This window comes from Taudactylus pleione, unplaced genomic scaffold, assembly GCF_031769625.1.
Source record: "Taudactylus pleione unplaced genomic scaffold, aTauple2 ptg000479l, whole genome shotgun sequence".
NCBI lineage: Eukaryota > Metazoa > Chordata > Amphibia > Anura > Myobatrachidae > Taudactylus > Taudactylus pleione.
Genome location: NW_028284881.1, coordinates 12,287,673 through 12,431,851, shown reverse-complemented (window position 1 = coordinate 12,431,851; position 144,179 = coordinate 12,287,673). Strand labels below are relative to the sequence as shown.

The window sequence follows — 144,179 nt, the reverse complement described above, 5'->3', positions numbered from 1 at the left end:
GCCTCTTCGGATGTAAGTGTAGATGTGATTGAAATGTGAACACTGCATTGCCTTTGCATATACTTGGTACCAAAGCATGAGCATTATGTGCTCCACCAACAGGCGCATGTTCTACTCTGCATCAGCTTCCTTATCTGCAGGTGCTGACCCATTTCTCCTTGTACTTACCTTACATTACACGGATATCATGATCTTGCTTGCAGTAAGCACTTCTTTCCTTTTGTGCCCTTTCAAGTGAAGTTCCAGGCTGACTTCACCTAATGCTGCTTTTATACCTAAATTCCGTGTCTGACCCGAAGGTGGGCACAGGGTTCCAAACCAGAATTTGGCCGGCGCCAACCCAGGATATTCCCGTGCCAACACCATTCACATTTGCATTAAAAAGCAAAATATATATATATTGGGTTATGAAGAGAAAAGGTACGCTTTTCAATTTAGAGCTATTATTCCTGAAGGGAACAGCTGTTTACAGAGCAGGAACTGCTGCTTACTAAATGTAAATGGGAAACCAAGAAATACATAGGAGCGCTTGTTACAGCAAAAAATTTAATGAATCAGAGGGAATAATAAAATATATATTTAATAAAATGCACTAATCAATACACATTACATCAAATAGTGTGTAGACACACAACAATACAAGTAAAGGTACTTAATTACCTAGAGAAGTGCAGTGTTAATTAGTATCACAAGGTATGGTAAACATGGAACATAAGTAGGACATAATCCAAAGTATATTCCAAAACAACAGTAGTGCCCTACATGTCCAGAAAGAGTGTATGTTCTGTAATAAAAAGTAATAACTCAACCGTGTTGAACTATTGTCAGTATTCAAACATATTACTTGTGAAATAGTGGTGATATTCCAATCAAGGTACAATCAAAGGTGTCACAATGGGTGGTGACACCTGGTTCGGTACCTCCCGAACCCTTACGCGTGTCGAAGGGGGTGTTGCCTCGCGGGCACAAGTGGTTTGTCCTAGTTTGGGGGCGTGACCACATGTCACACCCTTGTTGTTGTTATGCTGGGGGCTTGCCCAGCACTCCAGGAACTGCTGGGAAGCCCCCACATAGTGTGGATGACTCGCACATGTGCCGCGATGCTGCTACAGCTCCAGTTGCAGTGTGGGGGAAGCCAAAGCCTGATTGACAGACTGCGGCCACTTGAGAGCGTCTAAAATGCCAACGTGCCAGCATTTTAGAGGTGACTTAATGCCAGCAACTCCATCTTCCAAACAAGGTGCACTGGTCTTGGCAGTTTACTTGTGGTGGACATTCTGAGTAACCTTAGGGTTACTCAGATGTCCGATGTAAGGAATCTATATTTGAACCTCTATACACTCCTTCCCATACCTTCTAATATCCTGCCTATACCTTCTAATATCATGCCTATACCTTCTAAGGATGACGCTAATTTGCGTACGCAGTCATACAGTAAATAAAGACTTCAGACCTAGAACGTGTGGTTCCAAAGCACAAAGTATTATTAAAGTAAAAGTACAGTCAGTTACACGCTATTGATCCATACACAATTCGGTGCAAAGGAATTATACAGACCCAAGTACAGTATACATACGCAGCACTCTCTGGTCCAGATGTTAGGCATCAGCAAGAAACCCCTCGTCAGTCAGCATTCAGCAAGAAGATGAAGACCCAGTGTTGGAGCACACATATTTATACCCCCCAGGAATAGCAAAACAATAGAGAAGTTTGTTGCTGATGCCATTGGTTCCCAAGGGGGATGCATCTGTTACAGAGCGTTTAACAGGCTGATTCAAATAGACCTAACCCAGCCTCCAAAAACTGAGGGTCTCTGGTGTCCCACCCCATGCAACATCCTAACAGTTGTTCATATAATATACATTTTGTTGCTTGAAGGCTCTGCGGTCCATAAGTTGAGAATGCATGATGCGATCTCCACACCGATAATACCGGAATTCTGTTGAAAGAGTACGTATCAGTACAAAACCAAACACGGCTTACTTAGCATGTATAAAACCTTAGTTACCAAATAATCTTTATTTCACAGCATTTATACTAAATGAACAAACTTAAATCTTATACCTTAAAGCTTATGGAACCTTGTATGTGAATATGTAATGCGTGAGTATGCGGGGTTTGATATAAAGATGCTAGTTAACTTGAAACAGATGCGTGCACATAAAGCTAATGAACAGCGTTTTCATATAGGATCTTATGCATTCGCTAATATCGATTAGTTACCAGCGCAATTGTGCGTATTAATGTGTGTATGAGAAATGGTGCACTTAAATCTCACTTAAACTAAGTGAACACCTAGCAGTGTGGAATGCTGAGCCTTATAGTTCCACACGCCCCCCTCTCTCAGCAGCCCCCACCCTTCCCAGGCTCAAAAGTAAAGTCCTTTGTTCTCCCAGGCTCTTGTGTAAATGCAAATTAGCACAGCTACAAGACCCAAACCTAAGATAACACTCTTGGCTTTGAAGGTGTTTTATTTCAGGGCCACCTGCAGTGAGAGCAGACGTTATATCCAGGAAGCTTGTCTACACAGGCTAGTTGTCACGTGGCCATTTGCTCTGTTTAGCTAATGCAATATATCCTTTAGGGGAATTATAATAATATACATTTTATCCAGAGCACCCAAACTACGTAAAGTCATGAAATGGGCTTTTGATGAATCGCCGTAACTTATGGCGATGGTCACAGATGCAATCGCATGATGCTAATAGTAATATCGCCACATGTACTAAAGAGTGAGTTTATCTAAAATGGCGCTTAGGCGGCCATTCGCAAAATGGCGTCTTGCGGCCAGTCACAAGATCGTGTCACTGTGATTCAATTTTAAACTGATCTTGTCTCAGCCAATAATCCAGCTTCGACAGATGGTACACTGATGTTCCCGATGGTGATCCTTTGCTGCATCTTCAGAAGGCACAGGTGGGCCACTCAATTCAAAGATGACATACATACCTTCTCAGATCTGCTGTTAACAAAGACGCAGCACCCATCACTCATGCATCCATCTCCGAATCAGGACCTGAATCCGCCATCGATCCCTGGTGCTTTTTAAATGACAATCCACCATGGCGTGTTCTATTAAAACAAGTGTGGAATGGAAGCTATTCTATTCATATTCATTTACTTGTCCTACTCTATGGGTTCTAAAACAAAACTAATACCAAAACTGATGGCAAAGAGAAGTAAACAAAACTAATACCAAAACTGATGGCAAGGAGAAGTAAAATACAGGGAAAAAAGTGTGAGGTCACAGACTCTGACTGTCCTATACATTTATTAAATAACCATTACCCCTCACATCTCTACTTCTCCAATTTTATACTCACAAAATACTGGGTTTAGGTCCTCTTCATTCCAAGTAGGCAACCATGATCTTGGCAAAAGAAAAGCAACGGACCTGCCCTGTAGAGAGCCACAACGAAAGTGACAGGGTCACTCCTGGTCACTGTCCATAGAAATGAATAGTAAAGTGCTGATTGTGCAGTGCTTCACCCAAACTCTTCTACCACAGACACGTCTATTGCGTACGGAATCCTAGCTGGGTTTACCAGTGGAGTTCAAAACCTCTGCTTCATAAATCTGGGGTTTCTATTGCATTCTTTCTAGGGTCTAAAACATCGATCGGTGCTTTGATATTTAATTCTGTTCTATTCTGTCTATTCTAAAGTGTGCTTACTCATTGGCTTTGCGGTGGTTTTGGCCTTAGTAAATCGGCAGATTATAAAACTGCTGCAAAACCGGCGCTTAGTAAATGTAGCCTAATGTTTATATTATTATACTTAGGGCCTGATTCAGACTTGTATGCAATTATGAAGGTTTGCGTACAAGTCCAATGGTGGGTGGACTGCGCATGCGCTGAGGCAGTGACCTGGATGCTGCAGCCTGATTGACAGGCTGCAGTCTTTTGAGGGCAAAGAATGAACAAAGGTGGGGACCGTTCCCCAATCGTGTCGCCTCTGTTTTGTGGGAGTGACGAGGTCAGAGTCTGCGTCTTCCAATGCATATTTTCTGGCCCCGGCATAGGATTTCTGTCGCCTATACTGAGTAAGCTTATACTTACTCAGATGGGCGATGAGCATGATCCAATGCTATGTCTTCTGTATGTATGGATCTGCGATGCCAACAGAAGGCGTCTTTATTCAGGCGCCACCTGCGGCATTAGCATATTTTAGCATCGCTGCTGCAGCCAATGACGCAGCAGCGATGCCATTAGTGTATAACTTTGAATCAGGCCCTTAGCTCTCTATTAACCAATATTTGGCAAAATTAGCAAAAAAATTTTAGCAAAATTTTGGCAGATATTAGATGGCTGTATATATGCATTATAATTAAAGGTTTAATTAAAACCCTGAAATTCTCTAGATCTATGGGAACTCTTATGCCATAAAGTGTTTTTTTCCAGAATTTAGCTTTCCATGCACACAATGCGGCAGGGAAGTAGTTCCAAACATCTTGGAGAACTAACCACAGATCTTATGTGGATGTAGGCTGGCTCAAGTCCTTCTGTCTCTTCATGTAATCCCAGACAGACTCGATGATGTTGAGATCAGGGCTCTGTGGGGACCATATCATCACATCCAGGACTCCTTGTTCTTTTTTACGCTGAAGATAGTTCTTAATGACATTGGCTGTATGTTTGAGGTCGTTGTCCTGCTGCAGAATAAATTTGGAGCCAATCAGATGCCTCCCTAATGGTATTGCATGATGGATAAGTACCTCGCTGTATTTCTCAGCATTGGGGACACCATTAATTCTGACCAAATCCGCAACTCCATTTGTTGAAATGCAGACCCAAACTTGCAATGAACCTCCACCATGCTTCACTGTTGTCTGCAGACACTCATTATTGTACCGCTCTCCAGCCCTTCGGTGAACAAACTGCCTTCTGTTACAGCCAAATAATTCACATTTTGACTAATCAGTCCAGAGCACCTGCTGCCATTTTTCTACAGCCCAGTTCCTATGTTTTTGTGCATAGTTGAGCAGACCCTCCAACATGACCCGTTTCACCCGGTACAAATTGCTCTGTTCCTGGACTTCCCACCTAATTTAAAATTACAACTACCTGTGTTGAAACACCTGTTTCATCAATTACCTAGTTCAGCACAGGTGGCTGCAATCATAAATTAGGTGGGAAGTCCAGGAGCAGAGCAATTTGTACCGGGTGGAACGGGTCATGTTGGAGGATAGGGTTGAGTCGCTTGGCCTTGTTTCCACATCAAAGGTTTGGCATTTTGGCCGCAATTCTTTTCATGAAGACTACTTCTGGCCAGACTTCCCCGAACAGTAGATGGGTGTATCTGAGTCCCACTGGTTTCTGCCAGTTCTGAGCTGAAGGTACTGCTGGACATCTTCTGATTTCGAAAGGGAAGTAAGCATGATGTGTCTTTCATCTGATGCACTAAGTTTCCTTGGCTGACCACTGTGTCTATGATCTTCAACATTGCCCGTTTCTTTGTGCTGCTTCAAAAGAGCTTAAACAGCATATCTTGAAACCCCGGTCTGCTTTGAAATCTTTGCCTGGAAGAGACCTTGCTTATGCAGTATAACTACCTTGTGTCTTGTTGCTGTGCTCAGTTTTGCCATGGTGTATGACTTGTATGACTTGTGACATGAAAGTGTCACTCAGTTTCAGGCCTCCTACACAGCTATTTCTGTTTCAGTTAATGACTGTGTTTTAACCTACATATAAAAATGATGATCGTTATCACCTATTTTGTATGATTGGTTAATCATACACCTGACTATAATCCTACAAAATCCCTGACTTTGTGCAAGTGTACCTAGAAGAATTGATGCTGTTTTGAAGGCAAAGGGTGGTCACACCAAATATTGATTTTATTTAGATTTCTCTTTCTATTAACACTTCTATTTTTGAAAGCATTCTTACTTTGCAGCATTCTTTCCACACCTGCCTAAAACTTTTGCACAGTATTGTACATTACACTTTGTATGAGTGATAATTATACCCTCTTCATGGACTGGCCATACTCGCCTTAAAATTAAGCATTTGGGAACCCCCCTCTAGAAGTCCTGCGTTTGCCCCTGGGTGTAGAAGACTCAACACAAATAGTTTTTTTAAATTATAGTGTTTCAACTTCAAGACAACTAATGGTCTCAGAAATCTGGGGCTCTAGATTAGTGCCTATCCTAGGGGTTCCCAAACAGTGCGCTGTGGCACCCTGGGGTGCCTCGGGACACTTGCAGGGGTGCCCCAGGTTGGTTGTCCAGCACCAAATTAAATTCTTTATAGTCAATGTAATGTAAATATGTGCACAAACAGAAGCACAAACCTGTCCACCACCACATAACTGAGCCTAAGAATGACAGGTCAGCGTATTTACTACACTTTACTACATTTTTTTCTGAATTTCTCAACAACAAACGTTTGGCTTAGGGGTGCCGTGAAAACAATGCTGATGTGCTAGGGTGCCGTGATTCAAAAAAGTTTGGGAACCACTGGCCTAACCTAATAAGACCAGTGCTGTAGATTAAACAAAAGTATTAAATTAATTAATTAAACCAGTACATGGTGAAAACTAAAGGAATTACACGGCTGATACAACCATTAACAGGCTGTTACATTTGTTTATACAGAAGTATGACACTCTATAACTCACAAGCAATGATATTATAAACTGGCATGCATTTGTAAGATGTGGATTTATATACATTCTTCTAGCTCTCCAAACACTGCAACAGGGCCAGGTGCCCTGAATTTGACCCGTGTTTAATAGCCAGGTGTCTGTGCTGAAAACATTCAAATATAGAAATAAAGTGTACAAATATGTGAACATTCCTTGCTCTCTAAAGGCCTTTCTTTTATCCCCACTCATTTGTTTGATGAATTTCAATGGTCTGTTGACTTGTTCAAAATAGGTCGAAGTGTATTTTGACAAAAAAGAAACTGTTATTGAATGACAATAGGGCCTATAGGGTATTCAACAAACCAAGTACCTTTGACCCAGGCTATACAAACCCCAGTTTAAAGACATTTCTGAGAATGGTGGACCATGATGTCAAAGCTGATGTTGTAAAAAATAAAAAGGGTTTTGATAATTTAACACCTGATGAGAGACAAGCTTTGAATTCTTTGCGTAGCAACACTTCTGTCATAATCAGGAATGCTGATAAAGGAGGAGCAGTTGTTTTGCAGGACTTTGAGAGGTATGATGCGGAAATTAGAAAACAACTGTCATATACTTGGGCAGCACAGACGGTGTAATGGTTAGCGTTACTGCCTCACAGCACCAAGGTCATGGGTTCAATTCCCACTACGGCCCTAACTGTGTGGAGTTTGTATATTCTCCCTGTGCTTGCGTGGGTTTCCTCCGGGAACTCCGGTTTCCTCCCACACTCCAAAAATATACTGGTAGGTTAATTGGCTCCCCACAAAAATTGACCATAGTGTGTATATGTGCGTGTACATGTGGTAGGGAATATAGATTGTAAGCTCCACTGGGGCAGGGACGGATGTGAATAGCCAAATATTCTCTGTAAAGCGCTGCGGAATATGTGTGCGCTATATAAATAACTGGTAATAAATAAATAATACTTCAATTCACTGTAAAGTTGAATTTAATCCAATGACCCGTATCAAGAAAAGAGTTTGATGATCTTGTCTATATGGCCCTTAAACAGGGATGGATCGATGAGAACATCGCTGAATTCTTGAACGTTGACCACCCAGTATGTCCTGTGATATACACCCTTCCCAAGATACATAAGTTGCTGATAGATCCTCCTGGCAGACCGATTATTTCTGCCAGAGGATCTATCCTACAACCAATAGCACAATTTCTTGATTTTTACTTGCAACTTTTGTGAAATCAACTAAGAACTATTTACGTGATACTGGTCACTTCTTGAATGATCTAAACCATATTGAATGTTTAAATCCAGATGCCTTATTGGCCACAATGGATGTTGTATCCCTATACACCACAATCCCACATATTGATGGGATTGCAGCAGTTAGGGAAGCTCTTATACGAGGCCCATATGAGGGTCCAACTATTGAATTTATTTGTGAACTTTTAACTAAGGTGTTGATGTGTAATCACTTTATGTATCACGGCGAGTATTACGTGTACGCAAATATATTCATGAATAAATATGAACAAGAACATATTTTGTGGGAATACTCTGAAAACATATAATTATATATATGTGGGGAAGTGATGCCGATTCTTTTAACACTATGAGCCATATTCAATATAGGCGAAGTTTCGCCTGTCCGACTGTTCGCTTCATTCGCCTGTTTCAGAGGCGAATTTATTCCGTGCTCGTCCCCGCTTTTCACCTAATTCAATTGCAAAACAGGCGAACACGGAAATAGGCGAATACGGAACAGGTGAAAAGTACTGAAAGAATTGGGGAAATCAGTCTGTACCCCAGAAAAAGATGCACTAACATAGGGAATCACTATAGATGTGTACTAACAGCCCTAATAAAACTATTTTGCGTGCTTAAGTTGTGCAAATTGCTTGCTATTAGCATTTTTGTAAAAGTGGTGAAGAATGGCATAAAGCTGTATTTTTTGGTGAAAATAAGTAGTCCTGTCAAATTTGGGGTGCTTGAAAATAGGTGCAAGCATGTTTTTATGTCTCTAAAGTGAACTTTTAAAAACCGTGAAAAATCCACCTGCTGCATGCACCTGCAATCCCCAAAACACCTGACCCATACTTGTGGACCCCCAAGAAGTATTTTTCGCTACTTTTAATGTTTATCCCCCCACTTTTTAAATTTACACCCCAAAAATGACATGTCTTTTTTGGGGTGTTCTTAGGTTTTAGTTTCTGTTTTTTTTGCGTATTTGTCCTTTGGGGGGCTGTCCCAAGGGGTCTGAGTTGTTTCCCCATGTTTGCACCCCAAAATAAAGATTTTGCATTTCTTTTCACCAGCTATTGATTGGAGAATCATTTTTGGAGAATTATTTCCACTTAGGCGAAATTGTCCTGGAATTGAATTTGGCAAATTTTTTTTAGGCAAATTTTTCACAAAAAAACAGGCGAATATGGCTTTTCACCTCTAATTGAATTCCCCTCTATGGTCCAACATTTGAACACTTTGAACAGTCCTATACGAGTTACAGCATCGATAGATGCAGATACAATGAATTTTCTGAATGTAACAATCAAAAAAAGAGGGTGCACACTGGAATTATATAGGAAACGAACAGATAGAAATCCTCTGTTGAGGGCTTCGAGTCACCACCCCGAATCACTTAAATCGAATTTACTGATTTTGCAGTTTTTGCGTATACTGAGGAATAACTCTGATACTGCAAGAGCAGAGATTCATTTGAATGACTGTAAACAGTGGTTCATTGAAAGGGGTTATCAACCCAAGGTGGTAATGAACTGCCTCACCAGAGCTAAGAAAATATTCCATAAAAAGCCGAAGGATGTGAAGCCTATAGATAGGACACTCAACCGGATGATTCTAAGTACACGGTGTGATACCAGCTTGAAAACAATATAAAGGACTGTTAAGATGCCTTGGCCTTTGGTGACCAGTGATCTGGCATTTAAGAGGCTACAAGGTCAAAGACCGCTATTGAGTATAAGGAGAGGTCCTAATCTAAAGGATACCCTATTGAGACCCAATATGCAACCAACAACACTGGTTGATGGAAACTGGTTATCGCAACAGAAAGGCTGTTATAAATGCCTTGGATACACTATGAGCCGTGGAATGGTTACTGGCAAATATTTTAGTTATCCACAGACAGGAGGAAAGATCTACCTTCGATATCGTTTAACCTGTTCAATGGACCTTGTGATCTATATGCTGACCTGTCCTTGCGGACTGATGTATATCGGAAAGACCATTCGCACGTTCCGGGAGAGAATGAACCAACATAGGTCTTCAATACGCCTGGCTTATAACACTGGTGCCTCATATAAACCTGTGGCCATATATTTTTTGAATGCGAAACATCAAATCTCAACACTTCGCTGTATGATTATCGATTGAATACCACCTTTACAAAGGGGAGGTGACCATGGCCTGAAATTATTGAAAAAGGAGGCATGGTGGATACACCATCTTGACACGATGGCTCCTAAAGGCTTGAACAAAATAAACTCACTTTCTATTTTTGTGTGAGGACTTAACATTCAAATAGGACTCATAGTGTTATTGGTCGGCACTTTAAAAGCAATGTTACTCTGGACCGTGGTTTTGGGGTTTTTTTGTATATACCTTTAGGAGCTGGTGATCGGGTGTAAGGATTTAAATATCTGTGTTTGCTTTTTGATACATGTTTTATATTTTGACATATGTATATAGTTGGTGTTACCTATATACCACTTTTCTATAGTTTCTCTGAGATAACAATATAGGTGTGCCCTCAGGCACCTGCTTGCTCTAAAAGCCAACTCATTATATAGTTTAGAATATAGCTATAATATGTCATTTGTTTGTCTTTTATTGACCCTGTTGTGCCTCTGTATGGGATAAGTGTAACTGTGGAACGCATGCCAGTACTTGGTTGCTAGGCATTGCGTTCCAACTCTCTCCAACCAGCCGGATGTAACGCGATGTGCGGCACTTCCGGTAGCGGCAATGGAGAGAGAAGCATAAGGTGATTATACTTATTGATTTGCATGTGATGTTGTTAGATATTGATGATAGTCAGGGTTCCCATGACAGAGTTGTTATGGCTATTTGATATGCTAATAGAGACGGGGCCATACATACCGTTCGCGATGTGATGGTGACGTCACTTCCGGTCGCGACACACGTGTATAGTGTTTGTTTAAGTGATATTGGTATATAAGAGCGTGCAAGTGCCTGTTAAAAACCAAAACTTCATCACAAAGCTACAGCTGTATCATTCCACAAGTGTAAACAATAACATTTCTCACAGAGACACTGCTCACAGAAAAGCAGCACATCACTGCCTCACTGACAGACATATGCATCACTGCCTCACTCTGACAGGAATACAGATGTGCTTTTTTTTAATTTAAAGAAACAGTAATCTAGAAGCGCTGGAAGTCAGTCATGACGTTCATAAATACACAATTTATTACAATGTAACCCCAGCCAAAATAGTTACTAAAACATATAAAATAGATTAATAACCATTTATAATTTAAAACAAGAAAAGTAATAAAATAAAGAAAAGTCAGTCAATGCACAGGAAAGTTTTGGGGTTAGTGAGTAAGGGGCTAATTTATCAACGAGTTCTATCATACTCAACAAGTTTTAAAACTTGGTGGGTCAGTGATTGGTTTCCCTGGATTGTAGTCCATGGCCTGAACCTGTACACCTATCTACTGGACTTCTGCAACCTGCAGCTCCACTGCCGTCTATACCCATAGGAAGGAGGCCATTAAAGCAACCCTTATGAAACTCACTCTGCATCTTATGCTATAAGATAGTACGCCCAATTCTTATCTACCTGCACCATTGGGTGAGATATTGAGGCTATTAGAGACAGGGGCGTATCTATTATGGGTCCAGGGTGGCCCACTCCACACACCCTACACCCATACTTCCAAAATCTTACCTCTCCAAAGTCCCACGTTGGCTGAAGAGGCACTACACAGAATGCCTGGAAAGTGGCCGCAGCGCCCACTTTCCCGGCGTTCTGTGCATGCGCAGTAATAAAATCACCGGGAAAATGGCGCACAGTAGAATCCGGGCACAGACTAGTGCCCAGAGTCTACTGAATGTATCAGTATGCCGCGACCGCCGGAGAGAGACAAAGAGGCCCCGGTTGGTGAGTGACTCGGGCCCCCTCCTCTCTAAAAACGCCCCTGTGGAGACATAGACTAAAGAATCCTTTATAGGTGGAATAGACACCATCACTGTGTGAGTACAGTACGCTACTTATCTCAGTCCTTATAGGGTGGAATGCATTGTTACCGGTATTGGACCAGCATAGAGCTTGTTGCGTACACTAAAGGTGTTTATTATCCACTTACAAGAAGTACTACACCATTTTTGTTTGTTTCTCTATATTTATCCCCATGCACCGGGACACCATCTGAGGATAACATTAAAAGTTCATTATGCAAGTTTTGCACCATTCAGGGCAAACTTATAGACATGATATCACTGTGACCGACAGAGAGGCTTCAAATAAACCTGTATGGGCAGAATACACACCATCACTCTGTGAGTACGGTACGCCAGCCCATATTACTAATATACATCTAGGTGGAAGAATATAACCATGGATACACAGTCTATATGTTGATCTTCTATACACACTAGAGATATAAGATCACCCTTCTCAGAGACATATTACTCTATTTTGCCTTTTTTTGTATTTATTTCATGTATTGGAAAAACAATTAAGGATTATACTATAGAGAAGACACATCGGAGATATTGTATCGTGTATTCACATATATTCCATCTTTTGAATCCTACAGACTTTAAGATTTTCTTGTGAGTGCATACGAGGACGGTGTTTCTTTTAATTTTATATTTGACCCATATATGGTAGGTGACCTACATTAAACACAGCCACACCTGCAGCTCCTTGGTGTGCACAGTGACATATCCATATATATTTTTTCAGTTTTAAGACTTGTTACGTATATTAAATGGTGCTCCAGCCAATCAGCTCCTAACTGTCATCTGTTCGAAAAATGACAGTTGGGAGCTGATTGGCTTGGGCACTATTTATGATACGCAAAACTTGTCGCATATGATAAAACTGATAAATGAGCCCCCAAGTCACTTGTTAGTGAATCAATATCCTCATATAATGACCATGGTGTTAGTAAATTAGTTGGAAAAAGGTTGTTTACTTAAAAAATCCATCTAAAAATCCACACTTGGACAAATTATATTTATCTGAAAAGCAGTATATGTAAACAGCATATCCACCATTATGTAAAATACCTGTGTGTGATGCAAAGCAGAAATACAGGTGGCCTCCCAGCTGCTGGTAAATTCCTCTATAACACAGCTATTCAGAAGGTATAGTGGTTCAGACTGCTGACATCCCCAAGCAGGACAAAGTAACCAGCTGGTGAGCTTACAAATGGTCTTTGGGAGACCCCTTGACGCTGTCCCCACCTCCCCAGTGGCTCAGCAGCTTCCTTAGAAGTTGATTTTACTCTCCCAGAATGTGTCCTTTTATATCCATATAAGTGCATCTACACCTGCGCACTGGGGCCCTGATTCAGACCCGCTCACTGCTGCAGGCAGCTGGCAGGGTCTGTGCGCATTTTTTTTTTTTATTCCTGCCGCTCGCAAAGCTGTGGGCGACCTCCCACAGCTTGTGCGAGCGGCCTGGAGACCGTCGCAATTATCACGACCATCGGCCTTGCGACAAGACCCTGTGGTAGGGTCTAGGCTGCCGCAAGGACGAGTGGACTCCCTGCTCTAATAGCGCAGGAAGTCCACTACTGACATCAGTGGTGATGTCAGTAGGTCCTCCCACAAATGGCAGGCGTTCCTAAGGGAACGCCTGCGTTTTTGGGCAGCCACCCCCCCTACCTGCCTACAAAACGGGGTGAGCTGTCACTCACCATCGACAGCCGCCCCGTCTTGTAGCGAGCCCCGCAGCGACTGAACTGCAGCATTCCCAGTGGCCAAAAAATCGAGCGCTCGCGAGCGGCTCTGAATCAGGCCCCGTGGTCCTAATCTAAGCCTCCATGTCATTTTGAGCAGCATGCGCACTGAAGCGCTGTGCAATCAAACTGTATTTTACGGTGTATTTCTGGCATAGTACACTTCCTGATGTTAGATAGTGAGCCTGTAATGGCACCATGCTGCCAGAATCTCTACAGCAGTGCCGCCTGGAGCATCCTTAGGGACGGTCACAATGCTGCCTTTGCAGCACACCGGGCATTGCTGTAATCACCTGCTCCCAGCACCAGGCGCCGGGAGCGCTAGGTACGACACTGGTGAGCAGACATGCCAGCTGTGACCCTCAGGAAGCATTAAGCACTTCCTGCCAGTACAATTCACTGCTCAACACGTTTTCTTTCCAAAATGAACCATCTTAAAGTGACAGTAATCAGTTAATATTCAACAGCCTATTCTGAATGTTGAACTGTTTTATTCACTTACACTGTTATCCAATTTCTGTTTATTCATTAAAAATAATTCAAATTAAACAGCCTATTCTGGTCTCCTATACTGTATCTGTTTCACTCCCTATTTCAGCACTCACATTGAACCCTTTTTTCCTCCCAGTATTCAAAGGGACTGTGCAACATGCTGATTTGTGCATTATTAAAATTATTCTTCACCATTCTATTGATGATTACTGTATCAGATGGAGTCATGGTAGTGGTGTCAATAAATGTGGCCAATTATTTTAAGCCTGACCAGATGTCATAATGTTTAACTCTGGTGTGCTGAGTTGACATATTGTCATCACCAGTGGGTCTGTTGGAATAGGTCTCTTTTTCCTAGCAGGAGCATTTTAAGGAGAAACTGAAGTAGGTGATGTCGTTATGTCATGTGGCTTTTGAGCTGACAAATTGCTCGCAAAGAGCTCTTTGCATCTTTTAAGATGTGTCATTTGGAAAGTGAGGAACAAGTATGGTTGCCAAAATGAATGTACTGATCCAATTGCAACATGTTGCAAACACTTAGCACCTGGCAAAGCATAAAAAATAAATTGATCTACAAGTCCAACATACTTAGCAGAATGGCTTAATTTCATCTCCTCGTCAGCTGCTGTAACTGCTTTTCCAGTAGTTTAATTAAGGGTATGAACTGTCTTAGGGTAGACGAGCGCCTACTGGTTCTCCAATTGTTTGTGTTTTCCGTACTGAATCAGGCCCAGTGTCAACATTAGTACTGGGTGGCTCCTGCTCTTCAATCAACTGATCCATGATTGATTTTACTTTTTACACCAGGATAGGATTAAAGCTACTGTAGTCGAACTTAACTGCCACACAGCAAGTGACCATACAATGAGATAGGGAAATGAGGGACCTTTATCATTTATTAAAAGACGAGATTTTTGTTGACACCAAAAAAATAAAATGCCTTGTTTCCACTTATTTAGTTTTAGGATGCAGCTGTCAGGAAAATGTCTAAACACAGTAAAATGTGCTGCCTTCAGGAAACATACACTCTTTTTTTTACATTTAATTATGATAAAAGCCTTGAAATGTTTTTGGGTTTTTTTAAACACCAGCAATAAATGCCTTGTTTACATTGTTTTATTTTTGAGGTGCAGCTGTTAGGGACATGTCTACTCTACACCCACCCACTAAGTACAGTTGTTAGTGCTTGCTACTGTGTCTGATAGACGCACATACACACAGTCAGAAAGATGCCTGCAGCCAGTCACCCTTCTCACCTACTCCCCATCTTCCTACTCAGGGCTGGATCTAGGGGTGTTTGACCAGTGAGGTCGCTCATGGGCGCCACCCATAGAGGGCGGACCCCTCCCCAACATCCCAATTTCAGTGGGACAGTATTGTCCCGCTGTTCCACCCGTGGGCCGAAGTGGCCCATGGGTGGTCAAATCAGGAGGTTGGGGAGGGTGGTGCCAGACACCTGGAGTGTAAATAAATGCAGCATCCATTCACTGACGGGAGAGGGCTGGGGGAAGCCCAGCCAGTGACGGAGGGCTGGGCTTTACCCCCAGCCTGACGTTATTTGGAGGTGTGCCATGCAGGCACGCCTCCTAATAACGTCCCTTAGGGGGTGTGGCCTATGGTAATGAGGCCATGCCCCCTATTTCGTCCGCTTTGCCACGCGCGATGACAGGGCGCATCGTAACGGGCTGGCACAGGGTGCTCAGACCCCTGGAGCCGGCCCTGTTTCTACTACTACAACTCTCTCTGTCCTCCTAATGGTGTTCTATTGGCATTTATTTTAAGACCACCTAAAGCCCACACCCTCTCCCTACACTTTCCTGTGTGAAATAGCACCTGACCATGAGGGAGGGATTCCTATATGCAATCCAAGACACATTGAAAAATGTTTTGGTCATCAGTGTTCTCCCCAGAAAATGTTTCCAGCTGGGTGGCATCAAGAAGTAGCCGGATGAGTGCCTTCACAATTATGTGAGCGCCAGGAAAAGGGGTATGACCCTTTTCATCAGTGTAGTGTACCACACCGTAGTACCCCTTATACAAATTACGCCACACAATAGTAGTGCCCCTTTTAAAACATTATGCCATGCTGTAGTAGTGTCTCTTATACAATATGTAGTATAAAACAGCAGCTGGTATATCATGGAGTATATACAATAACAAGGTTTGTCTTAATTAAAGTATTTTTATTTTGTATTAATATGTAAAATTGAAATAATAAAAAGATATTTCAAATACATTGACTCCTAATTGTAGTGGAAGAAATAGTATATACAATATACAATAAACAATGTCAAATGAGTAAATTGGCATATATTCCTGGAACCTGCAAAAACATTTTTTATTCTTTTTACAATAAAAATTACAGAATTAAACAGACATATGGCAATTATAAATCTCCTAAAATTGCTAGCTGGGCTGAAAATAGATATAGGATGAGATCATTTCAACCATCAGTTACAAATAGATCTAATTTAGGTGCTATTCCCAAATACCACAAAAGGAGAGATTTAAACAGATGGTTTTTTCTAGGAAGAGGGGAATCTCAGGTCCCCAGAGACCCTCCCCTACAAAACAGATTCAATCCTCTGATGACTCCAAAAAGATGAAGATTGTCTCGGTCCGTGGAAAGAGAAGAGGTAGAACTAGAAAGAACCAAATTTCATTGTTAAATAAAATGGAAAATACACAAAAATAGAGCTACTGGTTATGATGACAGGTGTATTTATAATCTATCAGATAAGAAACTAACTGAAAACCAATTAACACTTCTTAAAAAAGGTTTTAAGTTCTCCCCTTCATCCGAACCAAATATATTTGAGCTATACGTGGATCTCAATAGATACAGCCGTAATTTATGTCGACAGCGCTATTTCGCAAATAAAAAGAATAACACTAGTGGAGTGGACAAAATACCAATTACTTTAGACAGTGGAGATACTCATGCCCTGTCAATTCTAGAAGAATTGCTAAATGATAACTATGATACCCCTAGTGAAACTAAAATATTTGATATTAAAGAAAAAGACCATAGTTTCAAAACTAAGTCAGAATTTTTTCCTATAAGAAACAAAAGTGTGAACATTGAATGTTTCTATAAATCCACGCTAGATAGCTTCAAATCTATTTGTTCTAAAACCAAAAGTACCAACTCAAATTTAACAAAATGGGAAAAAATAGCACTTCATGAACTAAATAAATACCAAACATTGGTAATAAAGGAAGCAGATAAGGGAGGAGGAATCTTGGTCCTAAACAGACAAGATTACATCAAGGAGGCTCTCCGCCAAATACATGATACCACATTTTACCATGTGTTGGACAGAGATCCCTCTATTCAATATACCATGGAATATTGTACCCTTATAGATATAGCATTCTCAACAGGTGTTATCTCGAAAGATGTACACAGGTTCCTGTCAGTCCCTTTTCCAGTCATACCCATTTTTTATCATTTACCCAAAATTCACAAAAGCCTCACTTTACCTCCCGGGAGACCTATTATTTCAGATATTCACTCCCTCACTTCCAATCTCTCTTATTATGTAGATTTTTTTCTTCAACCCCATGTTGCTCAATTAAGGTCTCATCTTAAAGATACAACCCACTTTGTCAATTTAATACGAGAAGAGGAATGGAAAGCCTTTCTCATGCTTGATGTGAAAGCGCTATATACACATATCCCCATGAGTTGGGGATTAATGCGGTTGAAAAATATCTATTTATGGATGAATCCATAACCGACCAACATCGAGAGTTTTGCTGCACAGTATCCGTTTCATACTAACTCACAATTATTTTTTGTTTACTGACACATTTAACTTACAGGTGGTTGGCACGGCCATGGGGACCAGATTCGCTCCAAGTTTCGCCAACCTATACATGGGGGACTTTGAGTCCTCTCATGTGTGAGACAGGGAGCTCGGGGGGGTCTCTAGTCCTCTATGGCTGTTATATTGATGACCTTTTTATTATTTGGGATGGAGACCTCTCTAGTGCACAATCTTTTGTCACTTCCCTCAACTGCATTTCTCACAACATTTCTTTTACACACACATATGACAGGAACCTGATACACTTTCTAGACCTCACCCTAACAATTCAAAACAATAAAATTACCACTACTAATACTGCAAGTAATAATTACCTTCACTTTAAAAGTTCCCACTATTTACCGTGGAAAACAAATATTCCGAAAGGACAGTTGATGCACATTAGACGCAACTGTTCCAACCTTGAATCTTTTCAGACACAAGCCAAATCTTTATGTAATGACGTCTTAGAAAGAGGCTATCCAGATCAATTATTGAAAAACATGGAAAGAGAGAACCTTCTACAACCAAAACAATTATTAATACAAACAAATAAAGAAGATCCCTTAAAATGCAATAAATTTAACAACAATCTAGCATTTGTTTCTACTTATAACAAATCATCTTTCCAAATAAAATGTGCCGTAGAAAAGAATTATTCTATTTTAAAACATGATAGAATCTTAAAAGATATTTTACCTGAAAAATCAATTATAATTTACAGAGAGAACAAATCGCTTAAAAATATATTCTTGCCCCAAGCTGTCTAAAATCTATTAAAAATCATGATATGAAGAAGACAGAGACATGGCTAACTAATAAACCACAGGGCTGCTTCAGATGTGGAAAAACCAGATGCATAACATGCAAATACATCTTACATAACACAAAAGAAATGAATATAGCCTATAATGAAAGAACTATAACAATAAAATATTTTATTAATTGTGACACTAAATTTGTCATCTATATGCTATCATGTAGCTGTGAAAATATAAGATATATAGGACGCACCATTAGAGGTCTTAAAGAACATTTTCTGGAACACAGGAGAAACATCCTGAAAAGGAATATGCTTCTTAGTGTTTCCAGACACTTCACAAACGAACATGATGGCAATGATAGTTCCCTTAGAATTGTGGGTCTTGAACATATCCCCCCAATGATCAGGAAAGGAGATAGGTTCAGGTCCCTATGTTGTCAAGAACTATTCTGGAGTTTTCAGATGAATAGCCTGTACCCAGATGGTTTAAACGAGTGGAATTAAATTCTGTATTCTAACTTTTCATCTTCGGTACCTTTATTTATTAATTATTAGTGACCCTCCACCCATGCATATAGTTAGAATCTCTCTTCTTCCCTCCCCCTACTTTTTAGTTTTATTTTTTTATCAAACGAGCGCTCGTTCTGAATGAGGGCAGCCGCTTCTATTTTTAAGTGTGGTCTCCTGGTCGCTAGCTAAGCTGTGGGTTTCCACCCACAGCTTAGTGACTGACCAGGGTGATGGTCATGATGGTCAAGACCATCGCGACCATCGGGGCTTGCGATGAGACCCAAAGGTTGGGTCTCGGCAACCGCAAGCCCCAGGGAGCTTCCTGCTTTGATCAAGCCGGCTGGCTCTCTGGGGACACAGAAGGGAACAGGCTGATGTCAGTGCGGCCGCCCACAAAACGGTAGGCATTCCTTAAGGAACGCCTCCGCTTGTGAAACCACCCCCCCACCCCGCCTACAAAACGGGCCGAACTGTCGATCAACATCGACAGCGTGCCCTTTTGTAGTGAGCCCCAGAGCGAGAGAGTTTCTCTCTCTTGCTCTGGGGCTTGCGCACGCGCAATGCGGCCGCTGCACGTGCGCAGGACCAAAACATCGACCCGGTTGCGAGTGCTCAGTGCTTGCGACCGGGTCTGAATGAGGTCCTATATTACTTCCTATAATAAATTTTGTGCCTTCTATGTAATATACATGTGTATTACAATAATAGAGAAATACAGTACCTCATTGTTTTAAATATTATTGAAATTCTCACCATCCTTACTCATTCATTTATTATGTAAGAAGCATCTGAATAAATGTGGGATCTCTTTAAAACTTTGCTATGATATTACAATGTTATATGAAATTACGTGTGTTTATACAAGAGGTCTATTATATTACTGTTGTTTAAGTCTAAATATGAATAAATAATAATATGCAATTCACGAACTATGTTAATGTTAATTTTAATTGATGTTCAGATATACAACTGACAAGGTTCGCTTCTAACAGGAGTTTTAAATCAATCAATTTAATGAAATTAATCAATCATGCTAAATAAGTTTGTTTGGCTATTTAAATAGAGCATGAGACAGCTGATACTTACACCTTGACAAAGATGCTGGAGTAGCTTTGAAACGCGTATGTGAACTTTCTGTCAAATCCAGCCCCGACTGCCACAGCTACCTGATGCCGCACAAGTACACACAGACCTACTGCTAATAGATACAGCACTCGCTGCGGTATGCTCCCTGCTGCTCTACACACCGGAGCTCTCTGCCAGCCCAGCCGCATAGGCTCCCATTCGACTCCCTATCTCAGCTTGAGCTGACAGGTATGCAACACTGATACCTACTTGCACCACCCACGTGCCTGGTTCCCGATCTAAGGTGGATAACAGTCCAATGCATTATTCTCCCTGACAACATCCAGATCAGCCGCCAAATGGAGATATAAACTTTTACCGTGGAACATTGCCGCTCACTACAGCTATTACACGGAGGTCCAGGCTCCCTATCAACAGGTTAGAGCCCTTCATAGCGACACCGTGATCCAAACTGCTCTATTCCATCACAGGCAACTTTGGCTGTCAGCGCTAAATATCTGCAACTCAGGAAATTTGTTCCTCTATGTCTCCTCATACGGCTGGCAAGTATACCAACTTATTATATCTCCCAACCAATTTGGTTAATATTCAGAAGACACTGCCCATGCGGGTTCCAGGAATATATGCCAATTTACTCATGTGACATTGTTCACTGTATATTGTATATACTATTTCTTCCACTGCAATTAGGGGTCAATGTATTTGAAAAATCTTTTTATTGTTTCAATTTTACATATTAATACAAAATAAAAATACTTTTATTAAGACGAATCTTGTTATTGTATATACTCCCTGATATACCAGCTGCTCTTTTATACTAGATGTTTTTTTGTACTTTGGGATTGACTACCCCAATCAGCTGTAGCATATCAGGGTGTTTAATTCAGTCATTAAGTGCCTAAGTACTCTTTGTTACTGATAGCCTCTCTTATACAATATGCCACACAGTAATGCCCATTACACATTATCCCACACCCAGTAATGCCCCTTACACATTATGCACATTGAATTCCCCCCCCCCCATATGATTCATATAAAACACCAAAAATTGGAATACATACAAACAGAGGTCCCCGCTGGAAAACACACACACGTGGGCACCCTGGATTTATTGCTCACCATATGGTTCTGTAACCAGTCAGTAGAGCTGCATAGACGTGTTTCAGGAGCAAGGAAGGATAGGCTCAGAGGAATATGTGGTTGGGTTCAGGGACCGGAGATCCACCCAGCGGCAGCCCGCACTCCGGCGGGAGCCAGGAGCAGTCATTTGAGGAGGAAGGAAGGAGAGGCACAGAGGAAGTGAGACCGGAGTCCAGACTGGGGGGACAGGAGAGCTATCCAGCAGCAACCCAGGAGCAGCAGTAGTTAAGTGCCATCTAGCCTTCGGCCCTGAGAGCAACAGAACTTCCGGTGGGAATCACATACAGGCGAGCGGAGCTGCAAGGTATGTGTGAGTCACACGCAGTGTTAAAGCCACTCCCCCACTGTACAGCTGCTCACTGTACAGACACAGAAAGTCCCAGGTCAACAAGGACACGTTGAGGGTGACAGGGGATGCCGTGCATAGAGGCGGGGGGAAGTGCCGGGCGGCAGCCTGTTTCTGCCGGGTGATGCGCCTGCAGAAATCAGTCTGGGGAGAACACTGGGTCATACTTGCCTACTTTTGAAAAAGCCTATCAGGGAGATTGTGAAAGCAGCACCTATGAGCGGTGTGGTAAAGTGGGCGTGTACTGCTACATCTAGGAGGCGTGTCATAAAATTGCCTTACATCCAAATGTAAACAGCCCCAAAGCTGTTAGTAAGATCTATATGTTAATAAAAACACACTGATACTTTTCAAAAAATGCATGTATCCATAGGGATCACTGTACCTTATAACCAATGCAGGGAAATGATACTAATGGTCCCATTTGAATGTATAGATCTGGGTTTTTTTTTTAAATATAACTGCTTCATAATGGGGGTAAGGTGCAATCAGGGGGATTGCTAAGCTATTCAGGGAGACCAGTAGATTACTACTAGTTGGCAAGTATGGTTTTGGCTTGTCCTGAGATCCGAACTTGACGGGAAGACCCAACGTGTCAAGAATTTATGGGACTGTACGTGCTTTCCTATAACTTTTACTGTGTATGTTGCTTTGTGTCAGGGTTCCTTCTATGGTTTTGCATGTATATAATTGAGTAGTTATTTTTTCAATACAAGGACACCGGTTTATTCAGAAACCAGCTTTGTGTTATATCCAAGGGCATCAAAATGAAACAACTCTGCTAAAATATATAAAGATATATCTGAGAACTGCATAGCATAAAGAATTGTATTAAACTACTAGTTTAAAAGGAACATAAATTCTTATTTTTAATACCTCTGCTATGTCACAGATCATTATCTGCACTTTCCTGCAGGGGAAGCACAGAAAACAAAACAATTCCTAATATTAAGTATAGTAAAAACATTGTGGCAGGACCAAGCTATCAGTAGTGGGCATGACTGAGGACTGGCATGTTCTCCTCTGAACTGGCACCATTATTTGCATGAACACAGTTGCAGGAAAACTCCGGTTTCTGCTATAAGGCTGACAGGATAGGAATTTACAGGCACTGGGCCTGATTCAGCAAGGGACGCATGTGAGAGATCGCACGGACCGGCCACTGTAAGTATATGCTAATCATTGCATACGCATGGCATACGCAGCACAGGGATGCAGACGCCCAGCAATACATAGTGCCGTCCATCTCCCTTTACTCAATGCTCAATCAGATACCTCAAACATCGGTAACATCGAGAACCATCGGACCCAGACGCACAATAGAGAATGACCTGACCTTGCGCAGGACTTTGGCCACTTCCTGCGTGCATCGAGTCGCCTGGCTGCATATACGGCCACCGCAATGCCTTAATTATGCACGCCCCTATAATGGTGTCCCAATGCACACGCACGCCTGCTTCCGTCCAACCACCCCCCGTCACCACCTACAAAAGCACTTCCTGTCAATCAATATCGGAAGGGGTCTGCGTACACACTGTGTGTAGCCTGCGTACCCTTACCTGCTCGCACTGGCTAGTTTGCGCACATGCAATGCGATGCATACACATGCGCAGTGCGAAAACATCAGCCGGGTGTGTACGAATCTCATCTGCGTTCCTTGCTGAATCAGTCCCACTGTTATTAACATATTCTCAAATCAAATATGATATCCCTCAATATTCTTCCCCAGATAAATAATCTCACTCACTTATATATAAAGTGAGAATATAATATAATCATGAAAAATATGTTGCTTTAGCTCTCCCAGTACAAGGCAGTATGGGGTCTATTCGTGTAGCAGTGAAAAGCCCTTTATCAGTGATATCAGGGCTTTTCACTGCTTCTCCTTATTCATAGAAGGGGTCACCGTGGAGAATCTCAGACTTCTCCAGCGTTTCCCCTGATTAGTATAGACATCGCCTCCCCTTACATAAGTATGGGGAGAGTGATTTATAGAAGCACAGAAAGCTCAACTTTCCGTTTCGCTTATATAAAATGTTTCCTCCATCTCAGGACGGCGTAATGTGCCTACTGAGGGGAGAAGAGCATGGAAGACAGCTGTCTCCCTGCATTCTTCTTCTTCTTCTTCTTCTTCTTATTATTATTATTACCAGTTATTTATATAGCGTACACATATTCTGCAACACTGTACAGAGAATAGTTGGCCATTCACATCAGTCCCTGCCCCAGTGGAGCTTACAATCTATGGGCCTGATTCAGACCCACTCGCGAGCCCTGAGCACTCGCAAGCGGGTCGATGTTGGCCCAGTGCGCATGCGCACAAGGGAGGCGGCTCCGTCGTACGCATGCGCGAAACCCGGATAGCGATGGCCAAGCCGTCGCTCTGGGTCTCACTACAAAGGGGGCGTGCTGTCGATGGTGAGTGACAGCACGCCCCCTTTGGTGGGTGTGCCGGGGGCGTGGCTGGCCAGACGGAGGCGTTCCCATGGGAACGCCTATCGTCTGGAGCTGGCCCCACTGACATCACAAGTGATGTCAGTGGGAGTGCTATTGGCTCTGATAGAGCCGAAAGCACTCCAGGGCTTGCGGAAGATGAGACCCTATCACAAGGGTCTCGTCGCAAGCCCGATGGTCGCGATTGTCTTGACCATCGCAACCATCTTTTTGGTCGCTCGCTATAGCTGTGGGTGGTCACCCACAGCTATGCGAGCGGCCAGGAGGCCGTTAAAAAAAAACAGAGGGACGGCCCTGATTCAGAGCGAGCGCTCTGTCACAGCGTCCGGCTCTGAATCAGGGCCTATGTTCCCTATCACATGCTCACACACATATACACTAGGGTTCATTTTTTCTTTATGTTTGGAGCCAATTAACCTACCAGTATATATTTGGAGTGTGGGAGGAAACCGGAGTACCCGGAGGAAATACACGCAAGCACAGGGTATACAAACTCCACACAGTTATGGTCGTGGTGGGAATCGAACCCATGACCTCAGTGCTGTGAGGCAGTAACGCTAACCATTACACCATCTGTGCTGCTCTCCTCGCCCCTTCAGCTGCAGAATAATCATAGGAGCCCAGGGCATATCCATATGCCGGGGCACCTCCTCCTTGCTGCCCTGCTCTGCCCAGTGCCCCTTCGATCTGCCCCTCGATCTGCCCCTAACCCAGCTGTCGCTATTTAGTAAGGTGACCGGGTCACCTCCTCCGAACTACCCGCTTCCCCATTGTGCCCTGCCACTCTGCCCCTAACCCTGTCGCCGCTATACTAAGGTGACCCAACATATGCATATGCCGGGTCACCACCTCTTAACTAGAGATGAGCAGTAAAACCAAACCACTCATCCCTACAGTGCTCGCTGCCTCCTCACACTTCCCGCTGCCCCCCGCACTGCCCGCTACCTCCAAGTGTTCCAGCAGTCCAGCTCCTCTCTCGCACTTCTCCACATGCTGCAGTGAGGCTGGCGCATGCGCAGATGGGGACACCCGTACTGCAAGCAGAAGACCGGAGGAGAAGACTGCATTGCTGGACCCATGGATCCCGGATTGCATAGCTGGATAGGTGAGTATACATGAATTGCACCTTATCTAAGCTATAGATCGCGTCAAACTGATGCAATCTATAGTGCTAAGTAACAATTCACCACTGAAGACATACATGAATAGACCCCTATGTCATGAATGAGGTACATGAGTACAAGTCTTTGGAGAGATACCTATGACCCTCATGTCCTATCCCTGTGAAGGGTCTATTCATCATCACTAAAATTTCCCGTTATACATGTGGAAACACTAGTTTCTGCATGTTTAAGGTAATGGGCCATTCATCATCAGGGGGCCGATAGGACCACCTAGTATTCAGCAGAGTTTGCCAGCGAGTATAAACGCCATCTTCAGATGGTGCATGTTTTAGAAATCCGAAGAGGGATCTGAGTGGATTCTACTGTCACATCCTCACTGCCACCCTCAGGTCACACATATACGCAGAAGCCGGCAATGGGAACAGGTAAGTAACGCAGTTACTTCTGTAGCAGTGTTACTAAGCTGCTCTTCGAAGCAGCTGTCCCTGTGTAAGAGGGGCAAGGGGTGGGCTAATGTGTGCGCCTGCTGCCGTGCAGGTGTGGCGGAGCACTTACCTCTTGCACCCCATGGCTCTCACCTTCAGGCCGCCTTGGTTACTCCGACCGACGGTCCTGGGTCTCTCCGGTTCGACACAGCCAGGGACGGTCTAACCTGTAAGATAGGTCGGACACGCTGAGCCTATGGACTGGACCTTGGTGCCACAGGACTGACTGACAGACAGGTGTTACGGGGACTAGAAGATGGTCATCATTGGCACTTTTGGCCTCAGACTGGTTTACACCCACGTGCCAGGCACATGGGTGCAACCCGAATGAAAACGTCCGAAAAGGGGACAGTGAAGAGGGGATGACACACGACAATGGTACGACACACGAACACAGAATGCGCCCCCCGGGTATACCCCTTGTCCCTTTGCTCGGCGAGTAGTCCTGGTCGCTGCTCCTGTAAGAGAGCACAGCCGCCTAGCGCCGCGCAAGGACAATACCTGCGGCCTAGCGCCGCACGGTGATGGTATAGTGCATACACAATAACCTAGCACAGATAAAGTGGTCTCGGCCTAGCGCCGCACGGTGGTGGTGCAGTGGGTACACAATAACCTAGCACAGATACAGTGGTCTCGGCCTAGCGCTGCACGGTGGTGGTACGGTGGGTACACAATAATCTAACACAGGTACAGTGGTTTCGGCCTAGGGGTTGGGGGAGTGGCCTCATCCTGGCCATGTCAGGGATTTCCAGCCCCTCCTGGTCTTCATCAGACGGGTCTCTAGGCGTCTCGACGGGGAAGCGGGACAGGGCATTGGTGTTGTCCTTCCCCGGGCGGTATCTGATTTTGTATTGAAATTTTGCCAGCCAGACGACCCAGCGCTGCTCCAGGGCCCCCAACTTGGCTGTACCCAAGTGTGCCAGGAGGTTGTTATCCGTGACGACCTCAAACTCGCCCGCTGTCAGGTACTCTGCGAACTTCTCAGTCACTGCCCATACCAAGGCCAGCAACTCGAGCTTGAAAGAGCTGTAGTTTTCAGGGTTCCTTTCAGAGTCCCGCAGCCCCCGGCTCCCATAAGCGATCACCCGTTCTTACCCATCCTGGACATGGGAGAGAACCGCCCCCAGCCCCTTGTGACTGCCATCGGTGTAGATCAAGAAAGGCTGGTCAAAGTCCGTGTAGGAGAGTACTCCTGGTCGCTGCTCCTGTAATAGAGCACAGCCGCCTAGCGCCGCGCAAGGACAACACCTGCGGCCTAGCGCCGCACGGTGATGGTACAATGGATACACAATAACCTAGCACAGATACAGTGGTCTCGGCCTAGCACCGCACGGTGGTGGTACAGTGGGTACACAATAACCTAACACAGGTACAGTGGTCTCGGCCTAGCGCAGCACGGTGGTGGTACAGTGGGTACACAATAACCTAACACAGATACAGTGGTCTCGGCCTAGCGCCGCATGGTGGTGGTGCAGTGGGTACACAATAGCCTAACAAGGCGAGCAAAAGGGGCCTCACTGAAGGCTTACCTGATCCGCTGAACCACGTCCTAGATCCCTTCCAGCGACGATCCTGCAGCTCTGGTAACTCCCGCACGTCTCTCCTTCCTGGGACGCACGCCGGGGTTTAAATATACCGCCGCGCGTCATCCTCTGGTTGATGACGCGGCGGGTCCTCATTGGCCCACCGCATCGCTTGGTGATGGCGCACCACAACACGTGGGCGCACCCGGCGACGCGGGGTCCGGTTTTGGTCGGCGTCCTTGTGGGAGGCGGGGTGCTCTGCCCTGGACCTCCCACACCTGCACCGAAGCAATGATGAATTGCTCTGGTGATAAGTATCCCCCACGGCGAGGTGGCCCCCGATGATGAATAGACCTCTAAATTCCTAGGTCAGCTCTAGTCTCTCAGGCTTCAAAGAACACACACTAGCCTTTGATTATGATGAAATTTACATGCATTTTTAATGCATATAAAAATAAACAGATGTGACAAAAATATTCCAAATAAGACCATACCTGTTGTTTGTACTTGTTTTGTAGTACATTTATCTGCTGGTTTCCTGTGTTTCATCCCAATTGAAAAGGATACAATAATCTTTAAAACATGTTTACATGGCAGTAAAGTCGTATATTGGATGCATTTATCTAGCATTTTTACTAGGAAACACATCCCAGTTGCCAGTTGGTATTTACACTAAAGCTGTAGTTTCTGCAGACTGTCATCACCCTAATCAAGTAAAGATCAGAAGGCAATAAACTATACAGAAGGGTGGAGGCAGAAAACTACAGATCACGGGTGTTTCCCCTGGACACCACCTTTAAGTAAACGTTACAGAGGTCTTGAGCTGTTGCATTGCTTCAGTAAAATGTACCTGATCTTTAGTAAAAGATCTCCCTCCTTGTTGCACAAATCCAGTACTCACTGTTAACTGGATCTTCTAGTATGTAATCTGCAATGTATTAATTAATTACACAATGATGTGTCCCCATTTTCCACCAACCCATTTACTGCTACACATTAATTACTAGTGTCTGCCTCTAATGGTGCGTACACACAGGACGATTTTTTGAACGATTGGTTGTTAACGATATCGTTATCTTTCAGTCGTTAAAAAAATTGTTCAGTTTCTGGGCCAAAACAATGAATGACAACTACCAATGCGCGCTCCCGTTTGTAGTTGGTAGTTGCCGTTCATCGCCCGAACCTCCTGTCCAACCTGACGATATGTCAGGTTGAACATGTTCGGGGATGAGGGAGGTAGCCCGGCACTGAACGAAATCGTTATTGATTTCGTTCAGGGTTTGTGCTCAGTGTTGTTAACACTGAGCACACCCCTGCCGGGGACACACGGGGCAATTTCGTTAGGCTCATTTAGGGCCTATTCATCAACACTAAAATACAGTTTTTAAGGACATTTTTCTTAATTACCGTTATTTTAGTATTCATGAAGAGACTTAACACAGGAGATATCACTGATATCTCCTGGAGGTGGCGAATAGCAGGTGACACTTACCTGTGTCAGCGTGTGCAGGTCCCCCGGCGTCTTCCTCTGGCCCTTTGTTCCATCCTCTGGCTCCGGTGTCTGCTCTGACACGTGTTCTCCCAGCAGAACACAAAACAGTTTAGGAAAAAAAAAACTTTTTTTTTTTTCTAAACAGTACAGTGGTCTGCTGGGTGAACACGTGTCAGAGCAGACATTAGAGCCGGTGGAGCTACAGTGAACAAGTAAGTGCGGGACAGGGGGGAGGTATGTGGAGGGGTGAGGGACACACACACAAAATTACCGCAGCTTTAGGCAGTGCTGCGCATGCGCTGGTTTTACACATGTAACAGCGCATGCGCAGCACTGATTACAGCTGCGGTAAGTTAGAGTAGAGAGGGAAAACTATCTATTTCCCAAAAATCTGTCATCGCAAAAATGACAGCTTTTCGAAATAGATAGTTATGGAGAGGAGGAATGATGAATTCCTCTGGTAATTAGGTAGAACTCCATGCGAGTTCTAAACCTAATTACCTCCAGAGAATTTTAAGTTATGATGAATAGGCCCCTTAGTAACCACAGACATAACCGTAATACTCGCTATGCAAGGTATTATGTTAACACTGTGCGGACAATTCCCAGCAGCCTCTGCAGCTGCTCAGGAGGTCAGGAGCAGGTCACATGACCAGGGTCAGGCAGGTGTTAGTTGGAAGGGAGCAGCAGCTGGCAGTGGCAGTTCTGATGTAGCTGTAACAGAGAAGGAGGGCGCTGTGCTGCTCTTACCTGAGATGGCCGGTGACTCTCGGCGGACTTCTGTGAAACAGTGGAGAGACTGAGGCATCGCAGTGTCCTTACAAGTAACCTCCCAATCTTCCAGCAGAGACAAGCCGGAGGAGGCGGGAGAATCGGTTGGAATAGTTGTGGCAGAGGTGGAGCACCAGAGTCCCCAGTCAAAATCCGGAGCTAGGCATAGCTGGTCTAGCCACAGGCAGGACAGAGGCGGTGGCACAGATCTATTCCAATTATTACCTTACTCCTTACCTCTCTGTAGTATCCCTTAGCACAGGAACTTAATTGTGGCCCTGATTCAGCAAGAAATGTAATTGCAAAGCTGCACGCAGGCTATAGATATATGATGTATGCACGCAGGCAGCTTTGCAATTGCGTCCTTGCAATAATGCAAATGCAGCAGGAGGTGTATGACATCCCCTGCTGAACTTGCGATCCCAGCACTGTAACGGAGGTCGCAGGGCTGGGATCACCATCGCGACCAGCGGTGGTTGATGGTCGCGATGGTGGACAGCTCCGGCAGGCGGCTTGCGAGACCAGGATACTGCGTTGATCAATTCAGATCCTGGGCTGGCCACTCCCAGAAAACGGGGCAGATAAACCCCCGTTTCTGGGAATGGCGCCCGCCCCCCGCACCGCCCCTTAAATGCCTCTGCCTGTCAATCAGGCAGAGGCTTTCAAGGGCTAGCGTGCGTGTTAGCAGGACCCATTCTGCACACTCGCAGAATGGGTCCTGCACATGCGCAGATTCCCAATAATCGGGAAACTGCGTTCAGCAGGGCTGAATTAGCCCCAGTATTCCACCTCACTCTCAACTATTAGGTTGGGGTGTCACATAAGGACATGCAGCACATTTAATCATAGTGCAAGCCATTCCAGATAATCTTGACATTGTGCCTGATTCAGCAAGGATTGCAATTGCAAAGCTGCACACAGACAATCCTTACACTAATGTAAATGCAGCAGGAGCAGGGTCGGCGCTACCACTAGGTAAACTTAGGCAGCCGGACACAGCAGGGGGTAGTGTGGACCGCACATAAGTGCAGTCTGCACTACACTACTAGGAACAAACACACAGGCGCCGGCAGCTGTGTGTTTGTTTTAGCAGCCGATGAGAGTCAGACAGACTCTCATCGGCTGCTGCGCCCACTGCCGGAGCCGGGCTGGAGCTCACTCATGAGCTCCATTTTCCGGCTCCCGCAGTGTGTGATGGGAGAGACGTCATGACTTCTCTCCCATCATGCAGAGCGGGCCGACCCGGGAGGACGCCGGACGGAGGAGCAGATGCCGGAACAGGGATTAAGGTAAGTGGAGGTTTTTTTATTTTTATATTGTGTGTGTTTGTCTGTCTGGCCGGGGGGAGGGGGGGGACTACTACTACTACTACTACTATGGGCACTGCTGGGGGGACTACTGTGGGCACTGCACACTGGTGGGACCACTACTGGGGGCACTGCCTAGAGGGGGATTGCTACTAGGGATAATGCTGGGGGGACTACTACTGGGGGCACTGCTGGGGGGACTGCTACTGGGGGCACTGCTGGAGGGGACTGCTACTGGGGGCACTGCTGGGGGGGACTGCTACTGGGGGCACTGCTGGGGGGAACTGCTACTGAGGGCACAGCTGGGGGCACTACTACTGGGGGCACCACATAGGTGGGGATTACTGCTGGGGGCACTACATAGGGGGGGACTACTACTAGGGGCACTGCTGGGGGGAGGAGTACTACTAGGGGCACTGCTGGGGGGGACTGCTACTGGGGGCACTGCTGGGGGGACTACTACTGGGGCACTGCTGCACTGGTGGGACCACTACTGGGGGCACGGCATAGGGAGGGATTACTGCTGGGGCACTGCTTGGGGGGACTACTACTAGGGGCACTGCTGGGGGAGGGCTGCTACTGGGGGGATTACTACTGGGGCACTGCTGGAAGGGAGACTACTACTGGGAGCACTGCATAGGGAGGGTTACTACTGGGGACACTGTATAAGGGGCACTATATTGGGGGCACGGCATGGGGGGACCACTACTGGGGCACTGCATAGGTGGGGCTACTACTGGGGGCACTGCATAGGGGGGCCACTACTGGGGGCAATATATAAGAGGCACTATATTGGGGGCACTGCATGGGGGGACCACTACTGCCAGCACTACTGTAGCACTGCATAGGGGGGCCACTACTGGGGGCATGTATAAGGGCTTGTGTAGCTATCGGGGGTGGGGGCGTAAGGCTGAAGAAATGCCTAGGTTGCCAAGAAACCTTGCACCGGCCCTGAGCAGGAGGTGTATGATATCCACTGCTGCATTTGTGACCTCAGCACTGCAACGGAGGTCGCAGGCTGGGATAACCATCGTGACCATCGGTGGTCGATGATCGCAATGGTGAAAGGCACCAGGCGGCCTGCCAGCTGAGTAAGCCTCGCAGAATGGCTCCTGCGCACGCGAAGATTCCCAATAATCGTGCACTGCTGAATCAGGCCCATTGACAAAAGTTAGGCGCAGAGAGTGTCCTGTAGGAGTAGCGAGCTGTATCTGAGAGATAATCCCTCCTGAGATCCAAGAGGGAGTCTTAGTGAACATCATCATAATGCTGGGAAGGTACAAGACTGCTAGTGGGCAAGCTGGAATCAAAGGGAAATTTGGAATGAGTTTTATGTATCCTACTTTTTTGTCCACTCCCCCATTCTAGCTAGTTTTTCTTGGGTTCTTCTTTAGGCAATTCCAGATATGAAAATTTCCACCATTTTCTATAACGCAGCTGCACGAATTGAAAAGAACGAGTGTAGTATAGGATTTGCTAAAGACCACTAGAACAAAAATGCTAGTTACTTAATGAAACATCCTGCACATCTAGATACCCTTAGTTTTGAGAAATTAAGACGTGTCAAACAGACCTAAACATGTATGCTTCCTAAACCCATAGTCTAACCTGCATTAATTACAAATGCTTGAATGAATGCAGATTAGACTACAGTAGGTTTAGCATGCACAATTTATATTTGTGGCCTGCCCTGTCACTATGTACACTTACAGTATATGTATTGCATGGTTGCCAACTTTCTGGCTGCCCCTTTCGGGAGGGAGCAGCCTGATCAGCAGGGCAGGGCTTGTGGCCGGTACAAGGGGGCGTGGCCGGGCAGATAACGGCCATTTGAGGTCGGGGCGGGGTGGTGTGGTGGTGCCACGCGATCACGTCATTTAGGCCCCGCTCCACACTGCCGATATTACAGTCATTGTGAACAGGGGGCGGGGCCAAAATGACACGTCACCCCCCACACACACACACCAGCGGGGGTTTCACATGTAATTGCAGGTGGGGGCGGGGGCTTGCCTGCCTTTCTGGGGAGCCGGGAGGCTGACTGCGGGGCTGGCCATATGGAAGGAGGAGTCGGTCTGGCAGGAGGAGAGGAGGGGGCCCCTCCCCTTCTTATCCTTGCTCTACCTGCCTGAGACCCAGCCCCTTCCCCTGAGCCCTGCCCCCCGTCTATCTTTTCTATAGTCACCCTCCTATCCCTGAACAATGCCAGAGACCCCGCCCCCTAACACAGAGACTCCGCCGTTTCCTTTCCAGTCTAACCCTGTGGCCGGGATGTACTAATGGAAAATGTGGTAAAAACACTCTCTGCATTTATATTGCGTTCACTGTGACTCTCTCTGAATTATATGGCGCTCACTGCGACACTCTCTGTATTATATGGTGCTTACTGCGATGCTCTTTGCATTATATGGTGCTTACTGCGATGCTCTCTTCATTATATAGCACTTACTGCAACTCTCTCTGTATTGCTAGGCAGTCGCTGTGATGTTTTCTGCATTTATATGGCGCTCACTGTGACTCTTTCTGCATTATATGGTGCTTACTGCGATGCTCTCTGCATTATATAGCGCTTACTGAAACTCTCGCTAGGCAGTCGCTGTGATGTTTTCTGCATTTATATGGCGCTCACTGTGACTCTTTCTGCATTATATGGTGCTTACTGCGATGCTCTCTGCATTATATTGTGCTTACTGAAACTCTCTCTGTATTACTAGGCAGTCGCTGTGATGTTCTCTGCATTATATGGCGCTCAATGCGATGCTCTCTGCATTACTAGGCAGTCGCTGTGATGTTCTCTGCATTTATATGGTGGTCACTGTGACGCTCTCTGCATTATATGGCGCTCACTGCGATGCTCTGTATTACTAGGCTGTATTTGTGATGTTCTCTGCATTTATATGGTGGTCACTGTGATTATATTATTATCTGCATTATATGGTACACGGGACCTGATTCAGACCCGGGCGCTAAGCTGCGCTCGCTCGCATCAAAAAGGGGCCGGGTATTCTAATAGCACGATCATGCGGCAAGGCATAAGGACGCCCTCTATGTCTTAGCGAGCGGCGGCTGTGCGTTCACAAAATAGTGTAATGCCGCCGCCTTGCCGCTCAAAGCTACTGTCATCTCCAGGAAGTGTTTAAAACCATCAGGAACATCGAGAGCCATCGGAAGCACTCGCAGTACTTGTGGGAGCTCTACCCTACCACAAGCAATGCGAGTACTTCAAGTAAAATTACACCTGCTGCCTCGTCAAATGACACACCCATGACGCACCATTGCTAATTATGGACGCCCATTAAATGCCGTTTTGATGATCAGACATGCCTGCGTTCGCAGCACCACTCCCCCGTTAACACCTACAAACGGCACTATCTGTCACTCAAAGTAGCGTCCAGTCTGTGTACTACGAGTGCACGATTCCCGATCGCAGAGACTGCCTTACGCACGAGCATTGCGAATTTCTCTGTGTTTTATTGGCTGCTTCGTGACCCAGCCCTGAGTTCCAGGCATTGTCTGAGCTATCAGAGGTGAGGCTGAGCTCTTTATGCCTCAACTCTCATCTATTCCTTGTATTTATAAGTAAATAAATGTGCAGGTAATGATGGAGAAACGAGGTAGAAAATTGGTAAGGTGACATTTTTAATGTTCCTGTTATTAAAGGAGGACACTGTGCAAACAGGTCCTATTAGCTAAAGGTAGGTCCAAAAGGAAGGGTAATTCTTGGGTTCAAGTTGTAGATGGTAACAGGGGAAAAGTCCTTAAAGTTGTTTTTCGCCTGCATGCAGTGCTCATTTTTCCAGACAATCCCTGAAGCCCTTTACTGAAGTGAGAGTTTTTAGAAGTGGAGATGTTGTCCATAGCAACCAATAAGATTCTAGCTATTATCTTCTAGAAGGTGCTATTTAAATGTTAAATAGAATCTGATTGGTTGCTATGAGCAACATCTCCACTTCTAAAAACTCTCACTTTACCCCCTTGACTATGATCCTTTTCACCTTGCAAGGATCTGGTGGTTCCTCGATCCGTGTCACGCCAGACGTACCTGGGCCGCAGTCAGTTCCTAATCCCCTTCCCCTGGATTTTTTCTGCATAATCGGTACAGGGAAGGGAGAAACAGATCAACCCAGGGCTGATCCTCACTTGCGGCCCTTGCATAGGAAGATCAATGACGAATTGACCTAAACTTTAAAAAACCCTCATGTGTAGCCCATATATCTGTCCATAAACCGGAGACAATTATACATAGATATGAAACGAAACAGGATTACTAAGGGTCCATTCATTTCTATAAAATGACAATAATGTTTTATTAATTTTCATCTAATTTAGCTTTTATAACCCCAGTAAAATAAGTGGAAGATACAATACATGTTCATACCTGGCAGATAATCCGGGGACTGGCGTTCAGGCTGAACAAGTTATTATTATTATTACTGTCGCCTGTGCAATATTTGCATGTATTGTTGGGGTGTGGGCCCGGGGTGTGATAACCTGTTGCTTAGTAAAAAATAATAATAATAAATTCCCAGCACAAGATTTTTTTTAGACTTTTATAAATCTATCAACTACATGTAATAATAAATAATAATTGTTAACAACTTAATGCTGTTGTTAACGACAATGAGCATACAGACTGAACAATATCGTTCAATGACGGCACCCTCCCTCATCCCTGTATTTGCAGAACCTGATGATATCGTCAGATTGCCCTGCAAATACGGTCGATGAAAGACATCGTTAATGATCCGAGGAAGCGCGCATTGTTAACGAAGTCTTGCATACTCACTGGATGATATTGAACACGATGGAACGATAAAGATATTGTTATCTTTCATATCATCCAACTTATCGTCTAGTGTGTATGCGGCAATACTTTGATTACACAACGTTGCATATTGTGCTGTATTGGTTAAATATCAATCACTTTTATGTGTTAGGCTAATCAGAGTGAGTTATATATTTATGTAAGTCTCATAAAAATATCTTACAAATCTAATATATAATTCACTCTGATTATGGTTCACATTATGTTTAACAACAATTACAATTATGTATTATTACATAAGGTTGTTTTATAAAAGACTAGAAAAATTTTTGTGCTGGTTTTTTTTTAATTATTTTTAGCAACAGGTTAGCCCGGGCCCACGCCCTGACAATACATGAAATATTGCACAGGCGACAGTGATAATAACTTGTTCAGCCTGATCGCCAGTCCCCGGGTTATCTGGCAGGTATGGGCATGCACTGCATCTTCCCCAGTCTCTCTCCCAGTGCCTGGAGGTTGCAGCGCTGCTTTCTCTACGGATCAGGTCAGGCGAGGCAGGTGTGTCTGTGCAGGCTAGAGACAGGCGAGGCTTAACACGGCAGGCACTGGGACCCATGGGATATGTCATCTCTGTTCTAATTAGTACTGCAAGAAGCTTCCTGGACACAAACCTATAGAAAAAGACAGAGAGGAAACTGCACTTCTCTAATGCTGGATAGTGTTACGGAGACGGAGACACTGCTGTCCTGCAACATAGGCTGCTCAGGGGGCTGCTGTCCTACTGGATAGGGACATAAGGAAACTGCTCAGGGGGTTCCTGTACTGCTGGATAGTTACACAGAGGATCCTACAGCATCTGGGACGTTTTCTCTGCTGGTCCCAAAAGTAACACAGATCGGACCGTACTGTGTTCTGCCCTGCAGGGGACACAGCCCCCTGGTTGTTATTGGCAAAGGAGTGAGTCCCGGGGCTGACTCTGCGCTGCGACCCTGGGCTGATAAATCAGGAAAGACCTCTCCTCGACGATCTATTTGCAAGGTGACCCCGTCCCCGGTCTTCCCCATCGGATCACACCATGGGGCTGTCACAGTCTCGATCGCGGGTGACCCAGGAACTAATGGAAAAAACTGGCTGTAAGTACACACATCCTGCTGGGACGGACAGATAGCTGCTTGGCATGTGGCCACACATCCTTATCGGTACCCGGGAACAGCGGGCAGCAGCAGCACACTCATACTGTGCCAACCTTCTACATACAGTACACTGTGTGACCTCTTTCTATACGTCTTATGCTAGGCTCCATGGATGCCAGTGAGAATGTATGTGAGCATTGTATAGAAGTGGCTGAGGAGCTTACATGACAGTAGCGGTTTCCCTTATAGTGCTCTACAGTCAGTGGCTGTAACTGTACAGCATTCTGTAATATTACAGAGGAGATTTATATATGTTATTATAGCATTGTAGTAGTCTGTCACATTGGTGTGAGGATGGGGAAGGAGTCAGTTGGTGTGAGGATGGGGATGGAGTCAGTTGGTGTGAGGATGGGGATGGAGTCAGTTGGTGTGAGGATGGGGATGGAGTCAGTTGGTGTGAGGATGGGGATGGAGTCAGTTGGTGTGAGGATGGGCATGGAGTCAGTTGGTGTGAGGATGGGCATGGAGTCAGTTGGTGTGAGGATGGGGATGGAGTCAGTTGGTGTGAGGATGGGGAAGGAGTCAGTTGGTGTGAGGATGGGGATGGAGTCAGTTGGTGTGAGGATGGGGAAGGAGTCAGTTGGTGAGAGGATGGGGAGCAGTCATTTGTTGAGATGCTGGAACAGTCAGTTGATGAGAAGATGGGGGAGCAGTCAGATGTAGACATCGATGGTCGATGTTTGCCGACCATCAATGTTTTTTTTATGATGGTAGTGTTTTTACCATTCATTGGCAGCATTCCGATGTTTGACGCTGTTGATTGGTAATAATTTGATGGTGTTGTGATGTTTGTTTGTTTTTTTTAATGCTGAGAGGTGCACTGTTGCTGCCTGCAGTTCTCAGCATCGGGCATCTTGCCCTGCCGCGATCCCACCGTGTCCCACCCCAGAGCTGTCCAGCTCCCATTGCCGTCCCCTGGCAGCCCTAAAATAGGGCTATTGTGCATGCGCAAAAGACCCTTTTGGTTAAAAAAAAAATTTTTTTTTTTTTTTTTTTTAATCTAATACTTTTGACAAACTTATCATCGCATCAAAAGTTTTGATGATGGAAGCACAGCCATCATTTGATGATGGGCTTCCGATGTCCATACTTAGTCAGTTGGTGAGAGGACGGGGAGGAGTCAGTTGGTGAGATGAGGGAGGAGTCAGTTGGTGAGTAGATGAGGGAGGAGTCAGTTGGTGAGAGGATGGGGTGTAGTAATTTGATGGGAAGATGGAGAGAAGTCAGTTGGTGAGAGGATGGGCAGGAGTTTGTTGGTGAGAGGATGGGCAGGAGTCAGTTGGTGAGAGGCTGGGCAGGAGTCAGTAGTTGAGAGGATGGGCAGGAGTCAGTTGGTGAGGGGATGGGCAGGAGTCAGTTGGTGAGGGGATGGGGAGGAGTCAGTTGGTGAGAGGATGGGGAGGAGTCAGTTGGTGAGAGGATGGGGAGGAGTCAGTTGGTGAGGGGATGGGCAGGAGTCAGTTGGTGAGGGGATGGGCAGGAGTCAGTTGGTGAGGGGATGGGCAAGAGTCAGTTGGTGAGGGGATGGGCAAGAGTCAGTTGGTGAGAGGATGGGGAGGAGTCAGTTGGTGAGAGGATGGGGAGGAGTCAGTTGGTGAGGGGATGGGCAGGAGGCAGTTGGTGAGGGGATGGGCAGTTGGTGAGGGGATGGGCAGGAGTCAGTTGGTGAGAGGCTGGGGAGGAGTCAGTTGGTGAGAGGATGAGGAGGAGTCAGTTGGTGAGAGGTATGAGGAGGCGTCAGTGAGGGGATAGGGGAGCAGTCAGTAGGTGAGAGGATGGGGAGGAGTCAGTTGGTGATTGTATAGGCAGGAGTCAGTAAATTAGAGGATGGGGAGGAGTATTGCTCAGTGAAAGGATGGGGAAGAGTTATCTGGTGAGAGTATAGGAAAGGATTCAGTTGCTTAGAGGGAGGGGAGTGAGCTGGTAACAGTCATTGGTAAGGGGGAGTTGATTAGGGGTGGTGGGAGTTGGTGAGTAGATGGTGCAGGAGTGTTTTGGTAAAGGGGAGGGTAAGAGTTGGTGAAAGGAGGGGGAAAACGTGAGATGAGAGGGAGAAGTGAGTGAAGAGTTAATGAAGAGAAACAGAGAGGGTGTTTGGCTGCTGAAGTAAGTAAAACAGCTACCTAGAGGATATATTAGGAGGAAATATTGTCAGATAGTAAATTCATAGCTGTCAGTAAATCAGTAAACAGTTGTTAGTTAGCTAGTAATTACCAGTCAGTCAGAGTAGGCATAAGTGGGTAAAACAAATTGAAAGATGGAGCATAAAAGAGGAAGAAGTCAGATGTTTGAGTGGGAGCAGTTAGTAGTAAAGAGCAATAAACAGAGAGGAAGCCACAGTAATAGTGTCAAAGGACGACAAGCATCATGAGAGACCTCAAGGACTGTTTTAGTATGAGCAACAGGACACGGGCCAGCCATATATACTTGACACTCCTGATGCTCCTGGCAGCTAGGTGGTATTACTAATGCAAAAACACTCATAACCACAAAGATCTCAGTGGCATAAGTACTGTCTAGGTGAAGCATTTCAAATAGCTCAATGTCTATAGACAAGCCAACTTACAAAACAAGACAACACTGATATTGAACTGGGTGATAGTTTGTTCAAATTAAGGATTCACATACTACAAACTATGCTAATAGTAAACTAAACTGACAACAATAATCCCTTATTATAGAACTGTAAAGGGTTCTTTTGATCAGTTTCATAGTCTAAAGTAAATAATTGTTTATAACAGTGATTCTTTAAATAATTATACAGATTATTGTCCTTGTATTCTCTGTTTCTATTCGCCAATCCAATGTTGATCCATTATATTACAGTGGCGCACTCAGGGATTATTTCCAGGTAACCAACACCCCACCTCCCCCTCCCTACGAAGGACCAAACATTTTTTAGAAGGAGGCAGTGTTGTCTCCATCCTTACACAGTGGCTGCAAGCAAGATAGTCGGCACTTCTCCTTATAATACACTAATGCCTGGGTCCCCTACCAGAAAAATAATCCCTTTCAAATACATCACCCCATGGGCCGGCACTCCCTGGACTTTAAAGCATCTGTACTTGTCCTCAAAGTTATTCCAATGCTTCATATATTGTATATTGGATATATACAATATATTGTATATATATGTATGTATATGTATGTATTATACGCAGTACTGTGCAAAAATGCAAAGTGAATGAACAGAAATCTAAATCAAATCAATATTTGGTATGACAACCCTTTACCTTCTAAACAGCATCAATTCTTCTAGGTACTTGCACACAGTTTTTGAAGGAACTCAGCAAAGAGGTTGTTCCAAACATCTTGGAGAACTAACCACAGATATTCTGTGGATGTAGGCTGGCTCAAATCCTTCTGTCTCTTCATGTAATTCCAGACCGACTCGATGATGTTGAGATCAGGGTTCTGTGGGGGCCATGTCATCACTACCAGGACTCCTTATTCTTCTTTACGCTGAAGATAGTTCTTAATGACATTGGCAGTATGTTCGGGGATGTTGTCCTGCTGCTGAATAAATTTGGAGCCTCTCCCAGGCAAAGATTTCAAATCAGACTGGGGTTTCAAGATGTGCTGTTCAATATCTTTTGAAGAAGCACAAAGAAACGGGCAGCATTTAGGACCATAGACACAGTGGTCGGCCAATGAAACTTAGTGCATCAGATGAAAGACACATCATGCTTACTTGTATGGAATATGTCCAGCAGTGTCATCAGTTCAGAACTGGTAGAAACCAGTACACCCATCTACTGTTCAGAGAAGTCTGTCCAGAAGTGGTCTTCATGGAAGAATTGCCCCCAAAAAGCCATACCTTCGATGTGGAAACAAGACCAAGCAACTCAACTATGCACGAAAACTTAGGAACTGGGGTGCCGAAAAATGGCAGCAGGTACTCTGGACTGATGAGTCAAAAGTTTAAATATTTGACTGTAACAGAAGACAGTTTGTTCGCCAAAGTTTGGGCTGGAGAATGATACAGTAATGAGTGTCTGCAGGCATAAGTGAAGCATGGTGGAGGTTCAGTGCATGTTTGGGGCTGCATTTCAGCAAATTGATTTGAGAATTTGGTCAGGATTAATGGAATCCTCAATGCTGAGAAATCCAGACAGGTACTTAGCCATCATGCAATACCATCAGGGAGGCGTCTGATTGTCTCCAAATTTATTCTGCAGCAGGACAACGACCCCAAACATACAGCCAATGTCATTAAGAACTATCTTCAGCGTAAAGAAGACCGAGGAGTCCTGGAAGTGATGATATGAACCTCACAGAGCCCTGCTCTCAACATCATCAGGTCTGTATGGGATTACACGCCCCCTTTTCTCGTGGCGATATCCCCTTTTTGTTCTGCGCCGTGCCAGACCTAGAATGAACACTGCAGCCCTCGTTTTCTAATTTCATATTCACAAAATCCATGGATCACGTCTTCTTCGTTCCAAGTAGACATTCCTGGCTTCTTGGCAAAAAAAACAAACTGACGGACTTGAGCCGCGCTGTGTGTCTGGGTCACTTCCTTTCACTCCATAGAAATTAATAGGGAAGTGCTGATTGGCTGAGAGCGTGGGAATAGAGCTCTAAGCCAATCAGAGCTGCAGTCAGGTTGTTCCTCTCCTTTGCAGTCTTTTACTCAGCCCTGTCACTGAAAGTCAAGCACATAGACTTGAGTAAATAATTTACTGGAGAGTACACCGCCACCTGCATAGTGAAAAAATGGGGTGTATGGGGTGGGGGCGCTTAAAACATGTTGGGGGGACGTAAACCATGTTGGTGAAATAGTCGGGGGGGCATAAAATATGGGGTTATAGGGGGATCATAAAACACATTGGGAGGTATAGGGAGGCATAAAACACATTGGGAGGGATAGGAGGCATAAAATATGTTGGGCGTGATAGGAAGGCATAGAACACATTGCGGGTGATAATGGTGGCATAAAACACAGACCGAGTAATAAGGTTTAAGCAGCATTACTGCAGCCTGCAGGACATATAAGTCACTACAAGTGTATTAGCCTGGTCAGAACTCTTAATCAGGGCCTGGTTGTGCTAATGATGCCCCCCCTCTGAGTGCAGGAGGGATGAGTAAGTAATTCAGACAATGTGTGTGGGGTCTGCATGAAGCTACCATAGGTCTGGGCTCTACATTTTAAAGCCACTGGAGATTTTGGGAGTTTGCACTGTAACACAACCAATGATTTGGGAGTGTGCATATTCTGTTGGCCTACAAAACAGGCTCGGCATGTAATCGTAGGTACTAGTATGCATGCGCAGTTGGTAAGCCGGGTCTGAACCTGACAGGAAAGTGTGTGTAAGCTATCACTTTACTGTTTATTCTTTGCTGGGACGGTTTCTTATTGGAGCCAGTGTGCCATCAAGAGGTGATTGATAAATAGTACTGATAGTTCACTCCTTATTCTCACAATGTGAATAATACTTTTTGGGGCCCCTACAGCCACCAATGATAAATAGGGTTGTGGTACGGGATTCCGGCGGTCAGGATGCAGACCATCAGAATCCCGGCTTTTGTAAATGTCCTAACCCATACCCCAACCCATCTTTCCCGCAGCCTAGCCCTCCCCTCCTGCAGCCTAACCCGAACCTGCTCCCCACCCGAAGCCTAACTCTAACCCTCCCCTCCCACAGCCTAACCCTCCCCCTAGGGCCTAACCCTAAGACTAACCCTAATACTTGCTGTCAGGATGTCAGTGGTCGGGATTCTGGAGTCGGGATTCAGGCTGCTGATGGGTTTCTGGCACCTAGATTCTGACTGCCAGCATCCTGACCGCAGGGGTGCAGAGTACATCCAGATAAATAGGCCCCTAAGTGTCTTCTAACAAATTTGATCTTTCCATTCCATCATTTTTCTGTTTTGTTTTGCATCGCGTGCATGGAACTAAATTCATATATTTGCCCGTATACAGAGATGTACAAATTTTTGAGTGCAGACCTCATTTATCCATACACAATATTATAGCTGTGATCATTATCTGGATGCACTTACATCAGCAAATGATGTGCCTGTAAACAGGTGTTTATATAATTACTTCCAACTCTGCATAGACCACAATTTATTTATAATTTATTTAATACTGGTTATTTATATAGCGCACGCATATTATGCAGCGCTTTACAGAGCATATTTGGCCATTCACATCAGTCCCTTCCCCAGTGGAGCTTACAATCTATTATTCCCTTCCACATGTACAACACATACACACTAGGGGGTATATTTAGTAAAGTGCAGGTTTATAGAAATGGAGATGTTACCCATAGCAACCAATCAGATTCTAGCTATTATCATCTAGAAGGTGGTAGATACATGTTAAGTAGAATCTGATTGGTTGCTATGGGCAACATCTCCACTTCTAAAAACCCACACTTTAGTAAATATACCCCTAGGAATCATTTTTATGTCAATAATTAAGCTACCATTTTAGCGGATTCCGAGTTGGGAGCAAAGCAAAAATAGCAAGTAACTTTACACCTTGGTAAAACCATGGGGTAGAGTTAAATGTGCAGAGAGATTAAAGCTGGCCACAGATATAACTATTATTAACTAGTTGACTGGTTGTGACAAAAATCTGGTAATGTATGGGAGCAAATGACAATTGGCCAAATGCCGGATAATGGACAAAACGGTCGTTCGGACAAATTGGTTAAATTAAATGGATTTAGCCGTTTTCATCCACTTTCCAGTGGTTGGGAGCAAACTGCTAATGGTCATTTGCTTCCATACAAGTTGGCTGGTTGTAAAGATGATCTTTAGATGTGTGGCCAGTTTTTTAAAATTTGGGAGGGGTGTGTCCAAGTGCAAACTCAGCCAGTATTTACCCTGCCAGCTAAATAAAGAAATGCATTTGCACCTCTTGCATTGCAACATGGTTTGTTCCAGATACAAAGTTAAGCTGGGTACACAGTGACAGATATATCGCCCGTTCCAACGAACGGGTGATATATCTGTAGTGCATCGGCGGCTGTGTACAGCGGATATGTCTGTGAACGACGTCGTTCACAGACATGTCGCATCTATCCTGCAGCACAGCCTTGCAGATATAACGGCACGTCTGGCTGTGTGTAGGGACGTCCCACTGACCCCCCGTACACTTATTACAGAAACCAACTGCCCAGTTGTGATGTCAGTGCAGACCCACTGGTCGAATGATTGGTAAGTGTGTATACACTTACCAATCGCTAGATTGTTCGCCCAGGTGTGTACCTAGCTTTACTTGCTTTTTTTTTGCTTTGCTCCCACCTCAGAGTCGGCTCCAGTATATTTTTGGAGGGTGGGAGGAAAACCAAGAATGCATGGGAAGAATATACAACATTCTCCTCTCCAGAAGGAGCCCGGAGAGGAGATGCACCTGACCACTTTGTCATTAGGCCCTGCCCCATCACGCAAAATGCTGCAAAACGCTGGTCCATGGAGAGGGGGAAGAGCTATTAATTTTAGTCCTGCCCCCTTCCTATGGACCCACGATTCCCGGTATTCTCCTCCTCCCTTACCTGTTAGCGCCAGCGGCCTAAGTTTCCTCTGCCCAGCACATGCTGCTGTTGGTCCAGGGAGGTTGTTACCGCTTATCAGAAGCAACAGCAGCCTCCTCTGTCTGTGTGGGAGTGGGGGGAGTAGAGTGATCACACTGGTCATCTTCTCCTTGCCCCTGGATTTGCCCCTAGCTGAGGGGCACACAGTGCCCCCCTGTGGAGCATTCAAATACTATTTTCTCTCTCTATTTTTTTTTGAGGGTGCGTGGTCACGCCTCCTTACATTAAGCCACGATCCCAAACGTACCCAGCACACCTCTCTATGGCCCTGGATCCACCAGCTCCTTCGGGGTCCAGGGTACAACCCGAAAAATCTGGAGTCTCCCGCACTTTCCAGGATAGTAGGTAAGTATGATACACAAATCCACACAGTTCGGGCTGAATGAACGCAAGACCTCAGTGCTGTGAGGCAGTAACGCTAACCATTATTTCATCCACACGTCCTCTGTAAACTTTGCCTATAATGGACTATGAGAATAGTCCATTACGCCCGTTTAAGCTTATGTGGAGACGCCACTGAAGTGTGTATGACTCTGCATCACACATACTTGCATACACTTGTATCCAGAGCATGTGTCATGTAAGAACACATCAAGATATGCTCAGCAGTCAGGTGAATGTTCAACTCAACAGCTGCAAAATTTCAGTTTTTTCCCTAAAATACTGATGGAAGGTTTAAGATGCGTTTTAAATAATATGGGACACGATCGCCAGTGCTGGTGCAAGATATCAGGATCTGTTGTACAATGGAAATGACCGTGCACAGCAAAGAATGACCATAATGCAATAATCCTGCTCCACAAGATGAAAGACTTGTTTCTGCACTGACCTGCATAGAGAGCTCCATTTTGAACACACTCTCTTCATCCAATTCCTCTGATCGAATGGTGCAAACCTGCTGCTGCCGTCTTTTCCTGTAAATAGCCTCTATAGTGTATTTATAGCTTTAAGACAAGCAGATGACAATATCAGTTTATATACAGTTAATAAAAAACATCAACTTTGAATTGAATTTGCTGGAACATGTAAAATTATTTTCTTTAAGAAATTCCTGAGATAATAAATCATTTCTGTAGCATAAAGAATTGGACATTTTACATAGAGGACTTTAGAAGTGACACTGAGCTTTTAGTGACTGTTAAAGACAAGTATGCAACCAGGGGCTGTGACTGAGTCAGGCTCGTTATATTAAATATTTATGTGGCACAGATAGGACTTTGAGGATTAGAAGGAGTCATTATACTGTGTTAGATAATACTGTATGTGCATAAGGTGATTCTGTAGTAAAGGCCAAACAACTGAGTATATGTTAATAATTTAATAGGTAACAATAGAGTGTGTGTGGGGGTTGTGAACTCGGTGGCTAATCAGGAAATTAGTGTTTCAGCCTGGTAAAAGCTTTTTGTTACCTGTCTTCAGTGTAGGGAAGACTTTTTGATACTGTGCATCCAACACTGAACAAGATGCTGGCAATAAGTTTTCAGGAGTTATTTACTGACCCCTCAGCACTGTAAATGAATATCCTGTCAAAGCTTTGCTGCCTTAGGAAGTTTAATCCACTGTCATGTCCTGTACTGTTATATATGACTAGTTCTCAACTACTGCAACAAAACAAGGGGTCTATTCACTAAGCCTTGGAGAGAGATAAAATGGAGAAAGATAAGTCCCAGCTCCTAATGCTGGGTACAATCTGACAGATACATTGGCCGATCAATTGATCGGCCAATGTATCTGCTGCCTGTGCTGTAAGGCGCTAAGGCATACATGCCTACCCTCCCGGTTTTCTCCCGATTTCCCGGGTAACCCCCCGCACCCCCGGAAGGGTAGGCATTTCTCCCGCATTCTGCCCACTTCCTAGTGAAGTGGGCAGAATGAGGAGAATACCCGCGGCGATCGCGGGTCTCCGTGAAGGGGGCGGGGCTTAAGAGGTGATTCTGCATGAATCACAGCATTTGGCCCCGCCCCATATGTAAATTTTACCCAATCGCGCCAGTTTTGCCACGAGGGGGCGGGGCTTAATGACGCAAATCGTTAGGCCCCATCCCCATCGGCCCCCTGCTGCTTCTCTTACCCGGTCTTCTCCCGGGAAGAGATTATAAAAGGTAGGTAAGTATGCGCTAAGGGGGCGGGGCCGACACAGGGTGCATTTAAGTCCTGTTACCGCCCTGGCTGTGATTATCAGGACTATGCGACTGTATGGAGTTATAAAAAAATAAATCTATGGACCAGATGCCTTCTTAGGACTTGGAACTGATTCTGAGTTCGGAATAAAGCAAAAAAGAGCAAGTGACTGTGCACCTACTGTGGGCATTGTGTAAAAGGGGCACTACTGTGTGTCGTAACATAAATAAGAGACACTATTTTATGGTGTAATGTGAATCAGGCCCTATGTGCGGTGTAATGTGAATAAGATTGTGCACTGTGACTCTTTGGGCCGTAACCCACTATGTAAACAAGTACTGTGACTCTGCTGGCCGTACCCACTGGGTGGGTGCACTACTTTTCATTTCTGCCACTGCTGTGTGGCAATGTGTCATAGATGTGCTTTATACTGTGGTGTCTGTGTCGTTGTGCCGCTGCTTTGTCGCTTAGTAACCAGTCAGCTCACTGCAACCTTTGGCCAATAATGTTGAAAACAATATTATAAGCTGTGATATGGTCTAAATTGACTGGAAATTAATGTTATTGAGGTTAATAATACTCTAGGAAAAGACCAATTTATGTGATTTTAGCTTTTTTTGTCAATTTTTGTAAACAAAATCCAAATCCAGTCACCGCAGTTTGGCAAATCCAAATCCAAAGCCGGACGACGAATTAGAACCAAATCCAAATCCGGCAAAAATGGTCCGGCGCACATCCCTAATTGCACTGGACTGCACGTATTCAGTCCCCTAAAATGTTTTTTTTTTTTTTTTAAATCTGCAGACAAATAATTAAGTATGAGTTTGAAAATTTGATTTAAGAGCCCACTGATTAGCAATAACAATACAGTCTGGAACAATGTAAGTTTTTTTTGTAAGACATCTTGAATTCTTAGGTTGAATACTTTTGCAAGACACTGTATATACGGTTTTTATACTTGCATTATACGCAATGTTTCTCTGGAGAGAATCCAAAAACGAGTTGCTACCCCAACCCACTGTATTCCACCCATGAATGATTTGCAGCATATCACAATCACTGATTGAATTCGGAAAGAGAAGCCACTTCCTTGCATTTTACAATCACTATAAAAATCTTGCCGAAGTCATCTCCTTCTAAATTTTCTTCCACATTTATATTGGATTGGTATACTTCTGTCCTCAGAGAGTAATGTGCTGTAATACTGCATGTACAATGCGTGTCCCAGACAGACTTCTGCCGTGATAGTTTCTCCATTTTCAATAAATGTGAAGTTTACTAAGCTTAGCTTCCTGCACATTGTATCACAGTCACTTTAACCTTTGTAGACAACAGCTATTGTAGAGACATACAAGCTATCCAATTTTAATCCAAACATTTGTACATTGGAAAGTTCAAAGACATAAACATATTGAGAGGAGTTAAATAGAGTCAATGACAGAAAAGACGAGAGAGAGAAACTGTATGATGTGATGGGAGATTTCCATTTCAAAGAAGCCAGGACACAGGATTAGGAGGTAGTGGCAGGTGTTTGGAACGTACATCACAGAGATTACAGCACAGGCTCTGTTACTGCTGCTGTATGAGATAGAATATGATTTTTAAAGCATGTTGGGGTACACACAGGGCATTTTAAGAGAGGAGGGGGCCTATGTGCAGCCTCCGTTTGGGCCCCCTCCTCTCTGACAGCGCAGTAGATTCTGGCTTAATGCCAGAATCTACTGCACATACGGGGGTCTCCGGGAAAATGGTGCCTGCGCCTTAGTCCCGGGGACATCTTTTTTGCACATGTGCGAGTCATTGGGAAAATGTCCGCTACCATTTTCCTTGATTTTTACTACTCTGGAGAATGCGGAAAGTATAACTTGACTCCCTGAGGTCACCCATGCGCACAGCCGCCAGGGAGTCCGTGAGAAGGTGGCGGAGGGATCCGCTCTGATCCCTCTTCACATCCCCGGAACCCTTTCCCATAGGAAGGAGTGGGGATCCGAGAACAAGCGCCATCTGAAGATGGCACTTGTTCTTGGCAGCAAACTCAGGGGTCCTATCGGTCCACTGATGATGAATGGCCCGGTAAGTAAACTATGCGGAAACTAGTTTTTCCGCATGGTTAATGGGCCATTTATCGATGATGAATACGCCTCATAGACTGTTGTTGTTATATAAAATGCATCAGTTTCCCCTCTTGTTTGCCTAATTCTGGGTACACACTTGACAAAATATTGTTCATTCAGTCGACAAATGATATATATTGAGAGTCCGTCGACGTAGTTCACATACATATATGCAGTCGACCCTGCGGCTATGCACGTGTGTAGGGGTGGCCTGCTGTCCATACTTCAGTACACTTGCTGCAGGGACCGCCGACACTGACATGTCAACTGAGCGGGCAAATTTAAAAGCCTGTCCAGTTGTGATGTCAGCCCATACATACTGAGTGGCCGATTGTTAAGTGTATATAGCTTACCAGTCACCCACTCGGACAGCAGATTGGTGTGTACCCAACATTAGGAACACAGATTTTATTCCATGTGTATTACACTTCTCATCTATTAACACATAAGTGGGTAATACGTCTCCATTATAGTAGTACACTTACTCTGCTTTGTGAATAATGAATATTAATGAATTGAGCTTTGAAAAACACATAATGGGATGCACTATTACAAATATGGTGTATTAAATTAGAAATATTTGCCATACAGTACTTTCTAGTTATTTTGTAATGTACATTTTCCTAATGGTACTAATAAAAGGAAACTTAAATCTTTTTTTATTTACCTTCTAAAAGTAAACAGGAGAAACAGAAAATTAATAGAATTAATAAACATTAAGCATTATCTCTATGTAGGTTATGTTCTGCTGGTTGGAAGGTATTTTTAATTATCAGTGATTTCTTGAACTCTTTGGGCGGAATTCAATTGTATTCGCGGCCCGCATCTCCCGTCTAAAGTGACAGGAGATCGCGGGCCGCTATACAATTGTCCAAGATGTTTGCGCTGATTGCGCCCATAGAGGTCAGGTTTAGCCGCGTAAAGCAGCTAAACCCGACTAAAGTGCTGAGCGCGATCGCGAAAAGTGATGTTTGGGTGCCCAAACGTCACTTTTCGCACATTTCAGCTCTCGTCCCCCAGGGGCTGCGAGCCGAAATGTAGCGCTGGCAGCTCATCGTGCCCGACAGGAGCAAGAATTGAATAGCTCCGTCGGGCGCGATAGCGGCTATTAAGAATTGAATTCCGCCCTTTTAGTCTTTATCTTTGTTCTACACACCTGTTCAGAAGCTCTGTCCAACCAGAAAATGTAATTGAGTCTTATCAGTGGGGCATACAATAGAACTGCCCCACCATGGAAACATAGGGCTGATTTAGACAAAAGCCAATATCCTACCAGTGTGTTTGGACTGTGGGAGGGAACTGGAGGATTTGGAGAAAACCCATGTACACAGAGCATGCAAACTCTACATGACTAGCACCCTGACCAGTATTATTATTATTTTTATCCTATGGTCACTGATGGTGTTCTGGCTGTACGGGTCTGTTGATATTTAGAAATAGATGCTTGTTTGTGCCTGATTCATATACGTTGGTCTGTTTTTTTCACAGTTAATTATTCAGTTTTTCTGCTTATGAAATATTGTCTAAAGTCAGAAGAGCTATTCAGAGAAACTAATAATCTCTCGAGATACTGATTGATGGTGTCTAATCTAGAAGATAAGACAAAGGTCTTGATGGGCTGTCTGGATATTATCTAGACGGAGAACCTGATTTTTTGTTGCACGACATGGGTTCTTCGGAGCAAGTTACAGTACAGCCATGGCCAAAAGTTTTGAGAATGACACAAATATTGGTTTTCACACAGTTCGCTGCTTCAGTGTTTTTAGACCTTTTTGTTAGATGTTACTATGGTATACTGAAGTAAAATTACAAGACTTTCATAAGTGTCAAGGCTTTTATTGACAATTACATTAAGTTTATGCAAAGAGTCAATATTTGCAGCTTGACCCTTCTTTTTCAAGACCTCTGCAATTCGCCCTGGCATGCTGTAAATCAACTTCTGGGCCACATACTGACTGATGGCCACCCATTCTTGCCTAATCAATGCTTGGAGTTTAGCAGAATTTGTGGGTTTTTGTTTGTCCACCCGCCTCTTGAGGATTGACCACAAGTTCTCAATGGGATTAAGTTCTGGGGAGTTTCCTGGCCATGGACTCAAAATTTAGATGTTTTGTTCCCCGAGCCACTTAGTTATCACTTTTGCCTTTACATGTCAAGAAGGGCAGCAAAGAAGCCAAGAAGGAAAAACATAAGGGACAGACTGATTACTCCCTTTTGTGTGACAATTGTGATCCTGAACAACAAGCTTCACGGATGTCAGATCCGCCATCTTGGTCGAGGCAGTTTGCATCTGTTATGTCGCATCTTTCTGCTGAGCTGGTGGCTTCTTGAAAGGAGACATAAGCTTCCAGGTCAGCTACTCTAGAGGAACCGGCATGGGCCCAGTCCTTAGCTAAATAAATGGAAGGGATCACAAAAGCCATGTCTCCTTCCCATGCCACGGCAACGGGAGCCTCTCCACAGGTCTCAAAAAAGAGACTGTTACTCTCAGTCCTCCGGTCGGAGGAGGAGGATATGCCAGTTCTAGAAGAGGACGAATATGCTCCGGATTGGCCTGAAGATCTCAAGAGGAGCCTGAGGCTGTGTCCGAAGGGATGGAGGCGTTAATTTCTGCAGTCCTGCAGGTATTGCAGATAAAGGAGGAGGACAAGGGTCCTGCATGGCAGTGTCTTCTTTTTAAAGAAACAAAGACAAGATACTTCTTTTCCAATTTCAGAAGAACTGGATTCTCTTCTGATTTCAGCTTGGAAACATCCGGATAAAAAATTTCAGATGTTCCGGCGGTTATCTTCTTATCCTTTTCCTGCAGATAGAAAATCTTGTGAGACTCCTCCTAAAGTAGACCCTTTGCGCTCCACCACTTTCACTTTATGTCATTACATAGACCATTTTTTTCCATAAGAAAAACTTTAATATTTTGAGTGATTACTTTTTTTTATATATCGATTTAATTTTCAAGAAACTGAAACTGGAAGATCAGGTCCAGAAGGCCACAGGACTGGTTGGTGAATGAATTAGTTATTTTACTGATGCCACCATGTATCGCCAGGGTGCATCACATGGCAAACTTTTCTTGTGGCAATAAGGGGGCGATAGCAAATCTGTTCTATTACTGCATCATGATATATAGTACTCTTGATCATTTACATGAAACGAGTCTTGTTATTTGCACAGTGTGTGGGAACATCAGCTCTCCATATTTTCCATGTAGGGTAATTCTATTGAATCAGAATTTGATTGTTTAGAACAAACTTTCTTGTCAGCTGATTATCCCCATCATGCTCATTGGCCAACCAGGAAGTCAAATTATGACCCTTTTATTTTTTGATCCAGTTGTTCAGCTGATTGCCAAATTGCCAACAAATCCTGCCATTTGGTAATACCCATGTATGGAAATCTTCAGTTTTAATACAATAATACAATTCCTGTTTTACCTTTGAGGATAGACTGAACTGATAATGTTATGGTAATATGGTAGCAGTGCTTGTTAGGTCTACCCCCCTCTCCCCTCCTTTGCGCTCATATACACTAAGGACACAGTAATAGAAGCAGTGAAAGAAGAATGGTCTGTACCCTCCTGTCACCGCTTGGAGCCGCCATCCCCATGCTTTGCCCACTCCCATGACATCCCTCTCGAAAGGGGTGGGGTGGTGCAAGGTGGGAGGGGGGGTTCTGATAGGAGAGTACAGATCTTCATTCTGCTCTCACTACTACTGCTGGTCTGTTCTCAGTGATGTGAGCGGCCCCTCTCTTTCTGTAGGGAGGTAGGGGCTAAGAGATGGGGTTAGGGGAGGCATAAAGGAGAGAAAGATGGGGAGGTGGGCAGAGATGAGACGAAGACAGAAGGTTGGGACAGAGATAAGAGCGACAGATGGAGGAGGGAGAAAGAGATGAGAGACAGACCAGAGGGACAGAGATGATTGAGAAAGACAGATGAGGGAGAGAGACAGACAGGAGGGACAGAGATGTTACAGAAAGACAGATGAGGGAGGGAGACAGACAGGAGGGACAGAAATGAGAAAGAGAGAAACAAGTGAAGGAGGGGGACAGAAATGAGAGTCAGATGAGAGAGAGACACAGGTGAGGGATGGGGACACACATGATAGACAGACAGGGGGGACTGATATGACAGAGAGACAGATGAGGGAGGAGGTCAGATTTGAGAGATAACCAGGAGGTACAGAGAGGAGAGAGAGAGACCGATGAGGGAAGGGATGGGGGACAAAGATGGAAAGGTTGGGGAAGACAGAAATAAAACCCTGGTGAATGTGGGGTCCAAAATACCAGCAAAGTATAAAAGATTCAAACATATAGAGAAGCCATATTTTGTGGACGCAGTGACGTTCTCTTGTGTTCTGTAACTGGCTGCATTTTCTCTGGTACCTGCTGTAGCTGTTTCTCTAACAGCAAAATCTATTTATAGTTATTTTGTCGTCAGAAAACATATTTTTCAAGGCTTCCAACATTTATTCTTGACATCTTTAGTAGGAATATATTTTAGTAGGACAGGCATTCATTAACCCAGACACTAATGAATATCATTTCTTTTTTTGTAATTTTTTAGTATTGCATTGATATTGGGCAGCTTTGGGCATCTGGTACTGATGATACAATAGCAGCAACAACTAATGCCTTCCAAACATGAGCACCTTGTCTTATATTTCATTGGAGACCTGTATGCTTTTGGTGCAAATAGACCCAGCAGCAAACACCATTTGCAGGGTGTACTGTGCCTTGCAGGGTGTACTGTGCATTGCAGTTTACTAGTCACCGTGGTCTGTAGTAGAGATATGCGCCGGACCAGTTTTGCTGGAACTGGATTTGTTTCTAATTCGTCATCTGTATTTGGATTTGCCAAACTTGCCGTGACTGGCTTTGGATTTGGATTTGACAAAAAAAGCTAAAATCACATAAATTTGGCTTTTTTTTCTTCCTAGAGTATTATTAACCTCAATAACATTAATTTCCAGTCATTTACAGTCAATTTAGACCACCTCACAGCTTATAATATTGTTTTCACCATTATTGGCCAAAGGTTGCAGTGAGCTGACTGGTTACTAAGCGACAGAGCAGCGACGCAGCGACACAGACACCACAGTTTAAAGCACATCTATGAAACATTGCCACACAGCAGCGGCAGAAATGAAAGATGGAATTGTCCTTGGAAGTGTGTTATGGCCAGCAGAGTCACAGTACTTGTTTACACAGTGGGCTACGGCCCAAGGAGCCACAGTGCACAATCTTATTCACATTACACCACACAGTGCCCCTGATTCACATTACACCACACAGTGCCCCTGATTCACATTACACCATAATGTAGTGTCTCTTATTTATGTTACGACACACAGTAGTGCCCCTTTTACACAATGCCCATAGTAGTGCCCCTTTTACACAATGTTCACATTAGTGACACTTATACACAAAGCCCACAGTAGTAATGCCCCTTATACAGTGCCCACAGCAATAGTGTCCCTTACACAATGCCCCCAGCAGTGGTGTCCCTTACACAGTGCCCCCTATGCAGTGCCCTCAGTAGTAGTGCCCCCTATGCAGTGCCCCCATTAGTAGTCCCCCCAGTAGTATGCCACCATTAGTAGTGCCCCCAGTAGTAGTGTCCCTAGTAGTATGCCACCATTAGGAGTGCCCCCATTAGTGTGCCCCCAGTAGTGTCTCTAGTAGTATGCCTTCATTAGAAGTGCCCCAGTAGTATGCCGCATTAGTAGTGCCCCTACTAGTATACTCCAAGTAGAATGCCCCCAGTTGTGCTCCCAGTAATATGCCCCCATTAGTAGTGCCCCCAGTAGCGCCCCCTTACACACAAATAAAAAAAAAAAAAAAAAACTTACCTGAATCCCCGCTTCTGACAGGACTGCAGCCGTCCACTCCTATGTCCGTACACTTTGCTGGCGGCTGTGGGGTTGTTACTGTGGAGGGCAGTCCGCTCTCACTGCGGTCTGCCCTACACTAGTGGGGCCCTGACGTCGGATCCTCTTGCGAGGATCTCACGTCAAGAGGCTGCTGTTCGGCCTCGAAGTGGGATCCGAGTCAGGCGTGGAACACCCGAACAGCGTTCGGGTGGACTCGAATCCCCGATGTTCGGAGCGGTTCGGTTTCCACAGAATCTGAACCGCTCCTCCCTAGTCTGTACAGAACATTGTAGTTGTCAAAACTTTCTGTTCCAGGCTTAGTAGTCCCTAAATCAAGAACAGGTTACATTTGTAGAGGGTTATCCAGCTAGCAGATACTGTAGCTATAGTCCTCCATGATACAATGACTTGATCTAATGCATGATTTGGAACTCTATTGCAGTCACATATTTATCTTTAAAACATGTTATATTTAATTGGTGGATAAATTTGTTTGACACCACAATCTTCCTGCACTGGTTTTAAACTAATCGCACCACATCTCTTGGCCGGATTTGGAGATGCCGATGTTTACGCAGTTGAGCGATTATCAGTGGTCTGGCGCATAGGTCTGAGTCACACTGCGCACGAGTCAAGTTACATTACCGTCAGTGGTTGTAGCGACTTTTTCCTGGCAGTGTGATTGCCAGTCAGGGAGGTAATGGAGTGGTGGCAGAAACGTGGGCATGTCGCTGTCATTTCCTGGGCGTATCTGATATACTACTGCGATCATGTACACAGATAACATGGCTACGGCGTCACAGTTCCCGAGGCCATTCTTACTGATCATGGGGTTACTCAGAAGGCCGATTATTGAAGGATCTGTGGTCGATGTTACTTCTTTGTACGCAGACACTTGGATTTAGGAAGCCTCCAGTGTGCATCTCCGCAGTACAAATCTAGGAGTCAGCAACATTTACGTAGTGCGTACACATAAACAGCTGCTATCACGGGGGAGAAATAGATGAAATTCTTTCTTACCGCTGTTTTAATCAAACCACACGGAACATAAACAATGTAGTTTAGACATATAAACTACATTATGCAATAAATATATTGTTGTAATAGACGGGAAGACTGTGTGTTTACCTTTAGCACCAGACTCATTTTGTTTAGGAGCATTACAGGCAATGAGAAAGGACTAAGTAATGTGGGATTTCTTGAAAGTTTGTAATGCCTGTGATATAGTATTGTATAGTCAGTGCCACTGGGAGATCCGTCGGGTACTAGGGGGCACATCCGAGTGTGTGGGGCCATGAACCTTACTATTTATATGATGCACTGCCTGGGTGGTCACACTATCTTGGTGGCATGACGCCTGGGCCCCTGGACAAGAATAGGCCTGGGTACTTTGTACTTGTTCCCTGCCACCTTTGCGCACAGCTGATCTGTTGTCATGTCTTATTACAGTAATTAACTGAAAGATAACATCTGTAGGAAGACTTTTGCTCAACTGTTGTGTTAAGGCACTTAGATTGGTTGAAAAAAACAAGTAAAACAGTATTGTTGTATAATACCCTATAGGAGTAAATGTGTCATTTTCCTTACAAGGAGATGGCATTCCGACAGTTCTGGCACTTTGCCGACATCGCTTCTGATTGAATTGCCCTATTAGAGAATACTAATGAGATTCAAAAAATTTTCTCCAGTTCAGCCAGCCCTTGGCATCCATCCACATTTGGGATAGTCAGATTCAAAAACAGAATTAAAGCCGTGTAGTTCTAAATAATCACTTTTATTTTTTAATTACGAAAAACTATAATTTTCGAAGCTTCTGCCTTGAAATTACGTAATGCTTTTCTCAGTGCAATACGCTCTGGGATTACTTGAAATAATGATCGTAGCCTCCAGTTTGCTTGTGGCAGTAGTTCTGTGGTGATTTCTGAGAAGAGACAGCATCCTGAATGCAGCAAAAAGGTCACAATGTGAGGTAAACTGGTCTGGAAAGTAATTACTGGGAAATATCTATCCTTTCTCTAGAGAGGCCTATAAAAACATAATCACATAGGAATGCACAAACTATTAATGATCTCAGATTTTTTTTTTCTCAGAGGCAACGAACTAAATAAAGAAACAAGAAATTACAAACTTACTGGAACGTTGATACTTCCATCTGTAAATTTATCATGCTACTCGGTAAACTTTAAAAAGCCTATGTACTGGTAAACCTAAATAGAAAACAGGGAAGATTCCGCACAGAACCATAACTAGAATTATTTTAACCAACCATCCATATCCATGAATAATTTATACATCATAAGTTTATGTTGGTGGTGCTCCCACAGCCTAAATATAACAGATTTATTAGAAAAAGAAAGAGTAAGGCTATTCTTGGGGCACACTTATATATGAATTCTTAAGATTGAAATAAAATATAACTTTTAATATTAATAGTAAAATATATACCAGGTACACATAAGGTCATAGGCGAACATATTAAAAGATAATTTCTGCAAAGTACCCCACATATACAATTTAGGATAACAATAATTGTGTTAGAGTGCAGATATTGCAATAAATACCATAGGTATTGGTATATAGGCTACACAGTGCGCAGTCCTATGATCCCCATTAAGCAGTACAATATCTATCTACAGAACCTGGTATTCCTGAGTGGTCCCCCACAACAGTACTAACCAGGCCTACCACTGGATCGCTTCCAAGATCAAACGAGTTTGGGCATAGTCAGTGAAGTATGACTGTAGATTATCGCTACTGAAAATATATGGGGATTCACTTATGCACACGGTCTGAGCCTATTTAAAAAATGTAGGACTACTCTCAAAAGAGAGGTCCAGTTAATAATCAGTTGCTATCAAGACAGGTGGTGCATAAGCATACCTTCCTTGTGATGCAATCAATTGACACATATAGCATAACCATGTATAGATTGTAACTTTAAGAGAGCATCACATAGGTAACTTATCACAAATCATACTTAGTTCCAAGTATACAGAATAGGAACTCTACACAATAACAAAGCCTGACAGAACACATAATATACAATCACCCCATAAACATAGAATATCAATTTTTTATATAAATTATGGTGGCTGCATAAATATGCTAATCCAAATGGTTCTCCTATTATCAGATATTTCTCTATCAATGAATATATTCCACCAGGAAATGCTCAGGACTTCCAAATTGGGCTGCAATTGAGTATAGTAGCAGGCACCCTCATTAACCTGGTATGTAATAGGAATCACAGAGAGTACAAAAGAAGGGGGGTTTTATCAGCCATTGATTGCATCACAAGGAAGGTATGCTTATGCACCACCTGTCTTGATAGCAACTGATTATTAACTGGACCTCTCTTTTGAGAGTAGTCCTACATTTTTTAAATAGGCTCAGACCGTGTGCATAAGTGAATCCCCATATATTTTCAGTAGCGATAATCTACAGTCATACTTCACTGACTATGCCCAAACTCGTTTGATCTTGGAAGCGATCCAGTGGTAGGCCTGGTTAGTACTGTTGTGGGGGACCACTCAGGAATACCAGGTTCTGTAGATAGATATTGTACTGCTTAATGGGGATCATAGGACTGCGCACTGTGTAGCCTATATACCAATACCTATGGTATTTATTGCAATATCTGCACTCTAACACAATTATTGTTATCCTAAATTGTATATGTGGGGTACTTTGCAGAAATTATCTTTTAATATGTTCGCCTATGACCTTATGTGTACCTGGTATATATTTTACTATTAATATTAAAAGTTATATTTTATTTCAATCTTAAGAATTCATATATAAGTGTGCCCCAAGAATAGCCTTACTCTTTCTTTTTCTAATAGTACTGGTAAACCTCCAATATATTCACTATAAGTTAAAAGAACGTAAATCGAGTCATTGTGGGGAAAGCAGATAAATCGCAGCTGCAATTACGCTGCGAAAATATGTTAATATTTGCCACTTCTCAGCCAGCATAGAGACGCCCACTACTGTTTTCTCACATCCGTAATACCTCGCAGTCCTGCGTATACATCGGTAACATTGGCCCCTCACGCAGAATTACAGCAAGTCTAACCTGTCTCAGAAATTGCAAGTCTCATCGCAATGCAGTGAGTACTCAAGCTGCGAATGCCATTGTAGTGGCTAGTTTATGCACGCCCAGGAAACGGCGTTCAAACAGACAGGCACACCTGCGTTTCTCCGACCACTCGCTCATCACCACCCACAAACGCTGAAATCCCGTCACTCACTCTGCGATGGCTTTCTGCCTGCGTGCGTGATCGCAGTGCTATTGCAATCCTGACCTGCGCACTGCGGTGCATATGCCTACGCAGTACGCACCATCGGCTGATCTGCACCATCATTACCTCTGAACCCAAAGCCCATTTTTGGGGGGTCCCCACTTCCCTAGGGATTCCAGCCCTGGGTTCACTAGTTTGGGTCTGGTTGTCATTATGGCAGGGGTACCCCACGCTGTGTGTCCCCCTGCTTTAGTGTCAGATGCCCAGGCTGGTTCAGCTTAGTGCTGTTTATTAGAAAATAGGAGGGACCCTATGCCATTCCCTCCCCCCTTATTTTCCAATACTAGCCTAGGCTTTGAAGCCCTGGGCTTGTAAATGCTTTTTAAGGGGGGGGACCCCACTCCATTTAAAATTTTTTTATATATATTACTACTTTTAAAGTTTTTTCTTAATATGAAGCCTGCACAGATCATAGTGCTTCTCAACAACTCGCTTGCCAGAGGCAGGTCTATTCTTTCACCTTGCTTGCCGTCGGCTTTGCGGCTGGTTCTATACCCGATGGTTAGTAAATCCGGGGCTTCTATTGTTGATATTAAATAATTGATAGTCTGTCTGATGGCATACTGTGTCTACTGCTGGATTTTTTTTCGGTGATTTTCCCTTTAGTAAATCTCTGATGTGCAAATCCAATGGAAAATCACAGAAAAGCCCAAAATCGACACTTACTAAATATATCCCAAAAGTCTTATACCTGTGCTATTGTAGTTGATAAGATCATTATTGAGCATGTTGACAAATACTGTTGGAAGATAACTGCTGATGGCACTAACAGGCCCCAATGATTTAAGAAGCAATGCAGCTGAATCTAGTGTGTTTGGGCTACCTATGTGCGTAGCTCTCTCAAGTCAACTTGATGAATATATTTTGTAGTTTATTAGATGAAACCATAAAGTCCTGATGTGATTTCTGTGAACTAGGGTTATTAGGATACATGGAAGGGAGTCCTTGGCATGAGTTTAGTTCTGCTTGTAAAAATGTAGGGACTTTACAGTGGAAGATAGGACAGACGGCACTACAAAGGACTGAGTAATGAATTGTAATGTTGGCGTCTGGCATCTATATGTGTATATGCGCTTGTGCTATAAAAATCGTTCAACTGTTTTTTTTTTTATGTGATCAGACAAGTGATTCCTGTTCTGTGACTATGTGTACACAGGATTACATAACTGAGGATTGTACAAGTCATGAGAAAAGATGTACCCATGGCACAGAAGATCCAAGGATACTCCTAACATTATTTAAAGGTCTGGAATTTCTGTATTATTTTTGTGCCATAATATAGAAATTCCAGATGCATATATTGGAAATACTGGAATTATGTCAAACTTGAAGCCTTTGTACCTAGCTACAGCGGTACCTCACACTGTGACCTCGGGGTGGTAAGATGGCACAGATGCTGCGCATGGTATGACCTCAGGAATAGATGGTAAAGGCATTTTAGCTTGTTTTGTGTTGGGCAAATGAATAGCATTCTTTTGTATTAGCTATAAAGGCACCTCTGTGATCTGAGATCTTTTCAATTCACCTTACAACAATTACTATATAAATGCTGGATATATTGGGTATGTTATCTCTCTCTCTCTCTCTCTCTCGCGCTCTCTCTCAATCAATCAATCTGATATATCTATCTAATATCTCTCTCAATCTATCTCTCTCTCTCTCTCTAGCCCTATCTATCTATCTATCTATCTATCTATCTATCTATCTATCTAGGCCTATCTCTCTCTCTCTCTCTATCCCCATCTATCTATGTCTCTCTCTCTAGCCCTATCTATCTATCTATCTATCTATCTATCTATCTATCTATCTATCTATCTATCTATCTATCTCTCTCTCTCTCTCTAGCCCTATTTATCTATCTATCTATCTATCTATCTATCTATCTATCTATCTATCTATCTAGCCCTATCTCTCTCTCTCTCTCTCTCTAGCCCCATCTATCTATGTCTCTCTCTCTAGCCCTATCTATCTATCTATCTATCTATCTATCTATCTATCTCTCTATCTCTCTCTCTAGCCCTATTTATCTATCTATCTATCTATCTATCTATCTATCTATCTATCTATCTATCTATCTATCTATCTATCTAGCCCTATCTCTCTCTCTCTCTCTCTCTCTCTCTCTCTCTCTAGCCCCATCTATCTATGTCTCTCTCTCTAGCCCTATCTATCTATCTATCTATCTATCTATCTATCTATCTATCTATCTATCTATCTATCTCTCTATCTATCTCTCTATCTATCTCTCTATCTATCTCTCTATCTGTCTCAGTATTGCATCATGCTCTGGTTGTTTGCTGCTCTCAGCACAGTACCCTTTATCTTTCTTTGGAGAGAAGTCTTTATGGACCCTGATGTGTGGCCCTCTCATCTTCCTTTAGAATAAGCAGGATTACTACACTACAGTGTGTGGAAGAGAATACATTTTTCACATTGATAAGGGAAGAAAGGATATGGAGGAATAACAACGGGGAAGAGGAGTACGGCACACTGTGCCTTTATTGATCAGGCCGACAGAGAATATGGTCTGTCCTCCCGCTAGAATATGTACAGAGATAAACATTTGTACAGTATGTGCCTATCTGAGGACACTTTGTGCCATAATTAGAGCAAAGTGACAGAACAGATGTAACAATTTTTTATTTTATAGAGACTGAAATACAAAACATGTCACATATACGTGGATTAAGAATGGGTAAAAACAAATCTTTGCTTCATTTTTTTTTTTTTTTGAACTTTTTACCCTAGGGATTTGAAAGTAAATGTTATTGCTAATTTATCATCAGTTAGTAATAGTAGCCAGTGCTGGTGGGTCATGTCAGATATTGTGCATGTATTGTGACAGGCTTGCATACCCCGGGGTGTTGCTACGGTCTTAGACTGATTGTTGTAACTAGTTATAATTGTTCAATGTAATTTAATGATGAAATTTTTGATATGGTGATAATGTTGATGTTAACCATGTCGACATTCATCATCTAGACAGTAATGAATTGTTGACATGCTGGTAAAGAGAATGTTCAGTCTACATATTGTCCCTGCGCCCGAAGGCTGCAGTAGCTCCAGCAGAGTCCTCCGGGTCCCGGTGATCATGTGACCGTCACATGGGTCAGGTCACCGATGCTGCAGCATTAGTGTGAGCATTTCTCTCCTATCCCTAACCCTAATCCCCACCCCTAATCCTCCTCTACTTCCTAACCCTCTTCGCAACCTAACCCCAACCTCTGTAATGGTAGAGTTTTGGAACCTCTGAGTTAGCCACTATAGGTTTATTCAGAACACTGGTTGTCATTGGTGACAATATAACTACTCTACAGTAAGGTGTCATTGTTTAAAGACTTGTTTTTATCTATAGCTGTTTGGCCTCTATAGTAAACAGTGAGGTTATTTACTAAGTGCAAAACACGTGATGCTCTGTGCACAACCACCTCTGGTCCCACCGTGTGGCTTCATTTGTTTCAAAACAAGATGATGAAACATGTGGAGGAGTAGAAAATTGCACAGGCCAAGTAAAGGAGTTGGAAGAAGTAAGGGTATGGAGACGGCACACTGGGGTGTCTGGTCTTGTAGATAAGTGCACATGGAAGTTGTGGAGCAAATAGATAAAGGTGCTGTGCTGAGAGACGCACGAACAGTCCCATGCTGCAGAAGCACTTGAATTTTGCAACAGCTCAGTGTCGCCAGTTTTCTTGCCTTTTCATATACTTATAATGGGATCCATGTTGTGCCTCCTATTGCACTTAGGCGAGGAAGCACATTTCTAGACGGACTCCAAACAAAGTAATAAAAACATTATAAGACACTTACAAAGTCAATAGACAGAAAAACAACCCTAATGGCCCGTCTGTTGCGTTAAATTTAGACTATAAATGGGTCTAAACCAAGCAGAGTTCTAGCAGAAAAATGTAATTTAATGAAGGGGGATAGTAAAGTGTTTGGATTTTAACGTGTTCACACTGCATTAAGTGCACTTCTATTTTCTAGTTTGTGACTCTCCTGTGAGCGGATACTGCAGTATATGTGCGCCATAATATGTGCTTGTTATATCCAGACGCACCAGTACAAAACCAGCTTTGTTGTTTTAATGTTATAATGTGGGTATAATCGCTGACTCTTTCATTCGCTGGAATCAGGGCCTAATTCAGAGATAGACGCAATGGCAAAGTTTTTGCCAATGGACTCTTTTTTCACTACTACGCATGTGTACAAGTACAGAAGTCAGGGCTGTAACTAGGGTAGTGCGAAAAGTGCCATGGCACAGGGCACCGCAGGGCAGGGGGCGCTGTTTGGACCTGTCAATTTGCCTGTTTATAATCATTCTCACTTGAAGCTTACTCTTCTTTTATCCCCAGCATCTGCTGGCCTCCCCTATCTCTCCCCTGGCCCTTCCCCATGAGGCCATGGCCCTTTTTCCGGTGCACTTTCTTATGTCCCTATTTAAAAAAATGGGAGAGGGGGGGAAACCAATTCTCTCTCTGGCACAGGGCACCAAAAAGACTAGTTACGGCTCTGACATCTAGCCTCCTTGCGCGTTAAACAGCTGTTCTAGTTGTGTCATGCCATGGTGCGTCCTGGTAGCGTGGAGCGTCTTTTTCTGTGACTTTTTCCCTTAAAATGCGTCTTATTCGTAAAGTGATGCCTATACTCTGTGTGCGAGTACCTCTGTATCTGCATGCAAAATGCTACATTACAGTGCCACAGCCGGATGACACTGTAACGTAGCATTTTGCATGCAGATATACCCGCAGTCACACGCAGAATATAGGCATGCCGCATATCAGTTTAATCAGCAGAAGCTGCTTGTGCATCCTATTTGTATAACTTTGTGAGGCATTTTAAGGGAAAAAGTTGCATGAAAGGGCCCACGGCCACTGACACTGTAACGCAGCATTTCGCATACAGATATGACCGCAGTCACACACAGAATATATATCATTTTAATCAGCAGAAGCTGCTTGTGCATCCTATTCACATCGCTTTGTGAATAAGACGCGTTTTAAGAGAAAAGTCGCTGGAATAGACGCTCAGCCCTACCGAGTCACACGGCGCTCATACGTTATGTGTAACGCACGGAGTATAGATGTATGCGGAGACATCTGTAAAACTGAGCAGGTGTCGTGATTGTCCTGTGACAGCGGTCTCAGTGTGGATTTACCATTTGTGGGCGGCAACAAGGGTGTGTGGGGTGGTGACGACTCAAACGCAGACGAGTTGCGACCATTTTTGGGGCGTGTCTCAGCTTGCAACTGTGATCCCGTTCGCATTTGCGAAGGCTCAGGCATCTCAGTTTAGACAGCAATTCTGAGGAACCATAGGGTTAGTCAGAAGTTTGGACCATAATCGACCGATGGTTGCATCTTTGTACTCAAACGGCGGATCTGAGACGCCACAGGTGGGCGACATTTGCATATTTCCGCACAGCCGCGGCATACGAGATTGCAGCAGCGTCAGCATTTGCATCCATCTCTGAATCAGGCCCCCAGTTCAGAAAACTTTTTATTTTTACCTTGGAAAGTGGAAGCTCAGCTTTATACATGAGAACATTCCTTTGAAATGTAAGAATTCTCCTGTAGCCGGTTTTGGATTTGTAACTGGAGAAATGCTGTTGTGTTCCCTTTTTATACTGTCAGCTTATAAAGGTCACACTGACATTACAGTGATGTTGGTGTAGTAATGAATAGAAATAATACATTATTATGTACTTTTATAGAAATAATACACCTGGTGGTAAGTTAGGGTGGTGCTAATAAAGGAGGGCACACTGTATATTCATTATTTTGTTACAACAATTCCACTTGGTAGGAAACTGTCGTATTTATCAAGAATTTGATCCTTTAGAAAAGCAAAAATCATCGTCTGTGAAAATACTTTGCCAGAAACATGAGGCATTACGTCATTCTATGCATTTACCATCAGCAGCCCATTGTTATGTATGATTATACCGATACCATATGAGTGGTTACAAAGTACAGCTATGTTATTTATAAAGTTGTAATTGTACTTTCTGCAAATGGCAGTTCTGTCATACACCCTAACTAAGGCTGTTTTTCACTAGATAAGCCCTAATATGCAGCAGCTATAGAGTCTGACCAGCCTATAAAGGATTATTTAGGCCTGGTTTTAGAAACAGTCACATTTTTAGCCTCATAGGGTAGTGAGGTGAGTAAGGGGTCTATGTACTAAGCCTTGAAGAGAGTTAAAGCGGACGGAGATAAGATACCAACCAACCAGCTGCTAACTGTAACTTTACAGGCTGTGTTTCAAAAATGGCAGTAGGAGCTGATTGGTTGGTACTTTATATCCGTCCACTTTATCTCTCTCTAACGCTTTGTACCCCACTGTGTGTGATTTTCACTGCATTGCAGTAATATCGGATTGAAGTGAGGATCAAAATATAAATCAATCCCTTACATTTCTATTGTACGAGCTATTTTCATTTTTCCTGGTAAGGACAAGCGGGGAGAGCAGAGCTGTTCTTTTTGTATTCATATATACAGTATAGTGCATTTATATGGCAGTTGCACAGCTGGTCACCTTAAAAACCAACATTGTTGTCACGTTTTAGCCTTCTAAGCAGCCAAAGTTTTAGCCAGTATGACATATATCTATTGTGCTAGGCACATTCTGATTTATATTGCTGTATATGTATGTATGTATGTTTTTCGTCTTTATGCAGGGAAATGCCATCAATGTCCGTATTGTCACTTCTGCATTAGCAGTACACATAATTCACTTTGGACATACATCATAACACATTGAAGGTTGTCACAGTCACGTATTCTCCTATCTGGTCTCGGTTACACAGATCGGTACACACATTATCAGAGCTGCCAACCTGAATTTTGTTTTGCAGTGAGATCATGGGGAACAAGTTAGCTTGGCATGCTGAGCACGCCACCAAACCTAACTCGTTATAACTAACTTTTGCCATGCATGACTCAAATAATTAGATTTAAATTAGATATAATCAGTTAAAGTATTATGGTCTTATATTAACAATACATTAAAACAGTAATAATAATATAGTACATTGCATGTGTCAAAATTAATCTTTTAGGGTAGAATGCTGCCACCAAAACAATAAGGAATATATACAATAAAATGTATACCTTTGTGCATTGCGTTTGCACTAACTGATCCCTACCATTTATTTCCCTTCTTTTCTTCTGCTAGACATATTCTCCCATCCCGTATACTGGGCCTGATTCAGAGTTGTACGCTAATGCAATCGCAGCTGCGATTTTACATGGAAAGCAGCTGCAAAAGCATGGTATGCCTTCTGATATTCATCCAACATCATGCATCAGCATAAACATCGGTAACATCGACGCAGATCGAGCAGCCATTCAGCATATGCAGTAAGACTGCCCAGCCGCATACACTGCGTCTCTCCTGACACGCAGAGGGCTCTCATGCCGTGAAGGAGATTGCAGTGGCTGATTTATGCACGCCCATGTAACGGCGTAAAACAGTCAGACACGTCTGCGTTTACCTAACCACTGCGCGTTACCTCCCCCAAACACTGACTACCTGTCACTCACTTTGGGATTGAATCCTCTGTGTGGGCGTAGTCGCAAAAAAAATGCTGCAAATGTGCATTGCGGCTTACACACATGTGCAATGACAATTAAAAGCTCAATCTGCATTAATATCGGCATTGCATGGATCTCTGAATCAGGACCACTGACAGTAGGACTAAGGCATGTCTTAAACGGCAGTCGGAGACCACAAATGCAGTCATAACATCGCTGTGCTGTTCATCCTCTAGAGCAGGGGGTGTGGACACTATGTGTTGCGGGAAGGCAAAGTGTCCTTCCCCATTCATCCTCCCATAATATGCCGCGAGACCATAGCGATTCATAGAGGAAACTCCCCTCTTGTCTTGCCAGAACACCTACAATTGCTTTTGAGTCCTGTTAATCAGTATCAATTATTAATACGTCCGATGATAGGCCACAGGTAACTTCCATTTTCCCCTATATTATAGTGATCCTGGCTGTGTTACTCAGACACAAAGCACCGCATTCAGTTGGACTTAAAAGCAAGTTGCAGTTTTATGTATCTAAAACATGTTCCCAATTATGCAAATATAGCATAACTGCTACAGTATCTACCAGCGGAAATGCAGTGCACTGAACACTTGTTCTTAAGACATAAAACCTGATTCCTACACTGTTTGGGAAGGGATAGATTGCTGATATGTTTATTAGTGGTGGCTCTAAAAAAAAAAATAATTTCAAAATGTTTACATTTTGTTCGATTTGCTTTTAACATGCTCCATGTGACTTTGGGTACTTATTACATACTTGCCTAATTTAATTTTTTTACCTCCCGGGAGAAGCTCGGAGAGGAGAAGCAGGTGGGCGCCGATGTGGGGGCGGGGCCTGACTTACCGCATCATTAAGATCTGCCCCCTTACAGTAAATTGCAGCGATTTGCGCATATTTAAATAGGGCCGGGGCCAAATGACGCAATTTTTTCGGGATTGTGACATTAAACCCCGCCCCCTACTCGGAGACCCCCTATTGCCGTGGAAATTCTCCCCATTCTGCCCACTTTACTAGGAAGTGGGCTAGAGTGTGGGAGAAGTGCCTACTCTACCGGGGGTGTGGGGGGTTACCCGAAAAATCGCGAGCCTCCTGCGACTTCCGGGAGAGTAGGCATGTATGACTTATTAGCTGAACTTTCCGGCCATTTACTGTGATGTGTATGATTTGTGTACTGTGTTTTGTGCATTTATGTACTCACAGTGACGTCACACCTGCTGTCATAATCCTGCCCATCTGCTCCTGTTATCTACAGGTAAGGGAGGCACATTTGTTACCTGTGCAGAGTTGGTCACATCTTATGTTTGCAGCCAACTCTGCATCTATTACCCCAGGCACATTTACACTCTGAATAAGGTCCAAACTGTATTTCTGCTACTTGAGAGGTGCCCTGTTCATCTTCTGACATATCCTGCCATCTGGTTCCCTTCCTCCGCCATCTCCTTCTCCTCTGTACTTTCCCCTGTCACAGTCTAGCATTCCTCCCACTCACAAACATGAATCACAATTGAGAAATGTAGGGATCCCCCATACCAGCGGGCAATCTTCCCACCTAGTAACCTTCTCACTGCATCCCATAGCCTACATCTGTCTGTTTGTTAGGGGGAAATGTATCAAACTGCCTAAAGAGTGGAGGCATTCGGTATAATTTACCGGAGGCCACATAGCAGCGGCAGCCCGACAGAGGAGGAAATCCCGATCGTCCTAAAGGTAAGTATAAACTAACCTAATTCTGCCTAACCCTAACCTCCCCCCCGTGCCTAAGCCTAACCCCCCCTTCCCCGCCGCCTAAACCTAAGTCCCCTGGGGGGTGCCTACACCTAACCCCCCCCCCCTTCCCCTAGCCTGACCCTAACCTCCCGGGCCAGGGCTGTCTTAACAGCAGTGTGGGCCCTGGGCAAAGCAAAGCACTGGGGCCCCTACCCACACATGATATTGAAATATTGCAGCAATAAGCCCCGTCATCATACATCATAGTGAGATTTTGTCCAGGTATAATTATAGGAATGCGCAGTGATTTGGTTCATGCTGCACAGCTCAACCCTTACCTATGCTAGGGGCAAGCAGTACTGGGGGTAGGAAGGTAATAAGGGTAGATGGTAGTACTGTAGGGGCAAGAAGGGAGTTAAGGGCAGGAAATACTAGAGGCAGTGCTGGGGGGTCTGGAGGGGGGTCAAGGTAGCAGCTGGGGCAGTACTGGGGTTTAGGAGGGGGTCAGGATACAGCTGGAGCAGCACTGGGGGTAGCGAAAGGGTTAAGAAATAGCAGTTAGAACTGTTACCTCCTTCCTCCGGATGGCCTCCTCCATGTAGTGAGCTGGGACAGAGCACATGCAGCGCTGCTGCAGTGAACCAAGGGGGATCTGCCGGCGCCGATGTCGGGAAGGACTGAGTACATTGGCGGGCAGAGATGGAAAGAGGTGCTCCGAGGTGGTCTCTGGTCAGTGATGAATGATACGCTACCGGCGGCAATTGGTTGAGAGACGCTACCGGCAGCGATTGGCTGAGAGAGCGGACCTGCAGGACGCGCTGTGTCTCCCAAACCAATCGCTGCTGCTGCGGACACAGAACCAGGGCTGCCATCAGTAATTTTGGGGCCTGGGACTGAAAAAATAGGCAGGGCCCCTGGGACAACTTTCCCTTTCATGCTACCACTAAGTCTCAGGAGTCATGACTTACCTTATCGCCCTGAAGAATGCTCTTTCTGGCTTCTTCTCCTCCAGGTCTGGCTGGCGCTGCTCTCCAAGCGTCACGGGTCCTCTTCCTTCCAGCAGCTTTGTGTGATGTCATGAAGTCACGTGCGCCGACAGCAAAGAGAAAGAAAAGGATTATTGAACTGAGGCAAACACAGGATTTTCTGGGGGGAAGGGGTTCTAATATATATATATATCTATATATATATATATATATAATATATATATACATACACACACATATATATATATATACATATAACATGTATATAATATATATAACACACATATATACACATTAACCCATACATACATACACATATATGCACGCTAACACATACAGTATGCAGTATACACACACTAACACATATATACACACTAACATACATATACAGGTTCGGTAAGAATAGCCAGCGGCTGAATAGCCTCCGGTTCAAATACCAACGCCAGAAGCCAAATCGTCTACAATCCCGACAGTGGCGGTAAGTACCCTAACCCTCGCCCTCTCCCCCCTAACCCTCCCTTCGTGGTGCCTAACCCTAACCCCCCCTTCTCGCACCCTAAACCTAACCCTCCCCAGGGGGGATGCCTAACCCCCCCTCCCCATAGCCTAAACCTCCCCGGGGGGTGCTTAACCCTAATCCCCCTCCAGGGGTATCTAAACCTAACCCCCCATCCCGGGTTAAGTATCAGGATGGCGGGGGTAGGGATGCCGTCGCCAGTATAATGTCTTCGGGATATCGTCGTCAGAATTATACCAGGCGTCAGTAATCCGGCGTCGGTCTATTGACATCTGGGATCCTGTCCACCGGCATATTAAACGTATACCACATACACATATATACACACTAACATACATAAACATACATACTAACACATACACACTAACGTACACATACATCCATACTAACACATTATATATATATATATATATATATATATATATATATATATATAGTTATACACACTAACATTCATACACATTACACTGTAACACATACATACACACTAACACAAGACACATGCATACACATGCTAAAACACATACATATTACTTACACAACACAACAGCAAGATGCACCTCGCATGATTTGGCTCCGCCCCATCCATAATGCTGTCATTCGCGGGTGTATGGGGGCGGGGCTTGTCGCATTGGCTCCGCCCTCATTGTGGTCAGCAATGCATCAGGGATTGAAGAGTAGAATCGTGGGGGGGGGGTTCCCGGTTGGAGCAGGCACATTCCTATTAGCGCGGGGCTGCGGGCCGGCAGGCAGCAGTGGTAGGAGCAGGCCCCCTCCCATTCTGCCTGTGTCCAGGCACGGGTCTCCAGTCCCGGCAGACGGCAGGTGCGGCCCTGCACAGAACACAAACAAGAACCCGCGCAGATGCCCATAAGCCCATTGGAAGAGATGGCCCTGCCCGCGGCTGTCCGCGCTCTGCATCCCTTCGATCGGGATGCCAGGCTCCCGGCGTTGGTAAAATGACAGGCGTCTAGATTTAGACACCCTCGTCGGGATTAAGCAGTCTGGGAGCCGGCAGTCGGCATTGCGTCCGCCGGCTTCCTGAACGTATACCAGGTGGAGAATAGACAAGAGGATAAGTTGCCTACAGTAACCTATCTGCCCTTTACCTATCATTTTATAGAATGTACTAGATAATGCTAGCTAGAAGCCGATTGGTTGCTATGGGCAACATCTCCATTTGTGTATTCTCCACTTCAGGTTCCATGCCGGGGCGTCCTAAGGCCAAATACAGGTGTTATGGGGCAGTGGCAGTGTCGCCCTCTAGTCCCTGAGCGGCTGCACTGCTTGCACACCCCTAGTTATGGCTTTGGTGGTGGTACAGATTTTAATTATGATTTCACATAAATTATTCCTCCAGGTTATTTAAAAATAGCAAAATAGGTTGGATTTCTAAATGATTACACTGTGACCTAAGGCTAGATAAAGAGTAAGAGACTTATATCTGGAAACAGAGGAAGTTATTTAGAACAGGATCTAAGGGCATGATGTATTGGTGCCACTAGGGGTGTGCGGACCGCACTGGGTGTCGCCCTCCCATAGGGTGACACCAAAATGCAGGCTCCTCCTTAGTGACTGGGAGACAGTCACTGAAGAGGAGCCGGCAGTGTAGGAAGAGTCTCTGGGGGCAGCCTGGTTTCTCTGGGAGTGCTGGGCATGCCCCCAGAGTGATGAAACAGGAGGTGTGCTAGGAGGCCACGCCCTTTCCTGTGTGGCCACACATACTTTTTGCCCCTCGCATAATGTTTACTTGTCGCACTGGGTGTCCCCAACCCCAATGACGCCACTGGCCTGATGCAGAGTTGGATATATGCCTATTTGCGGGGCATATCTTGGTGTTTTATCACTGTGCTTGCTCTGGAATGGAGAATATGCATGTTTGGGTGATGCAGAGTTACACAGATATACATAGGGAACATTCAGTGAGAGCGTGTTGGCAGAACTGCAGGCTATACAAAGCTGGAGGTAAGTGTAAATACAGCTGTTTTCAGATGAATCTTTTTCACTTGGCATAGGCTGGTGCAAGTGTGCACTCAGGGGCGTTTTAAGAGAGGTGGGGGGCCATGTGCAGACTCAGTGTAGGCCCCCCCCTCTCACTGGCGTTGCCGCGGTGCAGTAGATTCTGGCTTAGTGCCAGAATCTACTGCACATGTGCGGGTCTCCGGGAAAATGGCGCCCGAGCCGTTTTCCCAGGGACAGCAGTAATATGCATGCGCGAATCACCCGGAAGATGGCCACCGCCATTTTCTCAGTGATTTTTGCAGCACTCTGTAGACTACGGACAGGTAAGTATAAGACTATATGGGCGCAGGGTGTGCGGTGTGGGCCCCCCTGGACGCAGAGGCCTGCACCCATTATAGGTACGCCCCTGGGTGCACTGATGACGATGACAGTAGCAAACCGAGCTTTTTGATAAGGGGAAGGTGCACCTGATCAGAAAACATCTGTACACACATTTTTCCCAATGTGCACAATGTGGGAGCACACATAACAAAAAGATAGAAAGAAGAAGAAATGTCCATTGCAGTGCACTAAATAGAAATGATACATAAAATATAACTTTTATTTAATTAATGTCTAAAAAGCGAAATATTAAAAAGAGAATAATGTATGTAATGTAAATAAAATGTGTTATAAAAACTGCGTACGCATTATTTTATGTATCATTTCTATTTAGTGCACTGCAATGGACATTTCTTCTTCGTTCTATCTTTTTGTGATATGACTCTTGTCCGTAGTAGCACCCCCATCTTTTCCAAATAAGAGAAACTGATTATTGTGGGGTTTATTGAATTACCATACAAGGGCATATATGGTGTCTGGTGCAATCAGAAATTCCGAAATATTGGGAGCACATATACCAGTGTTGGCTAACCTTGACACTCCAGCTGTTGTGGAACTATATATCCCAGCATGCCCTGCCACAGTTTTAGCATGCCCTAATAGCAAAACTGTAGCAGTGCATGCTGGGTTATGTAGTTCCATAACAGCTGGAGTGTCAAGGTTAGCCAACACTGACATATACGCCCAGTTTACGTCCCACTCAATGTTGAGTGCAATACATTATTGCTTTGCACTGGCCCATCTAGATTGCTTGCCCGGCCATTCTGGGAAAGTAGTGAAGTATGAAAGAAAGTCACACACTTATACGCCTCTGTCCTGCTCTTACGCTGCTCTCTGCCTCCATGCTGAACATTGCACATTTTCCACTGGAATAACTTTATTTAAAATATAGAATTGTTTAAATACATAATGTTCATAAGGCACAGTGAATGGATGAAGGACCACCTTGGTTGTTTTGCCCTTAGTAAATGTAGACTAGAGGTTCCCAGACGCGGTTCTCAAGGCTCTCCAACACTTCAGGTTTTAGAGATATCCATGGTTGAGCACAGGTGACATAATTAGTGCCTCAGTCAATTTAATTTAACACCTGTGCTCAGCCATGGATATCTCTAAACCTGAACTGTTGGAGAGCCTTGAGGACGGTGTTTGGGAAACTCTGATGTAGACCATTAGCTACTTGTCAAAATATATATACTTAATACAGGCATAAATTTAATTACTTTTTAAATTATTTTCTTAATCTTGTCAAAGTGGTTTTCGTGTAAATGGGACAGAGCATGGGAGACAAATATTTGCAGCTACCACATAAGGCAGAGGTTCCCAGACACGGTCCTCAAGGCTCCCCAACAGTTCAGGTTTTAGAGATATCCATGGTTGAGCACAGGTGACTTAATTAGTACATCAGTCAATTTGAATGACCACCTGTGCTCAACCATGGATATCTCTAAAACCTGACCTGTTGGGGAGCCTTGAGGAGAACCTCTGACATAGGGGTAAGGTGCTGGTCTGATTCCTCCCTCTCTCCGATCTGCATTTATATTTATTCACTTCCATAGCTGACTTCCCTCACTGAGGCTTTTCAGGAAGCTCTCTCTTCCTTTGTGACCTGAACTTGCCGTATTAATCCTAATACATGCTCAGATAGTGCAGTGAAGGAGTTAGATGAATATGGCAAGAGAAGTGTCCTTATGTGACGGTGGGGCCCCTTTTTTAAGTCAACCATCGTACCAGGCCCCACACAGCAATGATTATTGACTTCCACTTCATTCCAATTCTCTGCCATAGTCTGGGCCCATGCACCCTTCATTTCTAATACGTCTCCCTGCCCGTAACACAACACCAGGCTTTCCTTCTCTATATTCTGACCTCTGTACACTGCCCTTTTCCTTTACCTTTTGGCTATGCTTGTTTCTATGTCCTTTTTCCACTTCTAAGAAAGTGTCTTGTATATACAATATACTGCCTACATTTTATTTCCAATGCAGTGGTATTTTTAATGTATCCCTGTACATCCAGTGTTATCCCTCAATCCCAGTGGTTCTCAAACTCGGTCCTCAGGACCCCACAGAGGTCACATTTTCCAGGTCACCCAGCAGGTGCGCAGGTGTATTTATTACTCACTAACATATTTTAAAAGATCCACAGGTGGAGCTAATTATTTCACTAGTCATTCTGTGAGACCTAGAAAACATGCACTGTTTGGGGTCCTGAGGACAGAGTTTGAGAACCTGTGCACTATCCCAATTAGGGAATCCAGTCCTGGGATCCTGGCCAGTTTTGGGTGCTCAGATTCCCCGGGATTTTTGGCACCATATCCCGTGTATTAACAGGATTCTCGCAGTGACCACATCCGTGAGCGGCACAGTTCTGGATGCAGCGGCTGCGTGAGTGACTCACGCTGTCCTCCTGCCACTGTCACTCATGGAAGAACGCAGGGACAGACTTCAGCCGTTCTTAGTAGTATGTAAAGCACATCACTTCCTCCTGCTGCGACTTCTTAGCTGGGTAGCTACAGTGAGAGACGTTCACTGGAGTCTACAATAGACAGTAGTAATAGGGAGAGGAAAGTGACTGAGAGCAGACTGTGGTAGTAGGGAGAGGAGAGAGTGGGTGTCTGGGGGTGCTGGGGACAGTTGTACTTGTATTTCTTGCTGATGCAGGCTTAAAGCAGAACTTTCATCAGGAAGACTCATCAGGTCAGGAGTAAGGACAGGAGGTGTAAAAATCACACTGACATTGCCAGGGAAACTGAGGCAGCCTTTCATTATCCTGCCCTTGTATTAAAAAAAAGCTAAACTAGCTTGCCACAGAATAATTGTATTACACTTGTGGTGCACTGTCTGAGTGACAAATTAAAAAAAGTTATATATATATATATATATATATATATATATATAAAAACAACATTTCTATGTACCTACAGTCTGTATATAATATCAATACTAAAGATGTATCTAAAAAATTCAATCACACAACCTTTTTTCTTGCGGACTGCACTTCAAAGTGCGCTAGTAGTACCATTATGGAAATTGTTTTTGTGGACTTGGGCCCTGATTCAGCACTGTACGTATGTCTTGGGAATCTGCGCAGGTGCGACGCGTTTGTGCTGTACGGGTCCTGCGTGATCGCACGCAGAGTGACAACAGACTGTCAGTGATCTGCTGCTGTTTGTGGGCTGGGAGGGGGCAGCGACGGCATCCGTTTCCCAAAACGGAGGCGTGTGTAACTGTTAGGGGAGGAGGGAAGAGGCCAGGATCTCCATCGGCTGACGGAGATTTCCTGGCCTCTTTGTTGTATCTGCGGTGGCCGGCTTGCGTGACCCCATGGGTCACTCAGCCGGCCGATGTGATCGCAGATTATCCGATGCTGCGTCCTTGGACGCAGCTCGGATAAGTAATGCATGCCTCCTGCTGCATAGCCATAATGGTGCTATCGCAGCTGCTAACATGTTAGCAGCTGCGATAGCACTTGCGACGGCACCTGAATCACCCCCTTGGTGCACTGTTGTCTGGTGCTTAATAGCAGCAAATATTTATAAAAAAATAAGACTTAAATGTTATAGTACCGTTACTGTACCATCCGTACTTACTGTCTAATTTAAATAAAGGGCCCCCGTGACTTGTGGCACGCCCCCTTGAAACTTAAGGCGCACGCATAGGGTGGTCTGCCAGGGCTGATCTACAGCCCCAATCCGTCCCTGAAGGTGTGTTAGTGTAACAGACACACAAACTTTGTTCTTTTATTTCAAAGTTCCACTTTGGAATATTATATTATGGCAACAGTACAATAAAGTCCAACTTTGTACATTACTCTTAAAAATTATATGTGAGACGTCTTTCATTTTTTGACAGTTGTTGATAATCAAACACCTAAATGCAAAATGTGCAGAGCTATTTTTAAAACTGATTTGCATACACATTTAACTGCCAAACATAAAATAAAAGTTCAATTGCAAGTCAAATGAAGACTGATGAAGGCTACCTATGAAACAAAAAAATCATAATTTTCTACTTCAGGGTCCATAGGGTATCCACAGGATACCTTGGGGTATAGGTGTGACGTCAGTCGCAGGGCACCAAAGAGTTAAGCTTTCAGCCTCCCAGGATGCACTAGGTTCCCCTCCTATACCCCGCCCCCGGGCCAAGGCACCTCAGTTTAGTTTGGTGCCCGGCCGGAGTCGGGTGCACCTGTTGGAGTGGGGGCTAGAAGAGCCCCTGAAGCTTATTCTTCATGCAGCTGTGGCTGCACATCTGGATGAACAGCATGGACAGTCAGTCCTGACGTCCATGCTGTCTTCCCTACACCCCGCCGGTACCAGAACGCCGGTACTGATCCGGGGATGCTGGTGGGCGTCTGGGGTCACAGCTAGCGGTGACCCCAGATGCTCCGGACCATGGCCGGATTCAAGGGGGACAGAGGTAAGCAGCGGGGTCCCGCGGTGGGTCCCCGCTGATCACATGGTCCTAAGTCCCCAGGCAGGGGGCTCCCTGGGGACTGGCTGCAGCGTGGAGCCAGGCGACCAACCTGCGCTTCCACTACCCCCTGGGACAGCGGACCGCAGCAGAGCGGTAGCGCTGCGGCGTCCCAGGGGTTAAATGCATGCCAGGGGAGCGCGCCTTCCCTGTCTCACAGCCGGCGCCTCCCCCGCTGCACACAGCCCTCTCTGCATGCTGCCGACTGGTCCTGTGGCAGCGCTCCTCCCCCAGGCCAGCCTCCTCTCTGCTCCTCGGCGGCCATCTTCTCCAGAACGCATGGTGAACGCTGCTGGAAGCGCTGGACGGAAGCATCGTGGTCTGGGTCCCCCCGCATACCTCTCCTCCGCTGTGGTCAGGTCTGTGTATGCAGCGCTGTGTCCTACCAGGCCCTGTGTCTGTGTAGTTGAGTGATCAGCGCTGTTAGTGCAGGAATTGTTATTTCTCTGCATTGTATGTGACTGTGCTAGCGCTGCTGTCTGTAATCTTTTCTTCTCTAAACTGTCAGCTTTATTACTGTCCCTGTTCTTTCTGCTAAAGCCCTTGCGGTGCGGTGCTGCAGGGTGGTCTCTCGCCTATTTAATACTTAATTGGTGAGAGAGGTCACATACGTGGTGCCATCATGTCTGAAAGTGATTTTCCCCTCCGGCTACAGTGTACCACGTGCAAAGTACCGTTAGCGGAGGGGGAGGGTAGCGCGGAGGGCCTTTGCCGGCAGTGTTTGTCCATGGCGCGGCCTATTACGGTTACAGCACCGGTACAGGAGCCGCCCTGGGCTTGTTTCGCTCAGGCGTTAACAGCTTTAGTGGGCCAGTTAGCTCCGCAGCCCGCGTTTACTCCGATGGGTTTGTCCCAGCAGTCTGTGGTGTCGTCACCCATGCAGGGGTTCCCACGACAATTGGTGGTACCCCACAGTCTCCCTATTTCCCCGCTCCCGGGTTCTCAGGAGCCAGCGTGGGTTAACTCCCTGACGAGTTCTGTACAGCACTTGTCGGATGTGTTGCAAGGGGAGTCTGTGATGCGGTCTCATAAAAGGCCGGTGGCGTCTCTGTCCGCTCCTTATGAGGATGACGAAGGGACGTCTGATGATGGGGAGATTCTAGATCCTTACGATCAGGAACCTCTCCATACTAAGGACGCTGATGCTAAGTCCAAAGTATATATTCCTGGACTTATTCGGGCGGTCCGCACAGCCTTGGTGATTGAGGACGAAGTTCCCCCAGCGGCTAAATCTAAGTATGCCTTTTTCAAAGATGTGAAGGGCGATGCCACAGTCTTTCCTCTTTCGGGTCAGTTGGTGGACCATTTAGAGGAGGCGTGGAAACAACCTGGCAAAAGATACCAGCCGCAGAGACGCCTGGCGGTGGCTTATCCGTTCGCGGATAATTATTTTGCGAAGTGGGAATCCCCTCCACAGGTGGATTCTCACGTGACCCGTCTTGTCCGTAGTGCCACATTGCCGATGCCATCCATGTCCTCCCTTAAGGATGCTACGGACCGCAAGGTAGAAATCTGCCTGAAGTCCGCTTATTCCCTTGCAGGGGGGGCAGCACGGCCGGCTATGGCCATTTGCTGGGTTGCCAGAGCGATGGAGCGCTGGGCGGATTCATTAGAGGCTTCTTTTGAATCCGACTGTCCGGCCGATCAGGCGGAGTTGATTGGCAATCTCCGTGATTCGGCCACCTACATCAACGAGGCGGCTCTAGACTTTAGTACTCTGGTGTCTAGAATTTCTTCAGCAGCGGTAGCTGCTCGTCGCACCTTGTGGCTGCGATCCTGGAAGGCGGACGCAGATTCCAAGAAAGGTCTGGAAGCGTTGCCGTTTACCGGAGAAGTTCTCTTCGGTCCGGATCTGGATAAGATTGTGGCCACGCTGGCGACAGCCAAATCTGCCTGTCTCCCGTCGGCCGCTGCTCCTTCTGGTTCGGGACCATCGTCCTTTCGGTCATCTAGGGCCCAGGGCAGGCCCAAACCACAGTCGTTTCCTCGACAGGCTGGCCCTAAGAAATCGGTCAAGCCCCGGAAGCAGGCATGGAGTACCAGACGTCCGGCCCCCAAGCCAGATGGCAAGCCTGCGGCCTGACGGTCCGGGCCTCCCTTTGGGGGATCCCAGGGTGGGAGGCCGCCTGCTACAGTTCGCCCAGTGTTGGTCGACTACTACGACAGACACTTGGGTTCTGGAGGTGGTTTCCCACGGATACGCCCTCTCCTTCCGGCACAGACCCCCGGCTCGCTTCTTCACCACGGGTCTCCCATCAGACCGGAACAAGGCTACGGAGCTGCGGAAGGTATTGCACACTATGCTCCAGGCTGGAGTTATAGTGGCGGTTCCATTCTCCCAGAGGGGCCAGGGTTTCTATTCAAATCTATTTTTGGTACAGAAACCCAATGGGTCATATCGTCCGATTCTCAACCTCAAAGCACTCAACAAGTCTTTGCGGGTCCCGAAGTTTCGGATGGAGACCCTACGGTCCATCATTCTGGCGCTGGAACCTGGGGACTACTTGGTGTCATTGGACATACAGGACGCTTACCTGCATGTCCCTATTCTTTGGCGCCATCAACAGTTCCTCAGGTTTGCAATCAGCAGCGACCACTTCCAGTTTCGGGCGTTACCTTTTGGCCTGGCAACAGCACCACGTGTTTTCACCAAGGTGATGGCGGTCATGGCGGCTTCTCTGCGGCTGCAGGGAGTCCGCATGTTGCCGTATTTGGACGACCTGTTATTGGTGGCAGGATCTCCAGAGCTCCTGTTACGCCACTTGGACCTGACCATTGCACTGCTGCAACGGCACGGCTGGCTAATCAACTGGCAGAAGTCCACTCTAATCCCGTCTCGGAGGATTCTGCATCTTGGAGCCTTATTGGACTCGGGACAGCAAAGGATCTTCGTGACGGAGGACAAGATCTCTGCTTTACAGTCAAGGGTGCGCAGTTGTCTGCACAGCCGCCGGGTGTCCTTACACTCGGCGATGAGGTTACTGGGCTCCATGGTGTCGGTGTTCGACATGGTGGAATACGCCCAGTTTCACTCCAGACCTCTGCAGCACCTGATCCTGTCCAAGTGGAACGAGCTGACTCAGTCTCTGAAGTCCCAGACGATTGTGCTCACCCAGGAGGTTCGCCTGTCCCTTACGTGGTGGTTACAGACGACCCACCTCAACAAGGGACGTCCGTTCTGGGTTCCAAATTGGGTCCTGTTGACAACGGACGCCAGTCTTCGGGGCTGGGGAGCAGTTTCGGGTCCACACTTGTTCCAGGGCAGGTGGACGCCGACAGAAGCGGAGCTTCCAATAAATATCTTGGAACTCCGTGCGGTCTTCAATGCTCTCCAGCAGGCACAGCGGTTTCTCCAGGGTCGCCCGGTGCAGGTCCAGTCGGACAACGCTACCACCGTGGCCTACATAAACAGGCAAGGAGGAACTCGCAGTCGGGCGGCTCTCGTAGAGGTCTCTCGGATCCTGGTTTGGGCGGAGCGCAATCTTCCGGCCATATCAGCGGTCTTCATCCCGGGAGTGCTCAATTGGGAGGCGGACTTTCTAAGTCGCCAGGACGTTCATCCGGGGGAATGGTCCCTGCACCCGGACGTTTTTCAACTACTGGTGGACAGGTGGGGTCTTCCAGAAATCGACCTCATGGCGTCCCGGCACAACAACAAGTTGCCGGTGTACGGGTCTCGCACAAGAGACGAAGGGGCGTCTCTGGTGGATGCTCTGTCCGTCCGGTGGACGTTCCGGTTCGCATACCTGTTCCCTCCGGTCTCCCTTCTTCCACGGGTAATCCGGAAATTCAAACAGGAAGGAGGGACGCTCCTGTTGATAGCTCCCGCGTGGCCCAGACGGCACTGGTTCTCAGACCTTCAGGGTCTGTCCGTGGACATTCCTCTGCGGTTGCCGCTACGACCGGACCTTCTGTCTCAGGGTCCTTGCCTTCACCCGGACCTGACTCGGCTGTCTTTGACGGCGTGGCTGTTGAGACGGCCATGCTGAGGTCCCGGGGGTTTTCCAGCTCTGTGGTGCGTACCATGTTACGAGCTCGGAAACCGTCTTCCGCGAGGATATACCATCGCGTGTGGCATACGTTCTTCCAGTGGTGTCGACCGAGAGGTTATGCACCGCGGGAGTTTCGTCTGTCTCGGATTCTCGCCTTCCTGCAAGCGGGACTAGATCATGGGCTTCGCCTTGCTTCTTTGAAGGTACAGGTTTCGGCCCTATCTGTCTGGTTTCACCGTAGGATTGCTACAATCCCGGATGTGCGCACCTTTATGCAGGGTGTTCTCCGCATTCAGCCGCCCTTTGTTCCACCTGTGGCGCCTTGGGATTTGGCTGTGGTCCTGAGGGCTCTCCAAGGACCGCCGTTTGAACCACTGGGCTCAGTGGATCTTAAATGGCTAACAGCTAAGACTGTTTTCCTTCTGGCCATTGCTTCGGCCAGACGTGTTTCTGAGTTAGGGGCTCTTTCTTGTAGACCCCCTTTCTTGGTTTTTTATGGGAACAGGGCAGTGCTCCGCACTCGGCCCGAGTTTCTTCCCAAAGTTATTTCCCAGTTTCATATTAACGAGGAAATAGTTGTTCCGGCCTTTAACTCACCGGGTCTTTCCGTGGGTGAGGCCTCTTTGGATGTTGTGCGGGCCTTAAGGACTTATGTTGACCGCACTTCTTCGTTTAGGAAGTCGGACGCTTTGTTTGTCCTCTTTGGCTTCCGTAAAAAGGGTTGGCCTGCTTCAAAGCAAACTTTGGCAGCCTGGATCCGTATGGCTATTTCTGAAGCTTATCTTCATGAAGGCCTACCGGTCCCTCCTTCTCTGAAGGCTCATTCCACTAGGTCTGTGGGTCCTTCGTGGGCAGCTCGACGTGGTGCCTCGGCAGTTCAGATCTGCAAGGCTGCTACGTGGTCTTCTGTCCATACCTTCGTGAGGTATTACAGGTTTGACACCTTCGCCTCTCAGGATGCTTCCTTCGGGCGGCGGATTCTCCTTTCTGCACAGGAGCGTCCCCACCCTTAAAGGATACTGCTTTGGGACATCCCCAAGGTATCCTGTGGATACCCTATGGACCCTGAAGTAGAAAATATGAGATATGGTAAGAACTTACCCTTGTTATCTCTATTTCTACGAAGTCCATAGGGTTCCACAGGACTCCCGCCCTGTCGCACCTGTGCTGCAGATGGGCTTTGCTCTGGTCACCGGTTTTCCGTCTCCCTCTGGTGAGAATGTGATTCTTGTATGTGTCCAGATCTTTGTTCTCTCTCTTCCTTCTCCTCCTCCGGCCTATGGCTTGGTAACTAACTGAGGTGCCTTGGCCCGGGGGCGGGGTATAGGAGGGGAACCTAGTGCATCCTGGGAGGCTGAAAGCTTAACTCTTTGGTGCCCTGCGACTGACGTCACACCTATACCCCAAGGTATCCTGTGGAACCCTATGGACTTCGTAGAAATAGAGATAACAAGGGTAAGTTCTTACCATATCTCATATTATTTTTGGTCTTCAGGAAATACATCACTGGCAGGGGCATAATAAGAGAGGAGGGGTCCGTGTGCATTCCCTGTCTGGGGGGCCCCCTCCTCTCTCCCCGGCGGACGGCAGCAGTTTGATGCGGCTGACCGGCTACCACAGCATCAGTTGAATGGGCACTAGTCTGTACCCAGAATCTAATGCGCACGCGCCAAAACTAATTCTGGAGTTGGGGTCTGGTCAGAGTTGACAGATTGATAAGTACAGAAAAATGTCTTAAAATTTTGAAACATTTTTAAATGAGATTAATGTGATGCTTAAAAAATATGTTGTCACAATCCTCACAGATGTTCCAACTGTAATGTGACGAGTTGGAAAACTTGTAGCTGCTGTACACCAGTTGGGTCTAGTGCACGGACTTCACCTTACAGTATGTGATGTTCTCTACAAAAATGGGTGCTCCTGACCATTCACAATCTATAAAGCTCTCTTCTTCCATACCAATGGCTGATCCGTCATCCTCTTGTATAGATGACGTCAACGATGATGATGATGATGATGATGATGATCACCATGTAACTCTGCCTAATGTAGATGATGATGGTGATGAGTCTGACACAGATACAGCTGAATCAGCAGGTGATATCGCTGCTGAAGATATGGACATGGCTTAACCGTACTTAGGGTCTGATTCAATACGGATCGCAATTGCGATAGCAGTTGCGATTACACACACGTATGCAGCGAAAATATGCTAATGATTGCAATCGCAATGCTAGTATAGATATGCCCAAAGCCAGCATAGAGATGCCCACTACCGCTATCGCATATCCATAATACCTTGCAATCCTAAGTATACATCAGGAACAGCGAGTAACATCAGCCCCTCATGCACAATTACAACAGGTCTGACCTTACTCAGAAATTGCTAACATCGTCACACGCAGTAAATACACAAGCTGCGTATGCTGTCACAGTGGCTAATTTATGCGCGCCCATGCAACAGCGTTCAAACGGACAGGCAAGCCGGTGGACGTCTCTGCACAAATCCCATTATCTGCGGCATTAGCATAATGATGCAGTCACGCTGCGGAAAAAGACGCAGTCACGGCTGCATTAGCTTCCACCACTGAAGCAAACCCCTAGAGTTATCCATTTCCAATGTATTACATCACGTGCACCAGCCAGTGCTATCTGTCCAGCATCTTCTGACTGCCAAGGTTTACAATGATGTATATACAGTTTTAAAATGAAAAATATCCTTCCACAATTATTTGTGCACACAAATGCAACATGTATATGTTGATATATTGTTTTGCAGTTTGGGTGCTTTATCACTTTGAAAACAAAGTATTTGATTAATCACAACCAACCAGGCTACAACAAAAGTATGTCAGCCTGCCCTACTGTACAAGGGAAGGTCATTTGTGGTGATCCAGCTGGCTCTTCAGAAATGTTTCCAATGAGATCATATGACAAACATGTAGTGCATATAGTTTTTTCAGGAAGGCAAGCATCTGTTATAATAAAAATAGGTATGATATCTGTATGTGACAATTGCTTAGGATCAGCGGTGGCTCCTACCTGTAACCTGCATCGGCTGCAGCCCCTAGAAGCTAAATAAGGGAGTGGCTCGCCATAGCAAATCACCTTCTTCTGGGACAGCCTGTCTGGTTGTGATGATCAGGGAACGCTGCCCTTGGAAAGTCACCGACGCTTCTAGACAGTCCCTACAGGTGGTGGATTTTAATGGGGGGTTGCGGTCCTGCAGCTGTAGGTAAAATATGACACTGCAGTTGTAGGTTTTTTGCAAACAGAGTATGTTCGGGGAAGAAGAATCAAAGCTCTGTTATACTCTGTTTACACCCCTTGCCCCCACTCTGTGCTCTCTACCTCCCATTCATCTGTAACCCCACACTATGTAATGTCAACACCCTGCTCCATCCCGACGCCCCTCCCCCCGCTCAGAAACACCTGCCCCTTGAGCTGTAACATCCCCCCACTCCCTCTGCACCATGCTGTCCCCATACTTACCGTGTTTCTGGCTGCGCATTCCTCCTCCTCTCCTGGCTTTTGCTAGGCCAAGATCTGTCCCATCTCTCTAGCAGTGGAAGCCGTTGGGGAGCGCCTGTTGAAGATGGAACAGACCTTACACAATTATTATATAGATATGAACTTGATTTGGTTATGATATAAAAGATAGACAGTAAAAAGTTAGACAGTGTCTAGATAGACACCAGATGTTAGACAGTCAATAGGTCGACAGGGACAATAGGTTGACACAGTAAAGGTCAACATGTAAGAAGGTCGACAGGTACAAATAGTCCACATGGTCAAAAGGTCGACACAAAAATTGTCGACACATTTTTTTTCCCCTAACCCTCCCTCCCTCCTGGTGCCTAACCCAGTGGTTCCCAAACTGTGTGCCTAGGCACCCTGGGGGGCCTCGGGACACTTGCAGGGGTGCCTCAGGTTGGTGGTCTAGCACAAAATAAATTATTTATGGTCAATGTAATTTAAATAGTGGACAAACAGAAACGCAAACCTGTCCACCACCACATAACTGACCCTAAGGATGACAGGTAAGCACAAATTACTTTACTATATTTTTTTTCTGAATTTCTCAATAACAAATGTTTGGCTTAGGGGCACCGTGACTCAAAAAAGTTTGGGAACCACTGGGCCCTAATCCGAGAAAAAAAAAATCATGTGGCCCAGTTGTGTGTCGACCAGTTTTGTGTCGACCTTTTGACCATATCGACCATTTGTATCCGTTGACCTTCCCCCATGTCGACCTTTACTGTGTTGACCTTTTGACCCTGGTGTCTATCTAGACACTGTCGACCTTTTTACTGTCTATCTAAAGTCCGGATTTACATTGGGGATGTTAGAGCTCAGAGTAGGGCTTGGGCTTATTTTAGGGAGATGTAAGAGTTAGTATTACACATTGATGCATAATTATTGTTTGGAAGGAACCCCCCAATTTGCTAACCCAAAAGGTCCCTGTTCTGTCAGGATAGGGCCAAGATAGAGGTTTATTTATGGCCTCCAGTATACAAGTTATATTACTAGGAAGATTCATGGTTAGCACCCACTGCATGCAACCTCTTCATGCTCTTACAGTGGTGTGTCATAGGGCAGAAACTGGCTTGATGTCACCTACTTCAGTCTATGCCAGTGAGTGTTTTCCTTTAAGCTGTTATTATGGGACTAGTCTGATTGCACAGCTTGTGCTGTAAGTGACTTCTATTTTCGTTCCAGTCATTTTGCTTTGCTGCCTCATTGCTCAAAATGAGACACTGCTCATATTTTCCAAAGAACACATGAACCTGAATTAATACTAGCACAAAGAATTAAACACTTTATCTTGAGCTAAATAGTAATTTGCTCACCTTGATCTTTTCAGAGATAGTGGGCGAGATGTAGAACTGGAACAGGCTATGGTGATCTTACTTACATATTGGTTGGACTGGGACTTATCTGCTTTTAGGCTTGGAGAGCTCCTCTGTGACTGTGCAATATCTCTGGTCTGTAATGTACGACCCTGATTCCTATATTACGTAGGCTAACTGCACATTAAATTCAGCAACACCTGCCCATGATTTAAGTCTTACTGCTAGAACTGGATCGCTAGAACATTTGTACATGGTGTGAACACTTTGAAATGGTGACCTCAATATGCCAAAAACATCTAGTTTCTTTGTGTTCTTTTCGTATGAAATTTGAATAACTATCTGGATGTGGAGAGAATACACAATATAAATTGGAAAGGCAGAGTTTGTTATAACACGCAGTTCTTCCATCACTCTGTCACATTAATAAACATTAGCTGCATTTATTATAAGCTAGCCAACATTCCCATGGAAGCATTGCACATAATGCAGCATTTTGTGTCCTAAACCTGCTTAGAGCAAGTACAGTATTATGTAAAAAAGAAAGTTTTTAGAGAATATTCATGTAAATAACACTGCAACTTCTAGTGAGGGCGAATCTGAATGACAGATTGGAATTTCATTAGACTATTAGTCATTCTAATGAGCAAAAGCAGGTTTTCCATCAGATTGGGACACTTCAGTTCTGTTCTAGGGAGTATGTGTGAGTGGTTGTCTAGAATGTGAGGCAGTCTGCCAGCACTGTCATTACTGACTTATCTCCCTGCTGAGCATCTCTTAGTGCTGATATTGGAAATGGTAAAATGAGGACACACTGATTCTGCATGTACCAAGGAAAGGAAACGTGTGACACAACACTACGATTGTAACCTCTCCTTCTCCTGCTTGTGTCTCCTCAGTCTCGGCAGAGCAAATTGAGCATCTACACAAGCGCTTCATCTGCCTGACGGGAGAGAAAGGAGTTCTCAGGTATTGATCTTACCAGAAATACTAAACAAGATTCTGTATACTCTATTTCTCAGAATAAAGAACCACCATATATCTGAAAAAAAGGAACTTTACTATATAACAGCTGATGGTCACAATCACCAATATGCATGCAAAAGTGACGGGAAAGAGTCAGAATGGGAGAGATGTGTGATAAGAGTGTGACCTACACACAGCAAAGCAGAGGAATGCTTGTATGCAGTTATTTAAGGCCTACAGGGTGGCTATACTTCCCAAATGTCCTACGTTGTCAGAGATATTACTGTGGGAGTTGTTTGCTGCCCAATAACTTCTCTGATAGTGGCACAACCACCATTGCGGGGTCTCTACCAGTACTGGGTCCACTCTTCCCGATGCCACTGCTCTGCTCTTCTGAGTGGGGGCCTCAGGAGGGTAAGCCAGCATTGCTGGTCCATTACTTACATTTTGATAAGGGGCTCTTTTCCCGTGCTACATGGCCACCCCTGTTTTTTATCTTTATAAGGCCAGTAAAAAGGCCATGTCCAAGCAGGGAAGGTGCACTTTCTCGTTATTAAGAGGGGTGGTATGAGTGTCAGACATCTTGTATTCTGTCACACTATGAGAGCATACTCCACATTACATTACCATGCATGTCTGGCTTCATGGCTATTTAATCCAAGTTGTTATATCCAGTGTACATTTTTTATCACCTTTTCCTGCCTAGTTCAGAAGAAATATACATCTGTATTGAATTACAGTAATATGGACAGTAATATATAGCTATTTGTACATTTACAAAACTTTACAATTCCCCTTACTGACAAGACAACACACAAATCCTACACTGTCCAGATTTCTCTCCTAGGGCATACTAAGCAATGGAATGCTGTCTCACTAATGGGCGGCATGACTGCACTGAGAAACATTACATATTATCTACTACACATATACTATATACATGAGAAGGAAAAACTTGTGGTGTTGCTACTGAATGCCTGTGCCCTATAGTTGCAAAGGAATAACTTAGTTGCTGAGAACGCCCCCAGGACCTTATCAGCTGAATATCATATGATTACATGGGAATGTGTGAATATAATGCATCACTGTATAATGCAGGATCTAGCTAGCTTGTCAGAACACACAGGGCCCAAACAAAAGTCCTAGATAACTGCATTCATTGCTCACTCCTACCATGCACATATAGGATACAAACAAGCTATTGTGTTTTATTTTAGTTATACTGGTGATAAATTTGTTTAGTTGAAGCATATAAACTTAGTTTCCACATATTAAGTAAAAACGCTTAACAAGAAAATTGTTTTAAAAACAAGCTATGGCATTTTATTGTGACTTGGGATATTGGTCCCTGGTGCCAAGGCCCCTCCTATATAGTGATATACAGCCATGGACAAAAGTTTTGATAATGATACAATTATTGGTTTTCACAAAGTTTGCTTCTTCAGTGTTTTTAGACCTTTTGTCAGATGTTACTATGGTATACTGCAGTAAAATTACAAGCATTCCATAAGTGTCAAAGGCTTTTATTGACAATTACAAAGAGTCAATATTTGCAGTGTGACCCTTCTTTTTCAAGCCCTCTGCAATTCACCCTGGCATGCTGTCAATCAACTTCTGGGCCACATACTGACTGATGGCCGCCCATTCTTTCCTAATCAATGCTTGGAGTTTGTCAGAATTTGTGGGTTTTTGTTTTACTACCCGCCTCTTGAGGATTGACCACAAGCTCTCAATGGGATTAAGGTCTGGGGAGTTTCCTGGCCATGGACTCAAAATGTAGATGTTTTGTTCCCCGAGCTACTTAGTTATCACTTTTGCCTTATGGCAAGGTGCTCCAACATGCTGGAAAAGATATTGTTCCTCACCAAACTCTTCTTGGATGGTTGGGAGAAGTTGCTCTTGGAGGATGTTTTGGTACCATTCTTTATTCATGGCTGTGTTCTTAGGCAAATTTGTGAGTGAGCCCACTCCCTTGGCTGAGAAGCAACCCCACACATGAATGGTCTCAATATGCTTTACTGTTGGCATGACACAGGACTGATGGTAGCGCACACCTTTCTTTCTCCGGACAAGTGCTTTCCCAGATGCCCAAAACAATCTGAAAGGGGATTCATCAGAGAAAGTAACTTTACTCCAGTCCTCAGCAGTCCAATCCCTGTACCTTTTGCAGAATATCAGTCTGTCCCTGATGTTTTTCCTGGAGAGAAGTGGCTTCTTTGCTGCCCTTCTTGACACCAGGTCATCCTCCAAAAGTCTTTGCCTCACTGTGCATGAAGATGTGTTCACACCTGCCTGCTGTCATTCCGAAGCAAGCTCTGCACTGGTGGTGCCGCGATCCCGCAGCTGAATCAACTTTAGGAGATGGTCCTGGCACTTTCTGGACATTTTTGGGCACCCCGAAGCCTTCTTCACAACTATTGAATCTCTCTCCTTGAAGTTCTTGATGATCCGATAAATGGTTGATTTAGGTGCAATCTTACTAGCAACAATATCCTTGCCTGTGAAGCCCTTTTTGTGCAAAGCAATGATGACTGGACGTGTTTCCATGCAGGTAACCATAATTAACAGAGGAAGAACAATGATTTCAAGCTCCCCCTTCTTTTTAAAGCTTCCAGTCTGTTATTCTAACTCAATCAGCATGACAGAGTGATCTCCAGCCTTGTCCTCGTCAACACTCTCACCTGTGTTAACGAGAGAATCACTGACATGATGTCAGCTAGTCCTTTTATGGCAGGGCTGAAATGCAGTGGAAATGTTGTTTTTGGGATTAAGTTCATTGTCATGGCAAAGAGGGACTTTGCAATTAATTGCAATTCATCTGATCACTGTTCATGACATTCTGGACTATACGCAAATTGCCATCATAAAAACTGAAGCAGCAGACTTTGTGAAAACCAATACTTGTGTCATTCTCAAAACTTTTGGCCATGGCTGTACAGCATCCCTCAGTAGTGGCCGCAATGTTTACAAATGTGTTAACTTTAGTCTTATTGGACTTGTAGTCAATCAGTGTTTTCCAACTACAGATGTGTCCTCATACACTATTGCTGCAGTCAGGCCAAACAGCCCTTTGTATTCCCGTGCTAATCGGCTATATGAGGACACATCTATATTTACAATAAGATGGCTACAGCACAGGGCCATACCTAGGGGTTCGGACGCCCCTGGCAAAGAGAAGGACTGGATGCACCACACACCTATATAATAATTTTTGCTTATAACTTGGCTATCTGTAGTATATGGCGCATATTATTGACAATCTCACCTGTAAAAATGTAGAAGGAGGGGTAAGATACATTAGGGTGATGTGGGACAATGGACTTAGTGGTGATTAGGAGAAACTGAGGAGGATGAGACTGTGTAGTAATAGTGGCAAAGAGGGGTATTGGGCAGGAAGGATGGGACAGAAAGGGGACAGGAGAGGTTTAGTAGGATAGTGGGGAGAAGAGGGGTGAGGACTGAGGGGCAAGATGTGAGGCCTCAGAGGATATATGCAAACAAGGGGCAAAATATAGAGCATGCAAGGAGGGCATGACCTGAGAGAGAGTTTAGAGAGGAGGGCATGACCGAAAGCACAATCAAAATTAGAGTGGGCACTACCATCAGCTCCAAGCAACATGAAGGCAGTGCTGTGCCAAGAAGTCCTATGCACAGTATTGCTTTGGAGGGAGATGGGATCTTCTAAAGCACTAGTCACATCTCTCCATGACCTGGTCATGCCCCCTAAACCTATGGAAAACACATGATATTGTGCCATTTTATACTCCCCCCTGAACAATATTCTGTAGGGTAAAGAACGATATGAGCTTTCTTTATACCATTGATTCTCAAACTCGGTTCTCAGGACACCACACAGTTCACATTTTCCAGATCACCTAGCATGTGCACAGGTGTAGTCATTACTCACTGACACATTTTAAAATATCCACAGATGGAGCTAATCATTTCACTTGTGATTCTATGAGGATACCTCGAAAACATGCACTGCTTGGGGTCCTGAGGACAGAGTTTGAGAACCTGTGCTTTATACTAACCATATCAGTGCAAAAAGGTCAGAAATAAAGCTCATCCCCACTGTGGTGACAGGGGGCAGCTCCTGGCGTGTACTGACCAGTTCTAACAGTGACAAGGTTCCAGATAGCAATTTGTTGGCTCCTCTCTTCTAAATCTTTTGTGCAGATGTCACTACTAAGGATTCTGCCTTTGAACCTCTATATACCCCTGCCTATACCTTCTAATATCCTTCCTATAAACCTCTAAGGATTATGCTAATTTGCGTACGCAGTCATCCAGTAAATAAAGACTCCAGACTTAGAACATGTGGTTCCAAAGCACAAAGTATTATTCAAGTAAAAGTACAGCAGTTACACGCTATGATCCTCATATAATCTTAGCGCAAAGAGATTATACAGACCCAAGTACAATTATACATACGCAGCACTCTCTGGTCCAGATGTTAGGCATCAGCAAGAAACCCCTCGTCAATCAGCATTCAGCACAAAGACCAGGAACCCAGGGTCAGAGCACACATATTTATACCCTCCAGAAATAAACAACACAATAGAGAAGTTTGTTGCTAATACCATTGGTCCTAAAGGAGAGGGCATATGTTACAAGGCATTTAACAGGTTGATTCAAATAGACACAACCCAGCCTCTAACAACTGGGGGTCTCTGGTTTCCTGCCCCATGCAACATCCTAACAGCTGTTCATATAATGTACATTTTGTTGCTTGAAGTCTCTGCGGTCCATAAGTTGAGAATGCCTGATGCGATCTCCACACCGATGGTACCGGAATACTGTTGAAAGAGTAGGCATCAGTACAATATCAATCACTGCTTACTTATCATGTATAAAACCTTAGTTACCAAATAATCTTTATTTCACAAAATGAACAAACTTAAATCTTATACTTTAAAGCTTATTAAACCTTTTATGTGAATATGTAATGTGTAAGTATGCGGGGTGTGATGTAAAGACGCTAGTTAACTTGTGGCAGATGCGTGCGCATGAAGCTAATAAACAGCGTTTTCATACAGGATCTTATGCATTCGCTAATATGCGACTAGTTAACAGCGCAATTGTGCGTATTAATGTGTGTATGAGAAATGGTGCACTTAAATCTCACTTAAACTAAGTGAACACCTAGCAGTGTGGAATGCTGAGCCTTATAGTTCCACACGCCCCCCTCTCTCAGCAGCCCCCACCCTTCCCAGGCTCAAAAGTACAGTCCTTTGTTCTCCCAGGTTCTTGTGTAAGCCTGCTAATGTAAGGTGCTACAAACGACCCTCTTGCTGTATTCGAGCAGGGCCACCTGGAGTGAGAGCAGACGTTATGTCCATGAAGCTTGTCTACACAGGCTAGTTGTCACGTGGTCATTTGCTCTGTTTAGCTAATGCAATCCAATTTTGACATACTGTACAGCCATTTCTAAAATATATCCTATAGGGGAATTATAATAATATACACTTTATCCAGAGCACCCAAACTATGTAAAAGTCATGAAATCGGCTTTTGATGAATCACCGTAACTTATGGCAATGGTCACAGATGCAATCGCATGATGCTAATAGTAATATCGCCACATGTACTAAAGTGTGAGTTTATCTAAAATGGCACTTAGGCGGCCATTCGCAAAATGGCGTCTTGTGATCTCATTTCCAAGATGGCGTCTTGCAGCCAGTCGCAAGATGGTGTCGCTGCGATTCAATTTTAAACTGATCTTGTCTCAGCCAATAATCCAGCTTCGACAGTCCACCCTTTGATAGCGAACATGCTATCACAATCTGATTTTAAAATATAATTTAGGCTTACATTTATATACTATTTAGTGTTATTATGGGATGGCACAAGGTGGTTCTTAATCCATCAATAATGTGTCTCTGAGTGGGGACATAAAACTAATATTATACGCACACCGCGGATCTTGGAAGATCATGTGAAAGGTGTGGGGATACACCACTCCTATAAAGGCAGTCTTGAAGGGAAATTGAGACTTTACATTATCTGAGGTGTTTTTCAAAATAACATTTCACTTAATACATTCTATGCATGTCTAAATATAATACATTAAATTATGGTATTTCCTAGTTTAGGGTTGTAATGCAGTTCTGTATTTACCTCGGTATTCATACTGACCACCATCATGATTTCGTTATTTCGTTTTACTCTATTTTTACATTTTCCACACTTCAACACAATAGGAACACACCGGACACATATGCCAATTATTACGATGACAATCAGTATAAGGATTAAGAATTTGCCTATACTGGCGATCATTTCCTGGACCCATTCCCCTAGACCTGAGAACCATTTCACTGGGTTCAGCCATGAAACCCATCCTTCTATCTTCTCCCTTACTTCAGCCACTGAAGCATTATGGTTCTTACGAAACTCCCATTTTAGCTGCAGAATTTCATCCATCTTCCGGTCTATCACCTCCTTGGGGTCGCTGGTATCATTGGTGACATAGGTGCAACATTTTACTCCAAATTGGGTGGCCAGCGTTACGCAATACCCTCCAGTAACAGCTGTTAAATAATTTAACACTAGCCTGTGTTGCACCAGTTCTTTCTTGTACGCTTGCAATTCTCTCCCTGTATACCTGAATGTGTCATCGTACATCTCGGTGATATTATCTATCAATTTAGCAAGTTCCTGAATATATCTAAAGTTTAATGTACTCCAAGCGATCCTGGTGGGATCCAATGCGACTAAAACTTGAAAGCCAGTTCTCTCACTAATTAACTGAGTGGCTTTGTGCACGTCACCAGGTATCATATTTTGTTTGCCTCTGTGTTCATATTGCGTGTGGAGATATGGTGATGGTGTGTTTTTATGTATACCAAGCATTTCAACATGTGTGAGGGTCATAACTTCTGGGACTACTCTTCCCAGGTAACACAAACCTTCGGAACTCGGGGAGAGCCACTTATACGCTTTTCTTCCACATAGAAAATATACATTATCAGGGAGAACATAAGGAATGGTATGCATCATTATCATTAAGCACATTTCCCTTGCAAACAATGCTATTTCTGGGTCTTCCATCTGGTACATGCAAGTTTCTGGCTGTATTATTTTAGCACAATAACCATCTGGCACCTTACCAATAATTTCTTTGGTGGAACTCAATGTATACTGATACCTAAAATGTTTCCCACAATCTTTGTGAGAAGGTCATCATCTGATTATTCCCCGTCACTTCCCAACTCCCGGGTTTATTGGAGTTGGTTATGTTTAAACACAAAAGTGATCTATCTACTTGGAATTGATATAGTTTGTAATGAGGTGATTTAGATGAGAGAAATTTTCCATCCAATGTTTCCCTTTTTGTAATTCTAAAATTTCTGTGATATTCAGCGGAAATGGCACCAACCCTACATTATGCTGTCCCTGTGGCACATGTGAACACACCCAGCAATCAGTTTGATTTAACACTTTGCCTACCATGCTATGATAATCCTCTAGAGGATACCCACCCCAGTACGGGTTATATTTAGGTTGGCACCGTTGGATACAGTTCTCATCAACTTGGGACCCACAAAGCTAACAATTACAGGAATCTTCAGACGATAAACCTCCACACCGTCCCCGAGTATCCGGAATGACAGCTCTCTTAACAATAACAGTACTAAGATTGGTCAGACATTCCCCTGATTGGCATTGCACTCCTTCTGACTCCACTCCATCAGCACTGCCATCAGCTCCCATTTCCTCAATCGGTCTCCCATCACAGAAACTGGATATTCCCGAACTGACCAGGATGGTGAACACTCTAAAAGAGAATATGAAAATGAACACAGCAGGCCCGTCCATTGTCACAACAAGACCTGCAAATTTCTCTTAGTTCAGGTATCTCACTGCAACATTTTCAATCCTCCTAGAACAATCTCGCGAGCAACAGGTCCACGCTATCAGTCTTGTCTCCGACTTGTTTCTCCACCGGTTGATTGACCTTTTTGCAGTGAGTGGAATGGACCCAGGTATCTCTATCAGCCACCTTCAAAGATGTAGTACTTGTCAGCAGCACCTGGTATGGACCTTCCCACCGATCAGTCAAACAACCTGAACGCAAGAAAGTTAGTTTCAGGCATATCATGGGACAACAATTTCAGTTTCTGCTGCTGTTTCTTTAACTGCTTACTCATTGATATAAGATACTTTACAGTTACCTCGTTGTTACCCTTCAAGTGTTCCTGTGGACTTATAATCAAATGAGGTTGTCTGCCGAACAGTATTTCAAATGGGGACAGATTTAGAGGGGGTCTAGGAGTGGTCCTTATAATGTAGGACCAAAGGTAACGCTTCTGGCCATCCTAGTCCAGTCTCTGCCATGATTTTACATAACTTATTTTTAATAGTCCCGTTCATCCTCTCTATCTTGGCACTGGCTTACGGTCGGTAGGGGGTATGAAGTCGGCTATTAATACCCATCAGCTTACACATATTTTGAAAAACATCACCTGTGAAATGAGTACCCCTGTCACTCTCAATGATTTTAGGGATACCGTACCTGCATACAAATTCCTGAACTATTTTCCTGGCAGTAAACGCAGCAGTATTAGTGACCGCTGGGTAGGCCTCAACCCAAATAGAAAATACATCAGTGCACACTAATACATACTTAAGATTCCTGCAGGGTGGTAATTGGATGAAATCAATTTGTATCACCTGGAAAAGTCCATCAGTCGGTGGAATGTGGGACAGTTCGGTAGGGATCGTTTTCCCTATATTCTTCCTCAAGCAGGTCAGACAGCACATTGCTATCTTTTCTGCTTGTGAAGAAAAACCCGGTGCGCACCAGTATGCTCTCACCAACTTGCACATACCTTGTTTTCCCAGATGAGTCAGACCGTGTGCTGCCTCAGCCAGGCTGGGGTAATATGCCTTGGGGGCTACTGGTTTACCTTGTCCATCCCTCCAGAGCCCGGAGGACTCTTGCCCACATCCCTTGGACATCCAAATGGACTTTTCCTGAATTGAACACAAATTTTGCATCTCAATGAATTTCAGCATATCAATTGTTGGAAAGACATAATTTTTTCAGTGGGAGAAAACATTTTTAACCCTGCTGCCCATTTTGCAACTTCATCAGCTCTGTTGTTGCCCAGTGACACCGGATCATCCTCACATGTATGGGTTTTACATTTAATTACTGCCACCGCTTTGGGCAGTTGGATTGCTTCTAGAAGATATTTTGTGTGTCGGGAATGTGCAACTGGTGTGCCTGCTGCTGTCATAAAATTTCTCAGACGCCATAGAGCCCCAAAATCGTGCACCACCCCGAACGCGTACCTCGAGTCGGTGTAAATGTTAGCAGATTTGCCTGCTGCCAGTTCACACGCTCTAGTTAGTGCTACTAACTCTGCCACCTGGGCTGAGTGAGGAGGACCAAGAGGTTTAGCTTCTATGATGTCTGTGTCATTTACAACAGCATAACCTGTACATTATTCACCTGTGTCTGTATGTCTATGACAACTCCCATCCGTATAAAAAGTCACATCCTCATTCTCTAAAGGTGTGTCGTGTATGTCAGGTCTAGCAGTAAAGTTCTGATTCAGATATTCCATACAATCGTGCGTATCATTATGTCCGCTGAACTAACCTCCCGCCAGCAACTCGCCTCCTTCCACCCTTTGTACATCATGTTGTACATATGGTAAATACGTTGCTGGATTCAGCGTGCTGCAACTTTTAACAGTGATGTTTGCGGGTGCGATTAGAGCTAGTTCCCATTTGGTAAACCTAGCCGAAGAGACGTGTCTGGTTTGGGCTGAGTTCAACAGAGCAGATACAGCATGGGGAGTGTAGACAATCAAATCATGACCCAATACTACGTCCTCACTTTTACTCACCAATAAAGCGGTAGCTGCTACACTTCTCAAACAAGTGGGGAGTGATCTTGCCACAGTGTCCAATTGGGCACTGTAGTATGCTACGGGCCTCCTGGCATCACCATGTTTTTGTGTAAGGACACCTGCAGCACAACCATCGGCTTCCGTACAATACAAATCAAAAGGTTTTTCATAATCAGGTATTCCCAATGCAGGAGCTTTTGTCAGACTGTCCTTAAGATTAAGAAAAGCCTGTTCTGTTTCCTCTGTGTGTATGACATGATTGGGCTTTGAGGAAGAGACTAATTCCTGTAAAGGCAAGGCCAAAATAGAAAAACCTGGGATCCACATTCTACAGTATCCACACATTCCCAAGAAGGTACAAATTTGCTGTTGATTCTGCGGCAGTGTCATGTTCTGTATGGCCTGGATTCTATCATTTGTAAGATGTCGTAACCCCTGGGTTAGGCAGTGTCCCAAATATTTTACTCTGGATTGGCACGACTGTAGTTTGTCCTTAGCCACCTTGTGTCCTGTATGCAAGAGATGAAGCAACAAAAGTTTAGTATCATTCAAACATGACATAAACGAGTCAGAACATAGCAATAAATAGTCCACATATTGAATTAGAACAGTTCCATTGGCAGGTCGTGCAATGCCTGGGAGAAGATACTGGGGCTGTCTATGAAACCTTGGGGTAACCGTGTCCATGTGTATTGTACACCTCTGTATGTAAATGCGAATAGATACTGACAGTCAGGGTGGAGAGGCACAGAGAAGAAAGCAGAACAGAGGTCAATGACAGTGAAATGGGTTGTATTTGGTGGGAACTGCATCAGGATGACAGCTGGATTTGGCACTACAGGGAATTGGCTCTCTACTACCTTATTAACACCTCTAAGGTCTTGGACCAGCCTATAACCCCTCCCACCACTCTTCTTCACCGGGAAGATGGGATTGTTGGCTACACTAGCTGTACGAACTAATTCCCTGTTGCAATAATCGCTCAATTATTTGAAAAACCCATAATTCTACCTCCTGTTTTAGTGGGTACTGGGGAATTTTTGGAGCTTGCCTACCGAGTTTTAAATTTACCATTACTGGGCTTACGTTTGCCATTAATCCAGTGACCTGTCCATCCTTAGTCCAAAGGGAATCTGGAATTTGGGACAACATTTCATCTACCTGAGATGGATTTTCATTTAAACTTGTAGAGTGATACATTATCCTTTGGGGAGTGTCCAACATATCCCACACCTCCTGTGCAACTCTCTCTGGGATACCTAAAAATACACCATCAGGGGTGCAATATATAACACATCCCATCTTACATAACAAGTCTCTACCCAGCAGGTTAGTAGGAGTTGCAGCAGCCAGAAGGAAAGAATGCCTGGTATGCAACGGCCCAATAGTAACCTCTGTGGACTTTGTTAAAGTATAATGTTCCACTTTACCTGTTACACCCATTGTGGGTACTGTCTCGTTGGTCACCTGTAAATTAACGGGAGATTTTATCACTGACCTGGTCGCCCCTGTGTCTACAAGAAAAGGATATTCAGTACCAGCTACATCAACCATCATGACCGGGTCTTCCCTAGTACTTCCCATTAACCTGACTATCTGTAGACTACAGGTATGACCTGACCCCTAGCGTTGGCTACCATTCTCCAATAAAGCATTTACGGCCACAATTGGAGCTGGTGCCTGCTGGACATTTGCTGGCTTCTGTGCATATCCCTTATGGGGATGTCCAGGTTTTCCCTGATTTGGGGTTCCTACTCTTTTTACTGTACAGTTTCTACTTAAGTGTCCTGTTTGTTTACAATTAAAACATGTTCGTGGATCGGGTGAAGACACGTGTTGTTGTGAGGTTTGAGCAGAGGGTAAAGGTGGTGGATATGGGTAAGGATAGGGAGGGTAAGGGTATTGTGGGGGATATGGGGTTTGTGAGTAGTATGGGACCTGTGGTTGTATAGGGTTTGTGGAATAGAGCTGTGTTTTTTGTTGCGTTGGGTTAGTGAGGACATATAACTGTTCAGGTGTAAGTGTGTGTGCTGATGCGAGTGTGTCTGTTGGCTGTGATGTTACCGTCATTCCCCCAGAGCTTATATACTGACAGCCATTAGTTTTTCGTTCTGGGTCTCTCTCTTCTTTGAGATGTTTTTATCATGTTCTATGGCAGATTCTATGAGGGTATCTATTGTGACTCCCCTCCAGCCAGTTTGTGAGGTCTGAACCCGAGTCTTTAAATTCTCCTTCAGACCGTCCATGAGTACCGTGACTATCATTCCCCTGTGGTGAGTGTTATCTTTAATATCTTCTAATCCAGTGTACTGGGTGATAGCCTGCAGAGCCCAGTCGCAATAATCTTCTGCAGATTCACTCTCCTTTTGCTTAATGGTGAAAATTTTGTTCCAGTTAACTACTACCGGAAAATATATACCCAATTGAGTTACAATGCGGGAAATGTTACCTTGGTTTACTTGGTCTGTTAAGGGAATGTCACCATCCAATACACAATCCGTGATAAATTTTGTCACGTCGGTATTGCGTGGTAGACAGGCCCTTAACACCACACGCCAATATTTATTAGTTGGCTCATGAGAACTACCCAAATTTCTCAAAAATCTTTGACATTTGGCTAGTTCCTTTTTGGGATCGGGGAAATCATTTATGATGGAATTTAGTTCTGCTCTTGTCCAGGGACAATGCATTACTACTTCCCTCGTGGGCACTACACCGTTCGCATCTGCATTTCCATTCGGAACGGTTATTGTCCGAATGGGATGCAGACCGGCAGCGCTGCTACCTTTGACCTTGTTACCTGGCTGGGGGTTTAATCTGTTGCTGCTACGTATGGTATTAACAACTTCCTCTACGGGTGCAGAGGGTGTTAGCACTTCCCTTACTGTTACTGATGGAGATGACGGCACCACTCATGATTGTTGTGATGCAGCATCTATCATCTGTACAGCATGGGAAATGGCAGACATTACAATAGGCTCATCATCCACATCATGAACATTTTCTTTATAGTTGCTTAAGAGAGGGTACAAATTGCTTGTTACATTTTTATGGGTATTTTTGGTAACTGTACTTGCACCTCCATCCACATAAGGTGGGGGTGGTGAGCGTGAACTGCTGGCAATACTCTCCACAACGCTACCTTGCTGCATGTGTGTGCCATTTTGCGGCTCGCCCGTATTGCAATTCAGCGTCGCGGATGTATTCTCTGGCAATGCACTCGCAACGCTAGTTTGCGTTGCTTGCGCATTTTTAAGCCACGCATCCCCTTCATGCTGCCACAACTTTAAACATTCATAATATTTGACCTTTTTCTCTCGGGAGCGCATCAGACTGATGTGATCCCGGACATTATCTAGTACATTTTTATCAAAACTACCAATTCTGGGAAACGGTCTAACACTCGTCATCGTCATTTTAAACCATACATCACAATACCTTATCGCATAAGTACCGTACTTAGTATGAATACGGCGCTTCCATTAGCAGCACATCATTGTCTAACATCTCTATTGTTTGCATGGCCCCCATTCTGAGACAACTCCTATGCTTTTCAATAAAGATTTAAACTTGTGAAAGACAATCAAGATACTTTCACTTACCTGTGGACGATTTAAACGGCAGCGCCCACACACCTGGATAAGATTTGAAAAAGGCAACTTCCACATCCGGATAAGATTTAGTAAGGCAACTTCCACACCTATGGAAGTTTAAGTAGGCTACTTCCACGCACCTCACAAGAAAGACAACATGTACACCTGCTACTGTGTATAGAACAGTAACCTGTTTCCGAGCGACTAGCACTTAGCCCTTAAAGGTCATACGGTACCTCTAACTGTAGGGAACAAGTTACCCCTACCATCAGATACTCACTGTTACACACTTTTTCCTGCGCAGAAAAATACACGTTAACCCAGATATTGATAACAATTGAAAAATGTAAACCTCAACGGCTTTATTTAAACACGTGGCAGCACAACCGGAAGTACGTATACGCTATTGTGCGACCAGTCACATACACAATAATGCGACTACCACACAACCGTATGACAATTTTTAGCTGTGTACGCAAAAGTGCGTCTTTACTGTGCGCAAAACTGCGACTCAGCCGCGTGTTCAATACTGCGGCACCCCTTTCAATGTTAGGTTCTATCAACAAAGGAAAACAAACTTTTTCCTCTCTTGTCCCTGGATTCTAGTCAGCTTCCTTGGCTCACACAAAAACGGATAGCGATCTTTCAGCACAAAGCGGTTGCAGGTAAACCCTGCATGTCGCCACTCCACCCTTTGCTGAGATATCGATAACCGTATGTGCCGTGTGAGTAGGTAAGTGACTTCACTATACGGATTCTGCCTTTGAACCTCTATATACCCCTGCCTATACCTTCTAATATCCTACCTATAAACCTCTAAGGATGACGCTAATTTGCGTACGCAGTCATCCAGTAAATAAAGACTCCAGACTTAGAACATGTGCTTCCAAAGCACAAAGTATTATTCAAGTAAAAGTACAGCAGTTACACGCTATGATCCTCATATAATCTTAGCGCAAAGACATTATACAGACCCAAGTACAATTATACATACGCAGCGCTCTCTGGTCCAGATGTTAGGCATCAGCAAGAAACCCCTCATCAATCAGCATTCAGCACAAAGACTAGGAACCCAGGGTCAGAGCACACATATTTATACGCCCCAGAAATAAACAACACAATAGAGAAGTTTGTTGCTAATACCATTGGTCCTAAAGGAGAGGGCATATGTTACAGGTTGATTCAAATAGACACAACCCAGCCTCTAACAACTGGGGGTCTCTGGTTTCCTGCCCCATGCAACATCCTAACAGTTGTTCATATAATGTACATTTTGTTGCTTGAAGTCTCTGCGGTCCATAAGTTGAGAATGCATGATGCGATCTCCACACCGATGGTACCGGAATACTGTTGAAAGAGTACGCATCAGTACAATACCAATCACGGCTTACTTATCATGTATAAAACCTTAGTTACCAAATAATCTTTATTTCACAGAATGAACAAACTTAAATCTTATACTTTAAAGCTTATTAAACCTTTTATGTGAATATGTAATGTGAAAGTATGCGGGGTGTGATGTAAAGACGCTAGTTAACTTGTGGCAGATGCGTGCGCATGAAGCTAATAAACAGCGTTTTCATACAGGATTATGCATTCGCTAATATGCGACTAGTTAACAGCGCAATTGTGCGTATTAATGTGTGTATGAGAAATGGTGCACTTAAATCTCACTTAAACTAAGTGAACACCTAGCAGTGTGGAATGCTGAGCCTTATAGTTCCACACACCCCCCTCTCTCAGCAGCCCCTACCCTTCCCAGGCTCAAAAATACAGTCCTTTGTTCTCCAAGGTTCTTGTGTAAATGCAAATTAGCACAGCTACAAGACCCAAACCTCAGATAACACTCTTGGCTTTAAAGCTATTTTATTGTAGGAAGCCTGCTAATGTAAGGTGCTACAAACGACCCTCTTGCTGTATTCGAGCAGGGCCACCTGGAGTGAGAGCAGACGTTATGTCCATGAAGCTTGTCTACACAGGCTAGTTGTCACATGGCCATTTGCTCTGTTTAGCTAATGCAATCCAATTTTGACATACTGTACAGCCATTTCTGAAATATATCCTTTAGGGGAATTATAATAATATACACTTTATCCAGAGCACCCAAACTACGTAAAGTCATGAAATGGGCTTTTGATGAATCGCCGTAACTTATGGCGATAGTCACAGATGCAATCGCATGATGCTAATAGTAATATCGCCACATGTACTAAAGTGTGAGTTTATCTAAAATGGCGCTTAGGTGGCCATTCGCAAAATGGCGTCTTGTGGTCTCATTTCCAAGATGGCGTCTTGCGGCCAGTCGCAAGATATTGTCGCTGCAATTCAATTTTAAACTGATCTTGTCTCAGCCAATAATCCAGCTTTGACACTTCCATCATCATTGACAGAGCCCAGCCTCCCTGTGACGTGCAGTCCCAGTACAGTTGCTGGACCTGCCCACTAGACATGGCATGCTCCTTTACCTAACTCTGATTGTCAAGAATTCTGACACTGCTGAATAGAGCAAATGAAGCTCAATGTAATGAATAATAATTAAAAAAAAGTTATATTGGGTATTGTGGGTAGCAAACGGGCCCCCTAGGGTTGACAGGCTGAGCCAGTTGGTGCCTCCCTCAACCAGCGGCCCTGGCTAGTGCCATCCTGGCCAACCCCTAGTTACAGCCGTGCTACAGTATTATGTGGTATGAGACTGTAAGTAATGTAGGCCCCACAAATAAAGTATTGGGAGGATTTCATCTTGACCATTGTTTCAAATTGGCCAGCTCTGATGTGAGTGAGGGTATAATGAAGTGTATTGCTTGTTGAATATTGTTTTTCAGAAATTTTTGACTTGTCAAATATTTTTAAGCTTTGCTGTAGGATGTTGAAATCCAGTATAAACAGGACAGTATTGCTCTTATGCTCTACCCTACTAATAATTGTAAGCAGGGCCGTAACTAGGGTAGTGCGACCAGTGCCAGGGCACAGCAGGGCAGGGGGTGCTGTTTGGGCCTATCAATTTTCCTGTTTATTTATCATGCTCACTTGTAGCTTCCTCTTCTTCTTTTTTTTTTATTGAAGCGTCAAGTGTCACATTTACAGACATCACAATACTACAAACATTCATATAATAAGAAAGAAAAAAAAAGAGAACAATGATCACAATAGTTGTACAATAGTGAAAAATGTGTATGATATTATCCGAACAGCAAACAGAAGAACCAATAGCTTCTATTTACACATGGAACAATTGCCATACATAAGAAAATTAGAATAGTAGAACAAATCATTGTGAGGATATAGTAGAAAAAGAAATAAATAAACTAGATAGCTCGCCGCCACCCCCCCACATTCCACCGAATGTACATATAAAAAGTTATTGAAAAGAAAAATCAATGTTGCAATCTTATTGGAGGGTCATTAGCTGCAAGTTGTAACAGATACTAGGACGAGTTCTGTAGACTGTTATGGATTTGGGAATGCATAGAGCTAGAAAGTGTGTTTTATATATAAAGTTTTAAGGTCTTTATCTAAAATGACTTAAACCCAATTCATTGTAACAAGTAATGTAATTTGGCTTTAAAAAGAGAAAGTGGGTTTATCCAGGTTTGTAGAATAGCCTTACAAGCCGCTGCAACTTAATGCCAATAAAAGGCGTCTGCTACCTTGAGTAATACGAATATGGGGGGAAAGTATACCAAACAAGGCCCATTCCAGTGTAAAAGGGACATAATTGACCAAATTAGCAATAGAATAGGCATGTATTTGAAGCCAAAAACCATGAATAATGGGGCAAGCCCAAAGGCAATGATACAAATCTGCTGATTGAGCTCCACATTTATAACAATTAGAATTTGGTGAGGATCCTATCAAGAAACTCCTATGGGGAGATAAATAGGCTCTATGTAGTCCAACAGCGCCCAGGGCATGTGCCCCGATCGACCCCCTCACCCAGATACGCCACTGATACTAGCGTCCCGTCCTGGCTTTGCGCAGGAGCAATTTTAAATTTACGGCAATACTTTTTTGTAACCAAGGTCTTATAAAATTGCAATGTAGACAACATTAGCATCAACGCAAAAAGATTTACAGGCCAATTCAAACACGTCCTGTAACATGACAGTTAGGAGCTGATTGATTGGTACTTTATCTCTCTCTACTTTATCTCACTCCAAGACTTAGTGAATAGACCCCTTAGTTTTGACGTGGTAAGCAAAAGGGCCATGTAAAGTGGTCCATGAGAAAAACAGTCTCTACTTACGTCAACTCCAGCCGCGGTAAGGTCTGTCCCTGCACTTTATTTGTTGTCATGCCAAAGCAGTCTCTTAACGGGAATTGGACTCATTTGAAATTACAGAATCGCTTTTCACACAAATGAAATAGGAACAGTAAGGGAAAAACTTTTGTATCAGTACACAGGGTTTCCATCAATTTTTCTGGAGAAACCGAATAATACAATATCAATACGCATCAATCTCTACATGGTATAAATTAAAGTCCATCGTTGTGATATATCTTTAATGGTTTAGGCAGCATAAGCCAAGAAAGTGCTCGAACATCTGTTTTTTCATTGACTTACTTCACTAAAATCGTCACTGCTCGGTTCCCTTTTGTCATACATTCCTGATGACAATGCCATAAAAGTCATTAAAACATTGAACCACTTTACACAGACTGATTGTGGATTATTTCAACCTTGGAGTGCTGCACCAATTTGTCACTTCTCACAGACACGTGTGTATATATCAGGAAGTAAATGAAGTACTGTAATACATAAATATGTAAATTACTACAATCATAGCATCTTACTAGGACCCAGGAGAATTATGGAGGCAGCACCTGTGGTGCTCATCAATTTTACAATAAAGAAGGTGAAAGTTTAAAATATACTCTGTGGAAATAGGAGTGCAAAGATCAATATAATTTAGATGGAACAGCCCAGGGAAATGCATACTATGGCAGTTATTATACACGCTGACTAGCTGGCTTGTCTTGGGCGCTTTTATCACCAACATAACAAATTATATTTTATGAAGAATGATTGCACTGAACTTCATTAAGTTGTTAATTATTTCAATCATGTTCTCATTCCCCTAGCTGCTCTAATTACCAGAGCATTTGGAGATCCAGCTACTACTGATTTCATGTAATCCCATAAGGAGGAATCATCTATTTCAATTCAATTAAACGTCCGCCATGAATTATACATTTCTAATTCAGTTGCACATTGAAAAGAAGCCATGTGTCATGCAGAACGTTTGTTGTATCAGCTTTCTGCGTCTCCGTGACTGAGAGTTCCCTAATGCCAGTGACACTTCATGCAAATCAGAAGGAGGAGTCCAGGTCTGCAGCAGTATAATACGGAATGTGCACTCTCCTGCCAAAGCTGGTTTTGGAATTTTAATACACAGCCAACAAGATGACAAAGATGCAAGAATTCAGGCACTGGCAGCATAACATGTATTATCTAATAGATTCCCAACAATTTGCTGCTGCCTCCATCTCCCTCTATAAAGGACTGCCCTGTTGCACTACATTATAGAGCTGGGTGCTTTGGGTCCAATAGACATGTATGGAGAACTGTATATTTGTTTATGTAACTATATGGCCAACATTCTTGGAAGCTTGTATTCCCGCTTAATGGTGTTTTATGGTGGAAATGCATTTTTTCATAGTTAACTAAAAGAACAGTTTATAACCATTGTCTATTTCATTGTTATAAAACATAACAAAGCCACAAAATAAAGGTAGACATACCGGTACAAAGTAAACCAGCTGATAGTTTTCTATCTAAAAAATCAATTTAACAAAATAATAACTTCCCTACTAATAATAGTACTGTGACGGGAATGGGGGATATGCACGGTGGAAACGGCATAATTATAACATCAGACTACAGTATTAATGCTTCAGTTTGTATTGTCAAATACTACTTGGATAAACTTATTATTATGTATGATAGAGACCAGCTATGTGTCAGTGTTGTAAATACCACTATTTTTATTGCATCAATGAACCTGCTGTTTCTTATATGAAGCACACCTATACCATTAAAGTGTATTGTCTAAGAGGCCTGGTTTTCATGACATCCTAGCACATGTAAGAAAACAAGTACATCAGCGGGGAAAATACACTGCGACTGTCCGCAAACCAGGGAATTAAATCCTGACCCTTATACCCTTCACATATACAGTCAGGTGCATAAATATTGGGGCATTGACAGAATTTTCATATTTTGGCCTCTATTCACCACCACAATGGCTTTGAAATTAAACAAACAAGATGTGCTTTAACTGCAGACTTTCAGATTTAATTTGAGGGTAATTACATCCAAATCAGGTGAACGGTGTAGGAATTACAACGGTTTCTATATGTGCCTCCCACTTTTTAAGGGGCCAAAAGTAATGGGGCTATCAACTCAAAAGCCATTTCATGGACAGGTGTGGGCTATTCCCTCGTTATTTTATTATCAATTAAGCATGTAAAAGGTCTGGAGTTGATTCTAGGTGTGACATTTGCATTTGGAATCAGTTGCTGTCGACTCTCAATATGAGATCCAAAGAGCTGTCACTATCAGTGAAGCAAGCCATCATTAGGCTGAAAAATCAAAACAAACCCATCAGAGAGATAGCAAAAACATTAGGTGTGGCCAAACCAACTGTTTGGAACATTCTTAAAAAGAAAGAACGCAGCGGAGAGCTCAGCAACACCAAAAGACCCGGAAGAGCACGGATAACAACTGTGGTGGATGACAGAAGAATTATTTCCCTGGTGAAGAAAAACCCCTTCACAACAGTTGGCCAAATCAAGAACACTCTCCAGGAGGTAGGTGTATATTTTTCAAAGTCAACAATCAAGAGAAGACTTCACAAGAGTGAATATAGAGGGTTCACACAAGATGTAAACCATTGGTGAGCCACAAAAACAGGAAGACCAGATTAGAGTTTGCCAAACAACATCTAAAAAAGCCATTACAGTTCTGGAACAACATCCTATGGACAGATGAGACAAAGATCAACTTGTACCAGAGTGATGGGAAGAGAAGAGTATGGAGAAGGAAAGGAACTGCTCATGATCCAAAACATACCACCTCATCAGTGAAGCATGGTGGTGGTAGTGTCATGGCGTGGGCATGTATGGCTGCCAATGGAACTGGTTCCCTTGTATTTATTGATGATGTGACTGCTGACAAAAGCAGCAGAATGAATTCTGAAGTGTTTCGGGCAATATTATATGCTCATATTCAGTCAAATGCTTCAGAACTCATTGGACGGCGCTTCACAGTGCAGATGGACAATGACCCAAAGCATACTGCAAAAGCAACTAAAGAGTTTTTTAAGGCTAAAAAGTGGAATGTTATGCAATGGCCAAGTCAATCCCCTGACCTGAATCCATTTGAGCATGCATTTCACTTGATGAAGACAAAACTGAAGGGAAAATGCCCCATGAACAAGCAGGAACTGAAGACATTTGCAGTAGAGGCCTGGCAGAGCATCATCAGGGATGAAACCCAGCGTGTGGTGATGTCTATGCGTTCCAGATTTCAGGCTGTAATTGCCTGCAAAGGATTTGCAACAAAGTATTAAAAAGTGAAAGTTAGATTTAGGATTGTTTAGTTTGTCCCATTACTTTTGGCCCCTTAAAAAGTGGGAGGCACATATAGAAACCGTTGTAATTCCTACACCGTTCACCTGATTTGGATGTAATTACCCTCAAATTAAATCTGAAAGTCTGCAGTTAAAGCACATCTTGTTTGTTTCATTTCAAAGCCATTGTGGTGGTGAATAGAGGCCAAAATATGAAAATTCTGTCAATGTCCCAATATTTATGCACCTGACTGTAGAAATATAAATTGTGTTTGTGTAAAACTAGGGAGAGAGCCTAGCCCAAGTGGAGGTGGAATTGGTTTCTATAATTTCATCAACAAGCTTTGGCGATATTGGTGCATATACACACATGCATAAAGCCATGCCTACATTCACACATACATCATGATTTTATTATTACTTGTTACATATGTATTTCCTAGGTACTTTGTGCCATGATCTCAGAAGCTTATTGTTTAAGCTCAAAGATGAAGGTATTGTTATTTTCACCTCATTGCAATTATCATCATGGCATGAAAACAAAATCCCCGCCCCCCCTTTTTGTCTTCAAGTAAAAGAGATTTGGAATCGATTGAAGATTTGAAGCAGAATCCTATTAGGGAGAAAATAAAAAATGCATTTTTTGATAGAAGGTAAGCCAATAATATTTATTTTATTGTCTCTTAGCTTTCATTGTATATGTTACACTATTGCAGATCACTGTAGTTACCACACCATACACAACCAGTGGCTCCTTCTCTTTCTGGGTAGTTAAATTGTTGTCTATGAAGAACCTGCACCTACATATATTTGACACAAACCAGTGATGTATACTGTAGGTTTTTGAATTTTGTGGGTGATAATATTCTACCTATAGTATGTACATTGTATACCTGCAGTCATGTAGCTTGTATGTTTCATATGTGTCAAACATATCAAGTAAATGGGTGTAGTAGGTATCACTGCCGGCCGCAGCGGCAGCCCGGCAAGGGTGAAGATCCCGATCGTCCCTAAGGTAAGTATCGCTAACCTAATTCTACCTCCTGACCCTAACCCTCCCTTAGGGGTGCCTAACCCTAACCTCCCCTCTAAGTGCCTAACCTTAATCCCACCTCTAAGTGCCTAAACCTAACCCCCCTTCCCCGCTGCCTACACCTAAGTCCCCCGGGAGGTGTGCCTAACCTCCCGCCCGGGGGTGCCTAACCATAACCCCCCCTTCCCTAACCCTCCCCGGGGGGGTGCCTAACCCTAAGTCCCCCTGGGAGCCCTAAACCTAACACCCCCCCCCCACGCGCGGCTGTCCGTGCCCGGCACCCGGCACACCTTCGTTTGCTATGCCGGGCGTCGTTCTTCTGCCGTATGAGTAATGACAGGCTTCGAGTTTTCGACGCCTGTCATTAGTACCACGCCGGGATTAGAGAGTCTGGAAGCCGGTGGTCGGCATTTAGACCGTTGGCTTCCAACGGTCTAAATGCCGATCACATCATTAGCATCTCCCAGTGCCCTCACAAATTAAGCACTAAAGTTATCTATCATCTTTTCTTTTTCATTCAGGGATGATCTGTAGCATTAACCCAAATTAATAATGAACAAGATGTCCCTGATTGCCTTTTGGCTAGGCAACACCGGGTTCCAGAGGCCAGTGACTAAATGACAGTGCATTCCAAATGTTTTTGATTTTTTAATTAAAATGTAATGGTGTATTACCATAATGACTGTCCTTGCTCTGTCTCATTGCTATGTGCGTACTGATGGGTCCTACATTGACCTGTGACTTGTGCTCTCTTGCAGGAACCTACGGACAGGGACTCATGGGTTTGAAACAGAAATTAACTTTGAGCAGTTTCTCACTATTATGTCCTATTTCCGCCCGATGGGTCAGATTGTAGACGAAGAGAACATTAGTTTATGCCGTAAAGACAAGTTGAGGTGTAAGTAGCTCTCAGTGACTACCAAAGGACATGCATGGATAAAGCTTACAGCTGGAATTCCTAGTAGGCTGAACTGTATAAATAAATGCATTTATTATACTATACTGTATGTGTTTAGGAAGCAGAATAATGTTAATTTTACTTGTACTTATAGCAGAAATCCCACATACATTTTTTTTTCTTTAAATAACAAGTTCTAAGAAGATTTTGAGCATGCATTTGTCATTTGTCTTCTAATGGGGTCCATTCATCGGTCCCCGAAAGTAGGTATCCAACTCGCTGTGAGCAGCAGTGGCATAACTATAAATTTTGCTTCCCCCTATCAAAAAAGTTTCTGCCCCCCTCCAATGGCGAACAGTTAAAAATGCACTCCCACCCCCCGATAGACATTTTACATTATGTTCCTCCTTGTAGTAATGTCCCTTACACATTATGCCACACTCCGTAATGCCCCTTACACATTATGCCACACTCCGTAATGCCCATTACACATTATGCCACACTCCGTAATGCCCATTACACATGATGCCACACACAATGCCCATTACACATTAGTCCACACACTGTAATGCCCATTACACATTATGGCACAAACTGTAATCCTCATTATGCCACATACAGGGCTAAGGCTTCCAATTACTTTTAAATGACCTGCTTGTTGTCATGGGTCTCATGCTCGTTGTCAGGGGTTTTATGCTCTGGGTTTCCATGCTTATTGGCAGGGGTTCCATGCTCATTGCCAGGGGTTTCATTCTCATTGTCAAGGGGTTTCACTGTAGAAGATGCAGCTTTCTGCATCTTCTCCCAGCGGCGCCAGTGTTCCCGGCACTCCCAGGTAACGCTATGCGCACTGTGCTTCCCTGACAGATGCTAGAGGTCAAGTAGGACATCTAGCATCTGTTTCCTAAGCAGCGGACATTTTTTGAGGGACATTTTCAGCAGATTCAGACCTCGCGGGTTCTGCATGGGCAATTGTTACGCCCCTGAGCTGCGGTGGATACAAGATATCTGAAAGATCAGCTGTCTCTGTGCTCCCATGGTGAACATTAGCACTGCTGAGTCTGACTCAGAGGTGCTGCTGTTCACGCATGCACGACCTTTGAATGGATCTCTCTTCGCAATCCAGGACTCCTTCCCATGGGAAGGAGCTGCATCCTGGGAACAAACGCCATCTGAGGATCTGAAGATGGCGTAAACATGTGTGTGTGTGTATGTATTATATATATAATATTTATATATATATATATATATATACACAGTCACACACATATATACATTATATATATATATATGTATATACTGTATATATATCAAGTTAAAATGAACAAGGGGCGATTCCATAGTACATAAAAATTGTAATTATAAAACAAATTAAATAAGTAAAAATTAACACCAGGCACTAGATGTAATTTGTACTAAAAGATTAAACTCTGTTGGCTGGTTACCACATGATATAAAACATATACAGCGATAGGCAATCTCCATCTATGCATGCAGGTACTCAGTTTGGGAAGCAAACACCACGCTGCCGACTTCCACGGATACCTCAATGTGTTGGTCCATGGTCGTCACCGCTGCAGTTCCCAGGAGTGTCAGTGGAGTCAATAAGGTCCCACTCTAACACATTTCATCATGGACTTCGTCAGAGGGCTGGCCTTGCTGATGCCTCACAGTTATTTTATATGCTTACAAACACCCTTTCCGTGTTGAACAAAATTTTAGTAGCCACTATTCTGTTTTTTTTTATTTATTTTTAATCACAAACCAGTGGCTTATCTATAATGGGTGCAGTGTGTTCGGCCCCGCACCGCACACCCTGCACCCATATTTTTTTTAAACTTACCTGTCCGAGGTCCCGTGTGGGGAGTCACAGCTGCTCAGAACGGATAAATGGCCGCCACGGCCATTTTCCGGTGTTATGCGCATGCGCAGTAGACTCCGGGCACTAGAGTGTGCCCGGAGTCTACAGAACGCAGGAAAATGTGCGCCGCGACCATTTTTTCGGCGTTCTGCACATGAGTCTACTAATGCTCCAGTGGCTGGCCAGCTGCGTCAGTCTGCTGCCAGCCACCAGGGAGAGAGGAGGGGGCCCCACACGAGGAGTGCACACGGGCCCCCTCCTCTCTTAAAACGCCCCTGTCACAAACTAATTCTCAGATTTAGCTGCATCATTTTAATATGTATAATTATACAGATAGTATATAATTACTATTATTTATTTTAGATTAAGCTGTTATCCGGCTGTACGTTTAACATTAGTATCATTATTAGGTACAGCTGTTATTAACCTACAAATAATTTATATGTTTAGCTCTTTTTACCAGTTTAGATGAAGCATATACAAACCGGGCAGTGTATATTTAATAACTATAATTATGGACTCATTGTCAGGAAATATATTGATGTGCAGTTTCCCCAAAGGTGGATCGGCCATAGAGGTTCAGTCCAGTGTCCACCAAGATCCCCAGATGTAACTCTATTGGATGTCTTTCTGTGGGGTTACCTTAAGGAATTCTATTGTTGGCCCAATGTCCTTCAGTTTTTGAAAGTTGGATTTTTTGGTCATTTTGCCTTCGGTTTTGACTTTAGTAAATGGTCGGTTTGCAAAGCCGATGGAAAAAACTATCAAAAACCCCAAACCGACATTTAGTAAATATACCCCCATGTCTCATCTAATGTGAGGTTGGCAGTCTCAAGTGCAATAGGACATGAACAGTCTTAACATCATTTCTAGATTTTATTATTAAAATGTTAGGTGTTTTTTTTAGATAAAGAATCTTTGCTTCCCGTCACAAGCGTGTTCATTAGGTAAATAGTGAAATCTGGCCTTTCTTTCAGTTCTCTTCAACATGTATGACAGTGACAATGACAGCAAGATCACCCTGGATGAATATAGAAAGGTATGCATTTCTATACAGAGCACAAGCAAGGCTCGATGTCAGCTGCTGTTACAGCACCTCAGAGTAACGTCACATTGCTTCTTCTGCAGGTGGTGGCAGAATTATTATCAGAAAATCTCAACATTGAGGTGGAGTCAGCGAGATCTATTGCTGACGGAGCAATGATGGAAGCAGCAAGCATATGTGTGGGGCAAATGGTAATGTATTAGCGATCACACATGCTTTAGTGAGATCATTTACAATATTTTACCATTTCTACAGTAGATCGGTTTGGCCTAGAACACAAGTTTTCAAACTGGGCCTCATTCAGAGGCGGTCGTAGGATGCAAGCGGTCGTTCAGAAACAGGACGGCCGCTTGCATCCTAAACGGCCGCCTCCATGTCGGCCGTTAGGCTGTGGGTTAACACCCACAGCTCTAATGACCGCTAAGGGAGATGGTCGCGATGGTCAAGACCATCGCGACCATCGGGGCTTACGACGAGACCCTAGGGTAGGGTCTCGTCAACCTTAAGCCCCAGGGAGCTTTCTGCTGTGTTTCAGCAGGAAGCTCCCCACTGACATCACTGATGATGTCAGTGGGGCCGCCCCCAAACGGCTAGCGTTCCGGCGGGAACGCCTCCGTTTGGCCAGGCACGCCCCCTGCCCGCCCAGCAAACGGAGCGAGCTGTCAATCAACATCGACAGCTCGCTCCGTCTGCTTCGAGCTCGTTGTTAGTGGGGGCTCGCGCATGCGCACGACGGAGCCGGCTCCGTTGTGCGCATGCCCTCTGGACCAACATCGAGTCGTTGCGATCGCTCAGCGCTCGCAACTGACTCTGAATAAGGTCCTCTGTCCCCAGGACCCCATACAGTGCATATTTTCATAGTCTCCTCACAGCATCAAAAGTGAAATAATTAGCTCCACCTGTGGCTCTTTTAAAATGTGTCAGTGAGTAATTAACACACATGTAGGGTCCTGAGGACCGAGTTTGAGAACCACTGGCCTAGAAGCAACCTATCATGTTCTTATATTAAACAGCATTGTTCAATGATATTATTAAATATATGAAAAATATCAGGATGCTTCTGGGAGCTGTAAGGGCAGCTTTGTGACTGTCTGATGCGTCCTAAGGCGGCACTGCTGCATAGATTCTGGCTTCAGAGTGCCATTCTAGGCATCCTGCTAGCCAGATGAGGCTAGCAGAAAAAAGCTCAGATGGTCAGATCAAATGATTCCGAGGGCCTTATATGGCCCCGGGCCTGAGGTACCCTATCCCTGGTTTAATGCATTCCCCTAACAGCCGCATGCTCTGCACTTTTGTCAGAGAATGCCAGTTCTCGCGCCTAAACTCCCAGGATAAGTTGCGAGAACCGGCATTCTCTGACTTAACCAATTCCCGACCAGGCAAACAGCGCGGGGTATTGAATAGCTGCGGGAGCTCCCTCCTGTGGCTATTCATCATCGCATTTAATTGAATTCGGCTAAACAAATAATTTCTTTCCCAATGCCGGTTGTTTGCTCAGACCCCACAGATGTGTGAGGCCGCACCCTTACCCTGACAGGCTACACACCCTGCCACCAGTATTTTATATAATCCTGCTGGAATTGGCAATACTAATTACACACAGGAACCTATTGATGAGAAACTTTTTGTAAGGCTACCAAGTCAGTGAAGTAAATTTGAACACATGAAATACACAGGTTTAATTTCATTTCAATTTACATCTATACAATATAAATTGCAGCTCATGCAGCATCCTTATATAACAATTGTAGTGCCACCATGCAGCATACATATATAATAATGGCTGTGCCGCCATGCAGCATACATTTATAATAATGGCTGTGCCACCATTTATAATAATTGCTGTGAAGCCATGCAGCATACATATATAATAATGGCTGCTCTGCCATGTAGCATACATATATAATAATGGCTGCTCTGCCATGTAGCATACATATATAATAATGGCTGCTCTGCCATGTAGCATGCATACAGTATAAAATAATTACAGTGAAGTCATGTAGCATACATATAATTACAGTAAAATCATGCAGTATACATATATAATTGCTGTGCAGCCATGCAGCTTACATATATAATAATGGCTGCACCGCCATGCAGCATACATATTAATAATGGCTGCCATGTAGTATACATATATAATAATGGCTGTGCCACCATGCAGCATACATATATAATAATGGCTGCGTAGCCATGCAGCATACATATGTAATAATGGCTGTGCAGCCATGCAACATACATATATAATAATTACAGTGAAGTCATGTAGCATACATATAATTACAGAAAATCATGCAGCATACATAAATAATTGCTGAGCAGCCATGCAGCATACATATATAATAATGGCTATGCAGTATACATATATAATAATCGCTGTGCTGCCATGTAGCATACATATATAATAATGGCTGTGCCACCATGCAGCATACATATATAATGATGGCTGCGCCGCCATGCAGCATACATATATAATAATGGCTGTGCCGCCATGTAGCATACATTTATAATAATGGCTGTGCCGCCATGCACCATACATTTATAATAATGGCTGTGCCGCCATGCAGCATACATAGATAATAATTAGGGATGTGCGCCGGACCATTTTTGCCGGATTTGGATTTGGTTCTAATTCATCGTCCGGCTTTGGATTTCCCAAACTGCGGTGACTGGATTTGGATTTTTTTACAAAAATTTACAAAAAAACCTAAAATCACATAAATTGGTCTTTTTTTTCTTCCTAGAGTATTATTAACCTCAATAACATTAATTTCCAGTCAATTTAGAACACCTCACAGCTTATAATACTGTTTTCAACATTATTTGCCAAAGGTTGCAGTGAGCTGACTGGTTACTAAGCGACAAAGCAGCGGCACAACGACACAGACACCACAATTTAAAGCACATCTATGACACATTGCCACACAGCAGTGGCAGAAATGAAAAGTAGTGCACCCACCCAGTGGGGTACGGCCAGCAGAATCACAGTACTTGTTTACAAAGTAGACTACGGCCCAAGGAGTCAAAGTGCACAATCTTATTCACATTACACCGCACATAGGGCCTGATTCAGAGCCGGACGCTCTGACCAGAGCACTCGCTCTGAATCAGGGCCCTCCTCCATTAAAATGGAGCGTCCTCCTGGACGCTCGTATAGCTGTGGGTCACCACCCACAGCATATATGAGCGTCCAACAAGATGGTCGCGATGGTCTTGACCATCGCGACCATCGGACTTGCGAAGGAAACCCTGCGGTCGGGCTTCCCAGCCACAAGCCCTGGAGTGATTTTGGCTCTATCAGAGCCAAAATCACTCCCACTGACATCACTAGTGATGTCAGTGGGGCCGGCTTCAGATGGTAGGCGTTCCCATGGGAACGCCTCCGTCTGGCAGGCACGCCCACCAAAGGGGGCGTGCTGTCAATCAACATCGACAGCACGCCCCCTTTGGTGCGAGACGCGGAGCGATGGGAAGCCCGTCGCTCGCCGGGTCTCGCGCATGCGCCCGACGGAGCTCCCTCCGTCGTGCGCATGCGCAGTGGGGAACATCGACCCACTTGCGAGCGTACTGCCGCTCGCGAGTGGGTCTGAATGACCCCCATAGTGACCCTGATTCACATTACACCATAAAGTAGTGTCTCTTATTTGTTACGACACACAGTAGTGCCCCTTTTACACAATGCCTACAGTAGTGCCCCTTTTACACAATGCCCACAGTAGTGACCCTTTTACACAATGCCCACAGTAGTGACCCTTTTACACAATGCCCACAGTAGTAATGCCACTTATACAATGCCCCCAGCAATAGTGTCCCTTACACAATGCCCCCAGCAGTGGTGTCCCTTACACAATGCCCCCAGTAGTGGTGCCCCCTATGCAGTCCCCTTAGTAGTAGTAGGGCCCCCTATGCAGTGCCCCCAGTAGTAGTATGCCCCCCATTAGCAGGCCCCCCAGTAGTATGCCCCCCATTAGCAGGCCCCCCAGTAGTATGCCCCCATTAGCAGGCCCCCAGTAGTATGCCCCCCATTAGCAAGCCCCCAGTAGTATGCCCCCCAGTAGTATGCCCCCATTAGCATGCTCCATAAGCAGGCCCCCAGTAGTATGCCCCCCCAGTAGTATGCACCCCATTAGCAGGCCCCTCAGTAGTATGCCCCCATTAGCAGGCCCACCCAGTAGTATGCCCCCCATTAGCAGGCCACCAGTAGTATGCCCCCATAAGCAGGCCCCCAGTAGTATGCCCCCCCAGGACTAGGCCCCTCCATTAGCAGGCACCCATACACAAAAAAACCCCAAAAACCCTTACCTGTATCCCCGCTCCAGCCGCCGTCCGCTCTGCTGCCACGCGACGAGGAGGGAGCCGGAAGACGGAGCTCCTGAGTGAGCTCCAGCCGGCTCCCTCCGTGCAGCAGCCAATGAGAGTCTGTGTGACTCTCATTGGCTGCTGTAACAAACAAACAGCTGCCGCTGGCGGCTGTGTTTGTTCTGTGTAGAGCAGACCGCTATCACAGCGGTCTGCCCTACACTCGAGGAGCCCTGATGTTGGATTCTCTAGCGAGAATCCAACATCAGGCGGCCACCGTTCGGCCCCGAACGGGGATCCGAGTCAGGCGGGGAACACCCGAACAGGGTTCGGGTGGACTCGGATCCCCTATGTTCGGAACGGTTTGGATTCCACAGAATCCGAACCGCTCATCTCTAATAATAATGGCTGGTCAGCCATACAGCATACATATGTAATAATAGTGGCTGTATCGCCATGCAGTGTACTTATATAATAAGGGCTTTGGCACCATGCAGCATACATATATAATAAAAGCTATGCAGCATACATATATAATAATGGATGTACAGCTATAGATCATACATATATAAAATTGGCTTTGGTGCCATGCAACATACATATATAATAATGGCTGTGCAGCAATACAGCATACATATATAATAATGGCTGCGCAGCCATGTACCATACATATATAATAATGGCTGTGCCGCCATGCAACATACATATATAATAATGGCTGTGCCGCCATGCACCATACATATATAATAATGGCTGTTCAGCCATACAGCATACATATGTAATAATAGTGGCTGTATCACCATGCAATGTATTTATATAATAAGGGCTTTGGCGCCATGCAGCATACATATATAATAAAAGCTATGCAGCATACATATATAATAATGGATGTGCAGCTATAGAGCATACATATATAATAATGGCTTTGGTGCCATGCAACATACATATATAATAATGGCCGCGCAGCCATGCACCATACATATATAATAATGGCTGTGCCGCCATGCAACATACATATATAATAATGGGTGTGACGCCATGCAGCATACATATATAATAATGGCTGTGCCACCATGCAGTATACATATATAATTATGGCTGCGCTGCCATGTACTATACATATATAATAAAGGCTGTGCAACCATGCAGTATACTGTACATATATAATAATGGCTTTAGCACCATGCAGCATACATATATAATAATGGCTGTTCAGCCAAACAGCATAAATATATAATAATGGCTGTTCAGTCAAACAGCATACATATATAACAATTACTGTGAAGCCATGCAGTATACATACTGTATATAATTACAGTGGAGCTATGCAGCCTACATATATAATAATGGCTGTGCCGCCATGCAGCATACATATATAATAATGGCTGTGCAGCCATACAGCATACATATATAACAATTACAGCGAAGCCATGCAGTATACATATATAATAATTACAGTGAAGCCATGCAGCATAGATGTACAGTGCATCCGAAAGTATTCACAACGCTTCACTTTTTCCACATTTTGTTATGTTAGAGCCTTATTCCAAAATGGAATAAATTAATTTTTGTCCTCAAAATTCTACACACAGTACCCCATAATGACAACGTGTAACAAGTTTTTTTTGAGATTTTTGCAACTAAAAAAAACAAAAAAACTAAGACATCACATAAGTATTCCCAGCCTTTGCCATGAAGCTCAAAATTTAGCTCAGGTGCACTGATCTTCCTTGAGATGTTCCTACAGCTTAATTGGAGTCCACCTGTGGTAAATTCAGTTGATTCAACATGATTTTGAAAGGCATGCACCTGTCTATATAAGGTCCCACACTTGACAGTTCATGTCAGAGCACAACCCAAGCATGAAGTCCAAGGAATTGTCTGTAGACCTCCGAGACAAGATTGTCTCAATCTGGGGAAGGATACAGAAAAATATCTGCTGCTTTGAAGGTCCCAATGAGCACAGTGGCCTCCATCATCCGTAAATGGAAGAAGTTCGTAGCCACCGGCCGTCTAAACTGAGCGATCGTTGGAGAAGGGCCCTAGTCAGGGAGGTGACCAAGAACCTGATGGTCACTCTGACAGAGCTACAGCATTCTTCTGTGAAGAGAGGAGAACCTTCCAAAAGGACAACCATCTCTGCAGCAATCCACCAATCAGGCCTGTATGGTAGAGTGGCCAGACGGAAGCCACTCTTTAGTAAAAAGCACGTGGCAAGCCCACCTGGAGTTTGCCAAAATTCACCTGAAGGACTGTCAGACCATGAGAAACAAAATTCTCTGGTCTGATGAGACAAAGATTGAACTCTTTGGTGTGAATGCCAGGCGTTATGTTTGGAGAAAACCAGGCACCACTCATCACCAGGCCAATACCATCCCTACAGTGAAGCATGGTGGTGGCAGCATCATGCTGTGGGGATGTTTTTCAGCAGCAAGAACTGGAAGACTAGTCAGGATAGAGGGAAAGATGAATGCAGCAATGTACAGAGACATCCTGGATGAAAACCTGCTCCAGAGCGCTCTTGACCTCAGACTGGGGCGACGGTTCATCTTTCAGCAGGACAACGACCCTAAGCACACAGCCAATGTATCAAAGGAGTGGCTTCAGGACAACTCTGTGAATGTCCTTGAGTGGCCCAGCCAGAGCCCAGACTTGAGTCCAATTGAACATCTCTGGAGAGATCTGAAAATGGCTGTGCACCGACGCTTCCCATCCAACCAGATTGGAGCTTGAGAGGTGCTGCAAAGAGGAACGGGCGAAACTGCCCAAAGATAGGTGTGCCAAGCTTGTGGCATCATATTCAAAAATACTTGAGGCTGTAATTGCTGCCAAAAGTGCATCAACAAAGTATTGAGCAAAGGCTGTGAATACTTATGTACATGTGATTTCTTAGGGGTTTTTTTTTTTATTAAGTTTGCAGAAATCTCAAAAAAACTTTTTACTTGTTGTCATTATATGGGGTATTGTGTGTAGAATTTTGAGGACAAAAATTTATTTATTCCATTTTGGAATAAGGCTGTAACATAACAAAATGTGGAAAAAGTGAAGCGCTGTGAATACTTTGCGGATGCACTGTATAATAATGGCTGTGCCGCCATGCAGCATACATACAGTATATAATAATGGTTGTGCCACCATGCAGCATACATATATAATAATTACAGTGAAGCCATGCAGTATACATACTGTATATAATAATGGTTGTGCCACCATGCAGCATACATATATAATAATTACAGTGAAGCCATGCAGTATACATACTGTATATAATAATTACAGTGTTACCAAACAGCATTTGAATGTCATATGTAGCTGGATAAATATGGCTAATACTGCATAAGCATATAAGGCTTGGTGCATACGCCACAGAAACATTCTAGAAAGTTCTGTTTGCTTATGAATCTTTCCAAAGGGATTTTGAGGTTATTTTGGAAAGGATAACAGTGTGTACAGTTTCCATCACATCCATCCAGCCTTCCTCACAAATTAGCAATGACAGTTATTGCCAATTATAAATGTGAATAGATGAGCAGATGGAACTAACTTCTGTGAGCAATTGAGTTAAAAACAGAAAATTGCAGGATGGTGTAGACTGGGAGTGAGTCTATTCATTTCACAGGTGGAAACCCTGACTTTCTAGTGCCCCTATCTATCATGTCCATCACTATGTGCATGCCGTACATTCTGCATGTCCATTACACACATACCTGTCTATCGTTACCCATAGCAGTGTCTGCACTTTTCTAGTACACTTTACAAAATGAAAGCAAATGTTTAATTTGGTGCAACAACCCTCCTTTGCTACATGAGCAAAAGTAGATTATAACACTGTACTGGCAAATTGTTCTTAAGCTACATGATGTGTGTCACAGAATTGTACCCAAATTCCACCAAATACTAATGCTGGGCATACACTATACAATTATCTATCAGATATCTGTCCAATCTGGTTGGAATGAAAATCTGGTTATATATGGGAGCAAATGACAATCAAACATTTGTTCACAAACACTTGGAAACAGACAAAAATGGACATTCAGCCAAATTGCTTAAATAAAACAAATTTATCCAATTTGAACAATCGTTTTTGTCTGTTTTCCAGTGTTTAAAACCGTACAATCGACTGTCATTTGCTTTCATACATTACCAGGTTTTCATTCCAACCAGCCAAATTGGACAGATATCTGACAGATAATTGTATAGTATATGTCCAGCATAAGCAGCTAGGCCTGTGAGATCATCAGACAGCCAATCAGATATTAGTAATCATGTGCAGGACTACTGATCAAAGTGAAGCTAATTTGTTAGTATGGGTTCATTCATGCAAGTTGCAACTTTCTATTAGATTAGCCTGTGTAACATACACCCTGATTATAAGTTTGTTTTCTGTTTACTTTCTGTCTATGAATATTTGGTAAAACATAAAAAGACAGAAATTACTATAATCACAACCTCTAATGAAAAGTAAAATCCAGTTGTTGTTTTATGCACAGTGTGAGGGAGAAAACATATAGTATATGTGTAAACGTGTCAGAAGCTGTGTGTATGTGTAGGGTTTTCCCTGTGCATATCAGGCTTCCCGTCTGTAAGCCTATTGCAGAACACGTCAGGCAACTTTTTGGTGGCTGAAATTGCTAATTGCAAATAGTTTAAAGCGAGACATATAACAGACGTGGTTCCTTATTGGAGATGACCTTCTGTTCTTTAGTGTTAACCTACAGTACAGTTTCTGCAGATATATGTGGACAGTAACCAGAACACCACTGACTCACTAATTCTCTCTCTCCCTCTCTGTGATCCTCTGCCATCCCGCCGCCAATAGAAAGGTGATGCAACTCCGTCCAAAGTAATTATGTGTGGAAGGCCAAACGTGGTTAGAGAAAGAGGATAATAGCACAGGCACATAGGTTTGTTCTCTATAAAGATTAAAGGGAAGAACTAAGCACATAGAAAAAAATCAATGAAAGAAAAATAGAGACATGAAAACAATTATAAGGACACCGTGGTCCTCCTTACCTTATGTCCTACACACGCTTTCCCAACTCTCTTCTGGTCACACTTGGCTACTTGTGGAAAAGCATTTTAGGGAGATTGTGAAAGTGACACCAATGCGTGCAGCATTGAATAAATAGGAATGTAGGGCCTGATACATTACCGATCGCAAATGCGATTACGGACGCAATCGCCCGATTGTTGCATTCTGCAAATGCATCACAGTGCAGGAACCAGCCACTACACAGACCCACTGCAGAGTGATTGACAGGAAGTACCGTTTGTGGGAGGTGATGGGGGGTGGTCAACAAAACGCAGGCGTGCCAGTGCGTTTCGACGCTGTTGCATTGGCGGGCATAAATTATCCACTGTGATGCCATACACAGCTTGAGGACTCATAGCGTGCGATGCAATTAGCAATTCCTGAGTAAGGTCAGAGCTTGTGCAAGTGTGCGTGAGGCTGCGATGGTACTCGATGTTACCGATGGTTTCCCAGTCTTGCTAAGGATTACGGATGTGTGTAAGGTAAAGTGGGCGTCCTCATGTTGTGCTGCGACGGTATAGTGATCACAGAGGATTAGCATACTATTGCAATTAGACTGCGCGCGTAATTACTATTGCAGTCCATAATGAATCAGGCCCATAATACATTATTGTCTCAGGTAGCTGGCCTTAGCTTACATAGAACAGTGGCCCTGATTGAGAGGCGGACGCTCTGACAGAGCTCTCGCTCTGAATCAAGGTGTCTTTTTTTTTTTTTTATGGAGCGGCCTCCTGGCCACTCGCATTGCTGTGGGTTGCCACCCACAGCTAATGCGAGTGGCCAGGATGATGGTCGCGATGGTCAAGACCATCACGACCATCGGGCTTGCGACGAGACCCTTGTGGTAGGGTCTCATGGCCGCAAGCCCCAGAGAGCTTTCGGCTCAAACAGAGCCGAAAGCTCTCCCACTGACATCACTGGGAACGCCTCCGTCTGGACAGCTACCCCCCCCGGCCCGTCCACCAAAGGGGGCATGCTGTCACTCAACATCGACAGCACGCCCCCTTTGGTGCGAGACCCGGAGCGACGGACTGCCCGTCGCTATCCGGGTCTCGCGCATGCACACGACAGAGCCGGCTCCGCCATGCGCTGTGGGCCACCATTGACCCGGTTGCGAGCGCTCAGCGCTTGCGACCGGGTCTGAAATCAGGCCCAGTATTTTCCCCATGCCATGTTACAGTCCCCCTCATCCAGAGAACCAGCTCGAGAGATTAGTATATTGCATGATGGTGTACAAGCCCACATTACTGAGTGCTTCATTGTATGCTTTACAGGAACCGGACCAGGTGTATGAAGGAATTACATTTGAAGACTTCTTGAAGGTAAAAAAGTGTTTAAAGATTCTTTCATCCGAGAATTCCAATTCCGAAACCAACTGCTGTTTAGTTAAAGGACCCCTGATGTCGTCATGTGTGCTGCTTTACTGTATTATAAGCTAATTAGCATATATGTAAAAGTGTCATGAACCAATCAGACTGTAAAAGTTTTGTGCTAAGAGCTTGATTATAGGGAGAATTTCTACTCATAGGCACACGATAATTCCTGTCAGTATGCCTATTAAAGGGCACTGGAGGGAACATTTGGTACCTAAGGAGGACTAATAAAAGAGGACATGGTTATATATATAAAAGAAAAATCTTTAATCCTGTCACGCTATAAGTACTTTAAAGATAGGTCTGTCACCTCTTTCAGAAATTGTGAGGTTCCCAGTTTGCTAGATGCAGATAATGAATATTTCTTCGGCTGTGCAGTGTTCGGGAGACCAGCAGACAAAGTAACCAGCGCTGTCAATAGCTGTGCTGATTGCTTTCTTTTCAATGAACTCCAGCAGCAATTGAAGTTCAGTAACTTTGTTAAAAAATAATCCATTCTGTAATTTAAGACTAAATATAAAAAACACTTAGAGTATTGTACAGAATGTTCTGATTTCAGCACATTAAGTCTACAAACTTAAATCTTAGGTGGAACTGCAGCTGATGACATCGATCATTGATGTTAATCAGACTTGATGCTTCACCAATGATCTTTGCTATCAATCATTAATGTTTAAAATATGTAAAGGTTTTCTCTCAGTGATCATTGATGGTTTTTCAAGTATGATCGGTAATTAATGTTTTTAGACTACAGGCGTGTAAAAAGAGTGTTTGCACTCATCATTGATATAAATTGATCATTGATGCACAACGTTAATCAATTGCATGCATCAATGTTTATCGGAGATAGATGTATGGGTACCGATGTTTATTGATTATATCACATAATGAGATAGCTGTCGACATTATGACCTGTCTGTATTTCAACTGCTGACATTTTAACCTAAGTTTTGTATTGTCTGTATTATGAATGATGACATTTTGACCATGTCTATATTTTGATTGTAAATATTTTGTCTATGTCAATATTTCAAACTGTCTAAATATTGATTGTTTATTATTTGACCCTGTCTTATGGTGCATACACACGATCAGATTTTTCCTTCAGATATGAACGATAACGATTTAAAAATCGTTCAGTCGTTCATATCTGAAGGGAAATCGTTCATATCGGACATGCCTGAACGATGGACGATCAACGATGCGCGTTCCCGTTTGTCAGATAACGATATCTGACGGGTTTGCAGTCAGACTTGGACGATTCCATTCATTTTAATGTAGTCAAAAATCGTTCAAAACTTTGGTAAAATCGTTCAGATCGTTTAATCGTTCAATTGTTCATCTGACAAGTCTGACAAATCTGACCGTGTGTACGCTCCATAAGTTATGGCCCTGTCGATATTTTGATTGTCGACATTTTTGACCCCGTCAACATTTTTGGTGTCTAAATTTTGACTAAGAAATGTACCCAACCACTTGTTATTGTTCATGGTGGTAAATGCAGTAGTAAGATAATCGTTATCTATCTGTGCACTATCAGACACCAATGGCCTGGAAATACATTATTTATGGCCAGTATGGCAGAAATAAATACTGTCAGGGCTGCTGCAGAGTGAGTCTTACAACAGTTAGCGTGGCGTATATTGCTTATTTTCGCACTGTGGGCTAAGTATATAGAGTGCGAGCCTGCGCTGCTGCGGGAATACATGCGAATATGCCACAATTTGGAATTATGAACCCTTACATCCAGAGAGGCGGAACAGAGACGGGAGGGGGCATTCTCACACAGGCAATGTACAGTAAGGGCATGTTACTGCAAATGTTGTCAGATGTAGATCTGCAGAAATCCACTCATGTGCCTGTTAGGAGGCATTTTGGTTGCGGGTGTATGAGATAAGTGTAAATATACATTATAATAAAAAACTAAAATAAATGTAGTTCTCCCACCTGAGTGGTTCCCAGAGCCGTAACTAGAATTTTTGGTGCCCTGTGCCAGAAAGAGCATTGGCGCTCCCCTCATTTTTCAAAAGGACATATTGCACACAAAAAAGGACCATGGTCTCATGGGGAAGGGCCAGGGAAGAGATAGAGGAGGCCAGGAGCTGCTGGGGATGAAATAAGAGGAAGCTACAAGTGAGAATGATGATAAATACATTTGATAGGTCCAAACAGCGGCCCCTGACCTGTGGTGTCATGGCACCGGCCGCACTAACCTAGCTACGGCCTTGGTGGTTCCCACTGCTAGGGTTATGGGACAGACCTATCTGTAGAGGAGGAGAACTTACCAGGCCACCGGGAACGGGGTAAGTATGGAGGCGGGATGGGGCAGAGCAGGACAGAACCAAAGATATGGGAAGGACGACGGGTGGAGTTCATGTAGACTGAGGTGACCTGGCATATGGCGGGTCCCTTTACTAGTCATCAAAAAGCGCATCATCATGCTTTATTCAAATATACGCATTTAGGGCCTGATTCAGACCCACTCGCGAGCGGCTGTCCGCTCGCAAGTGGGTCGATGTTCTGCACTGAGCATGCGCACGACGGAGGGAGCTCCGTCGTGCGCATGCGCCAGACGCGACGAGCGAAGGACTTTCCTTCGCTCGTTGTGTCTGATCAAAGGGGGCGTGCTGTCGATATTGATTGACAGCACGCCCCCTTTGGTGGGCGTGCCAGGGGCGTGCCTCCCTGACGGGGGCGTTCCTAAGGGAACGCCTACCGTCAGAAGCCGGCCCACTGACATCACTAGTGATGTCAGTGGGAGTGATTTTGGCTCTGATAGAGCCAAAATCACTCCGGGTCTTGCGGTTGAAAACCTCAACCGCAGGCTCCGGCTCGCAGTTTCGATGGTCGCGATGGTCAAGACCATCGCGGCCATCAAACTGCACGCTCGTATAGGCTGTGGGTGGTGACCCACAGCTATACGAGCGTCCGGGAGGACGCTCCATTTTTATGGAGGACGGCCCTCATTCAGAGCGAGCGCTCTGCTCAGAGCATCCGGCTCTGAATGAGGGCCTTAATCCTATATGCTGAGTAGATCCGTGCATCTGCATATATGCAGATTTTGTTGATCATTTTTTGGCTGAACAATACAATTATATTGCAGCCAACCCCTATTTGAGCGATTATTTATTTATTTTTTTCTGGGAGTTTTGGTTTGATTTAATAATTTTCTAGTGTGCTGGCATGAAATAAACTTCTTGTAGCCCGATTACATGATTGTTCTACACTACGATTATCACATATGGAATGAATAGGGTTAGTGCAACACAATCAGGTGAATTTTTCTCACTACACTAAACACCAAACCTAATAAGTTAGTACTATCTGTATATTGTTTTTATGTGTTATATTGTCTGTTTGCAACTGCATCATACAGTTCTATTCTTCCTAAGTCGTTTGTTGTAATATGTTAACAGTTGTAGTAATTGTACAGTGCTTCTGAGCATACGCCAGTGATTGGTGTGGCAGGAAGCGATCACTCGCTTCTGAAGGATAGAGCTGTATTATGCAGGTGCCTGTGCCAGCGGGTAGGAGAGGGTTGTTGTGGCAGACGTACAAACTGCAGAGAGCAATGGAAAATGAGTGCTGCTCTCTCCTGCAGTATTCTCAGCAATGAAGAGCATAGCGGATTGCTAGAACCTCATGGCACCATTTCTTTGTATGGGGTTATATCCAACTGGCTGCCCTATTTTTATAACCGCACAAAAAAAAAAAGATGTTAGGTAGAAGATGATCACTAATAAAGTAAAATAGATATATGACATGGAAAAATATAAATATAGTAAATTTTACTAAAATATAAAAATATCATTGCATTTCCATGGTATGTACAGTGTATTAGTAAAATATTTTATTATTTATTATTTTACATGTATATTAACCAGTCCCATAAAAAGATGCTGTTGGCCTGTAACTAGAAAAAAAACAAAATAAATCTATAACAAAATACCATATGTCATTTTAGATAAAAAGATACAAAATTCATATAAAAAAACAACTTTTTTTTGGCCTATTATATGTGAAAATTGATTGGGTTATAAATGTATAAAATCAGTAGCGCACTCAGGGGGGGGGGGGTTGGGGGGAGTTCTGAGTACCTAGAAACCGTCCCATTTCTGGCCAAGTTTAGATCTCAGAACGAGGCAAAACGTCATCTTTCACTGACATCTCTGCACAAATGTCCGTGAAAAATGACGTTTTGCCTCATTTTGAGATCCGAACTTGGTGGCAAGATCCAAGCCAAAACCGAACTGCTCATCTCTACTAAAAATATATACTAAATCCATCTGCAGCTCACAATAGGCCATAAAATCACTTCCATTGAAGTTTTTACTTATAGGGAAGAATTTACGAAGCAGCAGCTTCTGTAAGCCGCTGCTTCCCGGCGGATTGCAGGTGAATACTGTAAACGGCACTCGGAGTCAGTGTAAAGCGCCGGCGTGGTTTACACTGACTCCGGGATGCCGTTTTAAATATGTACCTGCAACCTGCCAGGAAGCAGCGGCTCACAGAAGCCCCTGCTTCATAAATTCTCCCCATAGGGTTAAGGACAGTCTGCAATGCTGCACATTTCAGGTGAGGGTGGGGTAGTGGATGAAGGGAATAAATTAAGAATGTGTTCTCCAGTGGTAAAAGGGTTTAAATAAATAACTGTCTGTAAAAGGGCTGAGATGAAAGGAACTCTATCAGTTATTTGGTGATATCGCTGTCAGGCGGTAACTACTGTTACCCATTCAGGAGGAGTGTGGGTTTATGTATTAAGGGCTAGGCAGCTAAAATAATATGAGATATGGTAAGAACTTACCCTTGTTATCTCTATTTCTACGAAGTCCATAGGGTTCCACAGGATACCTTGGGGTATAGGTGTGACGTCAGTCGCAGGGCACCAAAGAGTTAAGCTTTCAGCCTCCCAGGATGCACTAGGTCCCCCTCCTATACCCCGCCCCCGGGCCAAGGCACCTCAGTTAGTTACCAAGCCATAGGCCGGAGGAGGAGAAGGAAGAGAGAGAACAAAGATCTGGACACATACAAGAATCACATTCTCACCAGAGGGAGACGGAAAACCGGTGACCAGAGCAAAGCCCATCTGCAGCACAGGTGCGACAGGGCGGGAGTCCTGTGGAACCCTATGGACTTCGTAGAAATAGAGATAACAAGGGTAAGTTCTTACCATATCTCATATTTTCTACTTCAGGGTCCATAGGGTATCCACAGGATACCTTGGGGATGTCCCAAAGCAGTATCCTTTAAGGGTGGGGACGCTCCTGTGCAGAAAGGAGAATCCGCCGCCCGAAGGAAGCATCCTGAGAGGCGAAGGTGTCAAACCTGTAATACCTCACGAAGGTATGGACAGAAGACCACGTAGCAGCCTTGCAGATCTGAACTGCCGAGGCACCACGTCGAGCTGCCCACGAAGGACCCACAGACCTAGTGGAATGAGCCTTCAGAGAAGGAGGGACCGGTAGGCCTTCATGAAGATAAGCTTCAGAAATAGCCATACGGATCCAGGCTGCCAAAGTTTGCTTTGAAGCAGGCCAACCCTTTTTACGGAAGCCAAAGAGGACAAACAAAGCGTCCGACTTCCTAAACGAAGAAGTGCGGTCAACATAAGTCCTTAAGGCCCGCACAACATCCAAAGAGGCCTCACCCACGGAAAGACCCGGTGAGTTAAAGGCCGGAACAACTATTTCCTCGTTAATATGAAACTGGGAAATAACTTTGGGAAGAAACTCGGGCCGAGTGCGGAGCACTGCCCTGTTCCCATAAAAAACCAAGAAAGGGGGTCTACAAGAAAGAGCCCCTAACTCAGAAACACGTCTGGCCGAAGCAATGGCCAGAAGGAAAACAGTCTTAGCTGTTAGCCATTTAAGATCCACTGAGCCCAGTGGTTCAAACGGCGGTCCTTGGAGAGCCCTCAGGACCACAGCCAAATCCCAAGGCGCCACAGGTGGAACAAAGGGCGGCTGAATGCGGAGAACACCCTGCATAAAGGTGCGCACATCCGGGATTGTAGCAATCCTACGGTGAAACCAGACAGATAGGGCCGAAACCTGTACCTTCAAAGAAGCAAGGCGAAGCCCATGATCTAGTCCCGCTTGCAGGAAGGCGAGAATCCGAGACAGACGAAAACTCCCGCGGTGCATAACCTCTCGGTCGACACCACTGGAAGAACGTATGCCACACGCGATGGTATATCCTCGCGGAAGACGGTTTCCGAGCTCGTAACATGGTACGCACCACAGAGCTGGAAAACCCCCGGGACCTCAGCATGGCCGTCTCAACAGCCACGCCGTCAAAGACAGCCGAGTCAGGTCCGGGTGAAGGCAAGGACCCTGAGACAGAAGGTCCGGTCGTAGCGGCAACCGCAGAGGAATGTCCACGGACAGACCCTGAAGGTCTGAGAACCAGTGCCGTCTGGGCCACGCGGGAGCTATCAACAGGAGCGTCCCTCCTTCCTGTTTGAATTTCCGGATTACCCGTGGAAGAAGGGAGACCGGAGGGAACAGGTATGCGAACCGGAACGTCCACCGGACGGACAGAGCATCCACCAGAGACGCCCCTTCGTCTCTTGTGCGAGACCCGTACACCGGCAACTTGTTGTTGTGCCGGGACGCCATGAGGTCGATTTCTGGAAGACCCCACCTGTCCACCAGTAGTTGAAAAACGTCCGGGTGCAGGGACCATTCCCCCGGATGAACGTCCTGGCGACTTAGAAAGTCCGCCTCCCAATTGAGCACTCCCGGGATGAAGACCGCTGATATGGCCGGAAGATTGCGCTCCGCCCAAACCAGGATCCGAGAGACCTCTACGAGAGCCGCCCGACTGCGAGTTCCTCCTTGCCTGTTTATGTAGGCCACGGTGGTAGCGTTGTCCGACTGGACCTGCACCGGGCGACCCTGGAGAAACCGCTGTGCCTGCTGGAGAGCATTGAAGACCGCACGGAGTTCCAAGATATTTATTGGAAGCTCCGCTTCTGTCGGCGTCCACCTGCCCTGGAACAAGTGTGGACCCGAAACTGCTCCCCAGCCCCGAAGACTGGCGTCCGTTGTCAACAGGACCCAATTTGGAACCCAGAACGGACGTCCCTTGTTGAGGTGGGTCGTCTGTAACCACCACGTAAGGGACAGGCGAACCTCCTGGGTGAGCACAATCGTCTGGGACTTCAGAGACTGAGTCAGCCCGTTCCACTTGGACAGGATCAGGTGCTGCAGAGGTCTGGAGTGAAACTGGGCGTATTCCACCATGTCGAACACCGACACCATGGAGCCCAGTAACCTCATCGCCGAGTGTAAGGACACCCGGCGGCTGTGCAGACAACTGCGCACCCTTGACTGTAAAGCAGAGATCTTGTCCTCCGTCACGAAGATCCTTTGCTGTCCCGAGTCCAATAAGGCTCCAAGATGCAGAATCCTCCGAGACGGGATTAGAGTGGACTTCTGCCAGTTGATTAGCCAGCCGTGCCGTTGCAGCAGTGCAATGGTCAGGTCCAAGTGGCGTAACAGGAGCTCTGGAGATCCTGCCACCAATAACAGGTCGTCCAAATACGGCAACATGCGGACTCCCTGCAGCCGCAGAGAAGCCGCCATGACCGCCATCACCTTGGTGAAAACACGTGGTGCTGTTGCCAGGCCAAAAGGTAACGCCCGAAACTGGAAGTGGTCGCTGCTGATTGCAAACCTGAGGAACTGTTGATGGCGCCAAAGAATAGGGACATGCAGGTAAGCGTCCTGTATGTCCAATGACACCAAGTAGTCCCCAGGTTCCAGCGCCAGAATGATGGACCGTAGGGTCTCCATCCGAAACTTCGGGACCCGCAAAGACTTGTTGAGTGCTTTGAGGTTGAGAATCGGACGATATGACCCATTGGGTTTCTGTACCAAAAATAGATTTGAATAGAAACCCTGGCCCCTCTGGGAGAATGGAACCGCCACTATAACTCCAGCCTGGAGCATAGTGTGCAATACCTTCCGCAGCTCCGTAGCCTTGTTCCGGTCTGATGGGAGACCCGTGGTGAAGAAGCGAGCCGGGGGTCTGTGCCGGAAGGAGAGGGCGTATCCGTGGGAAACCACCTCCAGAACCCAAGTGTCTGTCGTAGTGGTCGACCAACACTGGGCGAACTGTAGCAGGCGGCCTCCCACCCTGGGATCCCCCAAAGGGAGGCCCGGACCGTCAGGCCGCAGGCTTGCCATCTGGCTTGGGGGCCGGACGTCTGGTACTCCATGCCTGCTTCCGGGGCTTGACCGATTTCTTAGGGCCAGCCTGTCGAGGAAACGACTGTGGTTTGGGCCTGCCCTGGGCCCTAGATGACCGAAAGGACGATGGTCCCGAACCAGAAGGAGCAGCGGCCGACGGGAGACAGGCAGATTTGGCTGCCGCCAGCGTGGCCACAATCTTATCCAGATCCGGACCGAAGAGAACTTCTCCGGTAAACGGCAACGCTTCCAGACCTTTCTTGGAATCTGCGTCCGCCTTCCAGGATCGCAGCCACAAGGTGCGACGAGCAGCTACCGCTGCTGAAGAAATTCTAGACACCAGAGTACTAATGTCTAGAGCCGCCTCGTTGATGTAGGTGGCCGAATCACGGAGATTGCCAATCAACTCCGCCTGATCGGCCGGACAGTCGGATTCAAAAGAAGCCTCTAATGAATCCGCCCAGCGCTCCATCGCTCTGGCAACCCAGCAAATGGCCATAGCCGGCCGTGCTGCCCCCCCAGCAAGGGAATAAGCGGACTTCAGGCAGATTTCTACCTTGCGGTCCGTAGCATCCTTAAGGGAGGACATGGATGGCATCGGCAATGTGGCACTACGGACAAGACGGGTCACGTGAGAATCAACCTGTGGAGGGGATTCCCACTTCGCAAAATAATTATCCGCGAACGGATAAGCCACCGCCAGGCGTCTCTGCGGCTGGTATCTTTTGCCAGGTTGTTTCCACGCCTCCTCTAAATGGTCCACCAACTGACCCGAAAGAGGAAAGACTGTGGCATCGCCCTTCACATCTTTGAAAAAGGCATACTTAGATTTAGCCGCTGGGGGAACTTCGTCCTCAATCACCAAGGCTGTGCGGACCGCCCGAATAAGTCCAGGAATATATACTTTGGACTTAGCATCAGCGTCCTTAGTATGGAGAGGTTCCTGATCGTAAGGATCTAGAATCTCCCCATCATCAGACGTCCCTTCGTTATCCTCATAAGGAGCGGACAGAGACGCCACCGGCCTTTTATGAGACCGCATCACAGACTCCCCTTGCAACACATCCGACAAGTGCTGTACAGAACTCGTCAGGGAGTTAACCCACGCTGGCTCCTGAGAACCCGGGAGCGGGGAAATAGGGAGACTGTGGGGTACCACCAATTGTCGTGGGAACCCCTGCATGGGTGACGACACCACAGACTGCTGGGACAAACCCATCGGAGTAAACGCGGGCTGCGGAGCTAACTGGCCCACTAAAGCTGTTAACGCCTGAGCGAAACAAGCCCAGGGCGGCTCCTGTACCGGTGCTGTAACCGTAATAGGCCGCGCCATGGACAAACACTGCCGGCAAAGGCCCTCCGCGCTACCCTCCCCCTCCGCTAACGGTACTTTGCACGTGGTACACTGTAGCCGGAGGGGAAAATCACTTTCAGACATGATGGCACCACGTATGTGACCTCTCTCACCAATTAAGTATTAAATAGGCGAGAGACCACCCTGCAGCACCGCACCGCAAGGGCTTTAGCAGAAAGAACAGGGACAGTAATAAAGCTGACAGTTTAGAGAAGAAAAGATTACAGGCAGCAGCGCTAGCACAGTCACATACAATGCAGAAAAATAACAATTCCTGCACTAACAGCGCTGATCACTCAACTACACAGACACAGGGCCTGGTAGGACACAGCGCTGCATACACAGACCTGACCACAGCGGAGGAGAGGTATGCGGGGGGACCCAGACCACGATGCTTCCGTCCAGCGCTTCCAGCAGCGTTCACCATGCGTTCTGGAGAAGATGGCCGCCGAGGAGCAGAGAGGAGGCTGGCCTGGGGGAGGAGCGCTGCCACAGGACCAGTCGGCAGCATGCAGAGAGGGCTGTGTGCAGCGGGGGAGGCGCCGGCTGTGAGACAGGGAAGGCGCGCTCCCCTGGCATGCATTTAACCCCTGGGACGCCGCAGCGCTACCGCTCTGCTGCGGTCCGCTGTCCCAGGGGGTAGTGGAAGCGCAGGTTGGTCGCCTGGCTCCACGCTGCAGCCAGTCCCCAGGGAGCCCCCTGCCTGGGGACTTAGGACCATGTGATCAGCGGGGACCCACCGCGGGACCCCGCTGCTTACCTCTGTCCCCCTTGAATCCGGCCATGGTCCGGAGCATCTGGGGTCACCGCTAGCTGTGACCCCAGACGCCCACCAGCATCCCCGGATCAGTACCGGCGTTCTGGTACCGGCGGGGTGTAGGGAAGACAGCATGGACGTCAGGACTGACTGTCCATGCTGTACATCCAGATGTGCAGCCACAGCTGCATGAAGAATAAGCTTCAGGGGCTCTTCTAGCCCCCACTCCAACAGGTGCACCCGACTCCGGCCGGGCACCAAACTAAACTGAGGTGCCTTGGCCCGGGGGCGGGGTATAGGAGGGGGACCTAGTGCATCCTGGGAGGCTGAAAGCTTAACTCTTTGGTGCCCTGCGACTGACGTCACACCTATACCCCAAGGTATCCTGTGGATACCCTATGGACCCTGAAGTAGAAATACAGATTAACACTGTACAACTCCCATCCAAAATTAACTCCTTATATGTGTACGACTGAAATTATAGAGTAAGTTTCCAGTAAAGGAATAAAATAGAAACTTGTTATACAAATTGATCAGAGAAAATGTTATATATTTTGAAGGCCCTCCTCATAGTGATTATACGTTTAGGTTAGTCATCAGGAAAATCAAACGTAAGTACACACTAAAATACAAAAACAGTACAATAGCTGTGCAAATGGACTTAGCAAAAGAATATTCATATAAAATACAAGGGGTCAATCCTATTAGATTGCGGCCATATCTTTCAGAGTTTTGTACTCAGCCCTATACTGCCGCGAAAAAAAATCAATGAGTCGGGTACCGTACGTGCAACATATAGCGGTACTTACACTGCGAGTTGACTCACAGCTAATAGGATCGATGCCATAGAGAATCCCTTATCCTGCAATGCAGAGTCCAGAAGGGAAGAGAATCAAACCAATTGCTGCTGTGCAGCGAGATTATCACATATACTGTATAGAAAAGAATCTCCAGTTACTAATGCAAATACAGTCAGATGTTCAGTAACACACAGAGCCGTAACTAGACTTTTTGGTGCCCTGTGCCAGAAAGAGCATTGGCGCCTCCCTCATTTTTCAAAGGGACATAATGCACCCAAAAAAGGGCCATGGCTTCATGGGGAAGGGCCAGGGAAGAGATAGGGGAGGCCAGGAGATGCTGGGGATAAATAGGGACATAATATAGTGCACCTGAGAGAGGGCCATGGCTTCATGGGGAAGGGCCAGGGAAGAGATAGGGGAGGCCAGGAGATGCTGGGGATAAATAGGGACATAATATAGTGCACCTGAGAGAGGGCCATGGCCTCATGGGGAAGGGCCAGGGAAGAGCTAGGAGAGGCCAGGAGATGCTGGGGATGAAATAAGAGGAAGCTACAAGTGAGAATGATAATAAACAGAAATTTGACAGGCCCAAATAGCGCCCCCTGACCTGTGGTGCCCTGTGTGATGGCACCGTCCGCACCACCCTAGCTACGGCCCTGATCACATTAATACATGTAAACATATAGAATACCTACAAAATATCACTCAAATGAGCTCACACCAACACCCAAATTGTGACCAAATGTAATACATATTATTTAAAGATGAAGCACTTTTCAATGAAAGCATTAAATGTGATTTTGGTACATCTGAATGTCATGCAGAAATTAGGAAACACCTATAGGATTTCCACCTAACCAGTAAGCCATAGGTTCTCAAACTCGGTCCTCAGGACCCCAAACAGTTCATGTTTTCCTGGCAATCACAAGTGAAATAATTATCTCCACCTGTGGATCTTTTGAAATGTTTCCGTGAGTAATGAATACACCTGTGCACCTGCTGGGTGACCTGGAAATGTGACCTGTGTGGGGTCCTGAGGACAGAGTTTGAGAACCACTGCAGTAAACAATCTATGAAGCAAACAATTGTAATGATTTAAAAACAATGTTGTGTAAATACAAACCATTAATATAAATTCTGGTTGAAGAGAGATTTTTTTTTAAGTTCTCACCATTATTCAAATGCTCAAAATAATTAAATTTCTGTATTTATATATAATTGCTGGTTAATATGCAATGGTCTGTCTCTAAGTTTCTTTTGTATATTAGCAGCAGTGGTGGCTTCAGGCACGGGCAAGCAGGTCCGTCGCCCAGAGCGCCATTGTATCCGGCAGGCGCAGGCAAAGCCCTCCCTCCCACCCTGCGCTAAATTCGGTATATACGGTCAGGCGGAGGGAGCAGGGGAGGGAAGAGGTGGCAACAAAGGGCAGCGCTGGGCACAGCAAAACCTAGCTCCGGCCCTGAGTAGCAGTAGTGTTTATTAGGCACAATATTGAATACATGTGGCTTGTGATTCATGGATTTTTTTTTAGTTTTATACAATATTTGCAGTATCTGTGGGCAGAGCCGTAACTAGACTTTTTGGTGCCCCCTCCCAATTTTTAACTAGGGACATAAGATAGTGCACCTGAAAAAGGGCCATGGCCTCACGGGGAAGAGCCAGGGAAGAGATACGGGAGGCCAGGAGATACTGGGGATAAAAGAAGAGGAAGCTACAAGTGAGAATGATAATATACAGGAAACCTGACAGCCCAAACAGCGCCCCCTGCCCTGCAGTGCCCTGTGCCATGGCACTGGTCGTACTACCCTAGTTACGGCCCTGTCTGTGGGTTTTAAACTATTTTTTTTGTATTTTGTAAGCTATATTAATTAGTGCAAATTATTATAATGGAGTAAAATATGGAGTTCTCTGAGGGGTAATATTTTGTGGAAATATATATATATATATTTGTTTGTGGAGTCATTTTTATCAAACACTCAATTCTTTGTGCCATCCTAATTGACAAACTAGGCAAACAATACGCAATACTACAGCCTCTCCATAGACCATAAAAACAGTGTGAATATAGGCTATGTGCAAATGGACTCAAAATGATTAAAAGATAGGCCATCATGTGACAAGTGTTTTATTCATACATGTGACAATAAGTCATAGGCATGTTACAGCTACATGCATTAGGTTTCCAATCTGAACTTTTGCTGGCCGTGATACATCATACCATAATTAAAAGCTTTCATACTGCTTTGCACAATGTTGCTGGTATGTGCCTATTTGATATACATTTGGCTGATGCTCATAAGTAAAGGAACATTAGATACAATATTTGTGACCGTTATGTCCATTTAAGGAACTTGCAATGTTTTTAGTGTGAGGTGAGAATGAATTTACATAAAACGAGACTAGGAAGCTCAGCGCACTGCCCCCTTAGGTTTTTTTGGGTTTTTTTTTTGTTTGTTTTGAAAGCACCATCAAAAACACAAAATTTCTTGATGTTTGGTAAATTACTTGATGACCAGATGGGCTTTTTTTTTGCCTCTTTCTGACCACACAAATCTACATTTTTTTCTATTGTTTTAAATTAGCTTTTTAAATAGGAATACCATTTTATTTTATAAATAATACATCAGGGAAAATCAGACAGAAATGAAATAAGACAATTTTAATAGTTATTTTAAGCTCTTAAGTACAGTATTGTAAAAGTTATCCCACAGACTTAAGCCACCTATCCACTTGCCGATTAAACAGAGCGATTGAACGATTACGACATCATAATCGTTCAACCGCTCATTAATAGTGCATAAAACGGGCAGTTTAATGTCGGAAACGACCAGCAATGCGCGCTCCTGCTGGTCGTTTCCGACATCAATCATCGCCTGAACATGCTACTCAATCTGCCGATAACGACAGATTGGGCATGTTCGGGGATGAGGCAGGGTGCCTGCACTGAATGACTTATCGTTCAGTGTGGGCACCTACAGGATGAGGAATGACTGTACGATTACAATGTCGTAATCGTTCAAACGTTCCTCAGTCGGCAAGTGGGTACGCACCTTTAATTTGCCCAAAAATAGACGTAGTTTACATTTTTTTTCCCTTTGTCCCAATTCCTGATGGTATGCAACATCTAAATAGAAGTGAACCTTTTTCATAAATATTTAGGCTGTGATTATTATTAACCTTTTATAGTGAAAACATATTACGCAGAGGTTTGCAGAGAATGTCTGCCAGCCCCCAGCGTGGAGCTTATGCTTTAAACTCTGTATCAAACACACATGGTACAATGTGAACAGAAACCAATTAACCTCCCAGTATATTTTAGGAGCTGCAGCTGGGGATGGGCAGAAATTGTGTAATTTGTATTCTGCATGACATTTATGGCTTACTGGAGGAGTTTATGATACATATGTAAAATGTGTCCATATCAAGCAGAGCAGGTTAAAGTGGTTCTTGTCCTGGACATTATTTTGTACTAGGGAAACAGGTATGACTTGATCCTCATCCATGTTAGATCATTTGTACAGTAATAGCAATATCATACCTAGGCATAGTGGAATGATCGTTATATGTAAATCATTAGACAATGTCCTCTTTTAAAACCTTTTTATTTATTTTTTGTAATCTACACAAATAGGAGAAAGTGAACAGCTCTATATATGTGTGATGAAACATATTAGTAAACAGGGAATGTAGTTATGAGAGGTCTCAATCCCGATAGCGGAATCCTGGCAAGGGATTTAACATAGGCGTCGAAATACCGACACCTGTATCAATCCCGAGGACGCCAGCCCGAACGAAGGTAAGTCCAGGGTGCACTTAGCGTTAGCCGCGGGGGGAGGGTTAGGATTAGGCACTCTAGTGGGGTTAGGTTTGGGGGGTGGGGGGATGAGGGTTAGTCACACCTAGCGGGGAGGGTTAGGGAGCACCTGGGGGATGTTAGGTTTAGGGCACAGGTAGTGGGGGTTAGTAGTGTTCACTCTAGCTCCGGCGGCAGGCAGGGCGCCGGAGCTAGAGAGGGCAACCTTGTGCGCGCGCGCGGCCGAAAAGGGGGCGTGGTCATGAAAAGGGGGCGTGTCTATAAGACGCGTCCCCTTTTCGTCATACTTGGGGACGTGCCCGGCACTTACGGACACACCGGGCAGCCCCCAAGTGCTGCAGACAGTGATGCCCGGCGGTGACCGGGTCACTGCACATTTCTCCACCCGCGGGACACTGCGACCCGCGGGTGAAGACGGCATCCGCAGGCTGTGAGGGCAGGGTGCTTTATGCCCTCCGCGCCCCGTTAAAACAGCCTAGCGGGAACGCTAGGTTAGGTTAGGCACCCCAGGGGGAAGGTTAGGGTTAGGCACCACTAAAGGAGGGTTAAGTGGGGGGGGGGGGGGCAAGAGTTGGGTTAGAATAATTACCTGCCCCAGTCGGGATCTCCTACTGTTGCTAAACAGTCGCTGGCATTTCAATCCCATTCCGTAGCTAGAATGCAGTTCTGTATAAAATAAACATTAACAGAAGCTCAATAATATAGATAAATACATTTCAATGGCATAAAAAATGCACCCTACAATAAGGGCCAGTGAAAACCATAAAAGTAAAAATGGCGGCTAAACATCACAATTGAAAAATCTGACCTCAGGGCCTGATTCAGAGCCGCTCGTAAGCGGCCGCTCGTTCGCTCCGAGCGATGTTTGCCCAACTGCGCATGCGTACGGATCGTAATACGCATGCGCGAACCAGTCAGTGCGGCCGAAAATCATTTGTTCGCTAAATAGCGAATGCAGAATGAGGCGTATGTGGGTGGTAACAGGGGAAGGTGCTTGAAAACGGGGAGTGGAGATCAGAACGCAGGCGTGCTTAAAGGTCAAAACGGGCGTTTTATGGGTGTGCATAATTAATACAGCAGCGTCATTGACCACGTCACTGGGTTATTTTATAGCCAGAACTGCTCGCAAGATTGTGGTAGCAAAAACCAACCACAAGAATAGTGAGCAGTTCATACGCTGGTCGATGTACTCGATTAATCTAATAAATAGCGGACATGACGTAGGATGCGAGCGGCCAGGGGGCGTATTTTTCCAAAACATGACCGCAAGTTTTGTTAGCTCGTTCAGACCTAGAGGTGTGAACAGACCGCAAAGAGCGAACGGTTCATATAAATGATTTCCAGCAATATGTAGAAAGAGTGTGGTATTTATCATATGAGGCACCTCTGTGCAGCCTTTTAGCAATGATAGACGTTTTGCAGAAATGGTTGGTATACCCGGAGACATCCAGATGACTTGGAAAATGATCCACAAATAGCTATTTAGGGATGGAGTGAGTGGTGTCCAATAGAGGATAGTCCCTCTATAATGCGTTTTGCTGTGTAACAACATGCAGTTTCCAGAAATGCATATTTTAATAACTTAGGGCAGTACAATATTCAGAAAAAAATCCTGTACATTTTTTGATTAAAAAAATTGTACTGTGTGAATTGTGGCCCAGAGGCAATAAAACGGAGACATCCACTGCGTGATATCATATGTAACAAAATCTGGTTTCCTTTGCGAGCTCAGATTATTGAATGCCTGGATCATGTGACTAATATATCTTGGTTCACAGGTCTTCATTTTTTTATTTTCCAGATTTGGGAGGGAATTGATATTGAAACAAAAATGCACATCCGATTCCTGAACATGGACACCATACCTTCCTGTCACTGATGTTTCGCTGATGCTGGAGAGGTTTCAACTTTCTTGCATGTTTTTCACATGCTGAAGATGAATTAGTTGTTCAAAGAGTTTATGGACAGCTGGTATCTTATTTCTCTATCGGTGATGGCATTCAGTCAGAAGGAATGTAGATATTACATTGGAGCTGGAGTCATTATTTAGAAAAGTGATCATTCTCTATCAAAAGGAAAACTCCACTGATTAAATAATGAGAGCCATTAATGAGCAGCTTTGGTAGAATAAAGCAGTCACTAAGGAGACGCGAGTAGTAATACTAGTGCTGGGCTTCACTCTTGGACCAAAATGACATCCTCTAAGGCAAATATGTATTTAGTAAGAATCTATGGAATGGGGCATGTGTTATAGCACTGAAGCTACATTAGCTGTGTCTTTACAGGAATATAGCAATGGTTTGGAGTTCTATTCAATGTATAGCTTAACATTGGATAGCAGTAACACCTTTGATAAATGTAACCATTTTGGGGAAAGTGAAATGGCAATGTATTGTATTTAATAAATACAATTTCCTATCAATAGATAATGCTTTTCTGACATCATTTTAATCAGGCAGGAACCTCCACCCATTTCTGTGCTCCAAAGTTATGCCTGGACAGCTTTTATTCCCAGTGACCTTCTTGTGTTCGCCGCTGTTCTCATTATGCAGGCAGAGATGGCGCTTCCTTTTTTCTCTGTGATACAGGTTGTTGCTCTATTCTGTGGGTTGTGCTTCCGTGTCTCGGAACTAATGACAGGAAGAGATATTCAGATATTTTGATAAACAGAACAATGTGTTCCCTGAAGGGAATAGTTAAGGCTCAAAAGCGAATAACTGATTGGCTGGCCACAGCTGCTGTGATAGCACTTAGGGGGAGATGTATCAAGCCATGGAGAGAGAGAAAGGGAAGAAGATGCACTAGAAAAACCAATCAGCTTCTGTCTGTCATTTTAGTTAGCAATGCCAGCTAGAAGTTGATTGGTTGCTTTTGGCACCTTCTCCACTTTATCTCCCTTTTAGTATTTTGCCAACTTCAGGAGTCCTGGATTCCAGTAAAATATGGTCTTGATCAGTGTAAGGGGGAGATGTATCAAACCTTGGAGAGAGATAAAGTGCAGAGATATAAAGTACCAACCAATCAACTTTTAACTGTCATTTTATAGACTGTGTTTGAAAAACGAGCTACGAAATGATTGGTTGGTACTTTAGCACTCTCCATGGTTTGATACATCTCCCCCTAAATGTCTTACAAACATCCAGTAGTCATATGTGACCTAATGTACAATAAGCCACCAAATATGCTCCACAGCCCAGGAATTTTGGTTAGATTTAAGGTATAGTATTAGTGACTATAGTTCTTGTTCATTAAGAGCTTTAGTCAATGAACAGAAAGTTGCTTATTGGAAGCCACATTGACAAAATGGCAAATTATAAAGGTAAATACATCAATTGTTTATGTAGTATTTAATATAGTAATTTTATTATACAATATATTAGGATGTAAGTATACTTGCACCTGACACATACACTATAGAGACAGCCATAGTTGAATTCTTATATATATTGATTCAACCTATCAACTCAGAAGGAATTAATGACATCCCTGAGGCACTTTAAAGCCAATAAACAAAGTTTGACAGATATTCAGGGGACAATGGTTTACTGAATTGACTACATACCTATGAATGGCTGCCTACACTGTATGTAGGCGACAGGCGAAGCATTGCACTAGTAACACCTGCTGTCATCACAAACTATTAAGAAATGTTACACTTTATATCTTTTTACTTGTTACAATCACCAACTATTGCAATTCAGGTGCATAATGCTATTCACAATTTTAACATATTATTTATAGTAAAACATTGTATTGATTTAGTGGTTCCCTAATAACATCAGACAATTTTGTAATCTAATTTTTGGATATATATATTGGCACAAAGGATTTTCAAAATGCTTTAAATTTATATTAATTTAATTTTAATTGTTATTAAGGCTATTTTAAGATTTTGCTTTAAAAATATGCTTGATTGATTAAAATTTGAAACAATGACTTATTTATATTGTGCATGGTTTTAGTCTGTTTAATAAGCCTTACTAAAGGGAAGTTACTGCATTTTAGGGAATACATATACAATTTACCACCGACAGCATGAGCCCGGCAGGGGTGAAAATCCTGATCGTCCAAGGTAAGTATGTCCCCCCCCCCACGGCTGTCCGCGCCCGTCGCCCGTCTTACCTTCGATCAGTAAACCGGGTGACGGGCTCCCTGCGTAGATGTAATGACCGGCGTCAGGAAATCGACGCCGGTCATTAGACACCCGCCGGGATTAAACAGTCGGGATGCCAACGGTCGGCATTTACACCACTGGCATCCCGACTGCATCCCCATTTTAGGGCTGCCTTTTAGTTGATCAGTTGGAAGCATCTAGCCAATCACATTTATTTACTGTATCAAAAAATAAATGCACAAATTTGCCCACTTTATACATCCAGAGCTTCCTTACTGTTAGCGCAATGTTGACAGTTATGTCAGTGACATTGTTGAAATGTCAACATGTAAAATTTTCGACATTCTGCAGAATGCCAGCATTAGGGTCAGGCTGCAGGAGGGAAGTGCTAGGATTAGGATTGCGGGAGGGAAGTGCAGGGATTAGGATTGCGGGAGGGAAGTGCTGGGATTAGGATTGCGAGAGGGAAGTGCTGGGATTAGGATTGCAAGAGGAAAGTGCTAGTATTAGGATTGCGGGAGGGAAGTGCTAGGATTAGGATTGCGGGAGGGACGTGCTAAAGTTAGGATTGTGAGAGGGAAGTGCTAGGATTAGGATTTTGGGAGGGAAGTGCTAGGGTTAGGATTGCGGGAGGGACGTGCTAACGTAAAGGATTGTGGGAGGGAAGTGCTAGGATTAGGATTTTGGGAGGGAAGTGCTAGGGTTAGGATTGCGGGAGGGACATGCTAAAGTTAGGATTGTGGGAGGGAAGTGCTAGGATTAGGATTTTGGGAGGGAAGTGCTAGGGTTAGGATTTTGGGAGGGAAGTGCTAGGGTTAGGATTGCGGGAGGAAAGTGCTAGGGTTAGGTTTGTGGGAGAGAAGTGCTAGGGTTAGGATTGCAGGAGGGAAGTGCTAAAGTTAGGATTGCGGGAGGGAAGTGCTAGGATTAGGATTTTGGGAGGGAAGTGCTAGGGTTAGGATTGCGGGAGGGACGTGCTAAAGTTAGGATTGTGGGAGGGAAGTGCTATTGTTAGGATTGCGGGAGGAAAGTGCTAGGGTTAGGTTTGTGGGAGGGAAGTGCTAGGATTAAGTTTGCGGGAGGGAAGTGCTAGGATTAAGTTTGCGGGAGGGAAGTGCTAGGATTAGGATTGCAGGAGGGAAGTGCTAGGGTTAGGATTATGGAAGCAAAGTGCTAAGGTTAGGTTTGTGGGAGGGAAGTGCTAGGGTTAGGAATGCGGGAGGGAAGTGCTAGGATTGTGGGAGGCAAGTGCTAGGGTTAGGATTGCGGGAGGTAAGTGCTAGGATTAGGATTTTGGGAGGGAAGTGCTAGGGTTAGGATTGCGGGAGGGAAGTGCTAGGGTTAGGATTGCGGGAGGGAAGTGCTAGGGTTAGGATTGCGGGAGGGAAGTGCTAGGATTAGGATTGTGGGAGGGAAGTGCTAGGATCAGAATTGCAGGAGGGAAGTGCTAGGGTTAGGATTGCGGGAGGAAAGTGCTAGGGTTAGGTTTGTGGGAGGGAAGTGCTAGGATCAGGATTGCAGGAGGGAAGTACTAGGATTGTGGGATGGAAGTGCTAGGATCAGGATTGCGGGAGGGAAGTGCTAGGGTTAGGATTGCGGGAGGAAAGTGCTAGGGTTACTCTTGTGGGATGGAAGTGCTAGGATTGCGGGAGGGAAGTGCTAGGGTTAGGAATGCGAGAGGGAAGTGCTAGGATTAGGATTGCGGGAGGGAAGTGCTGGGATTAGGATTGCAGGAGGGAAGTGTTAGGATCAGGATTGCAGGAGGGAAGTACTAGGATTGTGGGATGGAAGTGCTAGGATCAGGATTGCGGGAGGGAAGTGCTAGGATTGCGGGAGGGAAGTGCTAGGGTTAGGAATGCGGGAGGGAAGTGCTAGGGTTAGGATTGCGGGAGGAAAGTGCTAGGGTTACTCTTGTGGGATGGAAGTGCTAGGATTTCGGGAGGGAAGTGCTAGGATTAGGATTGCGGGAGGGAAGTGCTAGGATTAGGATTGCGGGAGGGAAGTGCTGGGTTTAGGATTGCGGAAGGGAAGTGCTAGGGTTAGGAATGCGGAAGGGAAGTGCTAGGAGTAGGATTGCGGGAGGGAAGTGCTAGGATTAGGATTGCGGGAGGGAAGTGCAGGGATTAGGATTTCGGGAGGGAAGTGCTAGGATTAGGATTGCGGGAGGGAAGTGCAGGGATTAGGATTGCGGGAGGGAAGTGCTAGGATTAGGATTGCGGGAGGGAAGTGCAGGGATTAGGATTGCGGGAGGGAAGTGCTGGGGTTAGGATTGCGGGAGGGAAGTGCTGGGGTTAGGATTGCAGGAGGGAAGTGCTGGGATTAGGATTGCAAGAGGAAAGTGCTAGTATTAGGATTGCGGAAGGGAAGTGCTAGGATTAGGATTGCGGGAGGGACGTGCTAAAGTTAGGATTGTGGGAGGGAAGTGCTAGGATCAGGATTGCGGGAGGGAAGTGCT

General features: G+C 44.7%; 1 protein-coding gene and 2 pseudogenes across 1 annotated transcript; 2 read left to right on the top strand and 1 right to left on the bottom strand.

Annotated features, from left to right (window-relative positions):
• The first annotated feature begins 36,104 nt into the window (after positions 1 to 36,104).
• TESC (tescalcin) lies at positions 36,105 to 141,337 on the top strand. The gene is made up of 8 exons (XM_088449101.1): positions 36,105 to 36,732; positions 86,059 to 86,128; positions 107,722 to 107,802; positions 108,941 to 109,080; positions 111,919 to 111,980; positions 112,070 to 112,177; positions 122,595 to 122,642; positions 139,412 to 141,337. The coding sequence occupies exons 1-8, from the start codon at positions 36,675 to 36,677 to the stop codon at positions 139,487 to 139,489; spliced, it is 645 nt and encodes a 214-aa protein (XP_088305227.1). The 5' UTR covers positions 36,105 to 36,674; the 3' UTR covers positions 139,490 to 141,337.
• Positions 57,069 to 57,187, bottom strand: LOC148502981 (5S ribosomal RNA; annotated as a pseudogene).
• On the top strand, positions 57,878 to 57,996 carry LOC148502980 (5S ribosomal RNA; annotated as a pseudogene).
• Positions 141,338 to 144,179: the final 2,842 nt, after the last annotated feature.

Bases quoted from the DNA above. Each gene is read 5' to 3' on its own strand.
- TESC (XM_088449101.1), top strand. From the start codon at position 36,675: ATGGGGCTGTCACAGTCTCGATCGCGGGTGACCCAGGAACTAATGGAA. The intron at 86,129-107,721 runs GTATTGATCTTA...TTTGTCTTCAAG, and splicing joins GGAGAGAAAGGAGTTCTCAG to TAAAAGAGATTTGGAATCGA. The intron at 109,081-111,918 runs GTAAGTAGCTCT...CCTTTCTTTCAG, and splicing joins CCGTAAAGACAAGTTGAGGT to TTCTCTTCAACATGTATGAC.